This window comes from Protopterus annectens, chromosome 3.part1 (genome assembly GCF_019279795.1).
Source record: "Protopterus annectens isolate FY-2018-M chromosome 3.part1, PAN1.0, whole genome shotgun sequence".
Classification (NCBI taxonomy): Eukaryota; Metazoa; Chordata; order Ceratodontiformes; family Protopteridae; genus Protopterus; species Protopterus annectens.
Genome location: NC_056732.1, coordinates 191,308,882 through 191,453,060, shown reverse-complemented (window position 1 = coordinate 191,453,060; position 144,179 = coordinate 191,308,882).

Here is a 144,179-nt window from a genome sequence, read left to right as displayed (position 1 = left end):
CCGACTGATGAGTCAGGAGCTCTGGAATTGGATTCAGGATACAGGGGCTGTCCACCGCATACTTCTGCAGGAATGGAAACCACACTTGACGGGGCCAGAATGGGACTATCAAGATTATGGTGCTTCCCAGACAGATCTCCTTCTGGATCAGTCTGGGCAGTAGAAGAAGTGGAGGGAAGGCATAGAGTAGACTGGAGGGCCATTTGTGAACCAGCACATCCCTGGGTTCTTCCCGTTGAGCAGGGATCAAGGAGAAGTAGTTGTCGCACTTCACATTCAACGGACTGGCAAATAGGTCGCAGCAAGGCAACCCCCACCAGGCGAAGATCCAATCCGCCACATGATCGTTCAGGGACCATTCGTGGGGCATCAGGATGTCCCTGCTCAGCTTGTCTGCTATAACATTGGATTTCCCAGGAATGTGAGTTGCCACTAGAAACCTCTGGGAAGCAATCACCCATTCCCACACTCTCATGGCTTCTCTGCAAAGGGGGTAAGACCTGGTTCCTCCCTGTTTGTTGAGGTACCAAACCACTGACATATTGTCTTAAAGAATCGCAATCGTCCCCAGTGGGAGAGAGCTGTGTAGTGCCTGCAATGCTAGAAGCACCGCTCTCATTTCCAGGACATTGATATGTAGGCGAGTCTCGTGATCTTGCCAAGTGCCTTGGACAGTCCTGCCCAGATAATGCCCCCCCCCCCATCTGGGAGGCATCCGTGGCAACGGGAGATGGAGGGTAGAAGGATTTGCCCAGGTTTAGGTTGGAGGAGAGAAGCCACCAGTGAAGATCCCGCCGACACGAGTCCATAATAATTATCGGGTGGGACAATGGAAGTTCCTGGAAGGACCATTGGCTCGATAGGAGCCACTGTAGAATCCGCATGTGCAGTCTTGATAGCGGAACTAATAGAATAGAGGCTGTCATGGATCCTAAGAGTTGAAGGACTAACCTGGCCGAAGCTTTCCAACGGGGCAATAGGTCCTTGACTTGGTTCTGTAAAACTCTTATCCTTTATGTTGGGAGGCAGGCTCGCATTTCTATAGAGTCTAGCTCTGCGCCTATAAAGGCACCATGCTGTGATGGCAGCAATGCAGACTTTTTCCAGTTGAATGTTATGCCTAGCAATTGACCCAATTCCATTTTAGTAGTCACAGCATGAGTGAGTAGATGCTTGGTGGGAGCAGTGAGGAGCCAGTTGTCTAGATATGGAAACACCTGGAATCCAAGATGCCTCAGGTGAGCCGTTACCACTGCCAGGCACTTGGTAAACACCCTGGGGGCTGTGGTGAGATCAAAGGGCAGGGCTTGAAGCTGGTAGTGACTGGTTCCCAGGCGGAAGCGTAAATGAGCCCTGGATGCCTTGTCTATCTTGATGTGATAATAGGCATCCTTGAGATCGATGGAGCACATCCAAACTCCTTCTTCCTGCAATGGAAAAATGGATTGTAGCATGACCATCTGGAACTTGGACTTCTTTACGAAGCGGTTGAGATGGCTGAGATCCAGGATAGGTCTCAAGTCCCCTGTTCTTTTTGGCACCAAAAATAATCTTGAGTAAGTTCCTAATCCAGCCTGGCCTTCGGGGACTGGCTGGATGACTCCCTTTTTCCAGCAGCTTTACCACTTCTGTAGCTGCATGAACCCTTTGACTGGGTGGAATGTCCGGGATTTTCCTGGGAGGGGGGGAGGATGAATAAACGGGATGGTGTAACCTCTGGCGATGATCCAGAGCACTCACTGATCCTGAGTGATGGACTCCCAGCCTTTAGGTGCTCCATAAATCGACCCCCGACTGGCTCTGGAGACGCACAGATGGGCTGTCCCTCAGGGACATTGGAAGGATGAACCGCAAAAGGATTCGCAGTCTCCTGTGTTGCGGGGGCCTCCGCCACCTCTAGGGTGATGTCTTCCAGAATAATTTCCCCCTCCCCTGCCTCTGGAGGGGGGTTCACCTTGATGAGCCGGGAAAGACCTTTGCGATTTCTTGAACCACATCTTTCCTCCCCTCTGAGCCTTGGGATAAGGTCTTGTGGTTAGCGAAAAACGGGCCCCGACGGCAGACAAGGTCTTGCCCTCCTGCTCGCATCTAGTGAGGGTGTCCTTCACCTTGGGTCCAAAGAGGGAGGACCCATCAAAGGGAGCGTCTATGAATGAAGACTTGAACACCTCCGCAAAGTGACACAAGTGCATCCAAGCCTACCTCCTTAGGGCTACGCCCGAACTCGCTGCTCTACCCGCCTCCTTGGCCGCATATGAAATGAGCCTCATGGACAAGTTAATGACGGACGACAGGGTCGATAGCTGGGCATTGACAGGCTGAGCCAACGCCTCAGGCACATTACCCGATAGGGTATCTTCCAACTCCTTCACGAGATCCCTTTGTAGTCTTGTGAAATGGCACAATTAATTCAGTGATCACAGGGTAAAGGCTGCTGAAGATAGGGTACGCTTTCCGTACCTATCCATGCTCCTAGATTCCTTGTTAGGCGGATGGATAGACGTTGAAGCCTCTGCCACATCCTGTTGAGTGGCAGATGCCACCAGCATAGCATGTACCGGAACTCCCTTAGTGAGAAATTGCTTATCGGGGGGGTGCAGACAAGAATTTATTGGGGTGAGTGGGGACAGGTTCCACAGAGTCAGGGTGTTCATACACCCTTCGACAAATAATGTCCAGTAACTCGTCGAAGGGTGGAGATATCCAGGAGGCGGAGGGCTGGGCTCCGAAGGCCTTGAGGAACACCGACTCTTCCGTGGAAGGGGTCTTGGAGGGCCAGTCGCCCCTATGTCTCAAGACCTCTATTATGTCCGAGAATGAGACATCATCAGAGGACGTCTTAGGGGATCCTTCCGCATCATCCAGATCGGTGTCTGAGGTGACGGACTCGTCTGGGTAGTCCACGTGCTTCCTCTTACATATCTTTTTCCTAGGGGTCTCTTCAGGCAAGGACTCTGAAGGCCCTTCGGAAACTAGGGGACCACAGAAGGAGGTATCCTCAGGCCTGGGAGCCCCGCTGTCTGAGGACAGGGGTGCAACAGTGGCTCCAGTAACCGTATCCAGGGAAGGAGCTACAGATTCTGGGGAAGTAACTAGGGGTTTGTCAGCGCACTACTCATAGCCTTGAGGGCGGGTCCACTAGAGTCTTCCGAAAGACCCACCTCCGAGGCCCTGACTAGAGTCGGGGCTCCCTTCACCGAAGCACCAAGAGGGAGACTCAGAGCTGAAACCAGAGGCCCCGATGACTCCCTGTCAGGCCCAACCGAAGAGCCACAAGTACCAGGACCTGTCGAAAGTATCGAGAAGGTCAGAGCAGAAGTTGGTGCCGCCAGACTAGCAGTGGGTCTTGAAACCAACCCAACAACTTCCTCAGCTCCTGTAAACTCCGGTTCCAATGACCCTAAGGTTGTCGAAGGAGGAAGCAATGATACAGGCAAGGCTGGCTCTGGAGCAGACTGGGCTGGAGCCAACAGTAATTTGGAGAAGACCGGTGACTTTAGGATCCTCTGGACAACCCTGTCCAGATCCGAATCAGAGAGCCTAGAGGATTTGGAGGAAACAGAAAGGGCTTGACAAACTGTCTCCATAGGCTCCAAAATCACCGTAGGAGTTCGGCTCCGAATCAGCTCCAACAACATCTGAGCCGAGGCAGACTCAAGAAACACCAAAATGTCCTTCGGAGCCAATGAAGTAGGAGCCGAAGAAACCAGTCCTGGAGCCGACCCTCTGTCTATCAGCTCTGAAGCCATAGGAGCCAAGTGGGGAGATCCCAATTTCGAACCCCTTTCCATCGGCTCCGAAGCCCGTGGAACTGAGGAACGGGAAGCAGAACTTGGTCTCTCATCTGTCGGCTCTGAGGGCAATGGTGCAGAAGATGAAGAGATAGATTTTCCTCTTTTGGCCGGCGAATCCGATGGCTGGTCGGAACCAACGACCTCTTCTTCTTACCACGAGGCTCTGAAGATTGAAGAGCCTCTTCAAAGGAAGGTCTGATTAATCCTTTTAAAATCAGTTTATTTTTCCTCTCCTGGAGGACTCTTGAGGAGAAGGCATGGCAAACACTGCAAGACTCTTGCAAGTGCTTGGCCCCTAAACAGTAAACACAGATGTCATGGCCATCTGTGATAGACATTTTCTATCCGCATTTGGTACATTTCTTGAAGCCAGAAGGCTTATGCTCTTTCCCAGACATTCTCACGAAACACACACAGAAGGAGGAAAGGAATGGGGGTGGAGCTCTAACTTAAACACTCTAAAGGTAGGGCTAAGGCCCTCTAAGTTAAACGGGCCTAGCCCACCAAACACCTGGAATTTATCACAGAAAATAGCTGTTTTTGGTTAACTCTTAAGAAAAAGCCCAACAAAAGCCAAAAATTTGACTAAAAATAGGATACTTACCCACAGCCAACTCAAGACCACGTCGTATCTCTAGACGCGGCAAATGAGATCTGTGGGCTTGGGTGTCATGCATCCTGGGATAGAGGGGTTAGCCACACCAATCAGAGACTTCGTGCTAGTGTATCGGCCGAGTCTGAGCCGTTTCTCAGCTCCGAGCCCATCAGTTACGAATGTAGGCGAGATAGGATCGCACTACATTTACTTTTTTATGCACATCCAGTAAACAATGAATTGGATATTGGAGTGACCATAACATCACATGTATCTTAAATATTTCAAAACATCAGATATTATTTCCAGGTAATATCCAGTAAGATTACTTTACTAGCATTGCTATAACTATGACAATAGCAAACCTTGCCATGCTTTTCTCCCAACCTGGCCATCCAGTAGGAAGCCTCTCATTATCTAATAATTGAGATGATCCACAGATCGTCCTTCTCATGAATCAGTAAATATATCCAATTACTTTTGCATCTTTGACAGCCTGCACCGTAGCAAAAATCTTTGTTTACTAAACCATTTTCTCTGGGGAGATTCAATAAGCCCTACATGGTAGCAATGGAATTTAGATTCAGTAAGTGGCGTGTAGAGGTGAGCACCCCTGCGCAAACAAGGTAAATGCAGTGGCATGCTAATTACAGCATTGCACCTGAATTGCATGTTAAACAACCAACCCAACATGGTGGAGTTATTCAACAAGCTATAAAGCATCTGTGTAGAGATTGTGCTGTTTTTTCCTGTGCATTACAAAACTTTTGGAATAGAGCCATGGAAAGGAGTCTACAATGATAGAATGTTAGGGGCTGCTTCTGGTTTAATTCATTTGTTATGTGCTACAGGCTGAAGCCAATGCTGCTGCTAATAGGCCTAGGCTGAGAAGAAAAAGAGTTTTCAGGCCCCATTTAACTTTTCACAACCTACATGATGTGGAAATTGTAGAGTGCTACAAGGTTGATAGGGACACACTACAGGAACTCTGGGACCTCTGCCATCCTCAGCTCAGAGCCAGAGCCAATCGAATGGAATCCATCCCAGGGGAGACAAAGGTATGTGTAACCCTTAGAATCCTAGCTACACATACCTTTCAGAGACCAACAGGGGACATGCTGGGGGTGTCACAGGCATCAGCATCCCGGATCCTCCACCAATTCTTGAATGCTATTATCCAACATGCTAATGACCATATATATTTTCCCCATAATTCTGAGGACAAGGCCACAAATATGCAGGAGTTATACTGTGCAGCACACTACCCTGAAGTACTGGATGCCATAGATTGTACACATTTAGAAATGAAGGCACCACCCAGGGATCAGGGTAGGCTCTACGTGGCTCTACATAAACAGAAAAGGCTATCACTCTGTCAATAACCATGTTGTGTGTAATGAAAAAAGGAATCATCTTGAATTTGTGAGCTGGCAACCCTGGCAGTTACCATGACTCACATTATCTGGCACATCTCCCAACTGTACCAGATGTTTGCTAGCGGAAATATCCCACAGTGTCATTTACTAGGGATTGCAGGCTATGCACTTCAGCTTTGGCTGATGACACCCAAGAAGGAACACCATAATGAGGCACATGCTCAAATCAGAAATATCATAGACCATCCATGTGTTTGGGTTGCTGAAATCACTGTTTGGGTACCTAGATACATATGGGAGAGCCCTGCAGTGCAATCCATGGTCAAGTACAGAAATATTGACAGTATGTGCCATGCTACACAACAATCCTGAGGAAACAGTTGCAGCAGGATCAGCAAAGGGAGGGAGGGTACATCCCACCACCAATGGCAAGGTCACCACAGCCACAAGCAGGTGAGGAGTCAGAGGGGGAACCACCGGCTGCTGTGGGTGTAGGCAGACATAGATGTGCTCAGTATGCCCTTGCATTGGCTAAGAGACAGCACATAGCACACTCACTTACCAGCAAGAGACCTAAAACCTTCTCCTACTCACATTCATATAGTAACATTTATGTCAGGCAACTCACACTACCTTCACCTCTCCATGCATTGGCTGTGTACTGCTTGCATCCGAAAGAGTCAACCCTGAACTAAAACTGTGGCAACCACTGCATTTACAAGGTAAGTCCTGAACCTGGAGAGTGCTGTTTAATACTATAAATGTGTGTCATATCCTTGTAATTTGTTACTTTGTCAGGTAAGCATGCAAAAGGTGGGAAATTGTACAGAAATTACCTTAGCACGTGACAGCAGAGACTTATCTGACATATCTGTGCATTACTAAGTTTTAGGCCTCAGGCATCAAAGATTTACACAATGCTATACCTCTCAAAAGCACTGACGATCACTGCATATCCCCATTTTAGTACCATATGTTTGTATTGGAAAATCATTAAAGAGAGAAGTTAAAAGTAATGATACTTCACACCCTTCACAAAATCATTCACTATAAAGTTGTAAAATTTTGACGCTATCAACTGTCTAACTTTCCAAGGCCAATAAAAGTCAAAGCTACAATTACCAGTTGAACACCACAAATGCAGATATACTAAGCACTAAGTTAGCTATGCACCCTGGGCATCAGGCACAAAGTTTATGTATCCCTGAATCCAAAAGATAGAAAACAGGGGAATGGCATCATTATCATCACTTGCACAAGGTGTTGTGTAGGGGTGCAGGAAGCCTAGGCTGACACAAAAAGTTGGTGAACATGTGTAAGTAAGAAATAGAAGCAGGCAGACCTTTGGATAAACCAACAAATGGCCAGTGAAACAAAATGAGTAACAGTTGCATGTGTGTATCTGTAGGGGTCCTCCAGGTGAAATTGGTGTGTAAGTGTCTGCATGAACATAGCCAACATCTGTACTGGCTCTCTGTCTTGATATTAGGATAGGTGTGAGCTGTGCATGGTACAGGTGGCAGTTAATTATTGTCATCCCCGACTACGAGAACTAGCTCTGCCAGGAATTACACTGGCATACCCACACCCATGGACAGATGCAGTGCTGCTATCTGAACATGACTGATGTCTGCTGGATGAGCTCCCTTCACAGGGACAACCAGAACCATGACTCCATGGCCTGCCATATCTGTGTGTTGACAGTGCACTCACTGATGAAGCTCTGGATGTACTACCACTAAGGGAGTGTGGTCGGTCATGGCCACATTGGCTGACCTATGTTCACAAGGATACCATTCCCCTCCCAGCAGATGCTACATCACAGACAATGCTCGTTCCATGACAGGCACCCCTTGGTTCATCACAGACACCCCTCACTCCAATGTGTCATTCATTTAATCCATTAATTCAGCAGCACGGTGGAGGCAGTCACTCATGTCAGACTCTGCCACATATACAACCTTGAGCGTTTGTCTGTAGCACCTATGGAAATGTGCTTGTGCCTCCATAATGGCCCTAAACATATGCTAAGTGGCCCTGGAAGAAACACCTGTACCAGGTGAAGGAGAGACAGCAGTCCCCCTCCGAGCCCCATATCACCTCTCATGCATGGCACCTCACCCACACTTTGGCTGCAGCTAGAGTCAACAGGCACTGAAGCCACAGTAGCCACACTTCCCTGATCAATGGCCTTGCCCTCCACCTGTCCAATATCTGAGGGCTCACTGGAATGGGTAGGCATAGACCTACTTCCTGCATCTGATGGAATTGCACGGGATAGCTATATGTCAACCTCAGTGTCAGATTCAACTACTGAACAGCCCGCCCTCACTGACTGTGCCTCAGTTTGGCCACCATTATCATCAGAGTCTACTGATACATTGGCATCAGATTGCAGAGGGCTCACACTCCCACTATCATGATCACCTGTGATAAAAAGCAACAAACACAGGAAAAAATAATGCCTAGACTACTATAATTCAATATATGCTAACAAAGTAACAGTAATGCCACTATTCAGTCAGTACAGCAATACACACAGCAGGCCTGACATCAACAGCACACACTAAAATATTTCTTTAAATTGCTCAGAAATACTGACATAAAAATGCTTGGCTTACAATCTGCAGATGAGATACTACTCTGCAATCCAAATGGTCCTGGAAAAGTTAAGCAAGAGATAAGGGCAACATCATCATAATTAACAGTAACACAGGGGGTAATAATTTTACCCCCTTATATGTCCATTAGCTATACGTTCAACAAGATCGTGGCTGACAACTCCAACCTAAGCTAATAAGTGCAGCAATCTTCACTCCCCTACCAAAAAAAGGCATGTGACACAGAATAACTTATTGAATTCAGTTGTTTTACTATACAATAATATTCAACTGCTGAGATACCAAAGCCTACCTGGATGCTCATTCTAGAATGTTTTTGCTATCTGTTAAACTGTTGATCTGACATCCAGCACATGCTGTACTGCACTCTCCTGGCAGCTGTCTGGATGACTGATATTGGTCAGGAACTCTTCAATGGGTGTTAGTGGTTATCCTCTAGCAGGCCCTTCCCTGGTAACCATCTGGACACAGCCCACTGCAGCTACTGTCCTGCATGCAGATATGACAATGTCAGTGGCCCTGTGCTGCACCTGCTCATATGTCCTACTGTGGCCACCTGCAACATACAGATTACGCACTATCTTTTGCCAGTTTTGCATCACACATGCCATATCTCCCTGTCCCCTTTCCAGAAGAAAAGCACCATGTTGCCTATAGGCATCCACTATAACCTGGTTGTCAGCATCAGTGAAGAAGGTCTACCACAATTGACACTCCTGGGTGGCATACCTAAGTGTCCTAAAAGGCAACAGAAGGATAATACACATAAGTATCACATAACTACTAAATAATTGTTTCCAGATAAAACACAAAAGGTAGCCACTCAGTATTATCCCCTGGAGAAACACACAACAGTCTACAGGTGTAAAATGCAAACAACAGGCAGGGTGCAAAACAAGGAGAGTAACCAGAGCAACATATCCTTGCCTGTACCATAATAGTAACTCACATTTGCCCCCCAGAATAGAACAGTGTACCCTTGTTTGTGCTATAACAGCAACTCACATTTGCACCCCCCCCCAAAAAAAAACAGGAAAATAGATGTTGCTAACAAACCACCTTTGAAATGCTAAAAGTGTCATCAAAGGAACTGCCCCTGAAACATGTGTACATATTTATCACACAACATTCCATTTTTATATATTGGCAATCATGTATACTTCTGAAATGGCTTGACAAACATACCCATGCCATTAGTACACTACTAATACATACAGATAGAAGTGTAAAAGCCTTTTCTTCAGACTTTTTTAAATACATTCTAGCATATGCAGTATGCAGCTGACAGAATGGAAGCATAGCTTCTGAAGTTCAGTACTCCTCTGTACAGATATATCCTGAAGAAACAGCTTATGCACAGTCTTCCCTACCTAAACAAGTCTCATCACCATCAGTTTGCTTAGCTACATGGTTGCCTTTTTATATGGCATAGATTCAGGGGTGTTAGCACAATGTAGATGCAAATAAGGTGTGAAATCATTAGAATTGCTGAATCACAAATACTTGGATCCATGTAAGAGATGTAAACATAGTGCAGGCACTCCCTTAATGTTTGGTTTTAATGGATTGTAACTGTTAATGGTTAGTGGTTGGGAGAAAGAAAACACAACAACACTGCAGGCTGCCTTACTTCCACTGGGTGTGTCAGGTTGCATCTACAAAAGTGTTAGATGTAAGGTTGGAAATGTATGTAAGCAGCACAAAATTCACGGGTTGTGTTCCTTAATATCCATCCTGGCCTTCATTTGCTCCCAAATGCATATGATATTATTTCTACTTAATATACTCACACATTTTAAGGTCAATGATATATAATGGCTTATACACTGCATGTCTCAGATTACTGGTCATATAAATGAAGAATGGCCAACAAACAAAGAAAAGTAAGAAAGAGTTGCATATTTAGAAGCAGTAATCATGACGGGTTGTGTGATCACTAGGTGCACTACATCCAAAAATAATAAATGTACAAATAACACTTGTATGATTTGATATTACTGTAGATGCTGTTGCAGTTGTTTGTGTGCAGACTGAGTTCAGTTCTTTGCTACAAAGCTGTTTGTGTGGCAAAGAGAGATGAGGCACCCATCCTGTGTTCTAAAGGTGCATTGGAGTGAAAGTTCAAATCCAGATCTATGTAGACATACCTGATGTGAGCCATCATTTTCTTGTGTGTAAGTCATACATTGATTTTCCTCATTTCAACTACTTGCTCCCTACTTACCCCTTTTCTGTCTTTCTCTACTTTTTTTGGCCAGTGTTTGTGTGATGTGCTGCTTACCACAATAATGGAACATAGTAGATGGATGCTGGATTTGGCTGTGCTTATCTTATTTGCACAAAGTGCAGCAGTGTGCAAATTGGACAATTGGATCCCCCAGGAAGCAGACAGCATCCAGACAACCAAAAATAGAAACTGGATAAATTCAGTTAATGCTATTGGGCATCACACAAACCAGCTAAGTTGTGTTCCGCAGCAGTTACTAGCATGACCTTAAGAATGATTACTAAAACAGGCAATGGGATGATGTATGATGTGCACAACATAGGCTTTCAATACCAGTGTGGATACTTGGTTGTCAAAGTTCAGTCTGCTATCTACTTGTGTTCCCATTACTGGCATCACTGAGTGTCAGCAAAGCAGGATTGTTGTCCATGCTGTAATTAATACAGAATGCTGTATTATGGAAAGACAATACAAAAAAGACACATTTCTGCATTTATTTGTAGATCATGTGCCTTTGTCCCTATTCATTTGTCTGTGTTAGTTCCTCCTGTACTATATCATCATCAGTGGACTCAATGATTGCACCCAATATTCAAGAATCAGCAAACTTGTTAAGGCAAAGGCCATATAATTTAGCCTGAACTGTTGAGAAATATACTCCAAATAGTGAAGGGCCAAGCACAGATCCCTGTGGTTTGCCAGTGGTGACAACTCTACTGGCACAGGTTGTCACTAACTTTCACAGTATGTGTCCTGTCAGTCAGCCAATTGAAGATCATGTGCTGTTGTCCCTTTTCATTTGTCCATGTTGGATCCTTCTGTACTATATCATCATTAGTGGACTCAATGATTGCACCCAATATGCAAGAATCAGCAAACTTTGTAAGGCAAAGGCCATATCATTTAGCCTGAACTATTAAGAAATAGACTCAAACAGTGAAGGGCCAAGCACAGATCCCTGGTGTTTGCCAATGGTGACAGCTCTGGTGGTACAGGTTGAGTCACCAACTTTCACTGTATGTGCTGTGTCAGTCAGCCAGTTGGTTATGTGTCAGAGCACATACTGTGAAAGTTGGTGATTCACAGTATGTGCTCTGTCAGTCAGCGAGTTGATTATGTGTCTTCTGATGTAAGGGTTAATGCCCAGCTGGGAGGGTTTCTCAATGATACCTACATGGGGGATTGTGCCAATTCCCTAGGCCAGATCACAATAGGCAGTGTGCACTGTCTTACCTTCATCCAGGCCTATCACATAGATGCAATGGTCTGTGATAATATCACAGATCACCAATGGCATGACTCATCGCATACACCTTCCTGATACAGTTGAATGCACACTTCAACACACCCTCCACATGGGCTATACTCCCACAAAAGGGCATATATTAACATGCATCCATCTGGGTAGAAGCATGCATGTATAGAGACATCCTGACTCTCTTGGACTGTGAGATAGGTCAACATGTGATCATGGACCTCTTCTACATGGACAGTAGTCATATTCTGGCTATGTGCAACAGACCTGTGTGAGTTGTTAATGCTGCATCATGTCTGTTACAACTGATAGATGTCCTCAAAGAGGTCATTGAGGGCATGCATGATGACAACAGTATCATCTTGTGGAACTTGACCTGATCAAATCATTTGACACAAAGCCACACTGAGGTATTCACTCAGCATTATAATATGTGGCCATACACAGCTATATCACCAAATGGGTAGATCAGTGTATGACATACATGGCATCTGACTATGTTGAAATGTGTGACATGACCTATATCTCAGGTCCAGTGATCAGGTCAGTACATCAGGACTGTCTGCTAGGCCATTTCTTGCAGATTAGTTAAGTGATGGACATCACAGATGACCTACATATAGAGTAGCCATGAAGCTGCCTGAAGGGCTACAGAATGTGGGTAATCATTGACTCCAACTGTTGCATTACTATAACACAGAAAGTAGCAACACATAGCAAATATTGCTGCCACAGGCATGACAAAACCTGCATTGACAAGACACATGGGGGGAATTTGTTAATTCAGGAAACAAACACATCATCCAAGTATAATGTAGATATCATACCCTATAATCAGACCAATAGGTATGTGATGTGTGTGCTGGGGTAGATGGAAAGTGTTACATCCACCAGCATTTTGTCATGGTGCTGACTACTTTCTTGAATGTAACACAAGTACCGAGTATGTGAAGGACATCCACATCAGATGCCATAATGCCTTCATGGTTTCCAGCCTTCATCACATCAATAACTGGGTACAATGCACCCTTCTTCATGTATCTCCTGACACATCTTCCAGTGATATGTAATAGAAGTATACTGACTTAGTCACGGTAAGCTGTCACACAGCTTATTGGCCATACCTAGGTATTCTTCATGTGGTCTATACATGACTGTCTGATGGGGCAGAACACCAATCAAGTTGTCACATGAGATGGATGTGTGGTGTCTCTACTAGTTAAGCACACACTACATAGATAGGTGTTTGACAACATGAATGGCATGTATATTATTAATGACAGTGTGGGTTGTCCTATGTGTGTGTGTGTGTGTCATGCACACAAGGCAACTAGCCTCTATTGCCCATACTGTCACATACAGGTACAGGACTGTCTCTCCTAACACCTGCAGCAGATGTTACAATGCCAGGACAGTGTGCATAGTTACCCTCATATAGTGTGGACGTATCATAATAGTTTTGTGTGTGTGTGTGTGTGTGTGTGTGTGTGTGTGTGTGTGTGTGTGTGTAGACTCATCTATTATCACTGTAAATCACATGGGTTATGTCAGAAGCATGGAATTGCTGGTGGTACTATTCTGATATTGTCCATGATTGTGACTCATTCTTATAATGTTTTCCAAGAGCCTTTACTTGGAGTCACCTTGCTGGAAACCTCTGCTAAGAGTGCACTCATATTCAGGCATATAAGTTTTCACAGTTTTGTAATATGCACCCTACCCAATTATATATCAAATACATGATAAATCTCCTCTGCATTAGTCATGTAAGGATGCTTATCTCACACAGACATCCTTTCCATTATGTCACCTTGTGTGACAGTCACATAAAATGCATTTTCACTCTACAGTCCCTACTGTACCATATAGATATGTGATGGGTGTTGCTGCTACAACCATCTTACATTGACCTGTCCTTCTCTGCTGTACATTAGGTAGTTTCACCTGTCCTCTTTCCCTGTGTTCATTCCTACAATTCATGTGTGTGTCCCTTTTCAATACACACACATTCCCTGAGTGTTCATTTTACATAGCAGTCCTTGTCCCATTACAGATCATTTACACAGCTTCAGTAAACAATGTCAGGCATAGGATATCACAATAATCTGCACTGTAGGTACAATGTTTTGTACTGTGTTTTGGCCATATACTTTAAATTCATATCTGTCGAATGTCCAGATATTCCCAGGATGTCCAGATGTTTTCCTATCAAATTTGTGGCTTTCTGCCATATCAGTGGGATGATCTCAGGACTGATGTGAATCGATATTACATGTATTTGAGGTCATACCTCTCAACTGCTCTGATTTGTGCAGAATATCCACTTTTTACCTCATATTTCTTATCTTTTCCTCATATCATATATGTTTTCTGGGAAATCATGGGCATGTCATTGCAGATTGAAGTCAGAAACTAATGACAGACATTTGAATTTCTAACATCATGCTCTTCAGATAGTTCATGGGACTGTACAACCTATTATTCCTTCAACATTTTAAGTTTGGAAGACGAATATTAAAAATCTGTCCCTAGTTTTGGGCCTTTGTCCCCCATTATTTATGGCTTTGTCCAGATTTCTTGCTCTAAGAGGATTGAGAAAGTTTAATTCCAACACATCTCTATTGTCACATCTATGTCAAATATGTCCCTATTTCTGGTTATTTGTCCCCTCAATATGTTGGCCTTTGTGCAGATGTGTTGCACTATCACATTGACAGCTATCTGTGATGTCTTGGTCATCATTGTGGCATTCCACGCAAATCTGTGGACTGTAGCTTTTCTGCTTTACACAAAATTAATATTCATGTTCGCTTACACAGTTTCTTGGTCAGCAACATTGTTGCCAGCCATGAAACCTGGTTTAGATGGGCCACACATAATTAACATGCATTGCACACTACAGCTCACTGTGCACCGCCATACAAACATGTAAACTTTGTGTAGGCTTTGCGCAGAGCTTACATGGGTTTATTGAATCCCAGGGTCTGCCTTTCTTCTAGACTAGAAACTGATCTCCTCTCTTTTTTTCTTTTCAAATTATTACTTACCTCAGGATTCTCCTATCTACACCTCCCCTTTTCATTCTTACTTAGCCTCAGCTTCTGGTACCTAACAACAACTGCACTTTTTTCACTAACTGCATTCACCCATAAGGTTATAAAGTAGAAACCTTATGAGTAATTTAAAAACAGCCCATCCTGTTTCTATGAAGTATACCCCATAAAACCTGTAGCAGGATGGGTCCTTGTCCTTCAGGTTATGGAGATGCAAGACTATGATGGTTATTTGACTCTGCTACCTTATTTGTTCTCCTGCTGAAATATCTACTAGCTTTTTCTATACTTTTGTAGTTCATTGCCCTGTTCAAAAACTAATGTAGGAGTGATATGTAACTAGAATATGAAATAACAAGGGATAATTTTCAGATAAAAAATATGAAGAAAGACAAATCCCTTTTTGATACAGCACCCAATTTATTTCCTCTAACATGCAAGAGCAAGACTTCTGATCTTTAAATTTCTTTGAACATGTAGCTGATTATGGCCAGAAACTATGCCCAACATGTTCTAAAAGTTCATCTTTAATCTAGTTTTGTCTTTGTTACATCATGTTCAAAAGGTCTTCCGTGTGTCCAGACTTATTTTTCCACCTAGTACATGAAAGAAAGGCTGACAAACCATATCATCTGGCAACCTGTAAAAGAAAACAAAATAGTGAAGAACTCTTAACTATAACAATGGTGTCAATTACGTTTCCCCTTTTACCCATCACTATCACCTTATGATTCCATCCATCACCTTTCCTTTTTGTATGTTACATAAGACCCCAAACCCTTATCAACTTCTTACATTTGCTTTGCATATGCAATTTTTATATACACATACAGTTTACTCAAGATATATTATTATTATCTGATATAACACAGAAATGTTCTGGATGTATATCTACAGATTTGCTTAATGAGTTCTACAGATATCCCTCTTCAGCCAATTCCAAAGCATATGCAGTTTTAAAAGAATGAGACAAAAAGCATATCAGATTGATGACTGAGAGCTGTAATGCTGTCTTCACTGATGCTTCAATTTGTTGCATCTGCATCACTCATTCTGTAGCTGGTAGAACATCAGATTTCTGTAGCTCTTATGTCGTCTCAACATTCACAGCATAGAAGTCTGCCTCACCAGACAAATTAATCATGTGTCCCATTTCTTGACTATGAGTTTCTGACTTTCCTTAACTGGTCTGCTTTGATGCCTCTAATGATACTACTACCTGCTCATTTCAAATGACCACATGTCCCCAGCTCAGCAGCGTAACTGCCCCATGTACTGACCTACAGCTAATCTTGCTTATCCTAGAAACACAGTAGTAAAGAAAAATGACCAACATGGCCAACATTATAGATGACCCAGAATCCTAACTGATAGCATTGGAATAGTCAGACGTGAAGGTGAAAATATCTTCCTAATGTTGGCCTCTGGTTAGTCTGTTGGTCCTGAATTCTGACCATTCCATTTAACAGACCATGAACCATGTTGCTTTGTGAATAATGGTCTGCAAGTATCCTCTCTATGCTTTACATTATTTGCTAAAACATTCTCCTTTCTTTAGGCAATGGCAAACTGACAAACCTTCTGATGTAGCAAAACTAACCCAAGGAAATCTAAAAGTATTACTGTTCAATGTCAGGAGCCTAAACAAGAAATTCCACTTCCTCCAGGCTCTCCTCACCCCGGAGAATGTGGACATTTATGTAGTTGCTGAGACATAGATTAAAGCTATGGAGAACAACCAAGCAGTGCAGGGCTACAATGCTTTCTACACATTTATGCCAGCTACTGGACAGACAGGGATGAAATGTGCAGATGTTTCAGTCTTTATCAACAGTAAACTCACCTTAAGACTAGTTAAAAAGGATGTTGTGCTTTAGCTTCTCCATGCCCGTATTTCCAGTGGTGAGGTCCTATATCATGTCCTTTGAAGCTATTGGTCACCCTCTATGACCAAAGAACCAAACAACTAAATGGGAAAATCAGATATACTTAAGCGAAATTTGAGGTAAAGAAAACCAGTCAGGCAAAGGAGAGCCACTCGGCTTCTTTAGCTATGTCCAAAACCTCAAAAGCAGTGCACAGTGGTGTGTACATTTGATTGTAAATGGAGCCAACTGCATGGAGTCAGAAGATATAGCAAATCTGCTGGACATGAAATTAATCTCCAGTTTTACACAGACCCTCCCGTGGCTACCCCCAAGGAAATATCATCAAACAACACCCCCCCCCCCCACTATCAGAAGGAAGCATGTCCTAAATTAGCTTTCTAAGGCCAAAAACAATGCATTATAGGGCCCTGATAATATGACCTATCAGGTTCACTGGAATCACTGTTTAACCATACCCTCAAGATAGGCTTTGTCCCATACAAATGAAGAACTGCAATGTTCATCTGTCTGCATAAGGTCAGGATATTGACAGACCCTGGGAACTAAAGATCCATAAGTCTTACTAGTCTCAAATTAAAAGCCATGGAAAAAAATTATCATGAAAATGATACATAAGAACATTAAAAAAAACCTTCAGACATGGATCCAACCTAGTTTGGTTTCATCAAGTGCATATCATGCCTATTCAACCTGATGGACTTCATTGACAAGGTCATCAAGTCAATGGATGAAGGCAAAATGGTATATATTGCATACTTTGATCTAGCTAAGGCATTTGATATAATACCCAACTCAGGCATTGTAAACAAACTTATGAATATAATCATAAACACCTCTGTTATACACTGAATAGACAACTGGCCCTAAGATAAAACCCAGGAAGTTCAGATTGTGGGACCACCTCCACAAAGAGGCCAGTCACTAGCAGGGTCCCTCATGGCTTTGTGTTGTGTCCGCTTCTTTTTGGCATCTACTTCTCAGAAGTCAAGGCCAATGTCAAAGGCATTGGGCTGACCAAGTCTGCAGATGATTGCAAACTAGAAGCAGTCATAGGTTCATAGGTTGTTACATGACTAATGGCGACTAGGGCCCTTACAAACCTAGTCACCTACAACAAACCATTTGGGCCCTGAGTATCATGGATGTCTAATATGGGGTGGGGCATGTTAATAGGGAGGTAAGTAAGGCTTTATTGGGAAGACTGTTCATTAGGATAGTGCTTTTCTTATTGTCTGCCTCTGTCCATCAGGGACATGAGGGCCAACTGGGAGTACATTTACGATTTCCTATCCAGTTGTCAAGGTTTTGTTTGAATAGGGTCAGGGATGAACTCTGTTTTACTTGGATTGGGAGCCTATTCCATAGTGCAGGGATTCCGTGGTACACATCTGTCTCTTTGGCATGTTCTGTTTATGTCACAAGCAAGGCTCAGATCCTTGGATTTAGTGTTTTTGGTGCTATTTGTTTGGCCCATGTGCAACAAATCCATAATGGCTGGGTCTGAAGAAGTCCTGTAAGCCAGGGAAAGATCCCCCTTAGCAGCCTGTAGGAGACTGAATACAGAGACAAAGCCTTTAGGTGATCAGTGTAGGACAGGGTATTCCTGTCCTAAACTCTCTTGCCTTTTTTGGACATTCCAACTGTTGCAAGTGTCTGATTAGATACATGCCAAGGTGACATTGTATTCAAGGATAGTTCTGATAGGGGTGAGTAGAGTGCTACTATAACTTCCTTGGATGTGGATGCTATACACTTACCTATAGGTTGGGCAATATAGAATGATTTTTCACAATCATAGCTGTATGTTGGTCAAAGGCCAAATTGCTGTCTATATATGTTCACAGATCCCTTTCTACTGGGTAAACTCTTAGGGGTGCTTTATCAATGGACGAATTAACTTGACTTGATAGTTTCCCAAAGGGCATTATAATACATTTTTGGTATTGAGTTTTAGGCCATGGTTTTGGCCACAGTCAGTTGTCTGTTTTAAAGCCTCTTGCAAGATGTTGCTGTCTTGGGGGAATCTATAATAGTTTGGAAATTCACAGTCATCTGTGAACTTGGTGAGCCGGAGACCTTGGGTGTTAGAATAAATAAATAAATAAACAGGAGTGGGCCTAGCACATAGTTCTGGGGTATGACACTGGTGATCAGTGTTTTAGTGGAGGTGGACTCACCAGTCTTGACTTGTTGGGTCCTGTCAGTGAGCCAGCCGGCAAGCCAACAAGTAACACAGGGATTTATGCCTAGCTCAGAGAGCTTGTCAACAATGACTGAGCAGGGTATTGCATCAAATGCCTTGGCTAGGTCAAGATATGCAGTGCAGCTTTCTATTCTTGTCCATTAACTCGATGACCCACTCAAAGAAGTATACCAGGTTAAGTAGGCATGTCTTTCCCTAAACAAAACCAAATTGGGATGGGACCAGTGTCTGTAGATTGCCGATGTCCTTGCTTATCATTTCAATGATAATTTCTTCTATGGTCTTGCATATTAGGCTTGTTAGAGTGATGGGGCTGTAGTTCCCTGAGTTGGTTGATGGTTCCTCCTTGTGGATGGGAATGACTGTTGCCATGTTCCATTCATTTGGAACTTAGCCTGTTTCAAGGCTATAGTTGAAGAGTGCCTCAACTGATCCTGACAGGTCATGTTTTAGACCATTTGGGAGGCAACAGGGGAAGTTTTGGGGACCTATGGAGGTGGTGTTCTTGGCTTCAGTGCATGCTGCCAGAACCTGGTCCCTGTAAATAATTGGGTGTAGTATGATGGAAAGGATTTCACCTAGTGGAGCTTGGGGGGGGGGGGGGAGTTTGAACTGAATTTTTTAGACAGTAGATTTGCCATGTCACCTTGATAGTCAAAGGTAGTACCATTCACCACCAGTTCAGCATACTATTGTGTATTACCTTTAAGGTTCTGGAAAAGCTGAAGCAGGTCACCATTGTCCTTAGTCTGTGAGGCTATCCTGACCTTGTAGTTGGCCTTGTAGTACTTAATTAGACATCTTAGTTTCTTGTTTAGTTGTATAAGAGACCACTTGTCTTTAAGGGAGGTGCTCTTCCTGGTTTTGGCCATGAGTTTTCTACTTTTATTAAATAACTTGTTTGGATGTCAATTCTACCAGTGGGTTTTTTTTAGTCAGCTTTTTTTTTCATTTTGGTTTAATTCTTGTAGGTATGGCAGCCACTGTGCAGCCATTCACATGTTTGTACAGGGAGTCTGTGAATAATTCTGCATAGTAGCTGTGATCTTGGGGTTAGGGATGCCCTTGAATGTTGACAAACTTTCACTTCATTGGCTGTATTGCGGGGAGCAATGTTCTCTCGTATTGGAGAGTAACAGATCCAGTATTTTTGATCCCCTGGTTGGAGCATGTACTATCTGTTCCAGAGTATTTGTGTTAATAAAGTTCAGGAATCATTGTGCCTGTATGTCTGAGGCAGTGTACATTTCTGTAGAGGGATAGGTAAAATCACCCATGAATAGGGTGTTTGGTTGGATTTTGAGTACTTCTAGTATGTTTAGATACTAGTCATGAGACTCTAGGGACATAGGTGGTGACCTGTAGTTAGCCATGATACTGTTAGGGGCCTTATCTATGGTGACTTACATGTGGATGAGTTCCATGGTATAATCCTATTTAACCAAACTGGAGGTATGTTTGTTGCTAACATAGATTGAGACACCTCCACCTTTGTTCCCATTCTGAGCTGTTGTTGGTCGAAATGTGTGGAAGACTATGTAGCCTTGCACTGCTGGAGTACTTTTATGGTTTTAAACTAAGCCTTAGTCACAGCACAAATTTCAATATTCTCCAGATCAAGGTGGGTTTAAAGGGTATAGATTTTTTTGTTTAGGCTTCTAGCATTGAGGAGTAACATCCTAAGGTTGGTTGGATACTTTTTCACTGTATTGGTAGTTTTGTCTTTTTGGCATTGCCTAATAAAAGGCTCAATGGTGGTGGATAAAGAGTTAGCCAATGTCTGAAAGCCTACGTAGGAGACAGGTGCAGCCATGCCCTCCCTTGCTGACAGATATTGGATCTCCTACAGTGACACCAAAAACTAAGCCTATTATTTAAGTCAATAATTTTATGTTCATACTGTGTCATCATCCTTGGTGAAGGTAGAATACTGCTCAACGCAAGGTTCACACCTATCTGTAACACAAATTCCAAGAGATTCATTATGTTTATTTTCATATAGTCAACTGAGATATGTTTCAGGTCATTTACACCCACATGGACTATGATAGAATCATATTGGTACATGGAAAGCAGTGATTTCAGTGTGTGCATGATATTGTGGATCCTAGTTCCAGATAGGCAACTAATCGTTATTTTCTCCTTGTCTAATCTGTTGAGTGGGTCTTCTGTGTATTGCACAATAGAGTCCCTAATGACAAGAGTATCAGGCAAAATGTATGCTTGCCTTATGGGCTTTGCACTTGGGGAACTATTGAGTGAAGGCTTATGTGAGATGTTTGGTGTTGCTTTTGGTGTGTGCTTTAGTCGTTGCTGAGGAGCAGTACTGCCATTAGGTGGCTTTGGAGGTCTTTGCAATTTGGGAAGTTTTTTTTTAAGCACCTCAACAAAAGACAATCTGTGTTTGTGGTGAGTGGTGTGTTTAAGGGATGTAGTGTGAGTATTCCTGACAACCTAATTTCTATGCAAGATGTTTGCCTCCAAAGAAGTTGTATTTTTACATCTCTCGCATACCATGTTATTTTCTTTAATGATTAACTGGTTGTCTGCAAACATAAGACAATTGCTACATTGCATTAGGATGCCCAAATCTACAAAGCTGGCCACAGAAACATTTGGAAATTGCATATTCATGTTGTCTGTTGCTGTAATAGGTGGAATATTATGATTAAGGACTGGGTTTCAACAAGGGTCGCCTGGGGTACCTTCTGGGGTTAAGGGCAACATGTTATACAGTGCTACAATATGGTTACAGTATTCAATAGTCAGATAGTTTCTGGGGTTAAGGGCAAGATGTTATATAGTGCTAGGATACAGTAGTGCTATTCCATGTGCAAGCTAGCAGCTCTAAGCTTAATTCCATAAAATGCCACAGTTTAACAGGTTTCAGACCTAATCCTAACTTTATAGAGAAATGTTACTGTCTAGGCGTTTGCTACTATACAGGGTACTGCTAACCACTACTGCTCAGTGGGCAGATCTATACAAACTTAATAACAGAGAAAAAAACCTTGAAATTTGACTTCTATGCCCTCTAGCCAATAAACAACCACACATTTAACTCCCTGGAGTGCTTCTCAACTCAGAGAGATCAGGTAAACACCTTCTGCCACAATATGGATGATCCTGTAATTTTTAATATAGAATCACAGCAAAAGCAGCTCTCTAGTGCTGATTAAACAACAAACAACTACCACACAACTAAGTCCATGGTTATTTTCCGTTCTGCAACGCAATTTGGAGGCAAAGTGAGAAATTACTATGCAATCAAACACCCCCCAACTATCAAGACCCTAACATTCTACAAGAAGGACTAACAGACAAATGAGTCGTGGCAAAGCCAAGGATTAAAATGCAATGTCAAAAAGTGCATAATAATACCATTTGGGAAGTCAGTCACACTAGAAAATTACCTCACAGATAGCACACTCCTGAGAGTAGAAGTAGGAGCCAGGGGATATGGGCAAATGTGTAGCTAGTAACCTGGCATTTGACAAGCATGCACAGGTATTAAGAAAATCATTTCATGCTGCTCAGCTTATAAGGGCACGGCATCAAGGTCCAAGGCAGTCATAAGTTCTCTGCATGTAGCCCTCATCAGGCCCATCATTGAGTACAATGTCCCCTTCAATATGTACCTGGCTAGGCACATGCAGCAACTGGAATGTCCAGAGAGGTTCCTCACAAAAGGCATAAACAGCACGCCCTATGCAGATTGTCTAAAAATCCTATCTCTATACTGTTTCCTACAGAGTGTTAAGAGGCGATCTATGACTTACATACAAGATGTTCCTGGATCCCACTCTGATAGATATTTTGGATATCAGCAAAATGAATAGCGCAATTACTCACTCTAAGGATTTTAAACTTTGCTTGTGACAGAATTAGAACAAGTTGGAGGGGCAGGTATCAATCTCAAAGAATTTACCTTCTCTGGAACAGACTTCCCATCCATGTGAAGCAGAGCTCTTCCCTCACTCAATTCAAGCAAAATCTAGAATGGTGAAAGTGAAATCAGAAATAAACCCTGGTTATAGCATCTATGTCTCTAGGTGACAGAGGCAGCCTGTAAATCTCACCCTAGGTTACATATACCCCTTAAAATAATATCTAAGGCACATAAGCTTGCAAGATACAATTGTGATGCTTGGCTAGGCTTATAAACATCCCAGTTGCCATTAGCCTAGTATACAGCTATGAATCTAGGAACATTCTGTTGATTGACTGATGCTAGTATAATCCACAGACCATGCACATAAAAAGCAAAGAAATGGCAAATGCCCCTTAATTTTCTTAAAGACATCACCTTCCTTCCACCTGTACTCTAGATATTTAAACTGCATTCCCAGCAAAACATAGCTATGCTAATCTGGTAATAAGCCTACAAAGCTTCAAGCACCATATAGGCCTCTTTTCCCACCAGTCATATGCTGAAATTCCATGATTCCCTTATCAGCTAACATGTATGTGCTCTCTCATCATCGATGTCTCTATTAAGACTGAGGTTTGAAGCCAATTGAAGTCTGATGTCAGAGCTCACAAATGGCTTAACTATGAGTGGGACAGATTGTCAGCTGCATTGCTCACTTTGCCTGGATAATACCTGGCAGAAAAAACAGTTTAATCTTCAAACTCATCAAAATTAACCACCTCAAGGGATCCTGTATCCTGTGTGGTGTAAATACTCTACTATTCAAGACATACACAACTAAAAAAGTGTCTACCCATTTTCCAATGCTGTGGCTGAGGACAAGCAAACAATTTCTCATTTAAGTAACCATGAATACCTATCAATCTAGTAGATTTTGTGAAAAGGACTGAATAACTTCCTCACCCACTCCTGCTGTCAAAATGAAACCTTTTTATGATGTCATAAGAAACATCACCACAAAATGGTCACGTCTTCATTCACTTGCCATAAAATTCTAACTCTGAGGTAATTATTGCATTTCTCTTTCAACAGATTTGCCAAGGACTTTGTGGACACTCTAACTGGGACTCTCACTATAGAGATAATGCCTTCAACTCTGACTTTCACCTTTTCGAATATCAACCTGATCTTCTCATTCAGACAGTTAATCTCACCATTGGATGGCTTGAAGGCTCAGGATGCCATAGCAGTTTCTAGGGTGAGAAAATTTAATGTCATGGCAGGGCCCTCTAGCCTGACTGCTGATAATGGTATCCCTAGTTGTTGGCACAGATGTTGAAAATGCACAATGTACTGAATAGTATTACATTTTTCTACCACTGCCATCAAGAAATCATGTAACTAGTTTACATGTCTGTATGTTGACTCCCATATCCAGTGTTTGGTGGTGAAAATTTCAAATGTGGTGAATGGCACTATGCAGATTGTGAGTATAACATTATCACAAAAGTATTATCCAACCAATTGTCCTGCAGGTGTCTGCCCTGGCACCATGTCAGCAATAGACTAAAAGCAGTTTCATAAAGCTACAAGAACCATGGATCATGTACCAGCTGTATAATTTATTTATGTATTTGACATTTGTTGACCGGGAAAGTCCAACTGGGTCAGGAATGAAGTCATCCTTCCCCTGTAGGCTGCCTTCTTTGTATTGGTTACCGGCAGAGTTAAAGCTATGTCTGGCAGACTCTTGTGACAGATTTTGGGTGCATTCCATTTGTTCTGAAATTTTTGCACTTTATGGTTTTGTTTTTTTAGAGGGATGCAGCACAGTTTATTGTGGTTGTATGGGGATCTTTGGCACAATTGTTTGTCTTGTGTATTTGATTTGGATGGAATGTCCGCTGGTCTTTTTTGACAGCTCTTTCAGTAGCATTTTCAAAGAATTATGGTTGGACTCAAGTAAAAAAAGAGAGACGCAATGAATAGTCATTATAGTATCAAAAGAAGAGCCTGCTTAAATTTTGCAGCTGTAATTGCAAGGGGATGTCTTTAGTGGTTTGACAAAATGCTTAATGCTGCCAGATTTTTATAATGTTCTAAATAAATTTGGGATAAATAACTTCCAAAAAACATTTTCTTTGCTTAGATGACTTTGAAAAGAGTGGCATTATGAAGTTATTGGTTAAGTAATATTTTTAACATTCATTTGTTTTATGCTCATCTCCTCAGAGACTTGCTTGGCTACAAACATCTGCATTACAAGCTGAAGCTAAGTGAGACTTGCAGTAGTGAATTTTAGTCTTCTGTTAAGTACAAACTTGCAGTTTTAAAAGTACTGTATTTTCATTCTTTCTGTTTCCTAGTTGTATGTTTCTGTACAGTGTGCTGTGTGTTTCTCTGCAGTCAGTTCTCCATCCTCCCTGTTCCTGTGTTGGTATTAGTGTTGGTGGCTCTGGAATTGCCCACCCCTCCTGTAAGTCTGCATTAGAACACTCCTCCTGGGTCCATCTCATTTGTTCACTTAACCGAGTACAGTTAGATCATATTCTGAGTCTAGTGTTCACTCTACTTAATACAGAGCGAGGATTTGAGAAGACCAGTCCACTTAGGTTCTTCCTTCCTCTCTTCTTGCACTAAAAAAAAAAAAAAATTTGCACTTTATTAATTTGCTTTTACTGTATTTGTGTTTCCTCCTACTTTATTTGCTTTTCTTAAAAGTACTCAATTTTATTTATTCTGCTGCATTTATTACTGCTTGGTCATAGCCCAGTTAAATTATAACTGTTATTCTAAGTCTTTTTGGTTTAAGCACTTGGGCTTCATACATTAGGAAGGTTTGTGGTCTGCACTGTTGTGGCAGGACAGGTAGCTTGCATCTTCTAAGCTGGGAATTGCTGATTGAATGCCAAGTGTCTGCTATTCTAAAAGTGTATTAGTTCTGGCTTAAGCACTTGGGCTTCAGGCCAGTTATTCTACATTAAGAAGGTTTGTGGTCTGCACTCTTATGGGAGGGGAGGCTGGATTCTGCCCTTCTGAGCTGAGAATTTCTGGTCAAAGGCTTATTGTGACTGCTTATTTGAACTGTTTCTTTCTGACATTGGTGCGCCTTGTTGCTGTAGCATAGACCAGATTCAGGCCTGCTGAATCTAGCTTTGTTTGTATAACTTGAGAACTGATCCAGGCCATCTTTTTTTGGAGAAGGTTCCCCTGCACTCTAATAAGCAGGGTGTACAGTTAGAACTTGTCTGATTGAAGACTGCTGGAACAGGGCTCAGTTGTGAGATTTTTTTCTGGTTAATTGGGTAACTTGTTTAAATCAGTTTGTTCATTTTCTATTGTTTTATATATATATATATATATATATATATATATATATATGTATATATATATATATATATATATATATATATATATATATATATATCAATTGCACTTTATTCATCTGCTTTTACTGTATTTGTGTTTCTTCCTACTTTATTACTGGGGGCATTGACTTCAACTCTAATCTGTGGTATATAACAATAAGTATCCTTTTCTGTGTTTTTAAACTTTTTTTTGAGTGTATCTGCTTTATTTTCTGAAAAAAAAACAAACAAAAAAAAACTATATATATACTTGTTTCCCACCTTTCTAAGCTAGTATAGTCTAGTTTGCAGGTTAGTGCTGAATTCAGGGCTGTGTTACAAATCTCTGTGCTTGCCCATACCTTACTTGGATAGAAGGAAGTTTCTCTGTTCACCTGTGAGAGAGGGGAGCTTTGAGCAGCCTATCTGTCCCTGGAGAAGTGGTTTCAGTCCAGAAATTAGTAGTTTATTGGCCATTTTGGGTTAATTTCTCTTTCTTTCATTTCCCTGCTATAAATACTGTTTTTGCCCAGTTTTGCGCACCGGGCAGCACCAGTTAGCTAGGGTAAAATTATTCCCGGCTCCTTGAACTAGACAAACTTTCAACTTAAGAACTCAAGCCATTCATTTCTCAGCCCAGCACTTGCTCAAAACTTATACCAAGCACTTATAAACCCTAGCACTAGACCCTCCTGTACTTTACAGAAGGACAAGGCTCTCTATTCGACCTTACCAGCCACCAAGTAAAACAGTTCGTTGTACCTATCCAGGCATGTCCAAAGGGCAGTTTCAGGTGTACTCTCCAGTCCAACTGGTGAATCTGGGCATTTTGAGGCAATGTTACAACTGTCTCATGTGCTCAGACAACCCCCTCCTCCTACCACTAAACACTAATACATGTGAGAGATACAGTTATACAGTCAAACTTGTGGCTAAGCTCTCTCAACTCAAGACTGGATCAGACAGTCAAGAGGAGAAGGAAATACTTGCATCACACCACCAGTCTCACATAGACCCATTAATGCAGCACTGGCAAAAAACCCACATAAATACATGAAAACATACTCTGAGGCTCTAAATAAAAATCTGCAAAACTAACAGACACCTCCAAAGCAAACATCCAAGCAACATCCACCCCCCCCCCCCCAACAAAAACCATGAAACACATACTTCACAAAACCAGTGTGCCATGCAATCACAGCCCTTAAGGCAAAATAACATACCCAACATACTAGTAATCGGTGACTCTATAGTCAGGCACACTGATGTCCCACTCACTAGGCTGAATAAGGAGAAGGTTACTGTTAGCTGCCTGTTGGGTGTCAGGATCTGCCACATAACACAAGCACTCAGGTTACTCCATAACAAGTACAAATATGACTCTGTCTTTGCCCATGTTGGTGTGAATGACCTGAGCCATACCTCCCTGGACTACATGAAAAGAGACATGGAAGAGCTCTCTGATCCCATAGCCCAGGCTGGTATGACCCTGAGCCTGAGTAGCATCCTGCCCTCACCAAGAATGAGACCATAAAGAAAAAATTCTCGATTTCAACAATTGGCTAAGTTTCTGGTGTCATTCAAAGGGGATCCAGTGTCTGTCCATCTGGGATGACATGCTCGACAAGCCACACTGCTTCACTAGAGATGGCTTGCACCTGTCACCCTTAGGCTTTTGAATACTGGCCAAGGCACTTGCCACCCCATAGTGCCTTTTTTAGGCAAGGCTCAAAAGACAAACCCACTGCCGTAAATAGCACAAGTAACACAAAACTGAGGGTACTGCTACTCAATGCCAGAAGTCTAAACCTCAAAATGCACGCACTTGAGGCACTCCTCAGTATGGAGAAAATCGATATATGTGCAGTAACAGAAACCTGGTTTAAGACTCCAGAGAGCACCTGAGCACTTCCAGTCTACAACTCATACCATATATTTTGGCCACAGAACCCAAACCGAAATACAAAAGGCAGGGGCGTATCCATATTCATCAAGGATACCCACACCTCCAGGTTAGTGGCACAGCACAATGCTTCAGAGTTCATCCATGTGCAACTAACAATGGGCAAAACTGCAATTCAGATTGTAGCTTGCTACAGATCAAGCACCATGTCCCAGGACTCCCATTTCATGTTTCTGGAAACACTGGGAAACATAAAGGTCCTACCAAACACCCTAATATTGGGTGATTTCAATTACCCAAACATTAACTGGGAAAACTACTCAAGTACTAACTCCCTTGCCCAACTTTTCCTAGAATTTATAAACTCAAATGCCCTGGTTCAACTGGTCAACACTCCCACCAGAGGTGACAACATATTTGACCTGGTCATCACCAACATGGGCAACCGGTGTTCCACACCAGAGGTCAACCCCTTGCTTGTTAGATCTGACCATAAACAAATCACTTTGGATATCCATATTCCACCCCCACCCCTGGAGAAGAAAACCACAGTGAAAAACTTTCCAAAAGAAAACTTCACATTACTTAAAACCGAGGTGGACAGTTTCAAAAGCCCCCATGTTGAAGGATAACACTGTCCAAGCTGCAAAATCCTTTACTAATGCATTCTATGGGAAGCTACAAGAATGCATGGATTGTGCCTACCCAAGCAAAACCAAGACTCACTCCTACAAGAAAAGGAAACCAGTCTGGTGAACTCCTGCCATAAACAAACTATAAAATAGAAGGAGGAAACTAGTACAGAAAAGAGTAAAATCTCAAGAAGGGAAGACATTCCTGATCAGTATCAGCAAGAAACTACACTCCCTCATAAAATCATCCAAGGTGAGCTTTGAAAGAAAAATTGCCAAGGACTCCAAAGATAACCACAAGGCATTCTTTAGCTATGTCAAGAATCCAAGTGGCAGTGCTCAGATCTGCTCGGAGTTAGTGCAGAATGGAACAAAATACACAGAATTGACCAATATCGCCAACATTCTGGCAGACAGGTTCCGAGCAAACTTCACACCCCTCTCACCCGCAAAGGGCCCATAACCATACCAGAAGAATGTAGAGTCCCTGAAATCACAGACACTCAGGTTAAAACAGCCCTCTCCAAAGCCAAAAACACAGCATCAATGAGACTGGATGGTGTCCCAGGCTGTATCCTACACGAGCTGAAAGACGAACTAACCCCTCACCTAAACACACTGTTCAAACTCAGCCTCTCCACAGGCTACATACCCATAGAATGGTGCACAGCAACAGTTATTCCACTCCACAAAGGTGAAGCCACAACAGACCCCGGGAACTATCACCCTATAAGCCTGACTAGCTTGGTCTGCAAGTCTATGGAGCACATAATCATGGAACTCATTAACAGAGACATTGGGAACCTCCAAACACTGTACCCTATCCAGTATGGCTTTGTTAAGGGAAGATCATGCCTACTAAACCTAGTGAACTTCGTTGAGATATTTACCAAGGCTATAGATGAGGGAAGGATGGTACACACTGCCTACCTAGACCTCGCTAAGGCCTTTGACACCATTCCCCATTCCGGTATTATAGACAAGCTCACCAGCCTGAACATAAACCCCTATGTCACAAGATGGGTTGCCAACTGGCTCACAGACATAACCCACATGGTGAGAGTTGTGGGAGCTAGGTCCAACTCTAAACTGGTTACAAGTGATGTTCCCCAGGGCTCAGTCCTAGGACCCCTCCTGTTTGGCATATACTTCTCAGAGGTACAGGCAAGCACAGGAGGACTATGGCTGACCAAGTTCGCAGACGACTGCAAACTAGGCACTATAACTGACTCGCTGGCTGACACAGACATCCTCCAAAAGGGTCTCACTGAGATGGATACCTGGCGTTAAAATCATGGTCTCAAGCTAAATGCCAAAAAGTGCATAGTCATCCCTTTTGGAAAAAACAAAGTACCCACAAACTACCACATAGGTGGTAGTCCCCTAAATACGGAAGACGTAATAAGGGATCTGGAGACCCAAGTAGATAGTAATCTCACCTTTGGTAATCACATTGCCAAAGTGGTCAGAAAATCCTTCTATGTGGCCCACCTAATCACAAAAGGGTTCGCATCCAGATCAAAAGAGGTCATTGTGCCTCTTTACTCATCACTCATCAGACCCATCATAGAGTACAATGCCCCATTTGGGATGTACCTTACAAGACACTTGCAACAGCTGGAAAGACCACAGAAGTACCTCACCAAGAGGATCACTGGCCTCAAACAGTTGCCCTGTGCAGCTCGACTGAAGAAACTCCAGTTGTACTCAGTTGCATACCGCCTACTCAGAGGTGATCTCTGCCTGACATACAAGGCCATGTCTAACCCAAAATTGATGGACATGCTCCACCTAAAGAAAACCTTATCTCCTCAAGCCATATGATCTAGGGATCTAAACCTCACTACAACAATAAATAGGACATGCTGGAGGGATAGATTCCTGACCCAGAGACTTCCCATGCTTTGGAACAAGATCCCAATCTACATTATGCAGAGCTCCTCACTAACACTCTTCAAAAGAAACCTTGTTGAGTGGATGGGAAACAGAAAGTTTACCCCGGGGATCACTTCAGTGGCTCTGCTGGACAGAGGCACAGGGAAATAATCTAAGGGAGTGGCGAAAGCCAACACATTCTGGCTAGGCTTATAAATGCCTTCGGGCAGATAGCGTAGTACCCACCTATGAACCTAGGAACCTATGAACCCATTTTCAGCAGAGACCCGGGGAGAAAAGCTCCACAAAGTATAAAACAGTTTTAAAAAAAGAAAACAATTGTACAATAGTGAAAACATTTTTGCAACAAGAGTAACATTTGAAGAATATACAGTGACCATAAAAATTTCTATGCATGTATAGTTTACATATTATGGAGTATTATGTTGATAAAAGGCAGTTTACAGTTCTTATAGATTAAATATTGCTATCATGAAATGCAGGAATAAAGGTTCACTACAGATGATTTTTAGGTATAGTAACAGAATGCAGATTATAAGGAAAGTTTGTACTGTTGTGAAAGGGTATCTACATGGGTTTTTAGGCAGACTGCAAGTAGTTTTTTTTAGAATAAAGAGTTTATGAGAAAGTGCGGTTTAGCTGTAGTACAATTGGTAGGACTTGTAACTAAATTGTAGAAGACATGGGGGAGAGCTGGCAGGGAGTTAGGTTGATTGAAACAGGGGTTGTTAGACTGATTTGGAACAGGGGCAGATGTTAGTATTCTGCAGGTAGTTTTTTAGTATGATTATGAATTTCTTGTGGTCTGTAATTGTCCTGATGTTACTTAGTAGGGCGTTCCAAAATTTTGCTGCAGTGTAAGAGTATAGGCCCTGAGCAGCTTTTTTGTTGGGCCTGTAGGCTTACTAGTTTTCAGATCAGAGGTTTCTGGTGGGTATATAGGTTTGGAGGAGACAGTTGAGTGCTGGGCAATTATCAGGTTGATATATAACTTTGTGTGCTATATTTAGTTGTAGGTGGTGTAGAAGGAGTGGGAGTTTGAGCCAATTCAGGGTACTGATGGCAGTGTAGTGATGAGTATTGTGGGGTGCATTTATAGCAAATTTTGCAATTTTATTCTACTTTAGTTTTAAGATAATCTAAATGTTTGCCAGTATGGGAGCACTGTAGAGAAGAGAGGGCAGCAGATAAGTAGCAGCCAGGGTGGTTTTGGTGGTTGAGTTCATGAGGTTTTTGTGCTGGTATAGTATTCCAGGTTTGCAGTGTTTTCTTTTTTTTTATTGCATTGTGAATATGTAGACTGAAGTAGAGTTTATTGTCTAAAGTTACTCCTAGCAGTTTGACTTGGGTAACAACTTCTAGTTGGGTATTGTTAAGAGAAGTAATCTTGAAATTGGCTGAGAGATTACTGGGTGTGAAAAGGAGAAGTTTTGTTTTATTTGGGTTCAGCAGGAACTGTGTCTTATTTAGTCAGGTCTCTATAGATGTAAAGGTAGTTTGGGTTAGATGTTGAAGGTGTTTTATGTTGTTGGAGGAGGTGATGATGGTAGAATCACTGGTGTATTCTATTAGGGTGCTTTGGTTAGAGGTGGTATGAAGGTTGTTAATGAAGATGTTAAAAATATAGTGGTCCAAGAATGGATCCCTGTGGAACTCCTGTGCTATTTGGTAGATAGTTTTAGAGGGATCCTTGCCATTTTACACATTGTTGCCTGTCTGTTAGGTAACTGTCGAACCATAGTTGAGAAGTAGAGGACAGACCAAGGCTGGAGACTTGTTGTAGCAGTTTTGGGTGTGAAATGGTACCGAAGGCCTTGGACAGATCAAGAAATATTATGGAAGTTAGAAATCCGGCATCCCTAGCTTTGTTGACTGTACCAGGGAAGGAGACTAATGCAGTAGTTGTACTATGTGATGGTCTAAAGCCATGTTGGGTGGAGATAAGTAAGTCATTTTATAGGGTATGATTAAGTAGGTGTTTATGTATGCATTTTTATAATATTTTGGATAGGGGAGATAGTATGGCGATGGGGCGATAGTTTGAGATGTCATAGGACTTACCACCTTTGTGTAGTGGGTTTATAATGGATTTTTTTCCAGAGGGTAGTGATGTAGAATTCTGTGATGGACCAGTTGATGGGCATACTGAATGGATAAGCTATGGAATCAGCAGGAAACTTAAAGTACTCTGGTGGGAGATTGTCAGTGGAGGGGCTTTAGTTTGAGAAGTAACCTACATATGTGGTGGCTGAGTACAGGTTGAAGAGTAAGGAGAGGAGGATGTTGGTGAGATATGGAAGTATGCTGAGTGGCATGGGAAAATGTGAAAGGGGTTTTGTAATAGTTTGGGGAGGGTAGGGGTTTGATTGCAGTGAGAGTTCAAAGGCTGGTGGGAGGGATTGAATAGACTGAGTATGGTTTCAATGAAATGTGTATTGAAAGCTTAGGCAATTTGGGATGGCATTTTGTCGGTGACAGGAGGTGGGTTTACTTTGGTCCCAGGGTTAAGGAGTTGTGAGATGGTATGCCAAAAGTTTTTTGGATTATTTTTTTTGGATGTTAGCTGTTGGGAAAAATAATGTTTTTTGTCATTGTTGACCATTTTCTTTGCTTAGTTACATAATTGTTTGTACTTTTGGTAATTTGGTTCACTTTTTGTTTGTTGCTATTTTGGTAGGCTTTGTCTCTTGTTACTAGTAGGCTTTTGGTATCTTGGGTTAGCCAAATAGCATGATTTGTTTTTATTATTTTAGTGCAGAGGGGGGCTAGGTTGTTAAGGTTATAGGTTCATAGGTAAGTACTAGGCTATCTGCCCGAGGGCATCTGTAAACCTAGTCAGAATGTGTTGGCTTTCGCCACCCCCTTAGATTAGTTCCTTGTGCCTCTGTCCAGCAGAGCCATTAGTTCCCTGTGCCTCTGTCCTGCAGAGCCACTGCAGTGATCCCCGGGGTAAATTTTCTGTTTCCCATCCACTCCTCAAGGTTTCTCTTGAAGAGTGTTAGTGAGGGGCTCTGCCTAATGTAGATTGGAATCCTGTTCCAAAGCATGGGGGAGTCTCTGGGACAGGAATCTATCCCTCCAGCAAGTCCTATTTATCGTTGTGGTGAGGTTTAGATCCCTAGAATGTGTGGCTCTCAGGGATTTTTTTTTTTTTTTTTTTAGGTGGAGCATGTCCATCAATTCTGGGTTGGACATGGCCTTATATGTCAGGCAGAGATCACCTCTGAATAAGCGGTATGCAACCGAGTACAGCTGGAGTTTCTCCAGTTGGGCTGCATAGAGTATCTGTTTCAAGCCAGTAATCCTCTTGGTGAGGTATTTCTGTGGTCTTTCCAGCTGTTGCAAGTGTTTTATAAGATACATCACAAATGGGGCATTGTACTCTATGATGTTCTAGATGTGAACCCTTTTGTGATTAGGTGGCCCACATAAAAGATTTTCTAACTACCCTGGCAATATGATTATCAAAGGAGAGATTCCTATCTACTTGGGTCCCGAGATCCCTTATTACATTTTCTGTATTTAGGGGGACTACCATGTTTGTGGTTTATGGTGGATACTTTGTTTTTTTCCAAAGGGGATGACTATGCACTTTTGGCATTTAGCTTGAGGCCATGATTTTGACACCAGGTATCCGTCTCAGTGAGACCCTTCTAGAGGATGTCTGCATCAGCCGGAGAGTCAATTATAGCCCCCAGTTTGCAGTTGTCTGTGAACTTGGTCATCCATAGTCCTCCTGTGCCTGCCTGTACCTCTGAGAAGTATATACTGAACAGGAGGGGTCCCAGGACTGAGCCTTGGGGGACGCCACTTGGAACCGGTTTAGATTCGGACCTAGAGCCTGCAACTCTCACCATGTGGGTTCTATCCATGAGCCAAATGGCAACCCATCTCATGATGTAGGGGTTTATGTTCAGGCTGGTGAGCTTGTCTATAATACCAGAATGGGGAATGGTGTCGAAAGCCTTTATGAGGTCTAGGTAGGCTGTGTGGACCTCCTTTCCCTCGTCTAAAGCCTTAGTAACTGTCTCAAAGAAGTCCACCCGGTTTAGGATGAATGAACTGCCCTTAACAAAGCCAAACTGGGTAGGGTCCAATGTTTGGAGGTTCCCAATGTCACTGTTAATGAGTTCCATGATGATGCATTCCATAGCCTTGCAGACCAGGCTAGTCAGGCTTATAGGGCAGTATTTCCACCTTTGTGGAGCAGGCTAACTGTTTCTGTGCACCACTCTATGGGTACATAGCCTGTAGAGAGGCTGAGTTTGAACAGTGTGTTTAGGTGAGGGGTTAGTTAAGAGTTCGTGTAAGACACAGCCTGGGACACCATCCGGTCCCATTGAAGCTGTGTTTTTTGGCTTTGGATAGGGCTGTTTTAACCTGTGTGTCAGTGATTGCTGGGGCTCTACATTCTTCTGGTATTGTTATGGGCCCTTTAGGGGGTGAGAGGGGGGTGAAGTTTTCACTAAACCTGTCTGCCAGAATGTTGGCAATATCATTTGGTTCAGTGTATTTTGTGCCATTCTACACTAACTCAGAGCAGATCTGAGAGTTTTTACTTAGGTTCTTGACATTGCTAAAGAACGGTAAGGAATATTTTGTTGAACTGGCTAATGGTGTCATCTAATGGTAGGGATTTTAGTGAGGACCAATTTATATATTTTAGTATTGAGTTAGATTGTTGTTGGTTGAAGTTAGACAAATTATGTTTGGTTTTCTAGATGTGGCTTTTGCTGGTATGGGTTATGGTTCTATTAATATAGGTAGATAGGTGGTCACTTAAATTATTTGGTAGGTTTCTGGAGTTGGCCTATTTGTGGGGATCAGAGACTAGGATCCAGTCTAGTGTAGTTTCTTACTCATACATTTTTGAAATTCTCATTGGGGCTGAGATAAGTTAGGTAAAACCATATAGGTTTATGCTGTTGGTGGGGTGATCAGAGTTTTGACTTTGCCAGTTTATGTTAGTATTCCCTAGGATGATTGTTTGTTGTTAATGTTTAGTGAGATCCAGGAGAGGATCTCTTCTAGTATGGGAATATTGTTCATCCAATAACATGTACTACACTTTCCCAACTCTTTATAAGCTGTATCCTTGATGTATTATTGACTGATCCTCCATTAGGGTTCCTTTAGAGTAGTACAAGAGATGAATTAGCTGATATGTTACTGAGCTTTTCTTAAGGATTAATCACAATGGGGAAAAGGTAAAGTAATTACACTTCAAGTTCTTGGACAGACTTAACACCCTGTATGTAATGTGTATATATATATATATATATATATATATATATATATATATACACACACACACACACACACACACACACACATATATATATATATATATCTATATATATATATATATATATATATATATATATATATATATATATATATATATATACACACACATACACACACACACACACACACACATACACATACACACATACACACACACACACACACACACACACACACACACACACACACACACACACACACACACACACACACACACACACACACATATGATACAAAACTTTTGAATAATTAATGAAAGCCATTAGCATAAAAACTGTTTCTAAGTTATGTGGTGTTAAAAGCACAAACAATAATAATAATAATTCCAAAGAATTGGTCAACATGAAACTTTAAAGGACTGGAACACTAAGAAATCCATGTTTCAAATATTAAAAGATCTCCCCAGGGATTCAATAAACTCTGTGTAGGCTTTGTGCAGAGCCTAAATGGAGTTACATGTTAGTGTGATGGTGTGCAGCATGGATAGGTGTACAATGAATATTAATGAGGCATGGTGCCTAAGCTAGGTTTCATGGCTCACATCAGTGTTGCTGGCTGCAAAACCTTTTAAGTGAATATGGATAGCAATTCTGTGTAAGACACAGCACCTACCTTGTGCAGATTTGTGTGGAATCTCACAATGATCACCAGGGTTTTACAAATAGCTGTCATTCTGTTAATGCAACACATCTGCACAGAGGCCAACTTAATGAGAGGGTAAATAACCAGTAGTAGGGATATAATTGACATAGATGTCACACAGGAATGTGTTAGAATGTAACAGTCTCAAAAGTTTTAAAGTGAGAAATGTGGACAAAGCCATAAAAATGGGGGGACAAAGGGCCAGAAATAGGGACAGGCATACCTCTCAACCATGCCAAATTCTTCAGAGTTTACCAATTTTGAGGTCCAAATAATGGGGTGGCACGAACTTACAATTGGCCCCCTTTATTCCAAATTATTTTTTTTTTATTTTATTTCCTCGGCAATTTTTCCACTGATGTCATTACGTGTGTGATGATGTCAGCATCATAAGCAGCCTGCTAGCCTGTCGGAATTTGGCTGATGGCTCAAGGGGTGTGACTGACTCATGCATTGGCTGTACGTTTATGTTTGGGCAGCAGCAACATGTTACAATAGGCATGCGTCTTAGATATTTGTGCAGCAGCAGTTAAGCTAAAGGCAAGTTCATGCAGACTTGCAGAGGAATGCTTCTTTTCAAATTAGTCAGTTAGAGACGGAGTTAGTTTAGAGAGGATCGGTTATGCGATCGGGACTTGGGGACTGGACTACACACAGGCTACAGACCACAAGGCAGCAACAGACCTAACATTATTATTTTTTTTTTAAATTAGAAGTGAAGTGTGATGTTAAAGTCAATCCAGTGACAGTTGACAAGGCTACCCTGTCCCAAATCAAGCTGTAACCTTTTCATTTCAGAGTCAGGCAGACTTCAGTTTGCAGTAGAGCACCAGGCAGCAGCAGTCAGACTCGAGTCAGAGAGTGGTTGTGCTACGTCGACGACCAGATATGAAGAATATTTTACTTTTTCTCCTAGCTCTTCCTCCGCTTCCAGGTAAAAACATAAAAAATAATTAAGTTATGCTAACCAATGCTTGGGGGGCATGTTACTGACATCATGAGTCTTACATTCATATAGGTTCCGATATTCATACTTTATAGCATTATTGCCATGCCAGGGATGGTGGTTCTTTTTTGATGTTATTTCTGAATTACAGAGCTGTGTATGTGTGTGTGTGTATGTGTGTGTGTGCGCGTGTGTGTGTGTGTGTGTGTGTGTGTGTGTGTGTGTGTGTGTGTGTGTGTGTGTGTGTGTGTATGTGTGCGTGCACATGTGTGTTTGTGAGCACGTGTGTACTTTTGTGGGCTCATCTCTGTACATGCCTATTTGTGATGTGTGTGACTGTATGTGTATGCTTGTATTTCTGTATGCTCATCTGTGTATGTGCTTGCTTGTGAGTGTGTGCAAGTATGTGGATTTAAGTGTATATGCTTGTTTTTGTGTGTATGAATGTGTGGGTGTGTGTTTAAGCAGGTGTATATAGGAAGACTGAGAATGCTTAAATGTATTCAGTACCAAATACATAAATAATAACTTTCTATGCTTCTTACTTAAGTCTCCATTTCACTACATATTTGTGTTTTAACATTTTGCTTGGGACTGTCAAAGCAGGATACTGGTGTAAATGGATCCTCCTGTAATAATGAACTGCTGTGTTTGAATAGACTGCGGGCACAAATGGATCTGATACTAATTCCCTAAATTCTCTGTGCTGCTGGTATAACAAAAGAATAGCAGAATGTGTTTTCCCAAGAAGTTGCTGCATTTCAGTTTATTTGCTACCAAAACATCATGGTTGCATAATATAAAGCACCTACTATGGAGATTTTGTAAGATTTACCATTGAATTAGTTGAACAGACATTATTAGCACAGAGAATGGTTAATAATGCATAGATGCACTCAGAATGTTAGCAATGTCCACATTACCACATGAAGTCTTAAGGATCATTTTGTTCATTATGTGATTTGAACAATGCAGATGGCCTAATTAAACTACATCTTTGATGACAGAGGGTGAATGAGTTCCAAGAATTACAATTATGCTTAACGCTGCAATATATTGCTATACTTTTGGATAAGAACATTCTGGTTTACGGTTTATGACTGGTGCTCTGTCAGAAAAGCCATTTTAAACTGTTTGCAATTCAAATAGTTCAGTGTATTTGTAATATTATTTTAAGCAAAGTGAAAGTAAATTACTTGCTTTGGGGACATTTCATTTGTTAGTAACCTTAGAACAAGTGTTATTACATATGGTGGAATGGACAAAATTGTGTTATAAGTTACATTACTGAATTGCAGTGTAGTTCTGAATGTAGGATTATTGTAGTGTCTAGAGACAATATACTGTAATAAAGTTAAGTAGGTCTTCTGGCTTATAGGGCTTTTACAGTTAGAATAAATAAGAGTACATGTCTAACTGCAGCAAGGTGCCACTTTAATGGTTACACACATATTGACAGAGTGCCCAAATGTTTAATTGAATCTACTACTGTAATGACTGTAGGTTTAATAAAGGATACTGGACAGAAATGTTCTTATATTGGAGTTAAAGCATGTTTCTCTAAATGTAAGAAACTTACATGATATGTATGGATTTTTGGAAGGAATGGTGGCATCATAAGCAAGAAAAAACTTACAAGAAATTAATGTATCTAGTTTCCATAAAGGTTTTAGAAAGGTAATGTTTCTTAAGTTGTGGTGTTTTCTTAAGGTATAGAGAGATGGAAGAGTAGAATACTTATGATGTTTTACAGAAAATAATGTTATTGCTGAGAATGTACTGGGTCTGGAAGTTATTGAACAACTCAGTCAAAACAGCCCAAAGGTAATCTTTATCTACTACTGGCCAGATGCATTTTCTTTGAATGTGGGTTTCAATGCTGTTTCTATGAATGTGAGATTCAAGGTCAGAGAAGTTTTAATGCTTAATTCTATTTTCATTGTGAGACTGTATTGCTTTGTTTAGTAGATATCTATTAGCGTTTGTGCTGTAAAATGTAAAATAAAAGTTTTAAATGAAATCCAAATAAACATTGTAGAAGTAAAGCAGTGTGCACATTAATGTTTATGGTAAATTGGGCACACATTGGAATGACTAGGAGGGAATCCAGGGCCATATTTTGGTTGTCTGTTCTTCAGGCTGTGTTTGAAAATTGGCATCCCAGAATTCCATTGAGTGGGCGTGGTCACATAATGACGCATGCAAATTTTATGTTAATCAGCATACGGATTTGTACCTATTTTTTATGGACTTTGTCCAAATTTTTGACGTTTCCAGGTTGAGAGGTATGGGGACAGGTTTTTAATACTGCACTTCCAAACTTAGGAAGTAGATAGAATATATAGGTTGTACATTAGCATGAACTTTCTGAAGAGCATAAAATTTGAAACTCAAATGTCTGTCGTCGGTTTCTGACTGCACTGTGCAATGACATGCCTATGATTTGCCAGGAAAAAAGTGTTATGAGGAAACGATAACAAACATGAAACAAAAACTGGACATTCTGCACAGATCTGACAGTTGAGAGGTATGCACTCAAATGTACATAATATTGAGTCACATCAGTCCAGAAATCATCTCAGTGATATGGCAGATAGCCACATATTTGATAAGAAAAACATGTGGACATCCTGGAAATATCTTGACAGTTGAAAGGTATGAATATGAAGTATATGGTCCAAACACAGTACAGGACAGTGTCCCTACAGTGCAGAATATTGCAATATCCCATTCCTGGCATTCTGTATGGAAGCTGTGTTAATGATCTGTAACAGGACATGGGACTGCCATGAAAATGATCACTCAGGAGAAGTGTATGTACTGAATAGTGACACACATATGAATTGTAGGAATGAACACAGGGAAAAAGTACAGGTGAAACTCCCTAACTTAAAGCAGAGGAGGGCATGTCAATGGAAGATGATTTTAGCAGCAACACCCAGCACATATCTATATGGTACAGTACGGACTATAGGACTGTACAGTAAAAATGGGTTGTCTGTGACTGTCACACAAGATGAAATGACAATGGGGAGGATGTGTGTGTGAGATAAGCATCCTTACATGAATAATGCAGAGGACATCTATCAGAGATCTGACAAACAATTGTGGTAGGTTGCATATTGGGAAACTGCAAACTGATATACCAGAATATGAGTGTACTCTCAGCAGAGGTCTCCACTAAGGTGGCTACAGGTAAAGGATCATGGCAAGCATTACAAAAACTAATCAGAATCATGGACAATATCTGAAAAATACCACCACTATTCCTATGTCTCTGACATAATATATGTGACATGGAGTGATAAGAGACAATACAAAGACAAGATGATCAGCTTTAATAATTGGCTCAATTACTGGTGTCATTCTAGGGGGATCCAATGTCTGTCTGTTTGGGATGACATGCTGGACAAGCCACGCTGCTTCGCAAGGGACGGCTTGCACCTGTCACCGCTGGGCTTCCCGATATTGGCTAAGGCTCTTGCCACCCCCATAGTGCCTTTTTTAGGCAAGGCTCAAAAGACGAACCCACCTCCTTAGAAAACAAAAATGGAATAAAATTAAGGGTAATGCTGCTCAACACCAGAAGTCTAAATCTCAAGATGCAGGCTCTTGAAGCACTCCTCAATATGGAGAACATCGATGTCTGCGCTGTAACCGAGACCTGGTTCAAGGCTCCTGAGAGCACCCCAGTGCTACCAGGCTTTACCTCGTATCATGCTTTTCGGCCCCAAAACCCGGGCCGAACCACAAAGTGTCCATATTCATCAAGAACATCCACACCTCTAGGTTAGTGGCAACTCATGAAGCATCGGAGACCATCCAGGTGCAGCTAACTGTAGGCAAAACTGCTATACAACTGGTTGCATGTTACAAACCACCCTCCCAATCTCAAGAACCCTACTCAGCCTTCCTGAAGACATTGGAAGATATGAATGTCCCACCAAATACCATCATATTGGGAGACTTCAACTACCCTAACATAGACTGGGTGCACTATTCTAACCCTAACACCCTAGCCCAAAGGTTTCTGGAATTCATAAACTCAAATGCAATGGAACAACTAGTCACCTCTCCCACATGGGGGATAATATACTAGACCTGATCATCACAAACATGGGGACAAAATGCTCCACACCGGAAGTATTGCTCTCACTGGTGAGATCTGACCACAAACTAATCACCCTGGATATACATTTACCACCTCCACCCCCAGCACAAAAGACTACAGTGAGAAACTTCTCAAAAGCCGACTTTACACTTCTCAAGACTGAGATGTTATCATTTAAGCCCTCAGGGCCAATGGAAACCACATCCCACAATGCTGAATCCTAGACAAATGCTATCTACGGACATCTTCAAGAATGCATGGATCATGCAATCCCAAATAAAATCAAGACCCTCTCCACCAAAGGAAAGCATCCTGTCTGGTGGACCCCAACCATAAACAAATTGTATAACAAAAGAAGGAAGCTACTGCAAGACAGAGCAAAATCCCATAAAGGGAAGGCATCTCTGATCAGCAGTAGTAGAAAGCTACGTTCTCTCATAAAAATATCCAAGGCCAACTTTGAGAGAAAAATCACCAAGGACACTGAAGATAACCACAAGGAATTCTTCAGTTATGTTAGAAACCTGGGTGGAAACACTCAGATATGCTCAGAGTTAGTACACAATGACAAAAGATTTACTGAACCCACAGATATTGCCAACATTCTGGCAGACAGGTTCAGTGCAAATTTCTCTCCTCCATCACCTCCAAAAGAAGAAATACTCATCCCAGCTGAATGCAACCTCCCTGTCATCTCTGATGTCCAGGTGAGAACCGCCCTCAGCAAAGCAAAAAACACAGCATCTATGGGACCTGATGGTATCCCCGGCTGCATAATACGTGAACTCCAAGAGGAGCTAAACCCGCATATAAAAATGTTATTTAACCTTAGCCTTACTACAGGATATGTACCTGAACACTGGCGTACAGCAACAGTGGTACCACTCCACAAGGGAGGCTCCACTACAGACCCTGGGAACTACCGCCCCATAAGCTTAACCAGCCTGGTTTGCAAAGCTATGGAAAGAATTGTTATGGAACTCATAAACAACGACATTGGGGACCTACAGACACTTGATCCCACCCAGTTCGGGTTTGAAAAGGTAGATCCTGCCTTTTGAACCTGGTTGACTTTTTTGAAACAGTCACTAGAGCCATTGATGAGGGCAAGGCAGTCCATACAGCCTACCTGGACTTGGCTAAAGCCTTCGACACAATACCCCACTCAGGGATCATAGAAAAGCTAAACAGCTTAAAAGTAAATCCATATGTCACAAGATGGGTTGCAAACTGGCTAAAGAACAGAACCCATAAAGTCAAGATTGCGGGAGCCATGTCAGACTCAAAGCCAGTCACAAGTGGTGTCCCACAGAGCTCTGTCCTGGGACCCCTCTTGTTTGGCATTTACTTCTCAAATGTGAAAGCAAACATGGGAGGGTTGTGGCTGACAAAGTTTGCAGATGACTGCAAACTAGGCGCCATAGTCAATACACCAGCTGACACATACATCCTACAGAAAGGCCTCACCAAAACGGACAACTGGTGACGGAATCACAGCCTTAAACTGAATGCCAAGAAATGTATAGTCATCCCCTTTGGGAAAAACAAAATACCCATAAATTATCACATAGACAGTAACCCACTAAGTACCAGAAAAGTAGTCAGAGACCTGGGGACCCAAGTTGATAGTGACCTCTCATTTGACACCCACGTTGCCAAAGTGGTTAGAAAGACTTTCTACCTTGCCCACCTTATCATGAAGGGGTTCACATCCAGATCAAAGGAGGTCATTGTGCCCCTGTACTCCTCCCTTATCAGGCCTGTGATTGAGTACAATGCCCCATTTGGTATGTACCTCACCCGGCACTTACAACAGCTGTAGAGACCCCAGAAGTACCTCACCAAGAGGATCAAGGGTTTCCAAGATATGTCATATGCTGCCAGGCTAAAGAAACTCCAGCTCTATTCAGTAGCATACTGCCTGCTCAGAGGTGATCTGTGCCTGACATACAAGGCCATGTCCAACCAGGAATAGATGGACATGCTCCACCTCAAAAAATCAAAATCCATAAGAACCAAGAGAGCCAAAGTTTTAAACCTCAGTACAAACATGAATAGAACATGCTGGAGAGACACATTCATAACTTAGAGGCTTCCCATACTCTGGAACAAAATCCCAGTCCATGTTAGGCAAAGCCCCTCACTGTCTCTCTTCAAGAGAAATCTTGACAAGTGGATGGGAGATCGTAGGTTTACCCCGGGGGTCACCCCTGTATCGCTACTTAACAGAGGCACAGTAAATTAATTTTAATAAGTAAGGAGGTCTTCAATGTGTCACTACTAGACAAAGGCACAGTACTCTAAATTTATTCTATACACCTTAGTACCACTACATGGGGTGGCGAAAGCCACATCTCTAGGGCTAGGCTTGCAAATGCCTCAGGGAAGATAGCCTAGTACTAAACTATGAAACTATGAAACTATGAGCCTGAACACACACACACACACACACACACACACACACACACACACACACACACACACACACACACACACACACACACACACACTTGATAACTATTACTATGCATCCATATTCTATGAGGGTAATCACACACACTGTCCTGGTACTATAATATCTGCAGGAGGTGTTATGAGGGGCATTGCTATACCTGTATGTGATAGCATGGGCAATTCAGGCTGGTTGCCTTGTGTGCATGGCATATTATCTATGGTACAAGGCATAATGTCACAAATGATGTACATGCCATTAATGTTGCAAACACCTATGTATGAAGTGTGTGCATAAGCTGAACAGGTAGCACACATCCATCTGGTGTAACAACTTGAATGATGTTCAGCACCATCAGACAGTCATGTATATTCCACAGAAAGGATACCTAGGTATGGCCAATAACTGTATGACAGTACACTTTGACAAAGATAGTACACTTCAGTTATGCATCACTGGAAGTTATGTAGGGAGGAACATGAAGAAAGGTGCATTGTACACAGTTATTGGTGTGATAAAGGCTGGGAACCATGAAGGTATTATGAGCTCTGATGTGCATGTCATTCACATACCCAGTACTTGTTACATTCAAAGAAATAGTCAGTACTGTGACCACATGCTGATGAATGTACCAATTATCATGTACCCTAGGACACAGGTCACATACTGATTGTTCTGATTATAGGGTGTGATGTCCACATTAATCATGGGTGATATATGTCTGTTCCCTGTTTCAACAAATCCCTCCATCTGTCACATCAAAGTAGGTGTTGTTATGGTTGTAGCAGTTTTTGGTATGTGTAGATACTGCCTATATTATACACAGTTGGGGTCAATGATTGCCCACAGGCCATAGTCCTTCAGCCAGCTGTTTGGACACAGCAAGTGCATGTCATCTGTGATGTCCATCACTTAACTGATGGGCAGGAAAGGGCCTAACAGACACCCCTGTTGTATGACCTGATCACTAGACCTGAGATATATGTCACGTCACACACACTTCGACATAGTGAGTTACCATGTATGTCATTCACTAGTCTACCTATTTGGTGATATGGCTGTTTATGGCTGCATATGGCAGTGTTGATTGAGTACCTCAGTGTGGATTTGTGTCAAATGCCTTGACCTGTTAAAGTTCCACAAGATGATACTGTTATCATCATGCATGACCTCAATGATCTCTTTGAGGGCATCTATCAGATGTACCACACCTGATGAAGCAGCAACAACTCACACAAGTCTGTTTCACACACCTGGAATATTACTAGTGTACATGTAGAAGAGGTTCATGATGACATCTTGGTCTATCTCAGTTGAGAGTCAGGATTTCTCTGTACATGCATGCATGCATACATCAGAAATTGTTCCCCCCCAACTCAGGTGAATGCATGTTGATGTACTACTTTGTATGGGAAAGGGTCTATGTTATAAGCACGAAAGAACTAAACTGCAAACGCTCACATGAGCAAAAATGCCTGTAATCGAACTTGCTATTGTGGGGGACTGCACCCCCCACCCCACCCCCCACTAACTATATATATTATAACTCCGAGGTAACACTACAGTGAGGAAAGGGCAAATATCCCACTCCTCACTGTAACAGGAACCCACAATCACACTTTTGATTCCTGGCATTTTTGCTCATGTGAGTGTTCGCGGTTTAGTATTTTTGTGCTTATAATATAGACCCTATGGGAACATAGGCCATGTGGAGTACATGTTGATCTGTTTATTCAACCATATCAGGAAGGTGTATGTGCTGGGTTGGATTCCCTTCACAAGATTGAATTTTCAAAAATTTGAACTGCAAATGGTGGAGACCATAAGATCAAAGTTTTGATACTTCAAACGTTTTGAAAGGAGATAGCCATATAGCGTGGAACAGCAAAGTGTGATCTTGATTTTGGTATATTTATTTAGCAGGGGGTGTGGGGGTGCAGTGGAGCTTGCTCCCCTGCAAAAATGTAAAAACAATTTTTTTATTACAATGTTGAAGTTTCAAAACTTCATTCTTATGGTCTTGACCATTTGCAGTTCGAAATTTTGAAACTTCAAGCTTGTAAAGTAGATCTTGTGGGTCACACCATAGGTGATCTGTGATGTTGTCCAGCATATTGATTCCATGTGACAGGCCTGGATGAAGGTAAGCCACTCCATACTATTTATTGTGATCTGGCTGAGGGTTTTGATACAATCACATGCAGGTATCAGTGAGAAAACCCCCAGCGCAGGATTAAACCTTAAGTCAGTTGATGGATAAACAGTTGGCTCACTGACAGAACACATCATGTGACTCAACCTGTACCTGTAGAGTTGTCACCACTGGCAAATCCCGAGGATCTGTACTTGTCCCTTCACTGTTTGAATTGTATTTCTCAACAGTTCAGGCTAAAGTATATGACATTTGGCTTACCAAGTTTGCTGATTCTTGCATATTGTGTGCAATAATTGATTCCACCAATGGTGATAACATAGTACAAGAGGAGCTAACACACAGAACTGAATGGTGATGAAAGCACACAATGTACAAATAAATGCAGAAATGTGTGCTTCTAATGATAACCATGAGAAAAATGAAATTCCATGTTAGTCACAGCATTGGACAACAGTCCTGCTATATAGAAACCCAGTGATGCAAGCACATGGAACACATTTAAATAGCAATCTGAACTTTGACCACCAAGTGTTTACATTGCTATTGAAAGCCTATGTTGTGCACATGATAACTGACACCATCATACTGCGATCTGAGGATTGTATGACAGCACTGTAGAGATCTGAGGATTGTATGACAACACTGCAGTCAAACCTAATTATAGCACTAATAGAGTATGATGTACTTTTTTACATGCATCTCACCAGACACATGTAGCAGATGGAGAAACCACAGTCCTTTCTTAGGAAGATATCACAGGGCCTACACACCATGCCATAATGTATGTGAACAGACTAAAAGCCATGTCACTGTAAAATTTATTGTATAGGATGAGGTGACTTCGGCTTGGCCCCCAGCCCTGTATCTGACCCTGCCTTGGTGGGTGTACTGCATATTCAAATATGTGATATAGCTGATGACGTCAGTAGAGTCTGTTGAGAAGAAGATAACAGTGTTGCACATGCTGATGGAAAATACTCTCTGTAATGTGAAGCAACAGCTCACACACATACACACACACACACACACACACACACACACACACACACACACACACACACACACACACAGTTGACTGGAATGAGAATAGAATTCATACAGATTACAGAACACAGTACATTACACAAGCACCACAGCTCAAGATGGATTTGGAGTGTTTTAGGCAGCACTTTATAGCCGTTGACATCAGCAGTGTCTGTTGAGGAGAAGATAACAGCACCTCACATGCTGATGTAAAATGCTCTGTAATGTTAAACAGCAGGGCACATACACACACACACAGTTTACTGTTGTGAGAAGAGAACGTCTACCTAAGTACATGAACTACAGAACTTCGTACTTAATGCAAGTCCCATGGCACAGGCGGGATTCATATAGAACTGCAGGTGAACTTATAGTAGATGACATGAGCAGTCCATGTGGGAGACAACAGGGTGAGAGGCCTGTATGAATTTGATATGTAGACATGACCATGAATCAAAATGCTGTTGTATGGTATTAGAGCAGTAACTGTGGGATACGCACTTCTTCTGTCTAGACACACACACACACACACACACACACACACACACACACACACACACACACACACACACACACACACACACACACACCAAATTGACTGCTGTGAGAACAGAACTCCTACTTATCTAAGTACATGGACTACAGAACACAGTATTTAATGCAAGTGCCATTGCAGAAGTCTGATTTTTACAATAGTGCAGGTGAAAATTTAGTACATGAAATCAACAGGCCATGTGGAGGACAACAGGTTGGGAGGCTGTTGTATAGCTTCATGGGCTCAAATGAGTCTATTAGCCTATTAGCACCAGAGTATTTAGAAGCTTAACTGTGTAAAATGGCTAGGTGGTGAAGCACTGATGTTAAAATGCAGAAGTTATTTCCAAATTAATTTTAATATCAATGCTTCACCCCACAGCCATTTTATACCATTTATACAATGTGCTGAGCCAACTGAAGGAAATAGAACTTTTTAGTTTGATTCCTGGTTAAAACCCTATGATTTGTAGTTTCACGAGGTGAGTGCAGAATCTCTAGTCTTCTTTAAAACTCAGCTTATGTTATGTGAAGAGAAGCTGGTTTTATACGGGAATCTTCAGATAGACTATATATAGATATATATATATATATATATATATATATATATATATATATATATATATATATATATATATATATATATATATATATATATATATATATTTGACTGATAGTACTCATGCCAACAGGGTTCTGAAGTGTTTATGGTTTTGGAAATTACCCCATGGGAGTGTGCCAAGTTCTGTTTTTTAAAATGAGGTTTTAGAGTTATTTGACCACGTAGGTTGTGATTTAATGAGGCTAATTATTAAACAGAATGAGTGGAAATTAAGCAGACTTGACTTAGAAAATAAGACTTTGAATGCTAATACTTTAAAGAGATTTACTTTTTTGTGCCTTTCATTCAGATTTTGATTATATTTTTAAGAAGGTTAATAAGATAACTGTAAGAAATAAGGAATGGAAACAAAAAAAGTTTGAGACAAAAGAGAATATGAGATGAAACTAGAGAACCCCACACCTGGTAATAAGAACAGCCATGACAAATATCATTGGAACAGCCCCCCCCCCCCAATCCTATCTATCAAAATAACACTGACAATTATGGAGAGAATGATTGTGGTGGTGATGCCTCCATTCAGAGTGACTCTAGTCCTTGTGCTAATGAGAATTTTTTTGACCAGGTTTGGCCACAGGGATCAGAGAGATGAGGAAACAAATTTTGGGAGAAGCCCAAGGGGGGTTTCAGAAAAAGAAATACAAGCAGAAAGGAGGAAAAAAGAATCACAGAGCCACCAAGAAAAAAAAAAAAAAACTTTAACTATTGTCAACAATGACTTTGATAAAAATCCATATGATTTTAGTAGTTTCAAGATCTTTAACATGAGTCACTTGCAGGTGGACAAATATCATGAACCTTTGTTCAAAAACAGTTTTAAGTTTGTGCCTAAGTTTAAAACTGATGAGGTGAAAACTATGGTTAATTTAAAACTGTTCACTCACAAATGAAATTTGAGGATGTATTTTGGAGAAAATCAAATAGGTCATGGAATAAAGGAGAACATTTTAAAGAAAGAAAAGTACTTTTATTCCTACTTCCCATCCCATGATATCCAACTATGAGAATGTGTGTAGTGACTAAATTAGAAACCTCATTAGCCACAGAGGCAACGGGGCCTTTTTGGATAACTTGACACGAGATGAATGAGTGTTGCTGAGAAATATTATGACAGAGAAGTATCTGAGTCATGAAACCAGATTGGGGGGGGGGGCACTGCTGGACCAACCGGATTATTCTGCTAAAATATTTGATATTCTTAATGACAAATAGGTGTATATGAGGATATCCAAAAATGAAGTCAATATTGCTTAGAAGAAAATTATCAGTTTATTGCCATATTGGGTCAATGTTTCATTATAGATGTGATGCCGGTGCACTGGCCCAGCAATCAGGGAGCCTCAATCCTCACCACTAACACCAGTGAGGGGCATCCACATAGGGAAAGATAATTACACACACAGTAAAGTACAATTTCCTTTAAGAACACATAAAGATCACAGTTAGTCTGGGACTGGTTTCTCCCCTTCTCTCCAGATCAGCAATAAGACTCCCTACTGGCACAGCTACAGGGTCAAGATCTAAACCTAGTGGGTAAGCTAAAACCTCCAGCACCCTCTCTGTTCAACCAGTGCTTCATGTTCCTAACCTAGTAGCTGACACACACACACTTTGAGATAAGTGTTATATACAAACACACAGACAGTCCTGGGGAAGACTGGCACAGATTCTCCAGCTGTGCCCACTTTCTGCCCAGACTATAAGGTAGAAGTCACTGCCTCCACCCTTTAATATTTATCAACTACTAAAAAGGCCCTTATCAAAGGGTGACCAATTATTACTGTGCAATATTTTTATCCAAATGGTAGGTCTGACTGAACAGCAAAGCTTATTGGGGTGACTTGGGCAGTATCACTATATAAGTGCAATGTACTCTAGAACTTAGATTATCTTTACAAAGAACAGCCACAGTTGAAAGTTTTAAAAATATTTAATAATAAATAATAAAAACACAAGACAATACTTCTTACTACACAGTGCTAGTCAAGAGTTCAGATATCACACAGCAATGCATAACATAATACAGTAGAAAAGTTCTGACATCAATACAGAAAACAACTAATCTGATCTTCTTATTTCCCAGCTATATCTAAGAGAAAACACAGTTCCAAAATAAACTTACATATAGAGCAAGGCAGTGCTGGTGATGTTGGATGTTATCAAGACAAATGCTAAATGCCCTCATTCTTTCTGTCCTTAAATTGATAACATAGTACCACTGATTCATTTCGGATTACATAATTTCTTTCTGGTTCCCATGCTAACAGAACTCAGAGTTTAATAGCCCTTTTGATCTTGCAGCTGGTCAGAAAGCCAGAGCAATAAAAGAAATTATGCATGTAAATTCTAGCCATTAACTCTGGCCTTAAAACAATAGGCAGAATGCTTCCCTCTAGATATCTCGGCTACAAGTTTTAGATCAAAGAATTTCACAATTCTTGACTTATCAGCTTTCTTACAGCAGAGTGCACTGTTGATAAATTTTTTTCAGTTCAACATCCAATACAGTCTTTTCACATTTAAGAGAACAAGCCTGCTGCTTACATTAATATTTACAAATAACAGAATTATCTATAAAATGAATTCTATCTGGCTAGGCTGTCAGCCTTCACCTATCTTCACATCGGGTGAGATTTTTGATTTTGTTAAAGTTGATTAGACATTAATACCCTCAATATTTGGCATACCGAAGATCAATAAAAGTACTACTAACACCCCATTGAAACCTATTGTGACATCACATCTATCACAAAACTGAGTTTTTAGTGACATTTAATGGGGTGGAATGTAAATACATTATTTCCAGGCATGGATACTTACTATGTGATTCTTGGTACCTCCTTGAGAAGTTAAACAATCTTTTTTTTGACAATGTTTTATTTGTCACTGATGGCATTGTCAGTTTATTTTCTGTTATTCCTCATGGTTTAGGCTTGTGTGGGTTTACCAGAGTTCTTTCTGACATCCATGATTTTGACAACAATGACATTTTTATTAACAGTGAATTTATGGAACTTGTTTTGAAAAACAATTTTGTGTTCTTTGAGGGTGAACATTTTCACCAAAGGACAGGACTAGATATGGGTGCAAAATACATTCTAGTTTTGCTAACATCATTCTGGTAGCATGGGAAAAGGAAGTTGTGTTCAACTCCCTTTTTTTACAACTAAATCAAAGCCTATTTTAGATTCTGGATGACAGCCTTATTTTATGGCATGGGAGTGAACTACATCTGAATGACTTTCTTATCCATTGTGGGAACTCCACGGAATTCTTAAAAAGTTTACATACAAAAGGCTTTTGATAAGATTTTTTTTAGATGTCATCCTTTACAAGGACACTGAGAATATGATGTATTGTTCTACCATCTTTAGAAAAAAAATGTTCAAATGATTTTTTACACTTTACTGTTGTTACCCATATTTCCAGAAAAAGGCATTGTTAAAGTTCAGTTAGTATAACTTTCAATGCTGATTACAGATTACACTATATTTGATGGTGAGGTGAAGAAGTTATTCAAGATGTTCTAATAAAGAGGTTATCCACAAACCCTCTTTGAAAATTTAAAATGTTTTTTTTAATGAAGGAAGGAAAAGTATACATCAATTTTTGGATTTCACCCAAAATATTTATGTAACACTGACACCCCCTAAAAAACAGATATTTTAAAAACTGGAGCAATGGTAATTCCAGGGGCAGCTTGTGCTATAGGACTGCATGACTGCAGCCCCCCACCTGTAGAAAGAAAGAAGAAAAGAAAAAAAAAAAATCGAGTCCCGGAACTCCACGCATGCATGCCTGGAGTTCCTGGTACTCACAGAACTCCAGACTGCTATGTTAGGCAGTCAAATTGGGGAAAAAGGCATCTCTGCCCTGCAGGCCAGAAGTCTGTGTGGTGACGACCGCACAGAATCGAAGGACACCGGACTGCATCGCCCGCAGTCTGGATCCTCCAGTATGCTCTCCTGGGGAACACCAGCCAGCCAGGAGAACCAGAAAGTAGCCATTAGCTTGCATGGCTAAGGACGACCGAGGGGAGACTGGATTCAGGACTGTGACTGAGGGGGAGACTGGATTCAGGTAAGGTGTGTGTGTGTGTGTGTGTGTGTGTGTGTGTGTGTGTGTGTGTGTGTGTGTGTGTGTGTGTGTGTGTGTGTGTGTGTGTTAGATACAGAAGAAGGAATAACTTCTGTTCACAGAAACCATTACAAATTCTTGAACTGGGTTTTCAAATGATATGGCAGGCAAATTGTACCTCTTGAGGGGCATATTTTACAGCACTGTTTTATCTGCCTGCATTTCCAAGTGCTGTACTTGCTTAAACAACATTGCTTGCCAAACTTTGTTTTCAAGGGTCTAATAAGAGTTCAGACACCATTCATCTATTTCAGAAAACTGCATCTTTTTCTAGGACATTACTCTGGGACTGCCAGTTTAGAAACAATTTTGAAGAAATGGTACATATTTATTACCGTACAAAAAGTGACCTTACAATGAAAGCAGACATTTAAACCTAATGAAGGGAACATGGACTACAAATGACTGATCATCACTAGGACTGGATAGGTACTGTAAATGTAAAATTTGAAAGAGTTCCTCTCTGTTAATTGGATGAAATTAAGTTTATCAGTGATACGGATGTTCTTAGGGTGAATGCATTCTGTGTAACTCTTTTGAACCATTCTTTCTTTTGAGTCTTTATGCAAGTATACAATGATGTTTTCCTTGTTGCTGGAGTTCACTGTTTTATCAGTGGCCAATAACATCACTGTTATAAACTGTTTTGTCTACTTATGTAAATGATGAACTGCAATATACCTGCCTTTTCAGTTGGATGAAAGTGTTTCAGGCAAGTCCTTTTATCTACTGAACAAATAATGATGCTTATCCATATGCAGCCACAAACCCACACATGCAGGCATATATATTTTTGAAATCTATATCAGTGTGTGTATGTGTAATGCCTCAGTTGCTATATACTGTTGGCTAGAGAATACTCAGGCTTGAACCCTGTAACTTAGTGCAGGTGGCAAGGGACTGAATTCCCTACTCACCACCATTTGTAAAAAAAATTGCAGATTTTGCCATATATTTATGCTCCTAAATGTTCATAAAATCTGTGGTTTCTGTATGTTTGTTTTTTCTTGTAAAGTCAGTAGTGCAGTGGTGCACTGGTAGCATTGTTGCCTGACAGCTGTATGTTCTCTGGTTTGATTCTTGGCTAGGGTGCCTTCTGTGTGGAGTTTGCATCTCTTCCCATCTTAGAAAAAAATGTGTCACGAGTGTTTCTCCCTGCTCTACTGAAAATCGGCTTTTGTTCCAAATCAGACTTTCCTGGTTAACAAATGTTAAATAAAAATAGCAGGCATTTGAATTTCAGACTTCATATTCTTCAGAAAGTGCATGGTAACACAAAACCTTTTATTCTAGCAATTTTCTAAGTTTATAACATGGGTATTTGAAATGTGTCCCTATTTTTGGGACTGTATTCCTCCATTATTGGCTTCGTTCAGGTTTTTTGTGCTAAGCTTGAGAGCTCTGGTGAGAAGTGAGAACTAAATTCACTGAATATGTCTGGGGCTGTATTCTCCCATTATTGGCTTTGTTCAGGTGTTTTGTGAAAACAGGTTGACAGCTATGGTGAGAACTGAATTCACTAAATGATAGCCATTTAAGTTTCAGTCTTCCTCTCTTTCACAAGACAACTGCTTTGGCATAGTGGTATGTTGCTCTGACTGTTTTGCACAGAGTCCCCTGGGTTCAAGACTTGGCAGTGAAATGTATGGTGGTAACACAGCATTTTATTCTAGCAACTTTCCAACATTATACAAGCAATGTTTAAAATATGTCCCTGTTTTTTGGGCTTTTGTCCCCCCTCACCAATAAATGTTGGTTTTTTCCATATTTCTTGTGCTGCAAAGTTTAGAGATACAGCTGAGTGTCAAGTAGATTTTACAAGGAGCTGAGAGCTGCAGGGGAACAAAATTTTAGTGCTGCTTATGCTGAGTCTGCTTGCATTGTTAATAGCACAACAGGTAATGTACTTGTTTGTGTTGCAGAAGGCTGTGGGTTCTACACGCACAGTAAGTAGATGCATTGCTGATTCTGTATTGTGTTACAAAGGGGGTGGATGCTGCAGTCTTTTTTGGTGAAGATACCTAGTAACTATGAACCTGTTATCAGTTTGCCATCCATTCCTTATTGCGATATTACTAGCTTATCATTTTTTTAATGCAACATAGGCAATGTATTCCTCAAGGGCAACAGGCACTTTATTTGTAGATGAAACAATGTCATATAAAGTTGTTTGCTAGCAACAACCTCTTCATTAGTTACAGATGTCTTTAATGTGGAATTATTTAGATGACTTTTACTTCTTCAGAGATTGTGCATATTTACTGATACTGGTGGACTGTAGAAGTTTGAGTAGACTTTTATGATGGAAATGTTCTGAATTGGGCAGTTTTGTCATTATTGGTGCATGCATTTTGTTTCATTGTTTACTGGAAAAATGTTCAAAACAATAAATTTAAAATGCCCTCTAAAACTGTACTGTATTGTACAAGGAATATAATTTAATACAATCAGGAAGGTGTATCAAAGAGCATGTGTATGTTTCATGTGCAAGGGGCCTATGATTTGAAAACAGCCCAAAGTTAATCTTTATCTGCCACTGGCAGAATGTATTTTCTTTGAATGTGGGTTTCAATGCTGTTTCAATTAATGTGAGTTTCAAGGGCAGAGAAGTTTCAATGATGCCTGTTTTCATTGTGAGACTGCATTGATTTGTTTAGTAGATATCTATTAGCGTTTGTGCTGTAAAATGCAAAATAAAACTTTCAAATGAAATTCAAATCATCGCAGAAGTAAAGCAGAATACACAGTACAGTGTTTATGGTAAATGGGGCGAAATAACCAAGATTGGACATTGAAATGGCTGCAAGGGGGAGGCTACATTTGACCATGAGTTTGTGAGGGGAGAATTGCAGCAAACTCAGACAGCCCCAGCTGAACTATACCTCTCAACTGTCCAGATTTTTGCAGAATGAATAGATTTTTGCTTCTTATTTATGGTTTGTTCCTCATAAAATTTGTGGTTTTCTGGCAAATCATTTAGGAATGAAGTCACTAAATAATGACAGACATTGAGTTTCAGACATCATAACCTTCAGTAAAAATGCATGCTAAAGCAAGACCTGTTATTCTATCAACTGTCTTAAGTTTATACAAGAGCACATTTTAGTACTGTTTGTATGTTTCCCCCAATATATTTGGCCTTGTCCAGATTTCCTGCATTAAGAGGTTGAGATGTACGTGCAAATAAATCGCTTTATAGAATTAGGAATTTCCAAACCTCTCAAATGTCCCCGATTTTGGCTCAAAATGTTGCTTTCCCCCTAATAATCCCTCTGCAAAATAGCAAGTTTGGAAGAAAATGTGGAGGGTTTACAATTATAAATACCTGTAATGATCAGAGTTATAAATTACTTTCATTTCAGAAATGTGTGTAGATGCTCTTATTTTGTCAGCTGCTCAAGTTAACAGTACTAATATTAAAAATGTGTCCCTTCATTGACAGCAGGTATCCAGCTGTATTGTGTGGCAACTTTATATTTTTGCATCACATTTTTGGTCTGTTTTTCATAACATTGTGGTTTTCTGGCAAATTAGTGGCAAATCATTAAAGATTGAAGTTAAAAAATAATGGCAGACATTTGAGTTTCAGATTTCATACCCTTCAGAAAATTCATACTAATGCAAGACCTACTACTATTCTATTATCTTTCTATGTTTATAAGAGCAATATTTAAAAATTGTTCTTATTTTTGGGCCTGTGTCCCACTTCTATGTATGGTTTTGTCCAGATTTCTTGCTCTGAGGTTGAGAGGTATGAGTGTCAGAGCCATCACTGTCAGCCAGAGAAATTTCAAATTGTGACATACTTGTTGCATCCCACTCCCCATTGTAGAGGTGCTGGATGTGTCCAAGCAAGGCAAGGAGCAGTTATGCAGTGTAAGTGTGCAGAGTATTCCCTCATCGAAGGTAGACCACAAGTACGATTGTGGCTTTTCATCTGTCCTTGATTTTGCAGAATGTTCTGGTTTTCTGTCATATTTTTATACTGTTGATTTATGCTTCTTATTATTTAGAAAATGCATGCTGTCACAGTGCCCTGTTGCTCTGTGTTTAAGTAGCAATGCTTTAATAACTATTAGGTAAGCTTGTCAGAGATTGTAAGATGCAAGTAAGCTTTAATAAGCATACTGTTAAAGAATTACCAACATTGAAAGCCTTTTTCGTTGTTGCCATGCAGAGAATATTTACATAACTAGATAACGTATAAGCCTTAGGTACTGAAATGCATATGACAGTATTTGTAATAAAGGACAGGATTACAGTATTTTCAGAATCTCATTACATTTGTTGGAGACTTGCAGTCATCTTTGCAGACTTTACCCATAAACTAAACAGAATGCCAATCTATCATGTGTGGTCCATAATTTGTGCAGTAATCCTTTAAGCAATTTATTTTGAGCTTGTTTCTTGTTTGATGTTCATTTTTTACTTTGATCATGTCTTTCCCATGAAACAAGTAGATAGTTGTTGTCAGGCAGCGGGTCTTTTTTGGATAAGAAACATTTTTACAAGTGGGGGTATCACAGATATTGCTACTTTCAGCATTTTACTTGGTAATTTTATAAAGCTGAATATAAATTATAATTAGAACTGCAGTGCAAAGAGAAGTGGTTTGAGTTGAGTGCTGCTTGTTTTTTATATACTTGATTTTGACTGGCATTCCAGTAATGTATTTAAAAAGTAATTTATGGGTGGCTGAGCCTGAATGGCTAACTGAAAGCAGCAATATTTCAGAGCTCCATATAACTAGTTAAATGAGACAGGAAAAAATATACTTTTTTTTCTTCAAAGTATAAAATCTTATAGATAAAGGACTAATTTACATAATTAGAAACTTTGGTGAAGTTTTACAAATAATTTCCTGTCAAACAGCTTGGAGATATATTCACTTGTTAAAATGAGCAACTCAAAAGATTTTCACTAGGATGCTGCCTTAAAGAAGGAACTAGAACAGATGGCATCTACCCTCCAGGAGTTGTCTTTGAAGATGGATGATTTTAAAGAGAACCTAGAAAATCTTAAAACAAGCAGTCAAAAACAGGCTGACACCCTCAAAGAAATGCTACAACAACACCAAACAAGGATAACAGGAATAGAGGTTTCTCTAAATTACTTAGAAAGCAGACTTAAGGAAGTGGAAACACAGAAAGAACTGCTTCTTAAACAAAACACTTGGCTGGTTAATAAAGTAGATGACTTGGAAAATAGGGAGAGGAGAAATAACATCAGGATTTTCAGATTACCTGAAAACACAGAAGGTGAGGATATTGTTTCCTTTTTTAAAAAGCTGGATCCCTGACTTTTTAAATTTAAAAGAAGGACTTTCTTTTGGCATTGAAAGGGCACACAGAGCTCTTTGTTAACCTTCCACTAACTCAAACTCTTCCTCCTAGGTCAATAATTATCAAATTTCTTTCATACTTGGACACAGAACTGATTTTAAGATCTGCTTGGAGGAAGGCACCTCTAAAATATAAACAGAGCCTGATAAAATTTGATAACAACTATTCATCTAGAATAATGGAACAAAGGAAAAAAGTGTGGCCAATTATAAAGTTTCTGAAACAAAATAACATTGAGGCACAACTTGCATATCCAGCTAAGAATACTGTATGCCAATGAGATGAGGACTTTTATTGACTTAAGGAAGTCTCTTCATTCAGTAAACAAATAATGTGATTACTTTACCAGAAGATATGGATTGGCTGTCACCTTCTCTCAAGAGAACAAAAGAAACAAATATCTGGACAGATGTCAAAAAGAAGAAGCAAAAGACTGATACTGTTACAGCCAAATCTCTCAAAGCATTTACTATGATATGAATTGTTTTAACATTACTTTAAAGGACCAATTTTACTGCTTGGCATTTTAAAACAAAGGTAACTAACTACTGGAATCTTTATCTATATTTTTTTGAAAATAGATGACACTTGAGAGTTTTCACATTACCTCAGGTATTTAAAACAGGGTACGTTACTTTCACAGAAGGAGGGTTATATAGCACATAAATTATTTATACTGTAAATCAACATACATAGTATATGTGCATTTTTCTCTTAATTTTCTCTTTTCTTTCTCTCTTCTCTCTTTTCTCATTATTTATTTTAACTACATCTTGTCTCCCTTTCTAAATTCTCTCCTATTTACCATACTAATATAGTCTGTATATATTTAATAACTCACTATTTATACATAGATAAATCTTCTTCTTCTTCTTTAATGCATAAAAAATAGGAGGGAAAAATGTACCGTTGGTTAAGAGAAGTGAAGCTTTCTTCACATTTTATTTGCATTGCCATAGCAACAATAAACAATTGCTGCAGTTTCTAAGGACACTGTGAATCTGTGAAGTGCATTTAGCCTCACAGATAAATAATAAGAAAAAGTTATGTTGTTTAGTTATTAAAATGAAAAACAACCTAAATGAGGTAAAATAAATACATAATAGGATTATTTGTAAATATTTTATGATTTATCCCCATAGGATTACACATTCCTGGAAACACAATTGAAATGTTCCCAAACTACATGTGCACTGAAATGTAGCTGCTTGATTAAATAGCATTAGTCACTTTTAACATGTTGATTTCACAAGCTGTCGGCACTGTAAAAGTTACATTTTATATGTTACTTGAAATTGTCAGTCTCTAGAGCATATGAAAAGATACATATTACTTTTCGCAACATGTTATCTTTGCACTTACCTCACACTCTGTACAAACTCAATTGGTAACTGATAGCTATTGATTTAAAATATCAGTTTAAATATTAAATGTGCCCTTGAAATGCTATTAACATTTTGACAGAATATAATCTGAACTGTAAAATGAATGACCTGAAAGAAGTGAAGGAACACATAGATTTCAAAGGCAGTTCTTGACACTTCAGTAAAAGTAAAAATATCTATTCACAAGGAAATATTGAAATGTTTTAGTCTTCCAGTTAAAATGGCTTACTGTCAACATTTTGCGATATCAGAAAGTTTGAAGAGCTAGGAAATTGCAATTCTTTGTCTTTATAATGATTATTAGACAGATGTTAGACTCTGCTTAGTTTAATGAATTGTGACATATGTTTATGTGGAAAAGTGGACTCAGTTACTCACATTGGACTACACATTCCTGGAAACTCAACTGAAATGTCCCCAAATTACTTGTGAATTTAAATGAAACTGTCTGATTAATAAGCATAATTTCCTTTAACAACCTGAATCCATAAGCTATCTGCTCTATATATGCTACATTATATATGTCAATTGCATATGACAGTCTCTAGAGCACACAAAAAAATCCATATTATTTTTGCAACATGCTATATTTGCACTAACCATACATTCTAAACTAACTCAATTGGCAACTGAAAAGTTATTTATTTGAAACATCAGTCTAAATATTAATTGTGCCCTTAAAATATTGTTGCCGTTTTGACAAAACAAAACCTGAATTAAAAATGGAATGATTTGAAGAAGTGAAGTATTGCACAGATTTCAAAGACAGCTATTGACACTTCAATTTAAGTACAAATGTATGCATGCAAGTAAAAATTGAAATGCTTTATACTTTTAGTTAAAATAGCTTATTATTAAATGTTTGCTTTATCAGAAAATTTAAAGAGCTAGAAAATTATTTCTAATTTGTCTTTATTATGTTTACTAAAGTGATATTAGTCACTGACTTGTTTAATGGATTGCGAGTAATGTACAAGATGGACTAATAAATGTTATTACTGTTTACTAATGTTTGCTGAATTTCTTTTATTAGTACTGATTTAAAGCAAGGGAAAGAAAGGGAAGGGAAATCTCTGTTTTTGGCCAAGGGAGGAGAGGCTTAAGAGTATTCTAACTGCCCCGAGAACTCTCTAAGATGCCCTAAATACTATTTGATTAATACTTACCTAAGGTGAGTCTTGATTACCATATAGGTACATTCACATTAATTCTAGACCTGATGTGATTACCCATTCTGGAAGCAGGCGGTGCCCTATGCAGGATAGGAATTGTTAGGGTGATCATAGTTCATTCTTAGACTCTGCTTTGTAAATCTATAAAGATGTAAAAGCACTGCACACTGGAATGTAGGGTACCTCTACTCAGAGTCAGGATACCACTGATAAGCCATGTCTTTTCATAAGTGTAAGTTGAAGTTGGTGAGCTGAAGATTGGGAAAGTAAAGGAAGACAGTACATCGACAGTAAATTCATATTTCATTTGGTAATCACTCATTGTCTCCTGTAGAGTCATTTTAGTCAAATTATTTTAGTAATAATCTATTTGTTGTTGGCTTATTTAGTGTATGCTCCTCTGTTGCATTTAATTTATCCAAAATGACATATCTGACATGTGTGGGATCTTTTAAGGGGAACTAAATATTGGGTACTTTCTAAGTCAACATAATAATTGTTTACACTACTAACATTCCATCCTGATATATAAAATACTATAGAGCAGCAATAGAATAATATAGAATTTCATATCTCTTTTAAGAAAATTCTCCATATAATAATTTAAAATATGGAGCTCAGTTGATATTGTTGGTTAAAAGTATGAGTGATAATCCAATAGATATATCTTTATCTATTGGATTAGGAATGACTTTCATTCCATGTTTAATGGGAAATTCATATTTACTTGTATTTGATACTTTAGAATTAATGTTTTGTAGAAGTCCTTTTAAAAGCCTGACCAGAATTTTACCCTACTTATATTTAAAGAAGAAAGAACATTAAATTACACTCCCAAGTTTACACAGATAAAAATAACATCCAATGTTATCAGCAAATATGGTATAATTACTAAAATCAAAATAAAAAAAGCAAAATGTTTCTTCAAACAATAACTTGAAATGGATTTAACATTCTTATCATTAAATACTAATGGCTTAAATAATGCAAATAAAAGATCAAACTTACTAAAATATTTAAATCTAAATAAGGCACAAGTAGTATTTCTCCAGGAAACGTATTTTAAAACTAATGATAACTTTATTTGGAACCATAAGGACTATACAGTCTTAGCTCAATCCTCCTACAGAACAAAGGCAAAAGGAGTATCAATTGTCTGGAAGAAAAACATAATCACTCCAAAAGTTATTTTTAAATATGAAGACAAAGAAGGTCTACTAGCATTTGTTATAATTAAATTTAATAACAGAATATGGACTTTAGCTAATCTTAATTGGTTCCCAGGAATTGGCGCAGGAATGGTTAAAAAACACCTAGATTTTATTTCCAACAATTATAAAGGAAATCTTATACTGGGAGAAGACTTTAACTGTACCTTAGAAGCTTCTGAAACCACCAAGAAGTCTTTTTGCATAGCAACTATTTCAAAATCCTTAAAAAATGGATTGAGTCATTTCATTTAATATAAACTTTTAAAGTAAAAGATAATAAATCCTTATTATTTTGCCATAAAGACCATAGATTTGGAACACAAACCATAACAGACAAATTATTCATAGTTCAAGATTTACAAACAAAAATCCTCAACTTCTCAATAGTTCCATGCCACTTCTCAGATCATGACTCTCTGATAATGAAGCTCCAAATGGAGTTTAAATCTTTAATCCTCTTAACTAGAATTCCATCATATATATCAATCACGGAAATTAAAGAATTCAGACCCTGGATGTTGTCAGAACTACAATTATTTCTTGAATTTAATAATACAACAGAAATCAGTAGAGTCATGGTTTGGGACTCATTAAAAGCATATTTATTTGGTAAGACCCTTAGCTGGTGCAAAAAAAGCTAGAGAGTGGGAATCTGAATCATTAGACTTGCAAACCAGACTCTTGACAGCAAAATCCAAAAAAAAATCAGAATTGTCCAGAAGTCAAAAAAGAAATAGAGGGATTAAATAAAAAATATAATGAAATTCTAACACACAAAACTTGTCTAGCCTTGGAAACATTAAAAATAAACTCATTAGCCACCTCCCCCAGATATCTACATAACTTATCTACAAGAATTAAAATACAATCTAAAGCAAATAACATTAGTAGTATATATCATGAAAAGAAATGGAAAAAAGTATCAGATATAGGAGACATCCTTGAAGCACTTCGGTTCCATTATATGGAACACTTCAAAAAAGAAGATTTAGATACAACCAAATAAACATAGATACAAATCTTATCAATATAAAAAACATTCCTGAAAACTTAAAACTAGACCTACAAAAACCTATATCCTATTAAGAAATTGTTGACAAGATAAAACAAAGTAAATCTAACAAAGTTCCAAGGATAGACAGTATAATTACGGAAATTTACCAACTCTTCCCTTCAACAGTAATCTTCCTTTTTCAGAAAACTTTGCTAGAAGTCCAGTCAGAAGCAAAAATACCACCCTCATGGAAATATCCTCTCATAACACCAAAGATAATAAACCATCAGACCTTTGCACCTCATACAGACCTATATCATTACTGAATAATGATTACAAAATATTCATGTCAATCCTAGATAACAGAATGAAAATCCTACTTTTAAAGACAATTAATAATGATTAGACTGGATTTTTATATAACAGGCACACACATGATAATATTAAAAGGATACTTACTCTTATAGATTATGTGAATAAAGAAGATAGAGAAGCACTTGTAATCAGATTAGACATAGAAAAAGCCTTTGATTCCCTAAACTGGGAATATCTATTTAAAATTTTAGCATTATTTGAATTTCCTCCTCCCTTCATCTTATTACTAAAAAATATATATATTAATAACTTAACCTACATTAAATTAGCTCCTTTCACCTCAGAATCTATCCATATAACAAAAGGTACTAAACAAGGATGCCCCCTTTCTCCTATTTTATTTGCGTTGGCTATAGAAATACTTGCAGAAATAAGATGCAATAATCCAAGAATAAAAGGAATAGAAGTCTATGACCAGTACATATCTAAAATAATGCTTTTGCTGATGATATTTTGTTAACCCTATCAAACTCCAGAGAGTCATTAAGAGAGCTAGAAGAAGTAATGGAGACATTTCATAAGATTTCAGGTCTACACTTTAATAGATCAAAATAAAAAATATATATTTTTAAATAAGAAAAAAGAACTACAAGTTACAGATAAATCCATCACAGGAAAACAAGAACTTATGCTAAATTATTTAGGAATAGTGTTATGCAAACATATAAACGAAACAATATTAATAAATTATTAAAACATTATTGAAACAATAAAAATATATATAGAAAAGTGGAACAAAAGTATATTAACTTTTGAAGACAGATTGCAATTAATAAAAATTGTCTTATTGCCAAAAATACTATATTAGCATTAGCAATGCAGTTAATTCCTGAAAGATGCATTCTTAAAGAAATAAACTCATGTTTAAAAAAATTTTGATGGTATCCCAAAAAGAATAGAGTAGCTCTAACTCATCACATTAGACCCTGGAAACAAGGAGGATTGAACTTCCCAGAAATAGAAACATATATAAAAGCATCTGTACTTAAAACTACAATAGACTGGATAAACCCAAATTATTTTGCCAGCTGGAAAGAATCAACAATGGCTATATTAACAAATTAATTTAATTTGTTAAAAAAAATTAATAGTAGACTAATCAAACAAACCCTGTTACATACTATGCATAAGTATACAATGTAATATAACAAAATCTTCTAAAACAACACTGATTAATCATTGCATCAATTACTTTAGGAAACTTATCAATGCAAACATAGATCTAAAACTCTGGTTTGACCTTTTAATCCCATTTACCATCACTAAGAACTTTCCTCACAAAATATATAGGGAAACAATATCCTCCTGGGAACAAAATGGATTCTTATGCTGGCTTCAATTTGTAAACAAATTAAATGCTTTAGATATACATATGATAAAAACTGCTTACAATATTCCAAGACAGGACTGGTTAACCTTACAAAGCATTTTAATGTACACTCAAGATTTATGCAGAATAATTAGTAATTCCTCATTTAAAGATATTCCAAATCTATTTAGTTTTCTGTATGAATTTATATATAATAGTTGTGAAAAGAAAAATTCCATTTCAAATCTATATAAAGAGTCAATAACATACAAAACAATTCCCAAACCATCATACTGGCAGTTCTTAACAAAAGGTCAGTCATTGCAGTTAACAGAAGAAATCAAAAGTAACATCTTACTATCAGTTAATTACACCTCTAACACACAGTACTGGACAATATTTAACTGGAAATACTTACATAGAGCATTTTTAATACCAGACAGAATTAAAAAGATCAGTACTACTACACATTTTTTGCTGGAGGTGTAAAAAGTCAAATAAAGCAGACTGGATTCATGTGTTTTATGAACGTAATAAAATTAAATAATATTGGAATGGGATCAATCATTTTTTACAAGCTTTATTTAATGAATCCTTTACCTTAACTAAAGTATTGATAATACTAAATGTAAATGAAGGTCCCTACCTGAATAAGACAAATATGTATTTGTTATGGACAATACTTGCTATATCTAGGAAATGCGTAACCAGAAGGTGGAATTCAAATACACCTCCAACCTTGGAAGAATTCTACACTTTACTGAAGACAACTGCATTGATGGAAATAAAAATCAAAGAACTATGAATCTATCCCAGGCTATTGGCAAATAATCCTTGGAAGAAAGTTATATCTTTGTTGGACACTCTGCAATAATAAATATTGTATCTCTGATAACTGATCTGTTAATTCTATATTTAATAACATACAGTGTATATAACTGAAAGTCAGGCTATTGTAAATATTGTATATAGTTGTTTAAAATTATATTTCAAAATATTATGTAAATGTTATTTTAATTGAAAATAAAAAAAAATTGAGGAAAAAAGTAATTTATTTTTTCATGCCTCACAACCTTTGTGTTTCCATCTAGATATTAAGCAAGTTGTCATGTAGCCAATGCATTGAAATATTTTTTCTTCTATACTTCATTTTGTCTTGATTGGACTCGGGCAGCGTATTTAATTAAAGTTCCAGTTGTTGTGGTTTTGAGCATAGCTCCACCCCTTTCTAGTTGGTCACACCCCATCCCATTGACCCCACCCATTCATCTGTCTCCTGCAGCACCCCTTTAATTTGAAGTCACCAGCCACCACTGGGTAATTCATTCCTACAGTAGGGATGCCTTTAAAATCTAAAGAATTTTGACTGGCAATTGGTACTTGATTTTCACCCAAGAAATGAAGAGGAAGTTAGGTGAAGTACCTTATTTGGCTTTTTGTAGGGGTAAGAATCTAAGAGAATTGATGGAGGCTGAGCCCACACAGAGCTATTACTGTCATAGGTCTAAGATGGCAAAATATGGGAGATGTAAAACTTGCAGATTCATTAATGATGGATCCTATGTCAGTGTAAGCAGTTACCACAAAACTATCAGTTGTCCTGGACATATCAATGCTGACACTCAGGGAGTAGTGTATTTAGCCACCTTTGTCTCCTGTACATCATTTTATGTCAGTAAGACTAACAGAAAATGAAAAGACAGAAATTGGAAACACATGAGAGACATTAAAAATAAGAAAACCACTAATACTTTATGCAGACACTCAGTGGTATGTGATATTTTTAACAAATTTGTTTTTACCATTAAAGACAGAGTAATTCTAAACTCTAGTGGTAGTGACATTGAAAATCTCTTATAATACAAAGAGTTATGCTGGCAAATTGGGTTCAATTCCAGCCAACCACCAGGGATGAGAATGATAATCTTTCTTCAAAAGTGTTTTGAAATTGAGATATCTTAATATTTGAAACATAGATTTCTTAGCAGTTTCAGTCTTTTAAAGGTTCATTTTGACCAATTTTTGGAATTATTATTATTATTATTATTATTATTATTATTATTATTATTATTGTTGTGTTTTAACACCATATATTTTAGCGACAGTTTTATGCTGATGGCTTTCATTAATTATTCAAAAGTGTTGTAGTGTGGCTTACTTTATATTCATTACATGTGCTCTGTGATTGGTATTTTTAAACTTTAAATAGCCATCCTACTTCATTATTCAGTTTTACTCTGATGCACTCCCATGCTTAAGGTAAGTAAGAGATGAAAGCACTTAGCAATAAAATAGATTGTTTGACAGTTTGTTACTGCCTGCCCCAGTTCATAGTCTTGTTTAAAGTGAAAAGAAGGAGTACTGCTGTATTCGCCACTTTATCATGTACTAACAAAAAGAAATTAACCTTATCTTTTGTGTCATGCAGATCAGAAAGGGACATGCCTTTGCCATACGTTGTCACCTGAAACCATAGAAAAGGGATAAAATTCCTTTAAACATGTATTAGACAAGCAAGTGTTTTATATTCATGAAAATGGTAAAGAAGAATATAATAGCAGTAAAATACATAAGTGATAAATGATGACACATATCTGATGACATTTATTAGTTCAATGTCTCTATTGGTAAATGCCATGAATCTCCTACATTGTTATACTGGACATGATCACAAGGAATTATAGCAAACACTACCATTACAGCAAGAGAACTACACAAATTCACAAGAAAGTCCCATAACACAGGCCCAGTCATACCTTCTGATAATCTTGCAGTATGCCATGCAGTAAGCAATGCTATGGAAGCCCTCATGTCCTATAAGGCTGCACAGTGTGAAGTAAAGAATCACACTAATACATAAATATATGGATGCAGGCATGCAATACAGAGCATTATTATTTGGAAAATAAGCAATGCTTCTGAGCATTCAATGAAATACTCAACATTTGCATCTTGCCATACATGAACAAATGCCAGGACAGATATCAGAAAGCTGCATATCAACCACTGATGCCACAGCAATAGGCATACTGTCTGTATCATGCAGAACATCATTTAAGGGCTTGCAACACTTTCCTGTTGTAATAGGTATGGATCCTCTGTTTCAGAGCATGAGACCTTAAAATGTGGCCCTCTGACTATGCCATAAATTCTTCCTTTGCCTAAGCCACTCCTGTCGTGCACAGTTATCTGACAAATGTTACCTTATTCAAACCCCTACCTATCAGGCTCACACTTTCCATAGCTGTGTATTGACTGCATCCACCACAGGAGATAGAAATGGAACTTGTCACAAATAACTGAAATTAATTTGTGAAGTTAGAAAGGGGTTTTGATGTTAATTAGTACAATATTAATTTGCCAGAATGATGAAAATGAGGTACTTATCTTAATGTTCACACATCTGTGAGCAATCCAATATCAATGTTGCTTGGCCACATTAGCTTTTTTCATCCATGTTATTTTGTACAGACACACTCCCAGAATTGCATCGCACACTGTAAGTGTAGATATGCTAAACAAATCCTTACTCACTGTATGTGCCACAGGAGCGCTCACACTGTGACAGTCTTATACTTAAACAACAAAAAAGAATCAACATACTTAGTTGCTACAGCCCTCTAAGAAATAACTCTCCCATAATTGGAGAAATCTTACACTGGGCTAGAGAGAACCTTCCACAAGAAACTATCCTACTAGGTGACCTAAGTACTGACTGGTCAGACTGTAACTCTAACAAACCCACTAACCATATTAACCTCTTTGGCTTTTCTCAACTCATTTAAGAGCCCACTAGAGTAGATAAAAAATCCCCAAAACAATCTATTCTTGATTGGACACTGACCAATTGCCCCAAACAAAACTACCATACAGGCTGTTTACCAGATGGTCTTAGTATCCACCTTCCCAGATTTCTCCTACGCAAATGCACCAACTTACCCAAGCCCCACAGCCTATAGACAAATCAGAGGTGACTTCAGCTTATAGACACATCAGACAAGACCACAACCTAAACCCTCAGGAACTTAACGCTATTTCAAAACAATGTAATGGGGAGCCACTACGAACCCAAGTATTAGACCAGGCAGTCAACTTCTTTAATAGTACCTTCACAAATGTCCTCAATAGTGTTGCACCCATCAGGAAGGGAAGAGTTAAGACTAACTATGCACCATGGCTAAGCAGGGACACAAGAGCCCTACTAAAGTCCAGAGATAAGGCTTGGAAAATCTGGAAGAGAGATAACACTACCTTAGCCAAACAAAACTACCAACAACTTAGAAATCAAGCCAAGAAACAACTCAAACTTGATAAACAAAACTATTTCCTTGTTGCCCAAAGCAAATGCTCAAAAATTCCTCAAATATTTTGGCAAGCTATCAAGTCTCTACTAAATCCAGGCAAAACCACCACTCCAACTCCTAGCTGCACCGATAATACCAAGGGCATAGCCTCCCAATTTAATCACTATTTCACCGAATCTTATCTGACATTATTGGCACAACTATCCAAAAACAACCAGAAGCATACCCCAAACAAATGTCCAGATAACTTTCCTTCCTTTGCTCTGTCTCCTGCTCCTACCTCTACAATTAAAATACTTCTAAAATTGAAACCTACCACCCTTGCAGCTGATAGTATACCTGCCAACTTTTTAAAACTAGCGGCTGAATCCTTATCTTATCATGTCTCTATCATTATCAACTGCTCAATACATGAAGCCTATATCCCTCATCTATGGAAAGTTTCATATATCATTCCACTTCATAAAGGTGGCAGCTCTTTCGACTTCTCAAATTACCACCCAATTGCCATACTATCTCTCTTATCTAAGCTACTTGAGAAATGTGTTCATTCTCAGGTTATGTAATTCCCGAACACACATAAACTTCTTTCCACCACACAGCATGAATTCCGGGCATACCATAGTACAACAACTGCCCTACTCTCTCTTACTAATTTGGTCAACCAATACAGAAATAACAATAACATTGTAACTGCTATATTCTTAGATCTCTCCAAAGCTTTTGATATGTCTCACACTCCTTACTACTAGATACTATACCCTCCCTATCCTTTGCCCGCTCTGCTATGGCCTGGTTCAAGAACTATCTATCGAATAGGCAGCAATGCATCCAATGGAAAGGCACACTATCTCTCTTACTACCTACTACCATTGGAGTACCACAAGGCCCAATACTGGGCTTACTTCTTTTTTCTGTTTTCACTAATAGTCTGCATACCTCCACCCAACATGCCACACTCATCCAGTATACAGATGATTCAGCTCTAATCTGATCTGCCCCATCTCTCACCACTCTACAACAGCTCACTCAGGAATCCTTTACCTCTGTGGAGAAATGGATTATTGATATCAACTCATCCTAAACCCCAACAAGACTAAATTGCTCCTATTCACTTCCAATAAATCGAAAAATTACCCCTCTTTCCTTTACCATCACTTCCAAAAATGGCACTACTATCTCTCCTTCAACCCATACTAAACTCCTTGGTGTAGAAATTGGCAAAAGCCTCGCTTTGATGTCCATATTTCCCAAACCACCAAAAAAGTACACAAAAAATGGTAACACTATACAGACACAAAAATTTCCTCTCAGATCAGGCACAAATCACCCTAGCCCAAATTCACCTATTGTCCACACTAATGTACGTAGCACCAATTCTTACCCTGACCAGAAAACTTGATCTTGAGAAACTTGAGTCATACTATAATAAAATTCACAAGTTTGCTAACAACTCCTCTTTCAGAACCCACCACTGTCAGGCTCTAAGGCACCTGCAATGGCTTGAACTTCTTCAACTACTCGGTTACCACCAACTGATCATTGCCTATAACATCCTGAAACATCCTGATAAAACACCAGCGCTAAATCAGCTTCTTACTCATTACAAAGCTAATCACCCTCTTCATTCTGTTGACAAGTCACTACTCTGTATCTCAATGGCTAACAATAATGTTGGGAAAGCCCTATTTTCCCACACCATATCTAGATCCTGGAATAGCCTCCCCTCTTTTCTGACTTCTGCATCCAATACCACACTGTTCAAAAACTCACTTAAATCATATCATATGAACACCTGGCTATGTCCATGTATTGCATAACATTTATTTTGCTTCTTCATATACCTTCCTTCCTAGTATACTTACTGTATATATGCTACAGTACCACAACTCTAATTTCTTTGTCTCTAGCATGAAATTTCCCTTGGTAACCATATTATTTTTATTACTTCATATAGTGTTGATATTCTCTTTGTTTTGCATTTCTGTCTGATTTTTTTGTCTGATTGTTATGTAAATGTGGAGCTTTTCTCCCTGGGGCTCCACTGTAAATGTACCTGGTCCAGTCGGATTATCCCAGTAAACAAATGTAAAATAAAATAAATAAATAAAATGAATAAATTCCCAGAGCAACTGTTTCACTGCCATAGAATCACAAAATGTGTTTTGTTTAAAGTTGTTTGTCCAACAAAAAATCTATAATAACCTAATGCAATGGTAATCTTGTTACATCAGTACACTCACATGATGTTGTCCTTTGCTTGAATTAAAGAGAAAGCTATATAAATCTACAGACTAACAAAATATGTATGAATCACACAATTTACAGTGGAAGTATTAACACAGCTGTAAAACTCCACCAGTGTGAAGTCAGTGAATAATATGATTGCATTGCAAATCAGTTGTTGGAGGTAAATGGGATGGGAGAAGCCTCTACGTCTGCAACTGCATACTTTAAAACTGTGATGGATGTCATGCATACATAGCAGTATACTGACACATTGCAATTGTAGTCACTGACTGCAGGTATCGAATGCCTACCTACATGACCACAGAAGCTGCATGATATTATGAAGAATGAATGCACCATGGGAGAAGTCTTACTATAATGGTGAGATGTTTGGGTAATTGAAGGAATTACATTTTATTATTGCTGCAATGCATATGTGTACCTGTAATTTGGTTAAAACATGGTGTGAGATGCCTTGCTATATCAATATTGTGTGATGAGAGGAATACCCAAACACAAGTGATGTATAATGCAGCCATCACTGTGAAAGTTGACTCCCAATCATGCACAATGTGTAGATAATTACAGCTTCAAACACATTGCTTACTAAGCAACAATAAAGAGAACATTGTCTTATTACCTCAAACCAGAAGAGAAGGCTTAGTACTTTTCTTAGGAAAGGCAACTTTCTTAATGACATCCTCAGTACCAAATAAAACATTCATCTTTGAAAAATGAACAGATCTTTTTAAGAATTCCCCGACTATGCATGCATAGAGCAGATAACCGGATGACAACGTTGTTACCTACTTGGACATTCAAAGTGATACTAACACAGCTGAGTCTAAGCAGTAATGATTGGATTTGAACTGATTTCCTAAGATCACAAGGTAGAGGACATTGGCTGAATCACATGTGCCATACAAGATGATGGATTACAATTGTGACATTGCACATGCGAATGGCTGACATCACCATTGTTTAATAGGGTGATATTTCTGCTATAATGGAGAGAAAGCTGTGGAAGACTTCAATAACATTGCAGAGCTACACATATGTGAATTTGAAACCTTTTGTACACAGACAACAGAGAAACACACACACACACACACACACACACACACACACACACACACACACACACACACACACACACACACACACACACACACACACACACACACACACACACAGAGTCAATGATTGCTGGAATCAAACTACCTACCTATGCACATTGTACAGTCTTGAGAGCATACTATCAACAGCCAGCAACACAGGATAAGTCATATGATAACTGTAAGATATTGCACTTTTGAAAGCATGATGTAATTATTGTCTTTTCAAAATTTGTTTTTGCCTCGGGATAATAGAAATTTAAAGGGTAGTTCTCTCCCACTGAAAATATGCCTCCTAAGTGGTTGTATACATAAAGGGTGTTGTGACAAAACAAATTTTACATGACAGTACACCCAGTCATACTAATTAAACAATGTTGAATTCAGACCTTCTGCATATCTAGTTACATAATCTGGAAACAGTAGTATTAACTGCAAAGACCACAGGAGAAGTATGATTCTTTTTATAGTGAGAGAATGCAATTATGAAAGGATGACTTCATCAGTGTGTTGCAAAGAGGATGTTTGTAGTAAAAGTTGGATGTCTCAATGTAAATGTTTTGCCTGGGTGGAAGTTGATACAGAACATCTGTTAGGGAAGCTATATGTACTTGACACTTGAGACACACACACACACACACACACACACACACACACACACACACACACACACACACACACACACACACACACACACACACACACACACACACACACACACATATATGTTTTCTATTGGGTTGAAAGCACCTACCTATGTAGTTGCACAATCTAGAGAAGTTTTACAGTGAAAAGGTATGATTTAGAAGGCTCATCTCATCAGAGTACTGCAGAGAAGATATTGGTGGTAAACATGGGATAAGAAGAGTCCAGTTCCAGTTTAAATGTTTCTCAGTGGAAGTGGACACAACACATCTTTTGGTGATGTCATATATGACAACACTAGAGAAACACACACACACACACACACACACACACACACACACACACACACACACACACACACACACACACACACAAAGAACATCACTGTTACATCTGATTCACCTACCTGTCTAGTTATAAAATCTAGAAAACAATATATTAAGTGCAAGTGCCACAGGAGAAGAAAGACTTCTACACTGTGGGAGTGCACTTATGATAGGACAATTTCATAACCATGTTGTAGATAAACTAGTGTGCATTACAGGTTTGGGTAAAAAAGCATGCTGCTGATAGGAGTAAGACCAAAGTGCTGATAAGTCATCTATGCAATCATTCATGTACATTGCAGTAGTGAGAGTGGTATTACCTGTTTTACAAGATGTTTTTCATGCCAATCATAATTGTGAAACAGCATATTGACAACCAAGCATTTATGACTGTTCTGCTTGGGATGATTATATGTCAACAGTAATAATTTGTGGTGTCATTATTAATGGTATTAACGCATGCTTGGACAATGTGCAGTGCAAATACAATCAGAGAGGTCAAAAATATGACAATACTCTGCTGAAAATCACTTTAGTATATGCAAAAAGGTTCCATAGCACTGCACATCATTTCTAAGTGTAAGCGTTGGGGTGCAGACATAACATTACAGAATAAAGTGTTCAGTCAATGTCACAGTTAAATCCACATATCTTGAGTATGACAGTCCAATACCACATAGAGAAATAATACAAACCACTAACAGCACTTTCAGTTTTTCAAAATCTCTTCCTGAACTGCATCGCTGACTAGCTCATTTGTGCAGCTGATGGTAAAGTATTAGCGCATGCATAAGTATATACTGAGGTGTTTAGTGTAGACAGACAATCAGGTCTGCTTGTGATGAAATCCAGACCAGATAGGTGTGATATTAATATCTGATGCATCATGATGTCCACATTAGTCATGATGCTTGCAGTACATTACTGATTATATGGATGACAGTGGTGTCATATTTATACAGACTTCATATCTGTTGACTTTGTATATATTTCAGGCATGCTGCAATTATTATCATGAAAGTGCATGTGTTTGCAGTAGTCAGTGGTGCTCTATGCCAACCTTAGTGCAAATAAGGATTATAGTCAAACTGTCAGGTCTGATTGTGGTGACATCCAGAGTAGATATCCATTATATAAATATTTTATGTGCCATGATGTCCAAATTAGTCATAACACTTGTGGTATATTACCAATTATATGGATGATATAGGTGTTATATTTACACAGAACTCATATCTGGTGACTGTGCATGTATTTCAGGCATGTTGCAATTGTTGTCAGGAAATGCACATGTTTGTATGACGTGACTGAGTAACAAAGTCACTACATAAATAGACATGTATGTGTCATAATGAATATAATTCAGAACATGGATTGAAATAAAACCACATTGATAGTATCACTCTCTGAGTGTATTTTAGCAATATTTTCCAAATGTGTCTATTGTAGTATGCTTGTTAACAGCTAAAGCCTTGCTTCTCCTCCAGTAATTTCTGGGAAAATATGAGCATTTTGTGAATGAACATGAAACACATGAGGGACCAAGCATGTTATTGCTGCTGAAAACCTGGAGTTTTGTGGGCAGCATTCTTCATAATACTATTTATAATTGCAATATCCCATATGGTGTACATTCTACTCTGAAACATCTTGAAAAGATGATGCAAACTGTCTTCTCATAGTGCTATCAACCTGTCTTTACACAGAACAGTGAGGCTAAGTACAGTAGCACAAAGGGCATCAAACTAATGTGGCTGAAGGCAAAAGGCAAAAACTCACAAAATGTTGCCATCAACTGTGTACTGCCATTTCCCACAAGCTATTGGTGCTGCTTGGCACCAGACATCATGCATATTCTAAAATCTCAGATTGATAACACAGAAGGGGTAGAGAGATAAGGGTAGAGGGAGGGAGCAAGATGATTATAGCAGAAGTAGGATAATGGTGGCTTAAAACAATATGTAGGCAACAGCTACACATAAAATAGTCTTATAAAAAGAGTTAATAAGAGTTTGACATAGTTCTGGATTTGACCCCTTGATACTATACAAAAATCAGGCATAAGCATCATTTCAGCACACCACAAAGAAACTCTTCTTCACAAAGTTCAATCACACAATTGAAGAGACAGTGACAACATATTAAAGCAAGGAAGGATGTAGGCATTAGGTTTCATCACAGTAAGAATGGCAACAGTAAAATCATATAAGATGAACATTACATCTATCAGCCTAATAAATATGCAACAGTAAAACGTGATGAGACAGAAGCGGATTGAGAGAGGGAGAGAGAAGGAGAGAGACATACCAATAATTTGGTTTATGGGACATTTATGAACATCTTTATGATGTGGTAGTCTTAGTTGTTTCCTCAGTATTACTCTGTCATGCTCTGTAATATTAAGTGACTGCTATAAGAAGAAATAAGGGGTAGGAGATTACAAAAAAAGAAATAAGCAGGATAAGGGGGGTTTAATAAATCTTCCTTTTGGGGGTGGAATAATTTTGCACATGCTTTTTTTGCACTGCTCAAATGCAAGTTCACAATTACATTGGCAAGTTTACAAGTAAGTACTTGGCTAACTGCCCTCTGGACTATTTTAAGCCTAGACAATTGGGAATCAAACCATCTACCTCTTGTGTATGAAGTAAACACCTTAACCATTATGTCAACTCTCTACCATCATGAAATGTTCTGACTGGAGATAAATGCAAATGTTTATATTTAAGCATATGTTAGGAATATAAAATGACATGAAAAACAATTTGACACATATCTGGAATTTAACTCTATATGCTATGCAAAAATATCATTCTACAGACAGGTGCATTATCTCATAGGAACTTCTAGACCATTACATCTAGCACACTAGGAGCCATTAGAGTAATTATTGCAAAATATTGCATTTACTCTGCCTTCACTCAGTATTCATATACTGCAGGTATTTAACCACATTTGCATGAAGGCAACTAGAAAAGTGCTGGTGATGAAAAAAAAAATATCATCTTTTGCCATAGGATGTGAAACACCATTCCCCATCACTCAGCACTGGTGCATGATGTTAAGTTAAGTAAAAATACTATGGACAAAAAGTGAAGGCTTTTTGATGGCCCATTTATGGCCAAGTATGTTATGAGTGATTTCATTTTTGACCAGATTAAATATGTACAAAAGAGGTTGATAGTGCAATGGTGAAAATGGGATGCAAGCAAAGTGGAGGACACAGTGAAAAATAGAGAAATTTGCAAAAGGATGGTGGGAGAGCACTATAGCTATCTACTTCTTTGCAACATATACATAGAACTGTATGCAGATGATAATGATTTTGGAGAGTCAACACACTGGGGATGGATGACAACAACATAATAATGCTATATAAACTCCTGGAGCAAATCAAGTGTGTCAAGATGACACATAGGAGAGGTGGAGAGCTATGCGAGGGGGTTACATATTTATTTTTATGGGACAGGGCCATTTTTTATTATTTATTTATTTACTTATCTATTTATTTATTTATTTTAGAGAGGTAGTAATAGTGGGAAGATGCTTAGGACTGAGAAAGTCAGGTAGGTAGGGTAGATTAGGTAGCAGACACAGACATACAGGACATATTAAATAGACAGGGATGGTGATGTACACAAAAGGTTGGGGGTTCCATGACTGCGGTTAGGTAGGAACATCTGAGGTGCATCCATGTTCAGCTTGAGAACAGTGACAATCTATTCCTCACCCTCATAACTGTAATCACTGTCTCCTGTGTTTGTTACCTGGATCAGTGTTGAATGTGGCATCAATATGGCAAAATTATGCAGGATTTTTTCAAGTTTGTCAGTTCAGGCACCAGGGTCACTCTTCATTATGTTCTCCATTAGCCCTGTTGGCTCCTGATGGGTGACAAAATCACCACTTACCCTACTACCGCTCCCAGAGGGTGCTACTTCTCAAGCAGTGGGTCAGAGCTACATAATGTAGATGGAGCAAGTAGGGCAGGAGTTGTGAAGACAATGCTGATGAGTTTTGACCCATATGTGCTGGATGCTTGTGCATCCTGTAGTTATGCCACCCCAGCCACCTATGGAAGTATGGCAGGCTGAACCACAGTGGTCAAGCCCTGTGCCAATGGTCATTTTGCTTTTATCAGCAATGTATACAAAAATAAATGCAATTTCAATACATATTAAAACACAGGGTTGGGGAGACAAAAAGAGAGAATATGGTCAATGGTATGTCACATTATTTTGTTTTTTTTAATACAGAAACAAATATGAGAAATAAATATCTACACCTTTGCCACAGCAGATAGTAAAGACAAGCACAAGGCCTTCTATAGGTATGTAAAGAATCTTCATGGCAATACCCAGATCTCCTGCACTTTTATCAGCTTATTAGTTTAGCACTTTACCACACCAGACTTCTTGTAACAATTATTGTAGCACACAAAAGTGCTAACAGAACTAAATGGTCTATGAGGAAATAGCTCCAATACTTATTGCTAATGCCCACCCCTCCAGGCATGTCTAAAAGTCAGTTCCCTTTGCTTTCTCCTATTAAACCTTTGGAAGGAAAGGGGTAATTCCTCTCCACAGAGGAGGAGTGACTACAGACCCTGGGAACTATCACCCCATTAGCCTGACAAGTCTGATATGCAAAGCTATGAAACGCATCATCATGGACCTAATAAACAAGGATATAGGGAATCTCCAAACTCTGGATCACACACAGTTTGGTTTTGTGAAGGGTAGATCATGACAGCTCAATTTGGTTGACTTCTTTGAGTCAGTCACCAGAGGTGTGGATGAAGGCAAGGTGGTTCATACAGCCTACCTTGATCTGGCCAAGGCCTTTTATACCATTCCCCACTCAGGAATCATAGAAAATCTCACTAAGCTAGGCATCAACCCCTATATCACTAGGAGGGTTGCAAACTGGCTCACAGATAGAACCCACAGTGTGGAAGTAGCTGATTCCAAGTCAGATGGCTGACCTTTCATGGCTGGAGTCCCACAGGGATCAGTCCTGGGTCCTCTCCTGTTTGGTATCTACTTCTCAGAAGTCCAGGCCAACACAAAGGGACTCTGGCTGACAAAGTCCACAGATGATTGCAAGTTTGGAGCCATTATTAACTCCCCAATTGATGTTGACATACTACAGAAAGGCCTAATTGAGACCAATGACTGGTGTCGTCATCCCCATTGAGAAAAACCTAGTTCCCATGAATTATCACATCGATGGTTGTCCACTGAACACAGAAGGCATTATAAGAGATCTGGGAACACAGGTTAACAGCAGCCTCTCTTTTGACCACCACATTGCCACTGTGGTCAGAAGGTTTTTCTCTGTGGCATATCTCATTACTAAGGGTTTTGCATCCAGGAAGAAAGAGGTCAATGTCTCCCTCTACTCTTCCCTCATTAGGCCAATCATCAAGGTCAATGCCCCATTTGGCATGTACCTCATTAGACACCTGCAACAACTAGAGAGGCCACAAAAGTACCTCACAAAGAGGATCATAGGCCTTAAATTCTTGTCCTATATGGACAGACTCAAAAGGTGATCTCTGCTTGACATACAAAGCTATGACTGACCCAGCTCTGTTAGAAGTGCTACATCTAAAGAAATCCCAATTCTTCCATACCACATGCTCCAGAGACTTCAGGCTCATTACCAAAATCAACAGAACATGCTGGAGGGACAGTTTCATAACCCAGGGACTGCCCATGCTATGGAATAGACTTCCCATACATGTCAAACAGAGCTCCTCACTGGCTTTCTTCAAGAGAAATCTTGATGAGTGTATGAGAAATAGAAAATTCACCCCGTTGATCACTCCAGTGGCTCTACTCAACAGAGACACTGGGAACTAAGGCTGAGTTGCATGATGCCAGTATAATTCTGTGGGCTAGGCTTGTAAAGGCTCCAGGGCCATTAGCCTAGTACACACCTATGAACCTATGCATACATATATGAGTAGAAGTCATTAATGCATCATAAAATCAATCAAAATGTTATGATATAACAAATAGGAACATTTATTTGACTATGCCATATCAAATATAAACTTTCAAATTAATAACTGCATTTACAAAAATTGAATTGTTAATGCCATGCAGCATTGCAGTTGACATTTTATAAATACTATCCTAATAAAATTCAGTGTCTGTTTCTGAATATTGAACCCGCACACACTGAAGGTGGTGCACTCAATGCCTAATGCAATCACCAAGAGCTATTAGAACAGATATGTGTACTTGATATAAAAATGTAGGGATGCCTCCTCAAGATGATATACAGTGATGGACTGAAAATACTTTTCTGTTTTGCATTCAGACCTGATGCATAGTTAGCCAAAGCCTCTCTGAGGTAAGTTAGCCCCTCCTGATGCACCTCACATTTTTCTGCTCTCTCTGTCTTGTAGCTGTACAGTAGAGAAAAGAAAAGAAAAGAAAAAGTAAGGTATGAAACCATAATGAATATGTGCTTTGGTTGGCTAATCAATGCCATACCATAAAAGGTTGATTGGTCACTATACTTACGCAACTGACAGGTGTGTGTTGTCTTAAATTCCTCCTCCCATCAGCTCAGGAGGTCCTGTTTTTGCCTCTTTGTGTCACTGTAATAGTAGCACTGTTCAGAACTGAGTAGCACACCAAATACACTGGATACAGCCTTGGCCAAGCTATTCTGAGACTCAGCCTTATACTGAGGCCCAGAATAATCCACTTTCAGAAGCTTATGGCTGTAGCTCTTCATAAGGAATGCCACAAAAATCCAGGATACATCGACATCCCACATTTTTGCCCTAAATGAAACATCATCTTCACTTTTACCAGCCATATCTACAGAAATAAAGCAAGAAATATGTGTCTGAATTGGTGCCTAATTGTGATCACACATGTGACAGCCTCTGTGCCAAGATGAACAGCCTTGCCAGCTGCATTTTCATAACTGAAAGCACAAGAATGATTTACCAGACACATTGTGATTACATCAAAAATCATGGAAAGTGCAAAATAAGGCAGTGAGATTTTGCCATGTGTGACTCAACCTATTAACACATGTTCCAGTTTTAAACACTAAAATGCTTTATGGAGTTTGTTATAATCATTGTTGATCAGAGGAAAAATGGTATGACTTAAAACATACTGGGCTGTTGGGACTTAAACACTAGTAAGATTGAATAGTACCAACTGGGAATTGAACCCTTAAGAATAGAAGGATAACATGTTAAATGGTGCTTAGCATCTTTCAGTTCCACAGAATAACTTACTTTTACCATGGAAACTAGAGATATACTAATTTAAGAATGAATGGAGCTATACTGAAGAGATGCCTGCATGTGTGTGACTTTAAGTAATCATGGGGCAGCATTTCTATGTAAAAGGCAGTATCTGTCATTGTAAATACATTTTAGATGTGTTGAGTTGCATGACCTAAGTAATACATGTTTGCGTATGTTACATACATATTTCACAAAACATAATGCCATAAACACATATGTGTGATATGTGATTACTCATAATAATTATAACAAAAACATTGCACACATCATACCTATGCAAGTGCATTTTAAATTAAATATCATCATTGCCATGTTTAACATACCTTGTACACATTATATTGGGCTTATATAGCAAGCACTAATGATACATTTGTTGCAATTGCATAGTTATGATAGTCATTTGTATTTAGTGTTACATTCCTAATCAACATGCTTTGACAAATGGCATTCTCACCCACCCTCAATAAAAGTAATTATAAACTGGATTTAAACTATGTAGTAAATGTCTTTTTTACTTTAAGATGACTGTGCTTACATCTTGTGTCATAACAAAAGTTAGCTGACAGGTGTGTTTTTCTTCATTCAGCACTATCCAGTAGCAGGCTTGTTTGTGCTACAGAAGGCAGCTCAAATTGCATTTTCCACTTTTTTCCTTCAGCTGCAATCTGTTTGAAAGCTGCTGAACACCACACAAATGCAAAAGGCAGCAAAAATAAATAAATAAATACAGGTAACCAGCTCTTAATGTCCAAGATATGTTTTATCTCATTGAATGCTAAGTCACTATGATATCATGGGATAAGTGAACATTATATACTTTACATTGTGCTTAGCTTAATGTCCTCCTGCGCAATGTCTGACTACATTTACATCCACTTAGCACAGTATGGATATAAATGCAGTTTGTCATTGTACGGAAGGAGATTAAGCGAAAGATACCTTTAATAAATAATGCATTTTAAAACAACTGAAAGGAAAATTATAACAATCAAAGGGTATATTTAGCAATGACTGGAGCAAGAAGTGTATTATGCTAAAACATTCATCCTTCACACATATCCTTCCATAATCAGAATTTTAATTTCCATGATACATTATCAGGACTTCAGTAATGCTATGTAATATGACAGGGGACAGAGAGCAGCTGACATGTTGTTAGCAATGATGATAATAGCTGAGTTTCCAATAGCAACACATTCATATACCAAAATGTGTTTCAATATTTATCCCCCAGTAACATTATCTGTAAAGTGGATTTGAACCGTGCATCACTTGTTTTCTTTCTTTAAGATCCTTGTATTTACACCTTGCACCACAGAGAAAATTAGCTGGCAAGTGCAATTTTTTCACTCAGCACTATCCAGAGTGCTGATGGTTGCACACAGGTGTCATGTTCATTTGTGCTACAGAAGGCAGCCCAACTACAATTTCTCACTTTTTTCCTTTGGTCTTGAATCATGCTTGTATGTTGCTGAATGTTGCACAAATTCAAAAGGCAATACAAATATTATACAAAGAAATTACATTTCAAAGGAACACAATTTAAAGATATCTCTAGCAAGGTGCAAAGCACTTATAGCAGTGTCATGATATACTTATCCTCTTCACATCTGGTTGCCACTTCACAAGTAGCATTTGTGTTACACATTACAGAGAATTACAGGAAGTCATTCCTTGCACAGCATATACAATTAATAATGACATCAGCATTGAAAATAAAATGTATTACTGCCATAATGAATAATTCTGAGATATGGATAGGTTCTCCAGCATATATGGCACATATGTCCCCATTACTCATGTTACTGTTTTTTGTGTTATCTCAATTTGCAAAATTTTATATGTTACTTCATCCATAAAGTTTCCAACAACACACTTGCAACAGCAATTCACATGGACTGCAGGTAATTTTTTTTTTAGCTGTTATCACATAGACTTTCACCTGCTCATTTCATATTCCATATTGCTGTGTTAATATTTATTCTGAACCAAGTCAGAAAAATGTGTAAACAGGTTGCAAACTAAGCATTTTATCACACTTGCAAGCCCTTAGCCGGTGATACTTCTCAATGCTTGTGCTTGCAGTACTAGAGCATGTGAATACAATCAAGAAGGTGCTTGACCATGTTTACCTGCCCTGCACTTAGTTAAGATTGTGGAATTAATGAATGCTTAAGAGTTCACACCTCATTTGCATATTCACAGTTCTCAGAGGGCTGAATCTGCACAAGCTAAAGCTAAATGTGTATGTAAGAAATTTTTATCACAGTAAGGGAGACTGTTTAGATACCGAAAGATTGATACTGCTATTAGACTTTCAACATTTGCTTCTAGTTAAACAACTGAATTGCTGCAAAAGTGTGTTGCTGCTTTCTTCAAATTGATTTATTTTAACATTACTGATGTGTTACATTTCACAATATCCCCATTTGTTTGTTGTGTATTACTTATATTTAGTCATTAAACATGTTTAGAAAGAATGTTACCTGCCATTATGGAAACTTTTCTGTGGAAATATGAACAGTTATTGCATAAGAGCATTGTATCACTCATTAGCAAATGCCAGGACATTTATTTTGTAGCCCAACAAATGTGGTAAGCCTATGAATATATTGCCCTACCCACCACACAAGTAAATATCCAATAACATTTTTATTTGAAAAGTATAAATTCCTTTTGTTAGTGCTGCAATGTGATACAGAGATACAAAACTGTCATATTTTGATTCTTTTAACTTGATTTTCATTTCCTTTTGATTGGGTAGTTCTGTATTAACTCACAGGAAGCCTTAGTTTTTTTTAAATTAGGAGAATTAACAGAAAATGACACAGGATATAACAAAATAACCATGGACACAAAAGAAGAAGGCCATCAGCAACAACATACAAAACCAAGATGAAATATCACAACTGCAAACCTAAACAAATGTACAGTCTTCGTCAAAAAAAAAATATATATATATATATATATATATATATATATATATATATATATATATATATATATATATACTAATCCAAAACAAAAGAAAAAGTATATAAGAACCCTCTTTCATGACACAGAACAGCCTAAAACATAAACATTATTATCAAGAAAGGAGCAAGGAAATCTCACATGACATAAAAGAAGCCTGAAAAGAGCAAAAATACAAAATACTTAAGGTGATTATAATTATAAACTACAACGAAGGACAAAACAAATGCAAAATAAACTGAAAAAACAACTACTATAAAATGACAGAAAAGAGAAACTACAAAGAACTATAATAAACAAGACAAAGCAAAGAAAAAAAAACAGACTCTGCTGAGACTGAAACCAAAATGAAACAAGTGCTGGTGAGTATACTGCATCAAAGCATCAAATGGTCCACTGGTAATCCAAAAAAAAAAAAAAACATTAAATAAAGATAGAAAAACATTAACAGATGTACAAATTATATAAAATACCTAAAGGAAAAGCAGAAATGCAAAATAAAATTTAATGTACTACCTCAATATCTAAATTTATACCTCTAAGACTATGCTATAATATGCAAAAAAAGATAGGAAAAATATTAACCACTGATCTTAAAATGACTTTACCAAAATATCTACAGGTACATGAAAGTAAAAACAATAAAAGATCAAAATGTAAATAATAGAAAACAAATATGAAAATCAAAATAAAAATAACTGATGAAAAAAAGTAATTAAAAACTAAGTGCAGTAAAGAAACTCAAAGGAGAAATTTTAGACAAGGAATATTCAGACTATACTTCCCAAGAATCCTGGACAACAACATGTATCTGATATGCTCACTGCACTTTAGCCTAAGGAGAAATAAAGAAATAAACAAGTAAAACTGAATGACATAAATTTGCATCAACATCATTAAGATGATCAAGGCAAAAGTACATAGAATTAATATAAGAGTGTTAGAAAAAAGCAATAACAATACTTAAGCTAAAGATGTATGGAATGTAAAACCAAAATGACACTAAACAGCTGAACTACACAAATATCCAATCAGACTATACTGAATATACAAAGAAGATACGCAAAAAGACAAAAAGTGTCAAACGTAACAATATCGCCATACCTAATAGCAATCAAGATACCAGTGTAAACAAAAACAAAGCATAAAAAAGATGCAAAAAATAGACAGTTGAAATTTACTCACTTGTAAATGTTCTGAAAATATGATAAAAGTTCAAAATTTGGGTAAAGTAAATAAATAAATAAATAATAAAACATGGTATAATAAAACATGCATTAAATAAATTAAACAAAGAAGAAACTACATTTGATCAAATAATACTAATTACTAAGCATAAATAAGAACAGACCATAATAAATAAAGCACAGTAAGCAAACAACATCAAGAAATTGTATCAGATATACTGATATCACCAAAAGGCAAAGAAACAAGTACAATTGGATATAAAGCTACAAAGAGTCCATTGACAATGAAACACAAAGGGAAAATACAATATACATTCCTTAAAAAATGCTGACACAATAACAAAACCATCAACAGAGGTAGAAATGGCATGAGCTATCTTAAACAAAATTAATAAGTTGAAAGATTAATAGAAGAAGAAATGCCATTATATCTATTTGAGTATCTCAATAACTACTTTGTGACATGCAAAATAAAAAAAAAAAAAAAGGTTGGACAAAAATATGAACCACTGACACTAAAAAGTTGAAATAACAACAGAATCGAAGCCACTGAATGTCACTTTCTAACAATATCAACAACAAGGGGCCAGAATCATGAATACCTACACCAAGTGTATAATAAGTTACACAATTCTAAGTGAAGGGATACTGCAAGCATAACTCCCATTTTCTTACTTCTAATTTTAGTTTTCACACTTCACACTTCATAAAGGTTATCACAATGTGCAGACTATGTCTGCATTCAGTGTAATATTTCTGAGTAAATAGCACAAAAATGTTGTAAGGATGTTTTTCAATACAGCTCATCTACACTTACTGTGCACCTAGAGTAGGTGTTCATGAATCTGGCCCACTGTAAAAAATATTGAGATAAAATAATATAAAGAAACATAAGTAATCTCATATTTTTTGCCAGGAACTGATTTAATGTTAATAATTCTGAATACTTGATTGTTCTCTAACATAAGAAAATATTTTAAAAAAGTGTTTGCAATATAAAATTGATATGCATGAAATAATATCTTGGCAAAATATATGCAAGACTAAATGAGCTGTATCAAACAGTATGACAAATCTTATAAGAACCCATAGACAAATGCAGTTAAAGAATGCGTTTCTGTAATATATACTAAGGATGACACAATAGTCAGAAAGTATCATTTAAAATTTAACAAGTGGTGATTTAATGATTATGTCTGTTTTATTTAAATTTGTTATATTTGAAAGTCAATTAGCACATCATTAGGTAGTCCTCATTTGTATGTTGTGACATGCCAATAATGTGGATATAGTATGGCTAAATAGAATTTTTGGTTTTTAAATGAAAACAAGGTAAATACATGCTTATTTTAGACAAATAATCAATTCACAGTATATTTTATGTGATAGAGGAAGCCAAACACAATGGTCTGTGATGCAGAAAAAGCCTTTGACAACGTTAGTTTTGATCAATACATGTAGACTGAACAGGAATAATACCACACAGTGTTCTCAGGCCACTCACACAAAATAGCATAGCTGTTTGGATAGCATTATCAACCACTCTCTCTAATCACCCCTTAATTCTTCAGTTACCAGGAGCAATGTACTTTACTGCTCATTCCTAACCATTAACAAAATTCAAGTCAGGAAAGGCAAAAAGAGGGGGTACTCCTTCCTTAAAGTAGAGAAACTACCCAAATCCACCTTAAATATATAATTAGAAACTGTTGAAATAATGAGATGGAGGGCTTGTTACAATTATAATCATCAAGGAGACTGTTAACACACTGACCTCCTTAAATATTCATCTTTTACAACTATCTCTTGTTCTTGTTCTGCTTGCCATGACCACTAAGACTCCTTACAAAACATGCTTCCCCTCCCAAACTTCTCCCATAAAACCCACTTTAAAAAATCAAACTGCTTATTATTACCAGACATGACATTAAAAATCTGAAAAATGAGGCTCCTCTGGTTCACCACAGTTATCCTTCTCCAGTCCTTATCCAATTTAATGTCCACCTCACTGGAAACAACATTTCACAATGCCAGCCTGATCTGTCTTTGATCAATCAAGTCAAAGCAAAACAGCCTCCTGAGTTACATACACATCTGCATATGTCAGACTTTCCATTAGCTCACTGACATACATAAAAACTGAAAATGTAGAACATAACACATACAAGTCACATATGTCCAAAACATCATACGGCCCTTTCAAAAATAAATCAAGCAATTGCCCTCCCAAAGGAAGCGATCTATCCACTGCCAAATCTCTCAGTCTCCCTCAACCTTTCAACATCCTAATAATTAAGCAGTGTTTTGTAAAATACAAACAACTCAAAAATGTAGTGGCTACAGTCAAAGCCACCAAATGTACTCTAATTGATCTCACCTCTTCTCCTAGCTGTCACATGAGAACTGTGTAACTCATCAATAACTGTACAGACCACATCCTAACATGGAAATACAAATCTCTTAAAAAGAACAAAATGGCTAACATACTTGCACTATATGACATTCTAGTCCCCTGAACCCATGGCTGCTGCAATAACTAACCCCCTACAAAACAATCCATCAAACCTCCTCTGGCACTGTTGACAGGAGCTCCTCCTCTTTTGGGACTAAGGCCTAGAATCTGTGATACTGAAAATAAAAAGCTATCAGATGGCATGTTAAACTTACCTAAATATGCTTAGCAGAGAAAGGTTAGTTGATCCTAAGACAATGCAGCATCAACCTTCTCAAAATATGAACAATGACAAATTTTCACTACCTAGCCTTATTATTCTGCATGTGAGATTCAATAAACCCAGCAATTCCATTACATCTTTTTCCATAAAATAAGATTCATTCTAGAACCTAGAAGTTCTCTCTCTCCCTTGGTGTTGCATTTTATCATACAGCAAATGAAGTATTCCCATGATTGCATTCACCATCAATCCTACAAATGTTAGCTCCTTTTTTGACCTCTCCTGCTTATCCTTTGCTAAATGAAACCCCGATCTCACAACATAAGTCAGTGAAACTGAGACCAATGACTGGTGTCAGAACCATGGCCTTAAGCTCAATGTCAAAAAATGTGTAGTCATCCCCTTTGGGAAAAAAAACATTTCCAATGAATTACCACATCAATGGTAGTCCACTGAACACAGAAGGCATTATAAGAGATCTGGGAACACAGGTTGACAGCAACCTCTATTTTGACCACCACATTGCCACTGTGGTCAGAAAGTCCTTCTATGTGGCACATCTCATTATTAAGGGTTTTGCATCCAGGAAGAAAGAGGTCATTTTCTCCCTCTACTCTTCCCTCATTAGGCCAATCATCGAGTACAGTGTCCCATCTGGCATGTACCTCACTAGACACCTGCAACAACTGGAGAGGCCTCAAAAGTACCTCAAAAAGAGGATCCTAGGCCTTAACCACTTGTCCTATATGGACAGACTCAAAAAACTCCAGCTATTCTCCTTTTCATATCAACTACTTAGAGGTGATCTCTGCTTGACTTACAAAGCCATGTCTGACCCAGCTCTGTTAGAAATGCTAAATCTAAAGAAATCCCAATCCCTCCACACCACACACTCCAGAGACCTCAACCTCATTACCACAAACAACAGATAGACTTCCCATACATGTCAAACAGAGCCCTCATTGGCCTCTTCAAGAGAAATCTTGATGAGTGGATGGGAAATAGAAAATTCACCCCGGGGATTAATCCAGTGGCTCTACTCGACAGAGGCACTGGGAACTAAGGTCGAGTGGCAGAATGCCAGGGTAATCCTATGGGCTAGACTTGCAAAGGCTCCAGTGCCATTAGCTTAGTACACAGTTATGAAACTATGAGCTAGGCTCTGTGCTCAACATCCTCTTGACATCCAGAAACCAACAGGAAGTCATTTCAGTAATGAACTCCCTCTATTAAGGAACTTGCCTCTGCCAAAGCCATTGTAAAGCAATGCTAAATTTTGAAAAAATATAAGTAGATGGATATAGAAAAAGAAATAAAACCAATAACGAAAGTGGAGCCAAAATATGATGGTTAGAAAGACATGCTTTAATACAAACCACGTTTAAAATAATAAAAAATGTATACTTTAATGAACTTTCCTTGAGCATTTTCATCCATAGAAAAGGGACTTCATCAAAACTAATGTTAAAATGATCTGCATACAAAAGGATTTCGCCAGAACTACATAGAAAAAAACTTCATCAGAACTACATGCAAAAGATCTCTTTTAAAAATGATGATCATGTAATTTATGACTGGTACTGCGATTGGTTGTTTTTTATTTAAAAATGGCTTGTCAGATCATTTTATCTTGAGTTCTGATGAAGGCCTATATGGATAAATGCACTTGACTAATGTTCATTAAAATATACATTTTTTATTATATTCATTTTGTGGTTTGTATTCAGTACTAAACTTTCCAAATATTGCACTGAATGCAACACAGCGAACAGGCATAACCTTGTTAAAATAAACATTTCCTTTCATGCACATCCCTGCATTGGTCACGCCTGCTCCTGAATAGGAATCAATTGACAAGCTTACTCAGCATCTAACTTGGTTAAACTTGGTTCATTAAAACATAGAATGACTGCAGCTATGTCATCTGTCAAGACATACTGAGCTCTCATCTCTCCATTTTCAATACTATTGTTTATCAGATTATCTTTTAGAAATGAAAGGTGTTGGATCAAGCAATAGTTGCCTGGCCTTTTTAGGGAACCAATCTCTAAAACAAAATTATGTAGTTTCAAAAGGAGGAGACGCTAATGAACATAAAACCTGCAATTACATCTTTATCCAGTAATGCCTGTTTGATGACCTCTTTACCTTTAAATGACTGCATATTGTCACATTAATTTTTGTATCTCCCCATCGTTGATTTAATTGAGAATCCCTTAGAAAACCCATCTACTAGTTTTTGAGTCGCCTTCTTATCTGGATAATGCTCAAGCAACCACCCAAAATACCACCATATTAACAGGAAGATGCAGCGGCTGACCTTCTGGCTGCTTCTCAAATGAGCACCGACCCACCTAGCACTTAAATCTTCCTTACCCAACCTACTTACAAGTTCCCTTGTGATCCTATACCTGGTTGAATCCTGCATCATGGAAGATGCTCAGGCTCCTTGATCTTCCTTCTTGAGCACATACTTCACACCATTATGCATGCACCGGCAATAAGAATTTATGCACATACCTGCACTCAGGCCACAAATAACTCCTTTCAATAAAAGGTATACTCACCCTAAACCTGGTCTCCATAATATAAATTAATCCTAATTAGCATTACTAATCTGTCATTGTTCCTAACAAGGTAACCACATGAATGTTCTTCTAAAGCAGTGACTTATTAACTGCATTGAGTTTCCTAAAACACTGGTGTTACCAAAACTACATGATACCTCCTCTCAGTCTCTGAGCCTGTATTATTTACAAAACATATGCCAACAAGGGTAACTCTTGCTTTGGGTCTCTTTCTAAAATATCTATCAACAGGTAAATGAAACAAAATCTAGTTATCCCAAAACCTGGCCCTAAACCTAACAAGCTTCTTCTTACCGAACACTCCTAGTGCACTTGTCAAATCCTGGTACCTGGGTCAGCCATCTTTGTGATCTACTGAGCCAAGGTCAGACCAGTCAATTAAAAAATAATCCATATGCTTCCCATATGTTCTTCATCTATGTCAAAAGAATATGAGATGTCATAAACTTACCCACCCTCCCACCAAAAGGGGGTGTTCTCCATGCAAACCTAGAGCCTTGCTGAACTGAACTAATATCCATTATGTCTGAAAAAAGCTATCCAGATGGGAACAACTATCCCAAACCATCTCCTGGCCTGCAAATAGCTAATCACCACACCTAATCTACCCCTAGCTTAACCCCTACTGGTCTGACATAAGTTACTCCTGATTAAACACCTGCAACAGTTTGCTGCTGCTGCACCTCTTTGTCCAAATCCTGCAAGAAACCCTAAAAGTACTCATCAGCTTTATGACCATGGCCTACCTCTCCAGATATATCATAACATTAACATTATCTGTAGTAGACTGTGACTTCACTGAAACCGCCATGTTGGGGTCACCTCAATTCTTGCAGGTACTCTTCCCTCATTGACTAGATCCTTCCACTGCTGTATGCCCTTCTGCTGCCTTTCACTTCATTAATCTTTTTTCCTACTTCCACTGTTGACTCCCTCTGGCATAACTTCCACAGCTGACTGTGGCTTCTTTGTCTCATCTTGAAAAAATGATTTTACCTGCAAAGCCATGTCCTGCCACAGTCACCTCAGTTTGTCAACATTCACCATCCTACAAAAGAAAAAAATATGCAAGTGATCCTATAAATACAAGTACTTTTGAAATCCCCTTTTCCCTCCATCTTCTATCCAGTCTCCACCCCCCCCGGCTTGATTTCTCCCATTCACTTCACTTTTCTTTTCTAGTACCAAAAGCTTACCTTCTCTACAAGTACAACACGAAATGTGAGAAAAACCTATCCAGATTACTGTATTCAGAATTATGGATGCACCCAAAGACACTATTCAAGCACTATTTAGAATGGCTGTATCCTAATGTGCTGTGCCTCACCAACCATATCACTTGCTGTTTCCTGACTAATCTGAAGGACAGGAAGTCTTAAACTCAAACTGTCTGACTTCATTCAGGCCCCTCCTTCACCCCTAAACCAGAGCTTACAAAAACATACAGAATTATGCTTTTAGAAAAATTTGACATGCAAACATTCTGGACAAATGAATCTGCCACCCCTATTCAGTGAGGAAAGTGGCATCCCTTCTTGACATTATCCAATAATTGAAATCCTCATGATCAGTCAAAATTCTCCCTGTCCCCTTCCAATGATGAATTGCAATACTACTGATCAATACATTCATAGGTCCATAAGTAATTACTAGACCGTTAGACTGCAAAGCATTAAAAGAACAGCCAATATCCCTCATGCCTCTAAAATATAGGTAGTTGAGGGGGCAAATTTGCTTCTCAACATATCCTTGATCAGGAACTCTGGACAAAGCCAAATACTCTCCAAATTCACTTAAAAGTTAATGGACCAACTGGTTCTACCTCAATAATCATAGAATGTAAAACTTTATATTGACTGACATTACTGATAGATCATAAATCTCAGTGGTTACCAGTAAATCACAAGCTTTACAAATGTGAGACAAACCTAGGAACATTCTGCAAAATTAGGGCCTGCTGAAAAGCTATAAGGCAACTTGTAAAACCCTCTCCGAGACCTACCAGAAATTAGGAATGGCTGAGGGGTGCCACCATAAAGCCAACTGTGGTTGTTCTGCAGCTGTGAGATATAACAATATAATTCCTTTCTATTATTGGTTTTCCTGTACATCATACCATCACACACTAGGTAAGATCACATCTTCTTTAGTAAGCCTATTCGTCTTGGTACTCCATGCTGCAGCGCCCCTTTTCCTAACTCTAGGCTCAACTAAACCTCAATTTCCTTATGACTCCCCCCTGCTCTATCACTCCCCTTCATTACCTCCACATCATCCAACTGAAAACTGCCCATACATATGAAGTCACCTGTAGCACTCCCTAAGCCTGAGTACTTTACCATGTCACTGTATACCATGGCAGCTGCACTAGCTGGCTCTGGTCTCTACAATGGTCACCTGGATGGTGGAAATTAAGCCACCTTGTTTTAATCACCTGTTCCAAAGAGTTAGATAACCCTATGACCTCCCCTTAACTACTGTCATCTTTTACAGTTACCTCAATTCATGCTTGCCCTGACCACTAAAACTTCCCATATAACCGCATTCCCCACCTATCCCCCCATGCCAACCTAACCTAAACTAACTTACTATAAAACTTAACTCGTCAGATGTCACTGGAAAAAAAGTCTACCTGGCAAACTGTCTATATAAAATCAGCATATGGAAGATGCATGGCAAAATTATTAGTCAATGGATGTATTGGGCAACACAGTGGCACAGGGGATAGTGTTGTCACCTCACAGTAAGATGTTCTCAATTCGATATTTAGCTGGGGCTGCACCTTGTGCTGTGTCTGCATGTTGTCTCTGTGTTTGTGTGGATTTCCTCTGGGTGTTCTGGTTTCCTCCGACATTACAAAGAGAGTCTGTAGGTGGATTGGTCACTTTAAATTGGACATAGGTGTGAGCATCTGGTGTAGAAGAACTGCTGCAGCAGGGCTAGCCATCCAGTGGTGTAAACCTTGGCTCTCGATTATTGTCACTGTTGAAGTGACACCCCTAACTCATGTTTAAAAATGAGAAAAGGGGTTGTGGATGCACGGATGGATGGTTGACTGAGAGATGTAGGGTAGTAAGTGGGTCCAACAGTGGAGCCCTTTGAACAGTGCATTATATTCTACAGCAATGAAAGTAATATCAGGAAATGTATTATCCAAGTTAAGTGACACTGAATCTCTGTACAACCAGAAAGTAAATATACTGTTAATAGTGATATGCATTTGATATTGGTTTAATGGCAGGGAATGTGAGATGGCTGATGAACCTAATAAAATGGAAATGCAACTAAAGTAAGTAAGTGTGTTTAGTGATTATTAAGAAAAAAAGCAAGGATTTTGGAGAATCACTGAAAATAGCTGGAATCTGTTTTTCAGTGTCTGTGATATCAGTGTTTGGTATTAAATTTAGAAGGCAAAAAAGTATAAAGGAACAGTGGATAAGATTACTGCAAGAAATATGAAATGAGATATAGTTGTGGAAAGTTTTTTTAAGTTATCAATTAAAAAAAAACAGTTTACTTAATACAGCAGCATTAGGAAAAGTAAGTTATGTAGAAGCGTATGCATTGCCATTGAATATGGAATCAAATCTATTGCAGTCTGTATTTTCTGCAGTTTGAGGTTCTATGTTAAATCCAACTAAAGTAAGTATTGCATACAACAAAGTGGAAAAATGAAAAGTGAGCATAATTAAAGTAGAATACGATTACAATTATTGTCAGTTAAATATGCAGAGGCTGTGGAAAATGAAAGTATTTTAGTGAAGTAGGATAACAGAAAGAAGTGACATAAGCAAATATCAGAGAAAGATGTGCGAATGTAAGGTTGATGCAGTTGAAATATGACACAATAGAACAGTTTGGTACTGAGCAGTAATGTGAAAATGGCATGTATGTATGTATGTGTGTATGTATGTATGTATGTATGTATTTATATATTTAACAGCAAAACAATCTGCTGGAGGGTCACACAGTGATAAAATACATAATTTATGAAAAAATGATAAAACCACTGAACAAACTGCAATAAAATAAGATGAAATCACAACAAGACTAGTTTGGTAGTTAGTTAGCTAGTTAGTTTTGTTTACAGGGTAAATCCAGGTGGGGACAAGGCATGCTTTCAGTGTAGGCTCAGGTAGAAAAGCTCTATGCACATAAAGTTAAAGAACAATGCATTTTTCTATCATATTTTCACATTCTATACACCCACTAAGACATTATATGCATGTTATACGATGTTATAGATCTGTACATACTAATAAGACATAGTAATACAAAAAGACTCCTGAATGCATTCAGCACATAATATGAATAGTACAATGTAGGAATGTTTAAACAATTGAGATCACAGACTAAAGGGATCCATGTCATGTAACTCCTGTATACACCTCCCCGCCTACCACACGTGATGGTAGTGCTAAGTAGGAATACCCACGAAACATCAACAAAAGGGTATATCTCCTTGTTGCTGTTAACCTCAATCTCATTCATCTTAGCACCTTTTTGTTGGGAAATAATCCCTTTTTAATACTTAGGTGCATTGCCTGTTAATACAGGTATCAGCGGGCGAAAGTCAGGTAAATACAAAGAGCTAAGCAAATAAGGTTAGGTATGAAGAAATCTTTGAACAAAAGTGCTTATCTAAGATAAATAAAGACAGATTATTTAAGAAGAATAGGAAGCCTCAGACTTTTCTTACTTTTTTCATAGAACCAAAGATCCAAATAATAAAAAACACAGAATGTTGTTCCATGTTTAATACAAATCAAAGAAGAACACACATAAAACTCTAGGGCCTCAGCTGTGTAGCCTTCAAGGAGTATATGCAGTTTATACCCATGAGAAAAATAAAAAAAACATAGAAATTCTAATATATCTTCCCTTAATAGACAGAAATTATTTTTGTTTCTACTTACATAGTAATTAGTGAGAAACTGATAGAACTGGTTAAATATTATTGGAATTTTTTGTTGCGGCATCATGATTTTTCCTTATATATCAGACTGCATGGTAGCTTATTAAATGTATATTTTTCAACAGAGGATATTGGAAGAGAAGAGGTTAATCTCAGTCTAGCTAACTTTGAAAAATAGTAATAAGTTAAATTACATAATTTAGGCCATAAATATTGTATCTTACAGTTCTAATTACAGCCAGAGGCAAATGTCTGGAAAAACAAGTACAAGAAGCCTTCTGTATTGTCTCTAGCAGGGAACTAATTGCTATTCTGGAAGAGTGAAAGTATTTTATGGTTTTATGACCTTGAGAAGCTGCAACAGATCTTAGCAAGCTCTATGTATGTGTATATTATTGGCACATATGTGCTAGATCCTGTCAGCTTCTAGCCAAGGGGGTAGCATAGGAACAGAAATCAGATGACCAGATGTGTGTGATGTCATTCTGTAATTCATCACTAAAATGATGTTTTAATACTAGTTGAGACTGAAGTCTCAGAGCAGTCTGTTTTTAGAACCTGACAAGGAAGGGCCTCTCACCTGCTTCATCTTGCCTTGCTCTAGTAAGTGAGCCAGGGAATAGTAATTCTTTTGACTAGTCAGGAAAACATACTAAGATTAGGGAAGTACTGTTTTCTGTATCTGTGTGAATCTATTCATCTATGTTATTTTAAAATTTCCTGCGATAGAAACTCTGGTGTCTATTGTAAATAGATATTTAGCATTTTTCTGTTCTTTTACTGTTTATTATTAAATATATCTATTTTTGTTCACTGTGACTTGTCCTTTAGAGAATATTTTAAACTTTGAGAGTACTTACATTTATTTGGTGACACTGTGGCCACTCCTGAATGCCTTACTGCATTGGCCAAACACTTTGATCTGTATCAATATCAATTTCACTCAGTATAGTTGTGTACCCTTGTAAGAGTCTTAGAGTGGCTGGCTTTGGAGTGTCTGGTGGCAGTGTAACTACCTTATTAGCTAGAAAATTTGTGCCAGCCTTTCCCAGGTGTGTGTGTGTGTGTGTGTGTGTGTGTGTGTGTGTGTGTGTGTGTGTGTGTGTGTGTGTGTGTGTGTGTGAGAGTGTGTTTGTACATGTGAAAATAAAATCTCACAGAGTGTGTGCATCAGCTGCTTGGAGCAGGGACACAAAGCACTGGTTTCACAGAGAGAGTGATAGAGGACTTGACTTGGATGCTCTGTTGAGGACTTAACTCTATACTTGTGCCAGTGGAGAGTTTTATTGGGGATCTGGAGAGAGAGTGAAAACCAGGCCCCGGATGGACTGTGTTCCCTGTGTGTTCTAAAGGGAAATTGTACTTCATGCAGACAGCTGCTTCTTTAAATACTGGGTGTATCCATTTTTATTCCAAGTGAACAACTTTCTCCAGTGTCAGTGGTGAGGATTCAAGATCCTTGATTACTGACCCAGAGTTGAGATGTCACAGTATGGATCATGTATTTTTCTTATATCTAACACTAAATGTACTTTGAAAAACATATTAAAAAATGGAAACAATGAAGGAGTTTACAAATATGCATATATAGTGTATGGGGTTTATGAAGGAAACAGTAGAAATCAGAAAAAAGTTATATTTATGGTAATTTGGAATATACAGGACACAGGAAGAAAAGAGTTATTATTTAATAAAGATTGAGTAGAAGTTGACATGATTAATAAAATACAATTCTGGTGGTGGCAAAAGAAAAGAAGTCTATGAAAAAATGTTACATTGTAAATACTGTCTATGTAGTATAGCATTTTGATAAATAAAGATTGCCTATTTTCAATAAGTGCAGTGGAATTGTTTATATCATCTTGGGCTGCTACCAACTCAGGCACATGGGACGTCAGTTAAACATTTCACCCAAAGGACAGAGCAATCAGGAATTATCATATTATACACATTTCCAATTGTTAATAATAATTTGTTTAACCCTATTACTTCCAACACCATATTTTAAAACCATGGCTTGTCCAAATGTCCTATTTTCTTCATCTCCTTTGTTCATACTTTGAATGGTGTTGCCTAATATAGGTACAAAAATCATGAACTGGTCATCTTCAGAGACCAGCCTAGAAATATTTCTAATTTGGAAGGGAAATCCAATACAATTAAAGGCATTTATTGATCACTTAAATTGTGACTTTGGTCATTATTATTGCTGTTAGATGAAGTCAACAATGTAACTATAATTTCTGGGTTTGGAGGATGTCTGTGGATAAAAATGACTGTCTCTGCTAAGCTGATCAATTTAAAAAATCATTAGTATGTATTTGTAGGACAAGTGTACATTTCTGTAAAACAAATCGACATACTTTACAATGACCATTTTAATCTGAATCAGACATGTGATATGTACACAGTCTATACAGTGGACGTAATAGTTCCGATATTGGTGGATTATAATTGCAGCTATTTGAGTGGCCTTTTATAGATTAAATATTCTGAAGTGGGTACTTTTGTTATTATTGGTTCATACCAGCCAACTTGCCTTTATTCAGCTATCCACCTTGCACAATCTTATTTTCAAGCCTACCCCTTGCCCTGCACTAGCCAATCTAGTCACACCTTACACATCAAATCAATTTACAATCAGAAGAGAAAAATGTCTTAGCTGTCTCAAAACCCACAGGAAAACCTGGTCACTCTCTATATTCATACTTTGTCTTTATACTTTGGAATTCACTACCTCTAGCTACCAGGTCTATGCCTGGCTTAACACATTTCAAAGCCTCTTTAAAAAATCATCTGAAAAATACATGGATCTGCTCCTGCATAATGGCTGCCTAATGCTCAGGTCTTTCTCTTTTATAGCATTTCAGTCCCTCACAGACTGCAAAATCCTAAATCTCTTCTAACTCCTTGTCTGCTTCTATACCATATCCTTAAGCTACTGCTCTGGCTTTATTGCTTCGATTCTTCTTAACTCCCTCTCATTATCTGTCTGCATCATTAACTTTCTGGCTGCTATTTTCCTAACTGAAACTAGCATTATATTTTGCATGTACTATAACAGTCAATACATTGCACTACATACATACTTTTTTTTTACACTATCTACATCATGTATGATGTGAGTGACTATCATCATCTGTTATGTATAGAATTGTCTAGATGTATAGTATAGTATAGAATTGTCTAGCTGTATAGTAATATATTGCAACATCTTGTAGCAGTTTGTTCTTTCAACTTCTTTTTTTGTATAGTATTTCTAGTGTAATCATTATTGTATTCGATTATACTGTATTTGTATTGTATGTGGAGCTTTTCTTCCCGGGCCTCTGCTGAAAACGGGTTCTGTAGACCCAGTCAGACCCCTCGGTAAACAAATGCAAATAAATAAATACATTTAGCTCCACTGTTTACTGGAAAAAATGTTCAAAGCTACAAATTTAAAACACAGTCTAACAAATGTAGCTATATTAAAGAAGAAATATAGTTTCAGACAAATAAATGTAAAACAATCAAAAAGGTGAATTAAAGGACATGTATTTATGCATTGTTCTAAAATGTGTATAAGGGGTCCATGGCTTTAAAATAGCCTGGGGTTTGAGGTATACATAATCCTCCACTGGTCAGATGCATTTTCAATGAATTTTAGTTTCAATACATTTTCAATTACAGTGAGTTTCAAGGGAAGAACATTTTACTGTTGCTCTTGCTTAGTCTGTTTTCAATGTGAGGCATTGTTTTTTGCTTAGCTGATGGCAATTAGTGTTTGTGCAATAACATTTTAAATAAAAGTTTTAAATTAAATCCAAATTTCTAGAATCATTGTAAAAGTTAAGAAGTGAATGTATGCACACTGATAGATTAGAATAGTGTTTATGGTAACTGGGTAGAGGCAGCCAAGAAATGAGACACTGGAATGGCTTGGGGATGGGGGCTGGTCTATTATCCTGGCTATGGTCTCATTTGACAATGACCCAACTCTGCATGCATGTCATGATTGTCCTGGTAAATACCAAGGAATTTAAATATATAAAACATCAGCTTGTTAAACATGACATCAACAAAACACCACTACTACTGGCAACTGCACTTTATAGAAGGCATAAACAAAAACACTGCCTCACTTTCAACAATACAAAAAGAAAGATTTTTCTTTTTTTTTTGTTTAACTAGAACACCAACATTAATCTTATTTCTTACAACAGCCAAGGTTTTCAAGAAACTTACCATTAAGTACCAGCTGGACCCCTTTCATTTAAAACCAACTAGCAAGGATATGTTAAGATGTTACCAGCTATAGACCTATATATGTAATATGACTCAAACATTTCCCTAAACAAACACTACGTTTTCTATAAGGGATTACCTGATACATGTTTTAGCCAACAAGTCTTTCTTATTAAAAGTACTATTCCAACAAATCTAGTATAGAATGAGGGATTAAATAAATATACTATCCACACCAGTATAGATGGAAACATGCACACAAAGTCTCCAATAACTGCAAACATGTACAATCATATCAATAGTTATAATATTCCCCAATACATATATTTCATAACTGAATGGCAGAATAAAGTTGAGAAGCCACACTTTAAATATCCATATGACAAACAATAAAATACTAAACTTTCTGTCTAGAAACATCTACATTGAATAACAGTGTCAGAGAGCTTCAGGTATATTAAAAGAACAAAACAGAGGGACTTCTCCCAAAAAAATCCCTTACATTTATATTGATTAGTTAATTTTAATTTGTTAGCCAGTGTATATCACTTATCCTCATGGACCATTTTCAGGTTCATGTCAACGATTATGTAAAATAAAGTAGCATGAGCAATTACAACAGATCAAAGCGAATAACAACAAAACATATTTGTAACTAAATTGATAGTATATTAACAAGGAAACATATTTTTGTAGTACAAAATCCATAGGATTCAGAAAGACTTACTGTAATTTGACAACTGACACCTCAAGGATTTCTACATTGCAGTAAGTCTTTGTGATTCACAGTCCTCTCTCTTAATATGATTTTCCACTGGCCATAGAGTGGAGAGAAAGATCTTACTGGAGAAGCTGCATGGAAAATTCAGCAGTCTGTGAGAGGCACTAAAGGTAATTAGCCATGTGCTATCCCCTGGAAATGGTGGAATCTCAGGATTAACTCAACAGAGTGAGTCAGTGAATCATTTAATTGAGCAATTTTTTCTCAGAAAGAAATAATGTACACCACATTTTAATGGTCTACACTCATTTATCCCTGTTGGATTTGTTGCTGCTTGTACAGTGACTACAAATAAGAACAGCAGTCGTGTGTGTGTGTGTGTGTGTGTGTGTGTGTGTGTGTGTGTGTGTGTGTGTGTATATATATATATATATATATATATATATATATATATATATATATATATATATATATATATATATATGGATTCACTTCAGAAGATCGAACTTCCGAAATCTCGAACTACAAATAACGAATCAAAAGCTCGAGTTTCGGAAACTCGAACTTCTGAAGGGAAACCATGAAAACAAAAAAAAAACACAAGCTGTGCTCCCCACACCCCCCTACTTAAATATACCAACTCCAAGATCGCACTACAGTGGGGAGATGGGAAATCTCCCGTCTTGCGTTGTATCGCGGAGCAAACGGGAGATTTCTTTACTTCCTGCCAACACCATGAAACAAAAAATACATTACGTACACACAAGGCATGCAACAATACTTGCCTCTTTGTGCACGTAATGTATTCAGGTAAGTAAAGTGTTATTTCGGAACACTACACACATTCGATTTATTAAAATCTCGATCATATGGTCTCGACCATATGCAAATCGAGATTTTAATAACTCGATTATGTGAAGTGCTCCCATATATATATATATATACATATATATATATATATATATATATATATATATATATATATATATATATATGGGTCTACTTCTATTTGCTGACATCCCATTTCACTGAAACCCATTTCGCTGACAGCCCCATTTCATAGACAAAAGTAATCAGGGCAAAAACCTGGTATTTGGCCCCTCCCCACTGTTGTGCAACTGTGGAGTTGTAATATATAGTTGGGGGTGTGGGGCACAGCCCCACATTAGGAGGTGGGCAAAGCCCCCCCACCTTGAAAGTTTGTCTATGAAATGAGCTGTCAGCGAAATGGGTTTCAGTGAAATAGGATGTCAGCGAATAGAATTAGACCCATATTTATATATATATATATATATATATATATATATATATATATATATATATATATATATATATATATATGGTTTGCTATCATTATGTCGATGTGCATTTGCACGGCTATGAAGTATTCGAACATCAGATGTTCGAATACTTCATATTACGGCAGGTGACATGAGCGAAGGTTTGCATTGCGAATGAACTGTGCATTCGCAATTCTAACTTCGGTCATGGGAGGGATTGCGGTACAGTGCGGTTAGGAAATGCATCCCTTTCCTCACTGTAGTGCGATCTCGGAGTTGGAATATTAAGTTAGAGGGGTGTGGGGGCTGTGGGGTGCAGGGGCGCAGCCCTGCATAACTGTGAGTCCGGTTAGGTGGGTGGGTGATTATGGGAAGGGTGGTGTGTGTGTATAGCCGTAAATGTCATAGCGTTTACATTTTCGACAATACACCCTTGTTTTCGAGTTTACTATTATTCGAAAATGTTCATTTTTGATGCATAAATTCGAAAATAAAGACATTATTTATTTTTACTTTCGAATTTATGATAGTAAACATATATATATATATATATATATATATATATATATATATATATATATATATGGGTCTACTTCACTTGACCTAAAACTAATTTGACTGACACCCATTTGACCGACAGCCAATTGACCTAAATTTTATTTTGCCTAAAACTCATTTGACTGACTCCCATTTCTCCGACATTTAAGACATTGACTTGTTGTGGGTTTCCCTTCATCTATGACTTGCTTCTGATAAAAATAATTACTGTAATTTATAGTGCTGACTGTTAGAATTTCGATAGTGATGTAGAAAGTAGTGTTGTAGTGTTTCTAAATGTGGGTTTTTCTATTTACATGTTTATGGGAAGCATCTAAAGTAATTTGGTGAATGTTTGGTGCATTGCCAGCAGTAGTTGCAGCATGTAGAGTACTGTAAGGCAAGTTAAAGGTATATGCTCTTTTCCCCACTGTAGTGCAATCCTGGAGTTAGTATATATATTTGGGGGGGGGGTGTAGCCTCCCACCTAGTTTGGTTGCACATTGTCCTGTTTCTGATAAGAGGGTTAGTGAGTAGTTTGTAAGCTCTGGAAAGGGTTAGTTATTGGTGTCCTTCATGTGCTTGTCTATCGTTTAAGATTTAGTATGTTAAATTCATCATTGTAAGCTGTCAGTGAAATGGGAGTCAGTCAAGTGAGTTGATAGTCAAATGAAATTCAGGTCAATTGGGTGTCGGTCAAATGAGTGTCAGTCAAATGAGCCTTAGGTCAAGTGAAGTAGACCCATATAAGTATATATATATATATATATATATATATATATATATATATATATATATATATATATATATATATATATATATATTGTACTACGGTGGTGGTGCTGTGGTAGCATTGTCGCCTCACAGTTAGACGTTCCCGTTCGATTCTAAGATAAAGCGTCTTCTGTGTAGCGACATGCGGGAATGGGCGTTCCTTCATTGAAGGTTGTGTGTTAGGACCGGCAAGCCAGTACGTAAAAATCTACTGCCAATCATTAGTGGACTGGAGTTCCACTGTGGCGACCCCTAACCAGGAAAAGCCAAAAGACACACAAAAAAAAAATATATATATATATATATATATATATATATATATATATATATATATATATATATATGGGCATGGCTAGGTATGTGTGTGTGCACCTGTATGTATGTGTGTGTGTGCTCGTGTGTGTGTGTGTGTGTGTGTGTGTGTGTGTGTGTGTGTGTGTGTGTGTGTGTGTGTGTGTGTGTGTGTGAATGTATGGGGGCATGGGGGCACCTATGTCTCCTTTATGCATTGCTTGTAGGGAAGACCCCAGCATGGTGAAGCCAGACATTGCAGTGTTTGGTTCACTAACATGGTACTTAGCCAGTAATGAGGTGTTCTGCGTGCCTTTACCTTGTCTTTGAATTCTCTTCATCATGCTCTTGCCTAACCAGTCTTAGAAAAATAGATTTGGTAGACAGAATCTTGCAGAATCCTACTCAGTGCCTTTTTGACTTTATTAAGCACACAGTACTTTCAGATATTTATAAAATATGCACAGTTTTATTGTTTAATAGGTCTGATGAGGGTGATGAGGAGAAGTGTGGCAAATAGAGAGGTGAGTTGGGAGCAAGTAGTATGAAACGGAGATAATAACATAACTGAGAGAGATTGGAGAGGAAAGAGTCATTAGTGTGAAACAATGATGTCAAGATAGAACGTGAGGGAAACAAAGAGGTTAGAGACGATGGGATAAGAGTTTTGGATAAGTTTATTTTAAAAATGTTGAAGAAGTTGTTCAATTTTTTTCGATGGGAGAGCAACTGCAAAAAAGAGGATGCAACAATGTTAGAAAAAGCTAATGATATGAGCTGCCATGTATTTTCATAAATACTAGGTGATACTGCTGCTGGGGAAGCATTTACAGTGGACACCCTTAAATAGGGAATTTTTGAGGGACACTCTAAAAGTAGGGTAGGGCGTAACTGAATTAAAATTTTTGGGAGAGATTCACAATTCTGAGGCGCCATTATTGGGAAACTGTAATTTATTGTGTGTAATCTGTAAAAAGGGTTGTATAGAGTGAGAGAGACAGACAGACAGATAGAGAAAGAGACAGGCAGACAGGCAGAGAGGGAGAAGTAGGGTAATAGGCTGCAATGTGTGTACTTAATCTCCAAGCTGAGAAGGGGAATGAGTTTAAACTGAGTAATTTATAAAGAAGACAGGGCATTAATAGAGCTAAATAAGGACAGACTTTGCTTTACTTACTGTGGAACAATAATAGTCTGCATCATTTAATCCCAATAAGGTAATTAATCTGCAAGTACTACTGAGTATACATTGTACATAGGATTTCTTTAGGAGGGTGGAGACTTTTGCATTGATAGGAAGGCAGTATTCATGTTTTTTTTTTTATTCAGTGGAGAGAAAGGGTGAATTCTTTGGCCAAATAAGCAGTTTGTTAATTTTAGTTTTGATAGCATGTATATGATGCTGAAAGTTAAGATTCTGATACAACCAGACACCTGGATATCTAATGTAAGGGATGGTTCAATGTTATCTGTTTTACTGTGTGGAATTTGTCAGTTTTGTGAGACTGTGGGTGATTTTTGGTAATTGCAAAAATAAAATCACAGACATATCTACATCAGCATTCAGGAAGAGTTTGTATTCATTTAGCAGGATAGATAATTAACTGAGATGCTGCCTTAAGTCTTCCTTTGTTGTGGAGTGGAACTGTTTGTTCTGCAAACAATATCATCAGCATACAAAATTATGTGTGTGTGAGGAAACATATAATGGCTGCTATGCATGAAGAGGCCTGCAGTTCGACATAAGTTCTGATATACTGATGTTTATTGACAAATATAAGGAATATGGTTAGAGACAGAACTAATTCTCTTTTTTTGGATGAGCTGCAGTAGATGTGGAAGGGCATATTTAAAACTTTAGGTAAATATTCTATAAGAATTCATAAATCCATGCAAGGATTTAGAGGTAATTCCACCTAAAAGTAGAGATATCTACAGGAGTGAGTGATCTACTTAATAAAAAACTTTTGTTGTAGCAATCACTGCTGCTCCTTTTTCAAGTGTACTGTTAAGTCTTCACAAAATGATAAATTACAAAACTTCACACTCAGCCATCTTCTTTTTTTGGTATTTGTGCTCAGTTTGTTATATTTTTACAACACCTGGCACATCACTTGCTATTACACTCTGACTTCTACTACAGCCTTACACCCTATACACTCCCTCAACTACTAGCCTGGCTTCTCCGTCATGACCTGCCTGCCAGTCACTTATTTGAGAGGACAGGAAACCACAACAATGTAGTCTGTTACCATATTCCATTTCTCTCTTCCTTTACCTGCTATTCAAGTGATATGCTGTAACTGATTACATTTGTCATGGTTTTGTAGTATTAGATGTTTAGAGCAAACAAGTAGAAGCTGAATGTATTACCATGAAAAGGGCAAAGGCTGATATTTTAATTTGAAAGACATAAATTCTTAATCTTAGGTGGAGAAAACAGTGAAACTTCATAGTTATTTAAATGACAGAAGAAATGGAGGTTACTAATCTTGCATATTAAAAAGCATTAAATGCCAAACTGACATACAAATATAATGAGTAGTTAGCATGCACGAACTAGATGGTGCATGGTGCACATCCGTCTGAAATTCTCAGGGCCTGTGTCTTCTTTTGTCAATGAAAAGTACAGTTAGTTCAAATGTGTTACCGTGAAAGTAGGTCAGAGTTTTGCCAGATGGCCACAAGTCATTCCATGACAGTGTTTTTGCCTGGTCAGTGAGAATCTGACAAGTTAATCCCTTCTTTTCACCAGTGATGCACATTCCTCTGGCTCCCTTTGATAAGCTTTGTCCCCACACCGCATTGCATATAAATATCAACTCTAAGGTGGCAATAACTTGGGAAAGCAGATGAAAAAGAATATCATCTTGGCAGATTTTTACTTAAATCACAGAAATGCAGGGCTGACAAAACTTGACCTCATATGCAAATCATACTCAGACTCAGTATATTAAAGATAAAGACCAGGCCTTCCTACTTCAGTTTTGCAGAGTGATAAAACTCTGACTTTGACCAACATGACACAAGCTTTATAATTATCTCTGGCATTAGAAGTTCCAAGCAGACCTGGCCGGTTTGAGTTGCTTAGGTCAGTTCCCCATCTTGGTGGGAGGAAACAAGGGAGGAGCTCTTGCTCAGGCATGTGGCCTTGATTGATCACTAACAAAGACTGGGAATGCTTAAGAGGAACTCTCTGCAAGGGAAGCAGGTAGCAGACTGAGTCACACACATAAAGTCATGGGCAATATGTTGCAATGCCCACTGCATATCAACTATGGAACCATTAGATGTACCGCATGGGTGAAGCCTTAATGGGAAAACATTCTCTAGGCAGCAGGGTGACACTGCTCCAGAATGGTTTGAGCTTCTCACCAGTCCCAAATATGGATGGAGATAGTTCACTGGAGAAAGTCATCTGTGGTAGTTCCAGTGATGGAATAAAGGCACTGGAAGTATCTGATGGTCAGCTATGGGGGGAGTGGCACAGATAGTCAAATAGTGCATAGAAGTTCCTGGAGACAGCATATACATTGTGTAATGTATAAAATAACTGCAGACTGAATTGGAATATAGTTTTTTGTGTATTATTTTTCTTTCTTTCTTTTTGTGGTTATTTATATTTTTAAAAGACTACACCCTTCCCTTTTGGTGTGCCCTTGGAGGAATGCTTTATATGCTAAACGTCTTCCACTATTCAGAACATTGCACTATCTAAAATAATTATTATAAGTTTCATTTGTATCTAAGAATTGCATTGCACTTTTAAAATAGTGCCATCCCCAGAACAAAAATATACTTATATGTGAACTTCTAATCTACCAAATTACCCACAGATGAGTGTACATTGGGCTCTTCATTGTTTGCTCAAGTGTGTGTGTGTGTGTGTGTGTGTGTGTGTGTGTGTGTGTGTGTGTGTGTGTGTGTGTGTGTGTGTGTGTGTGTGTGTGTGTGTGTGTGTGTGTGTGTGTGTGTGTGTGTGTGTGTGTGTGTGCACGCGTGTCTGCTGACAACCTGGCAAGCAGGTGATTTAAGGTATGGAAGAAATCTGAGATGGGGTGCAAGTCAATTACAGGATTCACACAGACACACACACACACACACACACACACACACACACACACACACACACACACATATGTACATCTCTCTCTCTCTCTCTATATATATATATATATGTGTGTGTGTGTGTGTGTGTGTGTGTGTGTGTGTGTGTGTGTGTGTGTGTGTGTGTGTGTGTGTGTGTGTGTGTGTGTGTGTGTGTGTGTGTGTGTGTGTGTGTGTGAATCCTGTAATTTATTTGCACCCCATCTCCGATTTCTTCCATACCTTAAATCACCTGCCACCCAAAAGACTCTGACTCTACAAGAGCCAAACAGGACAAAACAGGTATCAGAAAATGAAAGGAAGAACAGTGACAGAACAGGTAAACTCAGCTCACATAACAGCTGTACAAAAGGGGGAACATTTTTCTTGAATGACATAACTTCATTTGTGAAATGATGGGAGGGTGCACAATAATAAGGGGTGGTATATCAGCAGAATGTAAAATATGTGCCAATGAGAGCTGCATCCAGAATTTAGGCAGTTGTGACTATTTTAGTTAAGTTTAGCTTTTGGAGTACCATATTCATGGATACATTCAGAATAATATAGTGAATTCATGGCTTATCATAGTAGTAAAACCCAGCAGCAGTTTGATGCTTAAGTAGTTTATTTCCTGTTGGGGAAACTTTCAGGAAGTAAAACTGGGACTTCGCTCAGCAGTCTCAATCATGTATCCGCTCCTTGGAGTGCTTAAGGCTAAATAATTATTTGCAGTACCACTGAAATGGCTGCATTAGTTTCCACCCCATAAATCAAACAGCATTGTCTGAAGCAATACAGGATAGTTGGTGCAGTCTGATTTTTTTTATATAGCAATGATTGATTTTCTAGCTGTAGCTAAGCAAAGCAAATTTAATTTAGGCTGAAAGTTAAGTGTATGAAAGGAAGAGATATGGGTAGAACTCCTGAAATTTTGCATGAGATACAGTTTTCTCAAGATGACTGAGTTTGTTTTTAAGAAAGCATTCTTTCAAAAAATATGTATGTGTTTGTGTGTCTGTATGCATACACACATACACACAAACACACACACATATCTATATCTATATCTATCTGTGTGTGTGTATATATATATATATATATATATATATATATATATATATATATATATACACACACACACATATCTACATCTGTGTGTGTGTGTGTGTGTGTGTGTGTGTGTGTGTGTGTGTGTGTGTGTGTATATATATTTATATATATATATATATATATATACATACTTTGTTATGTATGTTACAGTAAGCTACCATGTGCTTCTACATGATTAAACACTGGGTGCAGCAAACTAAAGTTAATAATGTGCAGTGGAAAGGATACCACATGAAATGTCAGAGATGTGTGTGTATAGCAGCAAAATATAAGACCTGTTTAACAGCGTCTTAGAAAACTCTGACATGACTATTTAAGGAATGTTCTATTTTAATGAGGTTCTGAGGCAATATTTACATCTGCCACTGCTGTAGACATTGAATATATATATATATATATATATATATATATATATATATATATATATATATATATATATATATATATATATGTATATCTGTGTGTGTGTGTGTGTGTGTGTGTGTGTGTGTGTGTGTGTGTGTGTGTGTGTTAAGTGTCTGCAAGGCACTAGGCACTTTTTTTAGCAATTAACATGGAGTCCATCATGATTTATAGAATGTAATGATTCAACTCAAATTAACAGAAATTATATTGAAATTAGTAGGTAGGCCTAAGTACAGTAATAGTTCAATGCTTTTTATTTGTTGTAAAGTTTTATCCTAAATATATAACCCTGTGAGCTAATTTGGGTTATTTTGTTTGTCTTTCCAATTATTATTTACTTAGTCATCTGATTTTTATTCACAGGTATCTATCTGTGTAAATATGTATATTATGTTAAAATATGTATGCCAATTAAATGGTTGCTTACCTTCCAGTTCATAAATCAGACTGGATCTTCTGAAACAATGCAGGGTAGTAGATGTAATTTTAATTTTTCCCTATAATAGTACAGTTCAATGCTTTTTATATAAAGTGATGTGTTATACTAAAATATGATCCTGTACGTTTATTTTCACACATATGGGTATATATCACAACAGAATTCACTGACTATCATTCCCCTAATCAAATTACATAGACAGAATATTTAGTTGAAAAAAAAAATCAAGAAATGAGATTTGGGAACAATCCAGTTTGTTCGGGGAAAAATACGGTGAGGGTCAGGTAGGAACAATAATTAAGATGGTAGTGGAAGAAAGTTAGTGTGGGGTGGGGGGATGGAAGGGTTAAATTGGGAAAGTAGGAGGGTTAGGAGGGAATGAAATGAATGAAAGAAGGGGATTAAATGGGTTTGTGAGAGTGTAACTGGGTAAGGGATCAGATTTTGGTGGGAACTTGCTACTTGCAGGTAGTACATCCAATACGACAGTAGGTATTGTGAAGAAGGTAGGCCTTGGAAATCTTATCAGGAAGTTAGAGGAACCATATGGCTATATTTCTTTTCTCGTCTCCTTCTACTGTTAATGAAGGTGGGCTCAAGATGACTTTCAGTGTGAGAGCTGTTGTAGTTTAGTTGTTGGGTCCAGTTTTGATAAGTTCAGTATTGTGGGCAAGGTTTCTTTGAATAAGTGAATCTGTCTGCTTAATCATCATTTACTCATTGTGGGTATTTGGGTATTGATGGCTTTATTGAAGTGGCCATCATGGTTTGTTAGGGGTATAGTTCCTTTCGTTGGTGGTGTTGGGTTGTTTGTGTTGAGGTAATGGTGTCTGCTTGTTCTGAGTTTGGCCATGTGGGAGTGCGAGTTCAGTGGTTTGATGGTAATTTGTGGTGAAGCTGATGTTGATTTTGTGGTGGTAGAAGAGTGCTGGCCATTGTTTCTTGCCTTTTTGTTACTTAATAGCACAGCTATGGCCCTACCTCAAAGTACAGATGTGAAGTGGCTACTCTTGGGCTTAGGAACAACAGTGGGTAATGTTCGTAGCTGCACTTGCGCAGTTGCGGCTGGAGCCATTTAACCATTAGTGCTGCTGTCGGATTTGCAACAGCTCGCATACCTCACAGCCAACTGCATAGGTACAAAATTTTACCTATGAGCCGTATAGTAGTAGAAAGGATATAGTGAAAGGTAGATGCAAAATGATTACACACTAATAAGGAGATATATTGGAACAAGAAGTTCTACGTATATCACTGTACCACAGCTGGTGAGTACACTTTCGATCTTACAATTGAGAATATGATAGTATTCAGTCCTACAAGAGTCAGATGTTTTGGCGGTGGTACACACATGGAGGGAAAGTGATCATTCTTGAAGTATGAAGTTTAGTTTGCAAAGTACAACATTACTTGAAATAGTAATCCTGAGCCTTTTTTTCATCTGAATAGTTGATGTGAAGGCGCCATGCTGTAGCTCTTAAATTATATAGTGCATTGTGTTACGTATGTTTATTTGGAGGAATCAATGTATATAACAGCTTTTTAGTGGATTTCCTTTTTCTTGTGAATCTGTAACCTGCTTGTTTTAAAGGAGGAAGTTTGCACTAGCCAGTCTTTGGAAATGGTGCTGTTATGAAGAAATACTCTGGTAAAACAAATTTACATGCAATATTAAAAAAAAAAAAAAAATATATATATATATATATATATATATATATATATATATATATATATATATATATATATATATATATATATATATATATATATATATATATATATATATATATATATATATATATATATATATATATATATATATATATATATATATATATATATATATATATATATATATATATATATATATATATATATATATATATATATATATATATATATATATATATATATGTATATATATATATATATATATATATATATATATATATATATATATATATGGGCTCCTTTCAGAAGCTCGAAATACTGAAATCACGAATTTCAGTATTTCGAGCCCAAGAATCCGAATCCACATAATAGCGAAAGTTTAGAAGTGCGGAATTTAAACATCGAATACCGGAGGTTTTGAATTTCGCGTTTCTAAAGTTCCACTATGGTCATGTATTCAGGTAAGTGTGTGTGTGTTAATGGGTTTGGGAAGGGGCTGTGGTGTGTGTCAGTGTGTTTTGTTGCTGTGATGTGTGTGTGCGAAGAGAAAGTAGCTTGTGTGGTGGTGTTTTGTGTGCATTTGTATGTAGTGCGACCTCGGACTGAGAATATTTAAGTAGGGGGGGATGTGGGGCTGCCCCCTGCTTTCATGTAGTAGAGTGATTTTGTGTGTTTGTGTGGTGGATGGTGTGTGTGTGTGTGTGTGTGTGTGTGTGTGTGTGTGTGTGTGTGTGTGTGTGTGTGTGTGTGTGTAGTAAAACTGCGAAATTCAAAACTGCCGGTATTTGAGGTTTTGAATTTCACGGTTTTTGGTTTTCATTGTTTTGTGGATTCCACTTCTTGGGCTCGAGATACTGAAATTCGAGATTTCAGTATTTCGAGCTTCTGAAGTGAATCCATATATATATATATATATATATATATATATATATATATATATATATATATATATATATACATCTGTATTGGAGAGTGGTATGTTTTTCAGACATAGCTATCAATGGTATGGATTTTCATGGAACGTCCAAAGTTTCCCAACTAATTTTGGACTGTTTTCCATAACTTGTGTGTAGCTGTAAAGTCACTATAGATAAAAGTCACTAACTAATGACATACATTTGAGTTTCAGACTTAATAAAGAAAGAATAAAGGTGTAATGAAGAGAGATTCATGAGAAAGGTGAGAAGTCAATTGTGTGCTTTTCTGATACTTAGGGAATTCTGGGTCTTTTAAGCTGCAGCAGTGGACGAGTTTGAGGAAATCTGTATGTTTGTATATAAATTTGTACTTACCGGATATAAACCATAAAAGTGAGGAACTGTCAGTGTACTAAAAAGGGTCTTGAGAACTTTACCAATTCAGCAGAATTAGGCATTGGAACCAGTGTATGGATGATCAAGAGACTGCTGTGGTATTTTCCAAAAGTGTTCCTTAACTAGTTGCTGCAAAGTGCAAGCTGTCCTTAAATTAGTGCATGTCCATTTGCAGTATACAGCACGCTTACTTTGACTGATTAAATTCTGAAAGCTAGGGGTAGTAGTAGAGCACTGGGTATACATTCATTTTAGATTGATTGCTGCCCAATCAAAATACACTTTTAGGTGATTCAGATCATTTCAATCAAATGAAAGGTAGAGTACAGATTAGTCATTAAAGAAGATACTGCATTTCAGTGTATTAAATTGAGACATGTATTTAGAGTTTTCTGATAATTGTTTTAGTGTTGTTGTTTTCGGTTGGCTGTAGTTTAGCTATACCATTCATTGCTGGTGGTGGTATGATACGCCGGCTTTCTTGTTGCTGGTATTGTTCCAGTTGAACTGCAACTGCCTTTTCATTGGCTACAAGCTATCCAATAATGTTTGCTAGCCAAGCATGTGCAGTGTGGCATCAAACTGTTACAAGGGATAGTGTGGACATGCGAATGGACGGGCTCACATAAAAATCTGTTGCTTTTATCTTAGTTGGATGGAAATCAGTTACTACAGATGCCAGTGTATTTGTAAGCAAATAATTGTATACTGTTATCATGGTATATACTTTCTGGAAGGGATGCTTCTTTAGCCTCACAGTCACAAGTTTGGCATTATGATTATGTTGCATACCTTTCAACTGTCCCTGACTGTCGAAGTAGTTTCTGATTTCAGAATAAATTTTAACTCTGTCCTAATTAATCCCTTCTAAAACTGGTTACTTTTGGACATGGTGGTGAATTACACTTAATAAATAATGACATTAATTACAGTTATAGCTTTGTTTTACCTCAGAAACTGTACATTAGTTTACATTATCTTATCCTATTAGCATCTTAAGTTAACAGTATTAAGGTTTTAAAAGTGTCCCTGATTGTCCCTGATTATTTCTGGATATATCCCTGATTGTTTTGGGATTTGTCCCTATTTTGTTGAGAGCTATGTTACTGTGTTTTCCTTTGCAAACACAAGCTACATGGCTGATTTTTACTTTTGAGAAAGGGCCTATGATCAAAGTTACCACAAGGATAGTAAGACAGTGGGTAAGGCAAGAAATATAAAAAAAAAAACAAAACAAAAAAAAACAACAAATGAACATCTTATCCCTCTCTTTCAAAGGACCCAGGAAGGAACAGCCAGCACTAGAAATGTCTGATGTTTTAATAAAGCCAAAAACACACAGTAATACACATTAACACATAACACTGTAGTAAAAAGCCTTTTTGTCAATAATCCAAAGACTTCATCAGATGCAGGACTGAAAACCAATGTGTGTTACTGTGTGTTTTTGGCTTTATTAAACATCGGACATTTCTAGTGCTGGCTGTTCCTTCATGGGTACTTCAGCTTGGTTATTTGGTTTTATTTGGTACCTGGAACCTCATTGCTTTGGATTATTTCTCTTTCCAAGGACTTACAGTTGTCTTTTCTTTTCAGATGGCGGAATCGCAGGATTAAGGGGCCATTCACAAGAGTCATTCCTTTTGTGTGTTAGTGGCTTTTATTGAATGGGGGGGGGCAGACATCATTGGGTGAGGGATAATAAGTTGGTACAGACTAATTTACCATTGTGGTTGTTTACAGATGTAGCAGGAAGTATTAGGATGGGGGTCTTATTTTGGGGAATGGTTTGTGACTCATTGGCTGGCACGATGGAAGGATGATTAGAGAAGGGATGTGACTGTTTAGAGTTTGTTCCAGTTTTGTCGGCATTGATGGTCTAACAGGAGAAATTGTGGGAGAAAAGCGTTAATTTTCATTCTGTCAATATGGCAGTGGTACAAGCGGGTATGTCAGATTGGCTTGGAATGATCATATGCTTGGTATGGTAATCCTGTGCAGCTTTTAAAAGGAAGGTGTATGGTAGGGCATTGCAGGATTTTGTTCAATTTGTGTTGCAGTTGTCTGAAGAGGTATGTGTTTGGTGAGACAGAGTGTTGTTGAAATGGTTGGTTCAGGCTTGGTTCAGGCTTGGGAATAAGGTAAGGCAGTTTAGTCTGTCAAAGTGGACTTAACCACAATTTGTACAGTTGCACGGGTAGCAGGTTTATGGTGACTTTACTATATCTTGAACTGTGGTTTGTATGTTGAAGTGTTGGGGTAGAGCAGATAGTGTGAAGACTGACAGATGATGGCTATTGAGGTATTTTTATCAGAGGCCACTGGGATGTCGATGACAGGGATCCAGTTAGGTACAGAGAGGATGGTGTACATCTGAATGATTTTAGTTTGGACCTCAGGGATCCAGCTGGGTATATATAGGATGGAGTACACCTGAATGATTTTTGCTTGGACCTCTTTAATGTACATTTTGGTTGGTTTTGGAGGGTTTGCATAAGCTTTTGGAGTGAATGAGGGGTAACAGCATATGTCCCTCTTCTGTTCCCCCTCTGATGTTGGATGTTTACTCAATGAGTTGGGGAATGAAAGTGAGTGATGGGACACTGCTTGATAAGTAAAAGTAATTCAATGAGTTGGGGAATGAAAGTGAGTGATTGGATGCTGCTTCATAAGTAAAAGTAAGTGAGTGGAGGTGCTTATTTGGTTAGGGTGAGTGGGGTTATGCTGCCCTAGTAAATGGTTATATGGATGTTCATGCTGTAATCAATAAATTAAAATGTTGTTCAATAAAGTTACATTTATGGAAGTTTAATAAAGGTTGTCAAATATCCTTTGGTGTGGTGTGTTTTTGAAAAAGCCCACCCATGCACCCTACCCCCTCAGCTATATCCATACAACTAAGACAATAAATAACAGTGGGGAAATGAGAAATTTCCTTAGCATGGCTATTTTTTGTGTCATACAAAAATGATACATACAAGACAATTAAACTGGAAACAATGACAGCAGTCAATGATTTTCATTTCGACCATTATTCCTCAGCAGACCTATATAATTATAGTCTTAAAAGCCTAACAAATCTTATCTGTGAGGCTATGAAAGGGACAGTGGAAATTATATATAAGGATATATGTAACGTACAGACTCTTGACTCCACCAGATCTGGTTTCATCAGTGGCAGTTCCTGCCATCTTAACCTGGTCAGCCTGTATGAAAAAGTTACTGACACAATGGATGAGGACAAAAAGTGTGCATCAAACATCAGGTATCTAGATTTCACAAAGTCATTCAACACCATCACATATTTTGGTATGACAGATAAACTCTTCCAGTTAAATGTAACTCATCATATAGCAAACCTGCTCAAAAATTGAACACAGAAAGTTAGAGCAGGCAGCTCTACCTCCTCCCAAAGACCTGCCACTAGTAGGGTACTCCATTGCTTGATCCTTGGGCCACTCCTTTTTGCATTTTCTTCTTGGAGGTGAGAGATAACATTAAGGGCTTGTGGCTGACCAAGTCTGCAGATGACTGCAAACTCACTGCCATCATAAATTCCCCAGAGGATACCAAGATCATCCAAGAGGGCCTGTCATATATAATCTGCTGGTGTCAAAACATGGAATAAACCTAATTGCCATGAAGTGTATAATTGTATCTTTTAGCAAGCATGACTCCCCTTATAATTATTATGTTGGTAACAAACATTCAAAGCTGAGCATGTACTTAGGGATCTGGGGACCTATATCAACAATGAAATGTCCTTTGATCAACACATATCCATTCTTCCAAGGAATGCCTTTTGCATTGTACAGTTCATATGCAAATGCATTGCATGCAGGTTCAGAGATGACATTCTTCTACTGTACATGGCACATATAAGGCTGAGCATGGAGTAAAATGTCCGTTTTGATATGTAGCTGTCCAAACACTTGTCACAACTGAAATGACCACAATGCTTTCCAGCTAAAAAAAATATCTACACCATCTCAAAACTTTGTTGCTCTTCTCAGTATAATACAGGCTACTGAGAAGCTACCTCTACTTTATATATAGAGCTTCAACAGACCCTTTTCTGTAAGACCTATTATCCATTCACAAGTCTAGTGGTATAAACATCCCCTCAAAAGATCACAAACGTTTTTGCAAAATAAATAGAATATTTTTGAGGGATAGATATGTAACACAGAGAACATTGTTTCTGTTAAACTGTCTTCTACTCTACAAAGAAACATACTTCTCTTAAGCTATTCAAATGTAATTTGGATGAATGAATGGGTAACCACAAATTCACTGTAGTTTTAGTACCCCTGGCCCTCATAGTTAGTGGATACCTATAAATGTCCTAGTGTATCCTTGCTTGGCATATCTCCAGGTTATTTTTATGCAAAATATAAGGGCTAAATCTCCATTTGAATGAATAAAACTAGCAACTGTTTTGTGGGGGAACAAGACATCTGCAGTACATTTCCTTAGCTATAAACATGCAACTCTGAAATTGAATAATAGTGGGGAAATGAGAACTTTTCTTAATGCTGTACTTCTGTAATATCACACACAAATGCTGCTTTTTAAACAATGAAACTGGAGTTAATCACAGGAGTCCATGATTCCCATTTCAACCAAGACAGCTCTTCAATCACCCTCAGTAACCATTTATAAATATATATATATATATATATATATATATATATATATATATATATAGAGAGAGAGAGAGAGAGAGTGAGATAGATATAGATATATATACAGATAGAAAGATACATTGATACTATCTATTAAACTGTTTTGCATTTATTTTTTTTGTTTTTCTTATTACTATGTACGTTTGATATTTTGACATAAAATAGTTTGTCCTCCTAATGTTACAAAGTTGCTGTAGCATATGGAATTGTTATTAGAGACATTTTACATCCAAATCTTAAGTTATGTAAGTATTTAGTAATGGCTACAGTCACATGTATAAACACAAACACACACACTCACAGATTAATTGCAGAGATACACAGTCTCACAAATGCACACGCACATGCGCACGCACACACACATAAATATACTCAGCAATTACAGCCACTTTCTTGGATATGCACACCTCAAATGTCATACTGTTATAAGATGAATAAAGAAATCCACAAATAATAGCAGCAACACAATGGAAAGAATTACAACTCCCCCTCCACACATGCACTCTATATTTTTCTCTCTCTATCTTTTTTCACACTCATGTATACACACACACACACACACACACACACACACACACACACACACACACACACACACACACACACACACATAGGTCATGTAACTGCTGCTGCTGCTGGTGCTATACTTATTTTCTTTGCACAGTTCCCCTCAGAGTTGTTAAGAATGGCTATCTAAGATCAACAGTTAGTGAAGGGAGGGGAAATAACATGCCCTTGGGACTACTGCAGCAGATGCTTTCATTAATTCAGCTATTATCATTATTAATAGTGTGTATATATATATATATATATATATATATATATATATATATATATATATATATATATATATATATATATATATATATATATATATATATATATTTTACCTGCAATTAGCAAGTTCAGTAAGTTTGCAGTCATTTGTTTTTGTTTCATCTGTGCTTCATGGCACTTTCTTGCATTGCCTCGTGCCTCTCAACTATTCTGAATTTTGAGGGATGTCACTGATTGTTGCTTAAAATTTTACACTCTCCCTTTAAATCCCTTCTAATAATACTGGTGTCTTTGGGAGAAAGGGTGGTGGATGAGACATAATAAATAATGATACTTATTAGAGCTATAGACTTCTACTTCAGAACATGAATGATAATTTACATGCTCTTATTTTGTCAGATTATCAAGGGAATAGTGCTAGTGTCTTAAAAATGTCTCTGATTTGGAGCATTTGTCCCTGATTCTGAAGGAGAGAGGTTGACAGTTATGAATTGCAATGAAGAGGTGAACTTGTATTTTGCTTGATTTCCTTATATACAAATACCCTGGGTAAGAATAATATTTTTTCTTTAGGATATCATTTAATATTCAGTCCATTAACTGAAATAATAACATCTCAGCAAACCGGATGCAACTAAAAAGGCATTCAGGTCAGTAACTGATTGCTATGCAGACCATTCATTGTGACATTAATATACTCTTGCATTGGTTGCCTTTGATGGAATTACAAGCTAATTGATGATTCTTGAAAACTTTATAAAGATACCTAGCACAGTGATGAAACATACCAACATAGTGACTTAACATAAAAAGCACAGTTTCAAAACATACCTAGCACATTGACTGAAAATATCTAGCACAGTGGTTGAACATACCTAGCACAGTGACTGAACATACTTAGCTCAATAACCATAAACACCTAGCACAGTGACCAAACATAGCTTGCACAGTCACTAACCATACCTAGCATAGTAGCTGAACATACAGAGCACAGTGACCAAACATACCTAGCACAGTGACTGAACATACCTAATACAGTGACCAAACATACCTAGCACTTTGACTGAACATACCTAACACTGTGACCAAACATACCTAGCACAGTGACTGAACATACCTAACACAGTGACTAAACATACCTAGCACAGTGACAGAACATACCTAACACAGTGAATAAACATACCTAGCACAGTGACTGAACATATCTAACACATTGAACAAACATATCTAGCACAGTGACTGAACATACCTAACACAGTGAACAAACATACCAAGCATAGTGACTGAACATACCTAACACAGTGACCAAACATACCTAGCACAGTGACTGAACATACATACAGTGACTAAACATACCTAGCACAGTGACTGAACATACCTAACCCAGTGAACAAACATATCTAGCACAGTGACTGAACATACCTAACACAGTGAACAAACATACCTAGCACAGTGACTGAACATACTTAGTGCAATGACCACAAACACCTAGCACAGTGACCAAACATAGCTAGCACAATGAAGAACCATACCTAGCATAGCAGCTAAACATACAGAGCACAGTGACCAAATATACCTAGCACACTGACTGAACATACTAACACAGTGACCAAACATACCTAGCACAGTGACTGAACATACCTAACACTGTGACCAAACATACATAGCACAGTGACTGAACATACCTAACACAGTGACTAAACATACCTAGCACAGTGACTGAACATACCTAATACAGTGAACAAACATATCTAGCACAGTGACTGAACATACCTAACACAGTGAACAAACATACCTAGCATAGTGACTGAACATATCTAACACAGTGACCAAACATACCTAGCACAGTGACTGAACATACCTAACACTGTGACCAAACATACCTAGCACAGTGACTGAACATACCTAACACAGCGAATAAATATACCTAGCACAGTGAATGAACATTCCAAACACAGTGAACAAACATATCTAGCACAGTGACTGAACATACCTAACACAGTGAACAAACATACCTAGCACAGTGACTGAATATACCTAACACAGTGACCAAACATACCTAGCACAGTGACTAAACATACCTAGCACAGTGACAGAACATACCTAACACAGTGACTGAACATACCTAACACTGTGACCAAACATACCTAGCACAGTGACTGAACATACCTAGCACAGTGACTGAACATACCTAACACAGTGAACAAACATACCTAGCACAGTGACTGAACATACCTAACAAAGTGAACAAACATACCTAACACAGTGAACAAATATACCTAGCACAGTGACTGAACATACCTATTACAATGACTGTGCATACTTAGTACAGTGACCAAACATACCTAGCACAATGAGCGAACATACCTAGCACAGTGACAGAACATACCTAGCACAGTGACTGAACATACCTAACACTGTGACCAAACATACCTAGCACAGTGACTGAACATACCTAACACAGTGAACAAACATACCTAGCACAGTGACTGAACATACCTAACACAGTGAACAAATATACCTAGCACAGTGACTGAACATACCTATTGCAATGACTGTGCATACTTAGTACAGTGACCAAACATACTTAGCACAATGAGCCAACACACCTAGCACAGTGACAGAACATACCTAGCACAGTGACTGAACATATGTAACACAGTAACAGAACATACCTAGCACATTGATTGAACATACCTAACACTGTGACCAAACATACCTAGCACAGTGACTGAACATACCTAACACAGTGAACAAACATACCTAGAACAGTGACTGAACATACCTAACACAGTGAACAAATATACCTAGCACAGTGACTGAACATACCTATTGCAATGACTGTGCATACTTAGTACAGTGACCAAACATACTTAGCACAATGAGCCAACATACCTAGCACAGTGACAGAACATACCTAGCACAGTGACTGAACATATGTAACACAGTAACAGAACATACCTAGCACAGTGACTGAACATACCTAACATAGTGACTAAACATACCTAGCACAGTGACTGAACATACTTAACACAGTGACTGAACATACCTAACACAGTGAACAAACATACCTAACACAGTGACCGAACATACCTAGCACAGTTACAGAACATATCAAGCACAGTAACTGAATATACCTTTCACAGTGCCTGAACATGCCTGTCTCAGTAATAGAATATACCCAGCACGGTGACCCATTTCCATGAACTCATAAAGCATTTTAGATTATGTTCACTGGATTCTATGGTTATACGTATCCCAGAAAAGCAAAGCATAACCATTGCCAGAGACAATATTATACTGTACATTAAATAAGTAAGTGATGTGACTTAATATTTTGTTTTAACTTAAGTAATATCCAAATAGTCTCAGGCAGACTTAGGACCTAAACCATCTGTGAGTTTTTTTTTCTTTTTCTTTGAATCTGCCCAAACAGAATTGCTTGAAATGGTAGCACACTCATTTTAGTTGGTAGAGCTGTCTGAAATGTCTTATTGCAGTGCTAGCTTTTATATTAATTTTTTTACATTTGTTTACCAGAAAAGTCCGACTGGGCCAGAAGCCCATTTTCAGTGGAGGCCCAGGGAGAAAGGCTCCACAGAAATATAAGCAATAAAGAATAATTAGATAGTATGATAGTATACATACAGTAAGATGCAGAATACATATCTTCTAGTTAGTCTATACAAAGTAGTGTTTTTGAGTAGATACAGGTTCAAAAAGAAAAACACAAGCATTTCAGTGAAGATCACTGTGAGAAAAAATAAAGTTAGTAGTGTGTACGTATTATATAATAGTTATGACAAAATGAGATTTCCTTTATATTTTTTTTGAATAGTAATAAACACTGAGGAGAGAGAGAAAATGAGGTAAGGAGTGGACAGTGTGTAGAGAGAGTTATAGACATCTTGTCAGTCAAGGTTTGGCACAGGAGCAATGCCAGTTCTTGGATAGATGTTCAAATAGTAGTTGTTTAAAACTGGTGGATTCTGGTGTGTTTTGAAGGGTGTGGGGTAGAGAGTTCCATAATTTGGCTATTTGATTTGAGAATAGGGCTTTACCGTGAGCGTTGCTAACTTTGTTTACTGTGAGAATGTTTCTGTCTGCAGATCTTAGACTTCGTGGGCATGAGTAGTGAACAACAAGTTTCTTGAGGGATTGGCAACTATCAGGCTAGAAAATGATATTGTGCGTGAATTTAAGTTGGTAGAGATGAAGAAGGTTAGGCAGCTCGAGCCAATTTAATTTATGCAGAGTAATAAAAAGGTGGATTTGGTGGGGAAGGTTGGCTGCAAAATGGACTATTCTGTTGTAACAAGTTTCCGATTTGGTTAACTCTGACTGTTTTAAGTTGGTAAAGAGGGGGAAAGCATATAGAAGCATAGAGGAGGAAGGTTCTGGACATGGCACGTCTGGTATTGTCAGTGAGGAATGGCTTGCTTCTGTGCAGTGAGGCAAGTTTGATATGAACTTTCTTAATTGTGGTGGCTATGTGTTGGTTAAATCTGAGTTTGTTGTCAATTGTCACTCCAAGGAGTTTTGTATGGTCAACTGGTTGGATGACTGTGTTGTTTGCTGAGAGAATGGTGAAAACAGGGGTGGTTGATGATTGTTTGCTACTGGTAAATAGCATTAACTGTGTCTTTTTGGGGTTAAGGATTAGTTGTGATTTGCTTAGATGAATTTCTATATCATTAAAAGCTTGTTGGGCTACTATTTGGAAGTCTGGTAGGGTATCTACTGAGCAGATTAAAGTTGAATCGTCTGCATATTGAACTACTTTAGTATGTGTTGTGGATGAGGCTAGATCATTAGAGAAGATGGTGAAAAGAAGGGGTCCTAGTATGGATCCTCGGGGGACTCCGACTGAGACAGCCAGTAGTGGTGAGAGTTTGGATTTCCATCATACTACTTGTTGACTGTCAGAAAGATAGCTTAGGAACCAGGAGAGGAAAGTCTTTGATAGGTTTAGTCAGGCAAGAGTACTAACGAGTTTCTGATGGGAGACAGTTTTGAATGCTTTTGACATATCTAGGAAGATTAATGCTACTTGCTGGTTTGAATTTCTCAGTTCGTTGATGATAGTAAAGAAATTAATTAGGGCTAATTATTTCTTGCTGAGTTGATTTTTAGAAGATATTTGCTTGTGAATGTACGGTCAAAAGGTGATAAGTAGGTGTTCCATTTATTTATTATTTATTTATTTGATTACCGGGGAGGTCCACTGGGCCCCGAGGACCCATTTTCATTGGTGGCCCGGGGAGAAAAGCTCCAAAAATACAAATTACATAAATATGAAAAATATAAATGATACATTGAGGAGACCAGTTTGAACAATAAGAACATTCATCATTACAAACAGTCAAAAACAAATTCACTAAGGTTTTTCTAAAGGGTTATACAATTATAAAGCTATTCTTATAGAGTAATTTGGGAAAATGCATTATATATGCACATAGAGAAGAGAGTTAAGAAGACTTTTTGCATGCATTTGTTTTAAACTGTGAATCTATTTAAACTGTGAATCTATTTACAATATTTGTGCAAAGGGTTTCAAGGATGAATAGCTGTAGGACATTTTGAGTGCTAGGGTACACTCTAGGTAGGATATCAGTGTGTTCTTGGATAGTTTTTAGGTGGGGTAGACTATATGCACTGCCTCACCTTCATACACTCTAGGTAGGATATCGGTGTGTTCTTGTATAGTTTTTAGGTGGGGTGAAGACAGGTGCATTTCCATTTAGTGGACAGATGTTTGAAAAGCTGAGTTTTGAAATTTTCAGAGTTTGCTATTGTTCTTAGAGAGGAAGGGAGAGAGTTCCAAACCTTGCCAATAGTGAAAGAGAGGAGAAGTTGGTCAGCTGGACTTTTAGATTTGTTGATAGCAATCAGGTTTTGATGTTCAGATCTGAGAGTTCTATTTGGGATGTAGGTTGGAAGGATGTTAGCTAGAGCAGGAGAGTTAGTTGGATGAAATATAAGTTTGTGTGCTATGGTGAGCTGCAGATAGTTTAGGTAGTTTGGTAGTTCTAGCCAGTTTAGAGATTGAAGGGAAAGGCAGTGATGGGTGGAATTTTTACTGTTGGAGACAAATTTAGAGATTTTGTTGTAGCAGCTTTTTAGTTTTGAGGTGATAGAGCATGACAGGTTGGTTAGGAGAGGGGATCCATATAATAATGAGGGCAAAAGGTAGGTAGTGGCCAAATGTGCCTGGTGGAGTGAGGGAGAAAGCGATTGTTCCTATACCTATATAGCATATCTAGTTGTTGGTGGGTTTTCTTAATATTTTGTTGAATATGTATGTCAAACTTAATGAATTTGTTGACTGTAACACCGAGAAGCTTGGCAGAGGGAACCACTTCAATAGGGGAGTTGGAGTGACTAAGGACTTTGAAAGTATCTTTATCATAGGAGTAGGACTTTCTGGGGGAGAAGAGGAGAATTTTGGATTTGTTAGCGTTAAGGGAGAGGTGATTTTGGCACATCCAGTTTTCAGTGGTTGAGAAAGCAGCTACAGTTTTGAGGAGCAGTTCAGTAATGCTTGAGGCAGAGCAGACTAAGGTTGAATTGTCTGCATATTGAATAATTTTGGCATTGGGGATAGCACTGTGAAAGTTATTAATGAAAATATTAAATAGCATGGGTCCAAGGATAGATCCCTGTGATACACCAGTTTGGGTAGGTAGGAAGGAGGAGATGGAGTTTTTCCATTTGACTCCCTGAGGACCTATCTGATAAGTAGCTAGAGAACCAGGATAGAAAGTTAGGTGAGAGATGCAGGTTTGAGAGGTGAAGGTGAAGGTGTTTATGGGAAACAGTATCGAAAGCTTTAGAGAGATCAAGCAAAACAGTAGAGACCAGGTTACCTGAATCTCGGGCTTGATTGATAGTTTCTAAGAAGGAAAGTAGAGCAGTAGTAGTGCTATGGCCAGAGCGAAAGCCATGTTGAGTTGGTGTAAGAAGATGGTTTTGGGTTAGAAAAGGCATAAGTTGGAAGTGGATACACTTTTCTAAGATTTTAGAGACTGGTGAGAGTAGAGCAATAGGGTGAAAATTTGTGATGCTGGTGTTCTTGCCTCCTTTGTGAAGAGGAAGAATGTAAGCTGAGCCCCAAAGTTTGGGGACGTAAGATTCCTTAAGAGATCTATTGATAATGATGCTGATTGGGAGTGCTATCCCATCTGCAGCACATTTTAAGAAAGTGGAGGGAATATTGTCAGGGGCATTAGAGCAGGGTTTAAGTTTAGACAGAAGTCTTTTTATAAAGTTAGTTGAGACAGTTTTGAGCTCGAACCTGAAGGGAGGGTTATTGGGGGAGTTGGAAGGAGAAGATGGGGGGACAGATGGGTTATTGCTGGGGAAGGTCTTGGTTAGGTCAGATATTGTTTGTATGAAAAAATAGTTGAATTCTGAGCATAGTTCTAGGTCAGATTTACTTGGATTAGGACAGGGATTATTCTTGGAGCCGGGATTAAGGAGAGAGTTTACTGAATTCCAGAATTTCTTGGGGTTATTGTTATTATTTGACTGGAGGTTGATGTAATAGGATTTTTTGTCCTTAGTGATTTGTTGTTTTGCTTGGTTATGTAGTTGTTTATATTGGAGCAAGGTATTGGGCAGTTTATTGTTTTGGAACAGCTTCCATAGTTTGTCCCCTTGATGCATAATTTGTTTAGTATGTTTAGATAACCAAGGAGCAGTATTTATTTTTACCCTTTTATTTCTGATAGGGGCAAGAGAGTTTAGCGTATCTGAGAAGATAAAGTTGAAGCAGTCGATAGCAGCATCAAGAGGGAGGGTTTTAAGGTCTTGCCAGTTCATTTGTTTGAATAGGTTTGAGAAGGTTGTGGGGTTAAAGTTACTAAGATTATGAGTTAGAATGTATTGGTCTTGGTGAGGAGAAGAGTTGGTAGGACGATGAATAAAGGCTGGGAGGTGGTCACTAATAGTATCAGGAATTATTCCAGAATTAGTGATTTTATTTGGATCAGAGACTAGGATCCAGTCAATAGAGGATCCTGGGGGGTTAGTTTTGTTGGGTCGGGTTATATGGTGTATTGTTTGAGTGAAGTTGTAAAGGTTGATGTCTTGGGAGGGATAGAGAGAGTTGATTTTGTTCCAGTCGATATTTACATCACCTAAGATGTATGTTTCGTAGTTAACTTTAGTAGATGCCCATTGAAGAATGTCTTCAAGGATAGGGATATTGTTCCCGGGAGAGATATATAGGGCAATAATACAGCTATTTTTTGTGTCTATTTAGTTTCAGTAGTCCAGCTGTAAGTTCAGTATTTTTGAATTGAGGGACTGGAGTTTGGAGGGGGATTAAAGTAAGTGATTTAGAGTAGGCTATGGCACTTCAATGGCTGATGATGTATACAACACAAGTAAGTTAGCTCAAGTTATCTGATTCCAAGTGATGCACTTTACTGCCTGCCAGTGATAACTTCTGTTTGTTAGATTCATAATGCAGTAAACTATCTTGTGATAGGTGCTTTCTAAGCTAGCTAAGGAGACAAGAGGGGCTGTTATGGGTATAATTGCCCAGTATAGGGGAAGTGGGAATAATTCTGCATGGACCACATCAACCTAGGTGTCTGTGCCAGATGCCATTAAAGTTTCCAGAATTCCCTCAAGGCACTAATAATTTCTTTGCTTTTCTTTACTTTTCACATATGTCTTTTTTTGTCAGTCGTAAATTTGTTTATAGAAGATGCTCCTTACAAAATGCCAGTCAAATACAACTGCTATTAGTAATAGTGATGATAATAATAATAATAAAATAATAATAATAATCAGCAATCAGATCCCATGCAAAGAAGAAAGGACATTTGAATGTCAGCTATTCATTTGGTTCATGCAATTATTAGTTAAAAGGATAACAACCTGTCTGATTTTATGGACTCTCACATTAAGTCACTTACCCAGCTCATATGGTAAGATAAAACATGCACAAGTAAAATTCATTAATGTTATGTATGTATTCTTGTTTAATTTGCCTGTTTTTTTTGTGAATGTTAAGTCCACTTGGCACTAGATACCACCTTCTAGAGTTATCCAGGGAAACAGGCTGCGTGTGACTTGTGCATATTCATATAGAAAAAGAAAAAACTGGGGGAATCAAATGCAGGTCTACAAGATGAAATCATGAGCAGCTCATAGACTTGTTCTGTGCTAGACTTTCAAACTTACAGAGATGCTTTTATTTGCACTTTCAAGTTTAGTTTGTGCCTGATTGTAGCTCCAAGGAAATTATATCTGATGACATCTGATATTACAGACCAAAGCAATAGCTTAGAGATTTTTTTTTAAATCAATAAAGGAGATTGGTTTTGTGCAAATTAAATAAACAAAATAAAAAGTGCACACATAGATGGAAGTATGTCATGTGCCACTTGTGTGTTAATCCTGTTTAATTACTTTGCACAGAAGGCTGCTGCCTCATAATACAATACCAGATCCAACCCTTTGTGTCAGATTCCATAAAGTTTGTGGAAGCCATTTGGGGACAATGCAGCATGCTGAAGGAAGACTTCAGCAAACCTGCAGTGGATGTGATTTTAGAAGGCTTGCTGAAGGCAGCCCAAGTACTTAGATATTCAATGTAGCATAATTAGGGATTTTAAGCAAACCGGTCTGATTCCAAAACACATTATGTGCACACAATGCAACTTAAATGTGACCGACAACCATGCCAGCTCCATTTCTGAAATCCTCAGCATATGCTCCATCCCAACCACAGGTACTTCTACTTCCCACAACAGGTGACTGTGATTATCCACTTGAGCTATGTCCAATGACACCATACAGTGAACCGTGTGAACTGTCCGACCAAACTATGAACCATCCAACTCTGCACAGGAGGCCTACAATAGAGCACATGTAACAACCAGAAACACAACAGAACATGTGTTTGGTATATTAAAAGCTAGGTTCAAATGTATAGACACATCCAGAGCTGCATTGCAATGCACAATTGAGAAGGTGCACAGATAATAATGGTGTGTGCCATATTGCACAACATATTAACTAGAGCATATGGTGGTTTTCCGGCTGCAGGTGTGGGTGAACTACTCCAAGAACCCCAGATGTCTGAAAAGGACATCCCACAGGTATCATGGGAGGAACAGGACATAGGGGACAGAAAACATAGGAGCAGGCAATTTAGGGTGTGACCACAAGTGCAGGCCCAGGCAACATGGCAGCATGTGATCCACAACTTCGAGTCAAGAGAAACTACACATACACGAGTACACAGATTGAACACTGATGGTCAGGTGTTGTTCCACCACAGCAGCACAGATTGCATCTAATGGCAAGTACTTACTAGATGTACACACTGAGCATCAGACATAACAGCATAATCATAAGACTTGTTCTGTGGCAGTCAACTGGGATATGTGTGTGTGTGTGTGTGTGTGTGTGTGTGTGTGTGTGTGTGTGTGTGTGTGTGTGTGTGTGTGTGTGTGTGTGTGTGTGTGTGTGTGTGTGTGTGTGTGTGTGTGTGTGTGAGTGTGTGTCTGTCTAGTCAGAAGAGCATAACAGTGTTTCCTGCAGTTATCACTCCAATCCCATGGATTGCCAATATTTGGGGATTGATATAATAGTTAAATTGTTGAATTCTAAGATGCAAAGTGCAGGGTTTGATTCGCTCAACTAAGTGGAATTGCTCTGTGTTTTGTGTCCTTTGCCAGAGGTCCAAAATATTTCTGCTTTAATCCAAGCCATCCAAAGCTAAGAACAAGAAAATAAGCTTATTTTGAGTTTGATCTGCACTTTTTCATCTGTATTTTACTATTTTACTGCATTCATAGCCTGTTTGACTGTTTTTACTGTTGTTGCCTGCTTATTACCTACACCTGTTTTGTACTGAAGTATTTCTTAGTTAGCATAGCCTAGATCTAGATTTGCTGAATCTAGCCTGTTTTTTATACACTGGAACCCAAATCCAGTTATCTTACATTAAGAATGGCTCCCCTGCATTCTTGTGGCAGAGGAGTGTGGCTATAGCCTTGTCTGAGCTTGGAATTGCTGGTGGAAGGATCATTGTGGGATTTCCTATTGGCAGACTAGATTAAAACTGTTTAATTTCACCTGTATATAAGCCTCACATTTGCATGTAGCTGGACACTTTGCAAAGGGGGTTAGTGGTGCCTTGTATAAGAAACAAACTCCTGGAAACTATTATTTTCCTAGATAGTCAGTAAAACCCTCCCAGGTTTCCTGCTGCTCTGTGGGCAATACAGCTGTGCAATGCTGCACTGCAGGCAACTCATCTGAGCACTGAACAGGGTCGCCTCACTTTTCATCCCTGATCATCTATAGAATAAGTCCCATTGTTAATCCCAGATCAATAGCTGATCTAATTTGCCCTCTCACAAATTAGTACTTAAGAATTGCCTGGTACTATGGACAGTCAGTTTCCCAGCATTTCTTCAGCCAGCCTGAATGACATGGACATCCTGAGGCAATGTACCAATTGCCTCATGTATACTGGCAACCACTTGCTCCTAAAGCAAACAGATGCAGTATGTGAGAGATGTAACCATACTGTGAAACTAGAATCAGTCCTCTCACATAACAATAAACAAGACATCAAACAGGTTGTCAGCACACACACACACAAACACACAACTCTCCTCTCACACAAGATAAGGTCGTCAAGATACATAAACCCACATACATGGAGGTACTCCTTATGAGTCTACCAAAAGACCAGAGGCCTTCCAAGTGCAAACAGCCTACACATACTGGTACATAAACAGAATCCACCAATACACATAACATCACACATACAGTGTCTCAACAATTAAGACCCCAAGGCAAAAGACCTCAAAACCTAATGTCCTAATCATAAGTGACTCAGTAGTGAGACACACAGATGTCCCCCTCACAAAGACAGACAAAGAGAAGGTCACAGTCAGCTGCCTGTCAGGTGCCAGGAGCCATCAAATCGCACATGCACTCAAATCACTCAGCAACAATTACCGTTATGACTCTGTCATAGTACAGATCAGAGTGAATTACTTGAGATGCACCAGAATTCTCAGATTATGTGTCCCAGGCAGGTATGTCTCTAGCCCTAAGAAGAATTCTACATTCACCTAGGATGATGCCACAATGCAGACAAAAAAAATGATGATTTCAATAATTGGGTTAGTTTCTGGTGTCACTCCAGGGGTATCCAGTATCTGACAGCCTGGGGTGACATGGTCGACAGACCATGCTGCTTTGCCAGAGATGACCTTCACCTATTTCCCCAAGGCTTTTGGATGCGGGCAAAAATGCTTGCCTCCCCTTAGTGCCTTTTTTAGGAAATGTCAAACCAACAAAACTTCTGATGTAAATAAATCCTTCATAGACAGACTCAAGGTCATGCTGCTTAATGCTAGGTGCCAAAACAGTAAATAGCACTCCCTGGAAGCAATCCTCACCTTGAAGATGCTATTTGTACAGTCACTGAGACTGGTTCAAGGCAACAGAAAGCACCCCAGCTGTACAAGGCTACAATGAATTTCACACATTCAGACCTCAAAGCGAGCATGAAAGAACAAAATACACCTCAAGACTAGTAAAACAGTACAATTTTCTTGAGCTACTCCAGGTTCAAATAACTATAAGCAAAATACCCTACCACATCATTGCTAGCTACAGGTCCCCCATAATGAACTAGGAGATGCACACTGCCTACCTGAACTTGCTAGAGCCACTTGGTATATAACAAAAACCTTCACCATGGCAGATTTCAACTAAACTTCCATCGATTGGGTGACTTACAAGAACACAAACACAATTGCTCTGGAGGTTCCTGGATGTTGTTAATTTAAATGCCGTAGAACAGTTAGTCTGCACCCCACAAGGGGCTCAAATGTCCTAGGCATAATGCTCACCAGCATGAGGGGGTCACTGCACTACCCCCTATGTGTTACCATCCCTGGTAAGGTCAGACCATAAAGAAGTAAACATCACACCCGAGATCTCCACGGGAACAAAAAAAAAAAAAAAACTTTAACATTTTGCCAAAGTAAACTATTGCCTGCTAAACAATATTATAAAAAGTTTCAAAGCCCCTACTAACACAGTCAAACAATGGCAGAGGAGTATACAAATGCCCTATATAGTGACTTAAACAAATGCATTGATTCAGCTGTACCTGACGGAAATAAAAGCAGGTCCTCCCCAAAAAACAAGCCACCCTGGTGGACTGTAAGTATAAATAAGTTATATAACAAAAGAAAGAAACTGATATCTAAGAACAAGAGGGAACTTACTCAACATAGGAAGAATAACCACCACAGCTTGAACAAATAAGTCAGATATCTTGTGAAGTCCTCTAACGCTAGTTATTAGACTAAATTAGCATCCCTAGCTAACGACAACCATAAAGTATTATTTAGCTACATCCGAAACCTAAAAGGGATGCCCAACTGTGTGCCAAACTTGTAATGGATGGTACAACACACACTGAACCTGAGGAAATTGCCAACCTGCTAGCTAACAGATTTGGCAGTAACTTCACCCCCTGTCCCCACCAGATATACCCCAAAACAGTCTGAACACCACTCCTCTACCAAATATCTCCAAAGAACAGGTCATACAAGTGCTCTCCAAGGCCAAAAACACATCTTCTATGGGACCAGATAACATCCTAGGTTGCTTACCAAACAATCTAAAACAAGACCTAGCAGAACCACTTGACACTCTCTTTAACTACAGCCTGAGCACTGGATTTGTTCCTGCAGAGTGGAGGACAGCAACAGTAATCCCCTTGCACAAAGGGGTCCATCAACCGACCCAGGAAACTACTGACCCATAAGTCTAACCAGCCTTATATGCAAGGCCATGCAAAGAATCATTAATGGATCTTATCAACAAGGACACAGGTGACCTTCAAAGTCTTGACCCAACCCAGTTTGTTTTCATCAAGGGTAGATCTTGCTTATTAAACCTGGTGGACTTCTTTAAAAATGTCACCAAAACCCTGGATGAGAGCAAAGCAGTACATACCACCTATCTTGATTTTTCAAGGCTTTTGACACAATCTCCCACTTAGGGATCATTCAGAAACTCTCCCAGCTGGGGATTAACCCATATGTAATAGATAAGTAGCCAACTGGCTCACCAACAGAAGGGACACTGTCAAAGTTGGGGAGTCCACCTCCACCAATAGACCAGTTACCAGTGGGGTACTAAAAGGATGTGTGCTGTTGCCTCTACTGTTTGGAATCTATTTCTCTGAGGTCCAGGTGAAAGAACATGTGCTATGGCTTATCATGTTTGCAGATGACTGCAAACTGGGTGCAATCATTTAGTCCTACAGGGATGTAAACATATTACAGAAAGGGCTGACACAGATAGACAATTGCTGCCACAGTCACAGACTAAAGCTAAATGCAAACAAATGCCTCTTTATTCCCTTTGGCAAAGAAGTAGCACCTCCTAATTGTGATATAGATAGCACTTCTCTAAGCTCAAACCCAGTGGTGTGAGAATTGGTAAAACAGGTTGATAGCAATCTAAACTTCATTCACCATGTGTCCATAGTGGTAAAGAAAGCCTTCTACATTGTGCATCTCATAAATAAGGGCATTGCATCCAGGACTAACTGCACTGTACTTGATCTGTATTAGACCACTATTTGAGTACAATGCTCCATTCTTTATGTATCTCACCAGACCCCTGCAGCAAGTGGAGAGACCAGAGAGGTTTCTAACCAAGAGAATCCTGGACCTTGAAAACATGACTTACATGAAAAGACCAAAAGCCCTGTCACTGTGCAAATAAAGTGCCTGTTGCTCTTGAAGAATAAATTGCCGATGTTACATTAAAATTGGTACTGTAAGCTGGTAATGCTACAAAAGGGAATGGATGGCAAACCGATAACAGATTCATAATTGCTAGGTATCTCCTCTAGAGGAGGACATTCTCAGGACTGCAGCATCCACCCCCTTTAAAATACAAGACAGTACAGTATTAGCAATACATCTACATACTGTATGAGCAGAACCCACAGCCTTCTGCATCAAAAGCAAGTACACTACCTGTTGTGCTACTAACAATACAGTTAAATGCTTTAGCACAATAGTGATATCATTTTCTAAACAACAGTTGCATATTGCAAACAAACTTGGCATAATCAGCACTAAGCTTTTCCCCTGAAGTTCTTAGCTCATTGTAAAATGCATTTGACACTCAACTATATCTCTCAACTTTGCAGCACAAGAAATCTGGACAAAGCCAACATTTATGGAGGGGAAACAAAGGCCTAAAACCAGGGACACTTTTTAAACATTGCTTGTATAATCTTAGAAAGTTGCTAGAATAAAATATTTTGTGTTACCATGTGTTTCCTGAAAGATAGGAAAACTGAAACTTAAATGGCTGTCATTAAATTAGTGAATTCAGTCCTCATTGATTTGCCATAAAACCACAAATTTTAAGAGGAACAGACCACAAATATGAGCCAAGCCAAACATTCCAGACATTCTGTGGACGCAACTCCTTGAACCACAAGTGGTGGTAGGGGTGCAGAATTCAGGCTCTTGTTTCTTATACCTAAGGTACAGGGTTTGAACCTCAGTAACACTAACCACCAGCCCACCCCCAACTGGGGCATTACACACATGCACTGTGAACCAAGTAAAGCAGGCCGAACACTTACATTCCATGGATGATTGTTTGCAGGTGTGAAGGAAGAACAGGATGTCTGTCAATAACGCACACACAGACATGATGTGACAGGACTGTTGTTAAAGAAGAATGCCCTTAAAAACAAACAAAACCAGTATTTTGTTTTAATAAAAGTAAATGTAACAGTCCCAGAAACGCTGCCCAGGGAGGACCCCTTTCCAGCTATGCCACTGCTCCAACTGCATTGATCATGTTAGCAAGGTCGGTTCAGATTTCATTTCTCCAAACTGCATTGTATGAACAGCCTAGGAGTCTCTGTCCATGTTGCCAGAGAATGTCAATTGTGATGTCATTTTCCTGGGGGGAGAAGTTGTCACCGCAGGGATGGTAGGCGATCTGAAAGACAATGATATGTACATGATAATATTCCTGCATGAGCCCATTTATGCATTTAATTTTGTGAACAGCATATGTCAACATAACCAGTATGCAGTTCTGTGCAATGCAAAGATCTGTATATCACTGTCTCATAAATACTAATGTGCATACCTCTCAACCTGGAAACATCAAAAATCTGGACAAAGTCCATGAAAAATCGGTATAAATCTGTACGCTGATTAACATTAAATTTGCATGCATACTTATATAACCCCACCCACTGCAATGGAATTGTGGGATACCAATTTTTAAATGTAAACTGAAGAACAGACAACCAAAATATGGCCCCACGTCCCCCTGCAACCATTCCAATGTCCCATTGCCTGGCTGTTTTGCCCCATTTACTATAAACACTAATGTGCATACTGCTTTATTTCTACAATGATTGGTTGGAATTTTACATTTTATAGCACAAACACTAATAGATATCTGCTAAACAAAGCAATGCAGTCTCACAATGAAAATAGACTTAGCATTACATTAAAACTTCTCTGCCCTTGAAAACTCACATTCATTGAAACAGCATGGAAACTCACATGCAAATAAAAATGCATCTAGCGTATTGTGGGAGGAAGCCGTATCCACGCCGCCATTTCAGCCAGCCAGAAATGATGAGCTCCGAGAGCTCAATCAATTCGAACTGTGGCTGGTAGCCTGCTGCCTGCTGGCGCGCACGGATGACGCCAGCTCCGACGCGTCAGCTCGGCTGCAAAATGAGAAAAAAATAAAATGAAGGGGTGCCACTGGGAAACGGCATCCCTTCATTCTTCGCGAAACTCGTATAAAACAGTTATAAAACTTTGTTGTTGGTTCAGCCATACGGAAACCCACACAAACACAGAGAGGACATCATCCAGACTCCACACAGAAGGCACTACAGCCAAGAATTGAACCAGATAACCTCTTGCTGTGAGGCAACAACATTACCACTGCACCATCCAAATTTTAAGAGGAGCAAACCAAAAGTGTGAGCCAAACACATTCCAGACATTATGGGAAACTTTGTACAGTGAGATATAACTCCTTCAACCAAAAGTGGTGGATCATGCTGCTCTTCTGGAACTCACATAAATAGAAGGTTGGATGGATCCCACATGTGACATCAGACTGAGTAATAAAAAATATGAAGTGATACAATGGAATAACATAGATAACAAGCAAACATGCTCAAGGGAAAATAGAAATGACACTCACATTCCTGAGTGTATCAAGGTAAATGCTGAAAAAAAGATTGATGCTTGCATTACCAAAATAAAAAAATATATACAAATACAAAGAAATACAGCTAAAGAAATTCCTCACTGGTAATTAAACATTTAGGAATTACATATATGGAATTGCAGTACTCCATAGGCAACCATGTAATATTAATAAACAGCGACCTTCACTCTGAAAATATATCACCTAGTATACTGTTCTTGTGATAATTGCAGGGTGATCTGATATCATTTAGGCTAAAAGATAGCTGACACTTCATCAAGATAAACCATCATTTTCTTTGTATTAGTCAGACAGTGACTTATAAAATCCATAGTGATGGTCATGTTGAATGAAGTCTCATGTTATTATGTGGGTTTCACAATAGTGGTGACTAATTACTGATTTTTGCATTTGCATATCAGCTGCATAGTTCACATTTACATTTGTTTCAAACAGATTTATGTAAACTTATCTTCAGGCCATATGAGTAGATGGGTAGAGAACTCAGGCTCTTGCTCTCTGTACCTAAGGTACAGGGTTTGTGCTTGATTAACCCTAACCGCCAGCCAGTTCTATCTGGGGAATTTTACACACACACACCGGCAGCAGCATCAATCAATCAATCCATGGTAAATGCAGCAACGGATATCTAATATAGCAGCAACGGACATCTAATATAAACAGCCAGCAGCAACGGACATCTAATATAAACAGCCAGCAGCAACGGACATCTAATAAACCACACACACACGGTAAATGCAGCAACGGACACACACGCCATCTAATATACAGAGCCAGCAGCAACGGACATCTAATAATTAATAAACCACACACACATGGTAAATGCAATGGACATCTAATATAAACAGCCAACAGCAACGGACATCTAATAAACCACACACACATGGTAAATGCAGCAACAGACATCTAACATATAAAGAGCCAGCAGCAATGGACATCTAATATATAAAGAGTCAGCATCAATGGACATAAACCACACACAGTAAATGCAGCAAGAAATATACAGAAATGCAACTGTATGCTCTGAATGGCAGCAAGCAACTAAAGTGCTTTACCTGGGAAATCAGTGTTCAGGCTTTGCTTCACATGCACACACACACACACACACACACCGCACGCTCGCGCACACACACACACACACACACACACACACATACACACACACACACACACACACACACACACATACACACACACACACACACACACACACACACACACACACACACACACACACACACACACACACACACACACACACACACACACACACACACACACCAGTTCTCATTACCTTCATTTCGTTTAGCCAGCAGTCATTACGTTCAGCCATTCTTGGAAACCACTTCTAACCTCGCTCCGCCACTGCTGCTAAGGAGTTCATAATGATACTGTTAACTGAACAAATACCTGCTTTAACTTTAACTCGCCAAAACTTGCATTGAAAGAACTATGTAGCACCAAAGCAGCTCAGTGTATAAATAAGACATTTCTAGCTAATTACAGTGTACAGTTCCAACAATTCTGTCAAAACATCTCCTAAACCTATGCAGTACCATTGACTGCATAAAAAGAAGGTACTAGACTATCTAAAAGCACGAGTTGTGGAATCAGTACAGTAGTTTAATACTTTTATCAATATTTCCGAACTTATTCCATTAAAATGCTGTAGGCAAACCAAATCACCCCACAGTCAACTATGCAGTGAACTGCTTTGGACCAGGGTAATCCTTTATGCAGTCGCTAAGACTTCAGAACATTATTATATCCAGCCACGCTCAGTGTACCATTAGGAAAGTCTGCAAAACAAAAACCATAACACCGCTCTGATAGATTACTTACTGTATGTCTTTTCCCTTTCAAACCAATATGCTGCAGACAAAACAGTGCCTGTAATTTTACTATATGCAAGCTGTAAAACCTGACAAAATCATCCAAACTGTTTAATACTTAATTATTACACTTAACTCCAAAACGTTCTCAAGATAGGAATTCCCTCTTTGTCGCAGCTGGCTGGAAATGAATGCACGCATGCTGGCAGGCCATTTAGCTCAATTCTGACAGGCTGGCAGGCTGTTTTGCTGAGCTGACATCATCGCGCATGTGATGATGTCAGCTGAAGAAAAATGGGAAAACATTTTTCAAATACAACAGCCGGGAAGTTTGGAAATTAAAGGATGCCACTCGGGAATCGTGGCACCCCATGTTTTGGACCCCAAAACACGATAAAAACCGAGTAATTCAGTACGGTTGGGAGGTATGCTAATGTGACATATAAAAAGTGACAACAATGCACTCATACATAACATTTGTAAAATCAGCATAACTTACATTATCTTTAGAGTACATGAGTGGGATTACAACCCCTCAGACTACATATATGCTGAATGGAGGTCCAAAGATAGCATCATGCCACAGGAGTCTGCATGCATTTCACATTAAAATATTACAAACATACTACAACTAGTAACAAGTTAACAAGTTACAGAAAGCTTCAGAAAAACTCAGGAGCCATAGACAGGCCACAGACAGTACAGATCCTTAGTATATTGAGCCACTAGTGACGATACCTTTGTTAAGAAGCAGCACTTGAAGAAATATCTATAACAGCAACAGAGTATATTTTTAACAGTTTTGTTAGGAAAGAGGAACTAAGAAATATCCATAATATTAACATCACATTATAGATACAGATTGTGTGTGCATTCATATGTTTCCATAGTTACACAACAGACTGCAAGGGATTACCTGTAAGAACTGGGGATAATTCGTAAGTCAGCCTTCATATACTGTTAACATTTGCAATATGTCTGTCTATACAACTGCATATGGGACTGAAATCACTTATTTAAAATTGAACTTCTGTATGCAGAAAGTTAACAACATCACTCCAGTAAATTATAACAACTCCTGTTAAAGATAACATTTTGAGTTGCAATTAATTTAACAAGGTACCTTTGGAAATGACTGACTTGCAAAGATTCACTAATCACCAGAGCAGAAGTGCTATCAATTGCCAATGTGCCTCTCAATCCAAACCAAAGTATATCTAATATGCACCCACCTTTAAGTACTATTTGCACCATATGCAATTAATGAGGTTCATTAAAATTCAGATTTTTAGAATCCTATTTGTGCACCTCTATGTAAATTGTCTTCTTGCACCATAACACTCAGATGTTCAGCGGAAACACCCAATAAATATTGTTAAACAAAACCATGTGTGGCACATCCCCATTACCTTGCAATGATCTGATAACCTGACATCAGAACCACTTACAAATATTGAGTACATTTGCTATTCAGACCATTGCTAACGGCAAACTGAGTGTTACCTCAGTGAGCATTTCTCTGTGTTGTATTTTCTGTACTTCTTCAAGTTTAAGATCATGATGGCTACTTTGGCTGAGATGTGTCAGTGCACCAAACTGGATCGATGAGGAGATGACTCAGATATTAACTGTGTACATAGGATTGGAGCAGAGGATGAGAGACAGACCCGGGAACTTCGCCATGATAGACATATGGAAAAGGATTGTGAGGAAGCACTGAAGGAGGACAAGGACCTACCACACTGGAGTGCAGGTTCACCACTGCTATGATAACCTGCATCAGAGTGATAAGGAGTTTCTATGACAGAGGGTCTCCAAGGCGCCAAGGCAACCTGTAGATCCCTAAATATGCATCAATATTCCATGCATACCTGAGCATTCCTACAGATTTTACAGATATTTCTCTGTCCCAAATATATCAGATTCAGATGTTTTTATAACCATTTAGTAGCTGCTGTGACAATTAGCTAACAAAAAGTATTAGGTGGAGCTGGTAACTACTGTCCTGATAGCTGTGGATTTGATTCCCATGTTGTTAATTTATTGAATAATGTGTATAATATCTGTAACAATGACTTTTGCAGAAGTACATATGTTTTACAATACCTAATGACATAATTTCACATAGCCACTGGCACCGTGCATCACTGGCACCTGTAGCACCTAGGCCACTGATAAATGTGCATGTCATAGTTTTCCATTATAGTAATTGTCTACTGCACCATTACATGTTGGAATAAAACACATACATAACTTCATTAATTTATTCCTCCTCAGAAAGTACTCAAACATGTTTATTTAAGCTAAAAAGGAATGCCTGTCTGACTGCTTAAACATATGTTTTCAGTTATGCATTGATAGCGGTTATTTTTGCAGTTTCCATATTCATCTGTTCTCTGAAGGACTTCTAATTAACACCTACAGTACCTAAACTGAAAGTCCTTGCTGACTGTTAGCTTGGCCTGTAAGGAAACCAGCCAGCATGTTTACGTTTTGGTGTGCTGTGGATTCCAGTCCACACAGAGGAGATGTATATCTGTAACTGTTATCATGTTTTAATTACCCAAAGCATTTCTTTGGAGAAGCATTCCAAAACTTGATATTAATGTTTCTGTTGTACATGTTTATGAATAACTAAGTTAGTCATCAAGTCCTATGAATATGGCCCGTATTCTGTAATGCTCTGATAATATCAGCTTCCTAACAAAAGGGTTTGTAGAACACTACCTATTTGTTTGGGAATAATGTGTGCTGTCTGTTAGTTTGGCTTATAAGGCAACAGGCAAGCATGCTTACATTTTGCCATGCTGTGTGCTCAATCCAGAGAGGGGACACATATCTGAAACTGTTATCTTGTTTTAATCTACCCATAACATTTATAGAGAGAAGCTCATTCCACTTACTGATATTAACATATATTTTGACCATGGTTGTGAAGAACTCAGTTATTCATTGAAATACTGTGAACATATCCATAATCTGTAATGTTCCATTAACATCAGCCTTTTAACAGCAGGGTCAATAAAGCTTGCTAAATACTGTTATATGTCTGAATAATTCCATGGTTAATACTGTACACTTTGTAAAAGTGCTATCAAGGTCTAACAACATCATCCTCAAGTTTTGAGAAAGTGGGATGGGCAGACTGACAGATGAAATGCAGGACAGAAAAGATGCATGTATATTTCTTAGTAATGTGCACTTTGGCAAAGAATATCATGGTCTTCATATATACCTTACTGAGTTGCTTATGTACAGCAACAAGTATGGTTCTGTTCACAGAAGCTATATGCTGCATGACAGAGTCCCACTGTTTGATGAATGTAAGCTCTCCATTATGGTTAATGTTTCTGAACACAGTGCTGGCATGAATGAAAATGTAAAACTGTTTAGCTACACGACCAGCGCATTTTCATACTTTGAAATCCGAAGCCAAGATCCTTATTAGTAGACCATCCCTCACCCAGATGATGTCATAAAAAGAAGTCTTCTTTGCATTCAAAGCCTGCTTTTTCAGTCAAGATGTGTTAGCTAGGCAGATAGCTCTCAACGTTAGAATTTGAATACAGAGTCTGATGGCAGGCTTGAATATCATGTTCTCCAAATTACGTTCATAGATGTTAACACATGTATGTAGCACTGACAAATGTGTATTGTGATTATCTAATATTCTTCAGAAATAAATGTTTAGAACTGTCCTAGTGTATATCTCTGTTTTTTGAGGAATACATCATTCATACATTCTCTTCTATATCTTGCAGTGAGGATGATTGCAGCAGTAACAGAGCCATGTGCATTGAGTGGATGCACAGTCTTGTGGAACAGCAAAGGGTGAGAGATATAATGATTATTTTTCCTGTTATAGGAAATGAAATGAATCTTCTCCTGTTTACAGACCTATATTTTTCACAATAACATGTATATTGATTAGAATGCAGGAATACCCATCATGCTTCAGTAATGTAAGTAAAATCATCACACGATAGCGTGCTTACAACTGTGATTGAAATCTAAAGATGTGGAACATTCATGCAGCATTCAGCGATTGATTGGACACACAGTGTTTAACTCTACTCTGCAACCTAAATAACATTTGGGATGGTGTTTCTGTCACACATTTTGTTAAGGTGGATATGTGTAGAAGTCTAAATGCTCTGATTGCTGCTTCTGATGCATGGCATGGTAGCCTTGTATGTATGGTTACATTTTGCAGTGATTGGTCTGTTATGTATGGTCTTCCCATTCACAGAGTGAATGGGTGCCTGTTCTGTCAGTGCTTGCACTGCTGTTTGTAGAATATGTGACATGTTCTTCAGTTCAATAGTGTTATTGTATCTGCTTCTAACACATTGTCATTTGGGTTTAAACATAGTTATAGCCTAGGTTTACTGACACTTGTGCCGATAAATATTTGATTGTTGCAGTTCATAGTTAGCAAGCATATTTTTAGGCTACTGATTGCTAATACCTTTTTGTAGATAATGCATACAGTTGTACATATGCAATACTGTTAGTACCAGATATATTAGTGTCATATGTCACCAGCTTTTGTGACTGAACATATAACATTGTTTTTACTGTTGTATTCATTATATTGATGTGTGTTCAGTAAATTATCATGCTGCCTGTCTCAGATGTTTGTCATATTCCTTGCTTATTGTTCAATGTATTGTCATATCACTTTCTCCTCATTTTAATAATGAAACTGTTCATATAAATCATGGAATGCAGAGAGTGCAACCTCTTGATTCTTACAAAGCTATTGACTAGGTTGAGTGTGTCTAAGCCTATAGAATTGTTAAAAAAATAATGCTGACGTCCTAAAAACAACGAAAAAAGATAGATTAATAAAAAGCTTTTCAAGAATTAATGGAAGAAAGTTTCAAGTCCAAGGTAGATATGGATGCACAAGTGAGGGGATAATATATATATACTGAAATGCCTATGCAACAATTTTATATACATATATGTATATATATATATATATATATATATATATATGTATATATATATATATATATATATATATATATATATATATATATATATATATATTATATATATATATATATATACATATATATATATATATATATATATGTATATATATATATATCTATATATATATATATGGGTCACCTTCAGATGCCCGAAATCGCATTTCACCGACACGGAATCTGACGGGTCGAAAACACCGACAATGCAGATGACCGACAAGGTGAGAACCCGACGGACTCGGTAAGTGTGCGATAGAGTGAGGGATTTAGTGTTAGGGAGCGGACAGGTAAGTGTGCGATAGTGAGGGACTGTGGGTTTAGGGGTGGGTTAAGTGAGTTAGGGTTAGGGTGCAGGTAGGGTGAGTGTGCGGTAGTGTCGGATCTTGGGGTTAGGGGTGGGTAAGTGAGTTAGGGTTAGGGTGCAGGTAGGGTGAGTGTGCGGTAGTGTCGGACCTTAGGGTTAGGGTTTGGGTTAGGGATAGTGGATATGTTATGTAGTGTACTGTGTTGTTTACGTGTAGTGTGTTGGTGTAATGGTATTTGGTGTCAGTGTTTTGCGTTGTCGGTATTTTTTGTTGTCGGTCTTTTGGTGTCGGTGATTTGTGTGTCGGCGGTTTGGTGTTTCGGGCATCTGAAGGTGATCCATATATATATATATATATATATATATATATATATATATATATATATATATATATATATATTTATGGATCTACTTCATAACATTGAAATTTCATAACCTTGAATTTCATAACCTTGAGAACAAAACATCTAAATCCCAAAACACTGAAATCCCAAAACACTGAAAACTCAGAACATTGAAAGTGTGCTTCATAACATTGAAAACTAGGGTCTATATTACATATCCAAACGCTTAAATGTTCAAATCACTAAATATTGACCTTTAGTGATCGAACATTTAAACATTCAAATATGAATAAAAATAAAAAAAAAAAACGAAAAGGAAAAAAATAACTAAAGGGTGTAAGCAGGGGGGCAAGCCACCCTGCATCCCACACCCCCTGCTACTTAAATATACCAACTCCAAGATTGTGCTACAGTGTAGGGAATGGGAAATTTCCCATTTCCGCACTGTCGCGCACTGAACTGCGATCTCGGAGTTGGTATATTTAAGTAGCGGGGGTGTGGGGGGGCACAGCCCCCTGCTTAAACCCTTTCCTTTTTCTTTTTTTTTTTTTTTTTAATTTTATTTTATTACATATTTGCACATTTGAATGTTCGATTGCTAAAGGTCGATCTTTAGTGATTCAAACATTTAAGCGTTCGGATATGTAATACAGACCCAAAAACTATAATGCATATGTAAATAACATCTACTCCACCTACAACACCACCTAACTAACAAACACACATTCTACTACATTTCTGCAGGGGAGACAAGCCCCCTTTCACACCCATACCCCCCATAAATTAAATATACCAACTCCAAAATCTCACTACAGTGGAAAAGAGTTAATTTCTTAACCTCACTGAGGTAGTTGAAAGTAGTAGAAATGTAGTAGAAAGTGTATTTGTTAGGTGGTGTTGTAGGTGGAGGCGATCTTATTTAGGGTCTATATTATGAAACCAAAAACCTGTTTGAGCGAACACCACAACACCGACACACGTAGCCCGAACCGCAAATATGCCAAACCCCCTAAACCGTGAAATTTCAAATCTCAAATCGTCATAATCGACCAACACCACCATGCGCTACATACTACATACTCAAACATAATAAATAAAACACATACATACACTAACCAAACCCTATTTCTAACCCTACGCTAAACCTTACATACATTACTATCGATGCACTTACCTTAACCCGCACCCTAACCCTAAGGTCTGTAACTATTGCACACTTAGCTTACAGAGCTATACTGCAGACGGGCCAACCATGACAATTTGACATTTCGTGTTTTGTGGTTTTGAACATTCGTCATTACCGTAGTTCATGCTATACATGTCGCTCAATTCTGATTCACTCAAACGGGTTGTCGGTTTCCTAATATAGACCCCTTATTTATTTGAACAATGTAGTTTTCAATGTTCTGAGTTTTTAATGTTTTGGGTTTTCAGTGTTTTGAATCTTTGATGTTATAGTCTCAATGTTATGAAATTCAGTGTTATGAAATTTAAATGTTATGAATTAGACTCATGTATATATATATATATATATATATATATATATATATATATATATATATATATATATATATGGTTTACTATCATAAATTCGAAAATCAGAACAAAACGTGTCTGCATTTTTGAATTTATACATCGGAAATGAACATTTCCGAATTGTCCTAATGTCGAAAACAGCTGTGTATTGTCGAAAATGTCGCTCGTGACATTTTCGGCAATACACAGCACTCCCACCCGTCCCATAACTACCTACCTAAGTAGCCGAAACACACAGTTATGCAGGGGGGCAAGCCCCCCTGCACCCCCCCCTGTGGGGGGCTGCACCCCCCACACCCCCCCAACTTAATATTCCAACTCCGAGATCGCACTACAGTGAGGAAAGGTATGTATTTCCCTAACCACACTGTACCGCGATCCCCTCACATGAGCGAACGTTAGAATTGCAAATGCACAGTCCATTCGCAATGGTAACGTTCGCTCACATCACCTGCTGAACTATGAAGTATTCGAACATCTGTTGTTCAAATACTTCATAGCTGTGCAAGTGCACGTCAGCATTGTGATAGCAAACCATAGATATATATATATATATATATATATATATATATATATATATATATATATATATATATATATGGGTCCACTTCTTAATTTTGAAAGATCACAATCTCAAGATTCAGAATATTGAACCCAGAATCTTGAGGTTCTGAAATCTTGATAGTAAAAAAAAAAAAATGACAACTGTTAAAACCATGTTTTTGCAGGTGGGCAAGCCCCCCTGCACCCACCGCACCCCTTGCAGCCCAAATATACTAACTCTGAGATCACTGTACAATGAAGAGAATGGTAATGTACTTCACAATACAGTACAGAAAGGGAGCATTACCATTCTCTTCACTGTAGGGCAACCTCAGAGTTAGTTTATTTATGTTGCATGGGGTGTGGGGGGTGCAGGGGGCTTGCCCCCTGCAAAAACATG